Source organism: Haliotis rufescens, unplaced genomic scaffold (genome assembly GCF_023055435.1).
Source record: "Haliotis rufescens isolate VD_foot unplaced genomic scaffold, xgHalRufe1.0.p SCAF_4, whole genome shotgun sequence".
Taxonomy (NCBI): domain Eukaryota; kingdom Metazoa; phylum Mollusca; class Gastropoda; order Lepetellida; family Haliotidae; genus Haliotis; species Haliotis rufescens.
Genome location: NW_025964112.1, coordinates 52,901,468 through 53,045,646, shown reverse-complemented (window position 1 = coordinate 53,045,646; position 144,179 = coordinate 52,901,468). Strand labels below are relative to the sequence as shown.

The 144,179-nt window shown below is 40.3% G+C and overlaps 4 protein-coding genes across 6 annotated transcripts in view; 2 read left to right on the top strand and 2 right to left on the bottom strand.

Annotated features, from left to right (window-relative positions):
- Positions 1–17,566, bottom strand: part of LOC124110986 (protein FAM126B-like) — a 256,707-nt gene extending 239,141 nt beyond the window's left edge. Inside the window, exons 1-3 of the mRNA XM_046470512.2 lie at positions 17,496–17,566; positions 16,695–16,781; positions 11,344–11,448 (exon numbers count right to left, since the gene is read on the bottom strand). Coding sequence (XP_046326468.2) covers positions 11,344–11,448; positions 16,695–16,736 — 147 coding nt within the window. The 5' untranslated portion in view covers positions 16,737–16,781; positions 17,496–17,566. The remainder of the gene's footprint in view (positions 1–11,343; positions 11,449–16,694; positions 16,782–17,495) is intronic.
- A 4,541-nt stretch (positions 17,567–22,107) lies between these two features.
- LOC124110987 (39S ribosomal protein L10, mitochondrial-like) lies at positions 22,108–32,742 on the top strand. The gene is made up of 5 exons (XM_046470514.2): positions 22,108–22,147; positions 23,908–24,095; positions 26,168–26,340; positions 28,464–28,600; positions 31,847–32,742. The coding sequence occupies exons 1-5, from the start codon at positions 22,126–22,128 to the stop codon at positions 32,056–32,058; spliced, it is 732 nt and encodes a 243-aa protein (XP_046326470.2). The 5' UTR covers positions 22,108–22,125; the 3' UTR covers positions 32,059–32,742.
- A 2,160-nt stretch (positions 32,743–34,902) lies between these two features.
- LOC124110988 lies at positions 34,903–58,917 on the top strand. The gene is made up of 16 exons (XM_048382422.1): positions 34,903–35,032; positions 38,371–38,610; positions 40,025–40,219; positions 42,713–42,822; positions 43,600–43,732; positions 44,734–44,961; positions 46,156–46,373; positions 47,304–47,434; positions 50,074–50,653; positions 51,161–51,328; positions 52,761–52,962; positions 53,940–54,131; positions 54,632–54,789; positions 55,961–56,278; positions 56,904–57,008; positions 58,702–58,917. Exons 1-16 carry the CDS (start codon positions 34,999–35,001, stop codon positions 58,852–58,854), a joined length of 3,165 nt encoding a protein of 1,054 aa, XP_048238379.1. The 5' UTR covers positions 34,903–34,998; the 3' UTR covers positions 58,855–58,917.
- Positions 58,918–64,612: 5,695 nt separating this feature from the next.
- Positions 64,613–142,863, bottom strand: LOC124110978 (titin homolog). Of its 3 annotated transcripts, XM_048382037.1 has the most exons (30): positions 142,505–142,863; positions 135,331–135,645; positions 130,545–130,692; positions 129,473–129,658; positions 128,464–128,660; positions 127,143–127,283; positions 107,283–107,418; positions 105,600–105,821; positions 104,846–104,953; positions 104,322–104,405; positions 103,636–103,779; positions 102,557–102,607; positions 99,663–99,824; positions 98,450–98,560; positions 96,877–97,002; positions 92,410–92,525; positions 89,819–89,899; positions 87,811–87,910; positions 86,840–87,052; positions 85,641–85,894; positions 84,663–84,840; positions 83,360–83,443; positions 80,982–81,056; positions 80,510–80,800; positions 73,231–73,427; positions 71,805–71,975; positions 68,777–68,979; positions 68,337–68,509; positions 66,242–66,392; positions 64,613–65,334 (listed from the first exon to the last, which is right to left on the bottom strand). In XM_048382037.1, exons 1-30 carry the CDS (start codon positions 142,604–142,606, stop codon positions 65,088–65,090), a joined length of 4,767 nt encoding a protein of 1,588 aa, XP_048237994.1. In that variant the 5' UTR covers positions 142,607–142,863; the 3' UTR covers positions 64,613–65,087. The 3 variants fall into 3 exon arrangements, with proteins under 3 accessions (XP_048237994.1, XP_048237995.1, XP_048237996.1); XM_048382038.1 differs by lacking the exons at positions 80,510–80,800; positions 80,982–81,056; positions 83,360–83,443 and adding an exon at positions 76,136–76,213 and having other exon boundaries at positions 64,614–65,334; XM_048382039.1 differs by lacking the exons at positions 80,510–80,800; positions 80,982–81,056; positions 83,360–83,443 and having other exon boundaries at positions 64,615–65,334.
- Between the last annotated feature and the right edge of the window lie 1,316 nt (positions 142,864–144,179).

The window sequence follows — 144,179 nt, the reverse complement described above, 5'->3', positions numbered from 1 at the left end:
TCCACGCAATTGGGATACGATGACATGCATCAAACCATATCAGAGAGTCTGACCACCTGATCCCGTTAGTCGCCCCTTACTACAAGCATAGTAGCGGCTTATGGCAAGCCTGGGCTGCTGTAGACCTATTCTACCCCGGATCTTCACGGGTGCCAAAATAGAAAGAGTGAAACCTTGTTTAACTGGACAGTAGTCAAGATGACTAATACCCCGTTCACATGCACAACATTTAGTGAGGGTAGCCACACCAGAATAGACTTCACAAATAGTAGCCATATAGGGAATCAAATCAGAGTCTCTCCTGCATGACAAGCAAACGCTTTATCACTTTGTATACCAGTAAACAATGAAGGGGAGGTTTCCAGACAGACAGGGTCAGGGATTAGCAAGGTTTCCCTGTATTAGTTGTTGTTTGTTAATGAGGAGATCTATTTCAACCATCAAATACATTCAGTCTGAGAAACAAAACTCACAGCAAGTTCAGAAGTTAATTTTTATTTTCACTAGTCCACAAATCATTTGCTTCAGAGTTGCCATCTTCCTCATGGCAAAAAAGAAATAGTCCACAGTCCACTTTGTGTGTGTGTGTGTGTGTGTGTGTGTGTGTGTGTGTGTGTGTGTGTGTGTGTGTGTGTGTGTGTGTGTGTGTGTGTGTGTGTGTGTGTCTGTCTGTCTGTCTGTTTGTACTTGTCCGGACTGCTGCTGATTTATAGTGCTAGCCCACTGAGATACGATGCTGTAGTTTAACATGAACACCCCACTCTGACACAGAATACTGACTCCGAGCCGAGCGCCAGATAGGGTAGCAACAAGTACCATTTTTTTAACGTCTTTTGGTATGACGTATGCCCTTCCGCTTTCCGGGCGGACGTTCTACCACAAGACCAGGGAGGCTGTCCACAGGGAACTGTCTCTAGTCCTTCCTAAACCTGCTGAATCGTGCTAAATTTGAACCCAGTCCCAGCTTGTACACCCAAGGGTCTGAACAGTTTCCTAATGCAGGGGAGGTAACTCTTTCAGTAGACACGGCATCATAACATTGCCACTGCTGTTAATATTTCCCAAAAATATGATACTTTTGAACACTTTTGTAAAAATCTTATAAAGATCAAACTTATCTTAAGATAGTTAAGAATGGTGTTTTCATAAAACGGCACAATTCTAGAGTTTGCATCCAGGAATCAGATGATCAGCATGTCCTTGACAGCAAGATGCCCGATCTCTGTGACTCCAATACCTAATCATATCACACATCAAATCACATGAACCATATCAAATCTCAGCCGACAGTGGCATAGTTTAGATGTATGTCCCATGCACCCAGTAACCCCATCCACTCGGACGATAAATTACATAAATCGATTTAATGCATGATTTGGCAGTGAGTCACCCTGCAGTAAATGTATTGATCTAATGCTCCTTTCAATCGACATGTACGAAACAAGTAGAACCTTAGATTAGAAAATAACATTTACGTATGCTCCATGCGGCTTTCAAAGAAAGTAATTTCCTCATTTAATCGAGCTAAAAAAACAAAACGTAACATACGGCTCAACATCACCGAGGTTGGTCGCCCTGATTAAATGGGAGTTTTCTCTCAAAATTAGGGTCAATCAGTTCATAGTTCTATTTATCACATTTTTGTTGATCCAGCTGAAACATGCTACTCAAGTTTTGATAGGGATATTAGTTCTAATCGTGAAACATCAAACTCCCTTTGGACAGAGAAGTGTAAATATTCTGCATTTTTTGGAGTCCATCTTCATGTTTTCTGAATAAACATGATAAAGGAAGAAGGATTTCATGTCCTGTTAATTCCAGAAAAACACATCTAAATTTTATCAAACAATATCATAATTTAGTTTCATTCTTAATTTACCATTTACTATTTGATGACAGGAAAATTTACATGAGCATTTCTGGAAAAAAATAGAATTTTAGTAAGAAATCATACTTGATGGAGAAAAAGTGAGTATATCATGTTTCTTAATGCTTTGAACAGGTAACATTTAGTTTTTGTTTATTTGTTTGTTTGTTGTTCAATGCCGCACTCAGCAATATTACAGATATGGCGGCAGTTTGTAAATAATCAAGTCTTGACCAAACAATCCAATGACTGACATCATGAGCATTGATCTATGCAATTAGGATACGCTGACATATAGCTGGAATATTGCATAGTGAATCGTTAAACAAGAAACAAACAAAACTTTTGATCCAGAAAAGGGAGACAACTCTGTACAGCATTATCAATTGGCCACCCTTCCCAGTCAGTGTTTCGAACAAACCCATTATTATTGAATGATAAAAATATTTTAACCACTTCCCAACAATAGTCAGCAGCAATATCTTGTGTGTTTAAATCTGCAGATATTCTGCCAGTATTCAAGCAAGTATGGATCTCTCCATCTCTCAATTGTTTTATGTAAGAAGCACCAGGGATCCAGCCATCTTAAGTGCGACTCCCACTGCTCGACACGTCGTAACAGCGTGCCGATTTCCATACATTGTACAACATGTTCGGTAGTTGTAACGAATATCGACTAATCGATTTACTACCACTCACACGATTCGATCTGCCGATTGAGTGTCGATCTCATGATTTCTCACGATAATTTGTTTCCATGGTATCAAAATGTCTGAAGCAGATGTGGCAGCTGCGCGATATTGTGTGAAGAAGATGGCAATGCAAAACAAAGAAAGAGAGAAGTTGTTGGACAAAAGACTGGATTCTCCGTCGCGACATGCAGTGAGTGAACAGCAATCTCTTTAAAGAATTAGAAATTGAGGATGAACAGTCGAGGCATAGTTTCTTCACAGCAGATGAAGCCATGTTTCCCGCTTGTGTGTAAACAAATATCACGTGAGATCAAAACGAAATTTGATTGGCTGCGCCACATCCAACTTGCCGACTAGCTATAACAGACCCTACGCACTCGCGACACAATCGCTGCGTTTTCGAACGGCTGATTTGTCCCTTTTGTCGAATTTGATTAATCACTCAGACGATACGACTAAGTCGAATTCGGCATATTGATTCGACGGGCCGACCCCTGTAAGTCTGCCTTTAGGAACCACAGCTCCATGGCAGAGTTGCCCCCCTTTGCCACCAAGTTCTCAAGCTCCTTCCGCAAGTGTGACACCTGTGTGTTATCCTCCAAGTATCATCGCTGCAACCAGTGTAGAAGCGACCATTACTAGAATCTGGAAAAATTCCCCTCTTACCCTAAATGTAGTGACATTTATAATGTCGAGTATGTCTTTGGGAGTGAGTGAGTGAGTGAGTATGGTTTTACGCCGCTTTTAGCAATATTCCAGCAATATCAGGTTGGGGGACAGCAGAAATGGGCTTCACACATTGTACCCATGTCTGGAATCGAATCCGGGGCTTCGGCGTGACGAACAAACGCTTTAACCACTAGGCTACCCGACCGCCCCTATGTCTTTGGGTATGCCACTCATGTGAATTGGGGGAAAAGGTTGACGACTGACTTAATATTTCCCAGATGAACTACGTTGTTTGGTTCATGATGTTAACAGAAAAGCACCCAACTTCCCCCTTGCCTTCTCATTAAACTAATGCATTACATTATAATTGAAATGAAACAGAAATTCAAATCGACAAACTTAGCAACTTAGCTGAAGGAAGGGAATTCAGCATCAAGACAGTCATCAATTGTTTGTCGTGAATGAGTGAGTGAGTTGGGTCTTACACCAATTTGAGAAATATTCCAGGAATATCATGGCGGGGGACACCCAAAATGGGATTCACACAATGCACCCATGTGGGGAATCAAACCTTGGTCTTTGGTGTGACGAGTGAAAGCTTTAACCATGAGGCTACCCCACCGCCACACTTGTTTGTAAACTAGTCGGTCACTTGATTGCAAGTTCCAAGTTTATACATGGTTTCGGAGGCAATGACTGGTGACACCATACTATAGTTAAGAGAGCTTTTTAAGATTATCATCCGACAAAAGAATGACTTAATATGGATTTTAAAGATTGTTATCCAACCCAAGAACGCAAGAACAAAAGAATTTTAAAACTGTTATCCAAAAGAAGAATGCCCAAACATATGGATTTTTTACAATTGCTATCCAACACAAGAATGCCCAAACATAAGGATTTTCATGATTGTTATACAACACAAGAATGCCCAAAACATAAGGATTTTTAAGGATGTTATACAACACAAGAACGCCCAAACATAAGGATTTTTAAGATTGTTATAAAACACAAGAATGCCCAAACATACAGATTTTTAAGACTGTTATCCAACACAAGAACGTTCAAACATACAGATTTTTAAGATTGTTATCCAACACAAGAACACCAAAACACAAGGATTTTTAAGATTGTTATACAACACAAGAACGTCCAAACATACAGATTTTTAAGATTGTTATACAACACAAGAATGCCCAAACATAAGGAATTTTAAGATTGTTATACAACACAAGAACGTCCAAACATACAGATTTTTAAGATTGTTATCCAACATAAGAACACCAAAACACAAGGATTTTTAAGATTGTTATACAACACAAGAACGTCCAAACATACAGATTTTTAAGATTGTTATCCAACATAAGAACACCAAAACACAAGGATTTTTAAGATTGTTATACAACACAAGAACGTCCAAACATACAGATTTTTAAGATTGTTATACAACACAAGAATGCCCAAACATACAGATTTTTAAGATTGTTATACAACACAAGAACGTTCAAACATACAGATTTTTAAGATTGTTATACAACACAAGAACGCCCAAACATAAGGATTTTTAAGATTGTTATACAACACAAGAACGCCCAAACATACAGATTTTTAAGATTGTTATACAACACAAGAACGTCCAACATACAGATTTTTAAGATTGTTATACAACACAAGAATGCCCAAAACATAAGGATTTTTAAGATTGTTATACAACACAAGAACGTCCAAACATACAGATTTTTTAGATTGTTATCCAACATAAGAACACCAAAACACAAGGATTTTTAAGATTGTTATACAACACAAGAATGTCCAAACATACAGATTTTTAAGATTGTTATACAACACAATGCCCAAACTTACAGATTTTTAAGATTGTTATACAACACAAGAACGTTCAAACATACAGATTTTTAAGATTGTTATACAACACAAGAACGCCCAAACATAAGGATTTTTAAGATTGTTATACAACACAAGAACGCCCAAACATACAGATTTTTAAGATTGTTATACAACACAAGAACGTCCAACATACAGATTTTTAAGATTGTTATACAACACAAGAACACCCAAACATAAGGATTTTTAAGATTGTTATACAACACAAGAACGTCCAAACATACAGATTTTTAAGATTGTTATACAACACAAGAACGTCCAAACATACAGATGTTTAAGATTGTTATACAACACAAGAATGCCCAAACATACAGATTTTTAAGATTGTTATATAACACAAGAATGTCCAAACATACAGATTTTTAAGATTGTTATACAACACAAGAACCTCCGGACAAGTATTTTTAAGATTGTTATCCAACACATGAACGCCCAAACACATGGATTTTAAAGGTTGTTCTAAAACATGGAACTACAGAACATCCTCCTTACACTCCAGACATTATCTATGTTGCAAGAGGTCATTTTATTACAGGCATGTACAGAAACACTGCTTCCTAATCCAGATTTCTAAGTTGAAAGATGAGTGCATCTTGCATGCACCATTGAGTTAGCCATGAAGCAGATCAATTAACACAATGTATGCCCAATTAACACTGTAACTGACACATGGTAGATGCTCCCAGGACTGATCCCAGCTTAGCAGTAACACATGTACTCCTTTGATGGCAAAATAATCCCATGTCACGCGGTGCAAGTACGCTGGTCTACGTGGAACTTCAACTGCTGTCTTTTCATGTTTTCTTTTTGACTGACAGATCGGAATCATTCTCATACAGTAATCTGTCCAGTAAATTAGGTGTAACACGGCTTTGAACAGGTATATCACAATGTGTCAGCTTACTATGGGAGGGCAGCAAAATGTGATGCAGATTGTAGACGTACTGAGAGCACGGCAAGATGCTGACAGACTGAGAATGTAATAAAGACATGAGGTGAGGTGAAATGGGGTTTAACGTGACGTTGTGTTCAAGATTATTACACTTATATACTGACGTGCAAGCATGTGTGTGTGTGTGTGTGTGTGTGTGTGTGTGTGTGTGTGTGTGTGTGTGTGTGTGTGTGTGTGTGTGTGTGTGTGTGTGTGTTGTGTGTGGCTGCTTGTACTCGTCCAGACTGATGCTGATTTATAGTGCTGGCTAACTGAGATACCATGCTGCGGTTTAACATGAATACTCCACTTAGACACAGTATACTGACTCAAAGCCGACCAGTCCTTGTTTTAACCCCTTAATGCCAGGCAGGGTAACAACAAGTACCATCTTTTACTGTCTTTTGGTATGACGCGGCCAGGGATCAAACCCCAGGCCTTCTGCTCTCCGGTCAGATGCTCTACCACTAAACAACGGAGGCGGTATGAAATAAAATCAGGTCATGAATTCAAATAAAAAAATGAGCAGACTCTGCAGACTATCTAAGGGAGGCAACTCTGTACACCACCATAGACAACAAGGATACCTGGGCCAAGGACTACTGTCAAAACCAATCTCAAGGTCACACCTTTCATTTATGGTTTAAAATAAAATCTCACCAATTAACTTAGGCTGGTTAAAACATAACTATATTAGTGTAGCTCGTTTTGGGGTATTCTATTTGGCATAACTTGTTTGGGTGAAGGATAAACTCTTAATATTGATTTATTAATATCATTTTGATAAAGTTTCAGCTCAATCATCATCATTTCTTTTAAATTGTAAATAAATAAAATATAATTTAATCTAACTACCAAGACTAAATCTGAAGCAAATTGTAGTGATCACTATCATTCCACACCATCAGCTCTCTGGGTCTTGTGTTTTTTGTTTAACACCAGACTCAGCAATATTCCAGCTATATAACGGCGGTCTGTAAATAATGGAGTCTGGACCAGACAATCCAGTGATTGATATCATGAGCATTGATCCACGCAATTGGGATGCGATGACATGGATCAAACAAATCAGTGAGCCAGACCACCCGATCCCATTAGTCGCCTTTTACAACAGGCATGGATAGCTGAAGACCTATTCTACCCCGGATCTTAATGGGTATTGGGTCTTGTAGTAGCATAGAACACAATTCTTATTCTTAAATCACTGAGTTTATAGGTTTTTGCCATTTTTCCAGAAAAGAAACACAATATTCAATTCTGAGTCCAGTCATGATGCTACACATCCTCCTATATGTTCAGACTCATCCCCGTCACTTTGGAGAAGAAGTCTCATGTTTATTGTCAGCAACAGAAAATTTGCCCCATAAAAACAAATGGTAAAGTACATACTATACTGCTAAAAATATGTTAAGGACCATCTGATTCTTTCATTCTCCTATACTTAATCTGTCATGGCATGGTAGATTAACTATAGTATTATGAGTGAGTGAGTATGATTTTACGCCGCTTTTAGCAATATTCCAGCAATATCACGGCAGGGGACACCAGAAATGGGCTTCACACATTGTACCCATGTCGGGAATCGAACCCGGGTCTTCAGTGTGACGAGCGAACGCTTTAACCACTCGGCTACCTGACCACCCTATAGTATTATGAAAGAATCAGATGGTCCTTAACATTTTTTGAGTAGAATATATGCATATTTTGCTAAATGTGTTCATTATCAGAATGTCTACATCTTTCAAACCTGAAGGCGAATGCAGTCTCAATATAAATTTTCAGTCTTACTTGTCATAGATGTATTGCTCCATCTAGCCAACATGGGATCTATGTGAACAAGGGGAGACAATCCAGATAAAGACCTTCAGTGATCCAAGCTTGCCCTTAATTCTATTATTCCAAGAGCATTTTATGCCATCACTGCTTCACTCAATTCAAACTGACAGATTCAAAATCAGTCTGGCATAATCAGCTAGGTAATATTATCATATGATTTTTGTTATATGTTTTGAAACAGAGTTAGCAAAAATCCAGTCATATTGACCTAACCTGGCCTGTAAGCTATAAAGTCTTTGGCGGACAAACTAGTGGTTGATATCATGAGCAATCACCCACATGGTCATGGTACAATGACACGCATCTAAGTCATTAAGCCTAAAAAGCTGATAAAATTTAGTTGCCTCTTATGAAAAACAGTAGAGAGCGCTCAGGTCCCCATGGAATCAAATAACCAAAACATTCATTTTAACATAATGATTTCATCTAAATACAAGCAGTCTGGTACCTAATCCAATCTAATCTTAGATTCTTTAACATGTTTGGATTCGAGGGAGGAAAAGGTCCAGTCTATCATTTAAAATACTTGATTCTGACTGATCAAATCACAATAAGGTTTGATTGAAGCTACTGATTTCATAGCCTTATCATCACAAAAGCTGATATTTTTAGCAAAGTGCTTCTTACTCAATCATTGTTGGTCAGCATTCTAAAAAAATGACATAAAATCATAGGCTACAAAATGTAGATTTACATTTACAAAAGGTAAACAGTATGGATTATGGGTCAAAAATACGAGAATTTGGCCCTGGTGTATAAACATGTCACCAAAACGTGGTGATTGGAGTTTATGAGTTGACTGGTGTGACTACGAGTTCAGCGTATGTGGGTCAACCGGCAGGAAAAACATGCCTGACCCTGATTGCTGGGAGTGGGAGGTGACCATGGTGATGCTAGGTGTGTTCGTGTGAATTGTTTTTTAAAAAGCTGTTTCCACTTAGGATAGAAAGAAGAAAGAGAAATACATAGTGTGAGATAGTTTAAAAAACATAGATTTACATTTACTAAAAGTATACAGCATGGGTTGTGGGCCAAAAACGCAAGAGAATTTGGAAGAGGGTGTTTTCCTAGTTTCAGAGTGAGTGAGTATGGTTTTACGCCGCTTTTAGCAATATTCCAACAATATCACGGCGGGGGACACCAGAAATGGGCTTCACACATTGTACCCATGTTGGGAATCGAACCCGGGTCTTCGGCATGACGAGCTAACGCTTTAACCACTAGGCTACCTGACCGCCCCCTAGTTTCAGAGGAATCAGAGATCTTGAACATTGGCACTTTTCCATATCTGACACCTTTTGTGTCACAATGTTTGTTTGTTTGTTGTTTAAAGCCACACTCAGCAATAGTCCAGCTGTATAACGGCAGTCTATAAATAATCAAGTCTGGACCAGACAATCCAGTGATTACCATCATGAACTGGAATATGATGACATGTATCAACCAAGTCAGGGAGCCTGACCACTCGATCTTGTTAGTCGCCACTTACAAAGCACAGTCGCCTTTTACAGCAAGCATGGGTTTCTGAAGACCTATTCTACCCTGGATCTTCACGGATCTTGTGTCACAATGAGTGATGTGCCATTGATAATAGTGACACATGGTGTTGAACTAACAAAACATTGCAAGGTTTGCTTAAACTTGTTGGGGGCACCCCCTTCACATCAGCTTGTGAAGAAGGTGTGCTATATACTCTCGATGCCTGTAATATATGTGAGAAGTTAGTGAGTGAGTTGGGTTTAACGCAGCTTCGAACCGTGTTCAGTTATCATGGCTATATCGCGGCATGTGAGCTTGATGTGGGAGGAAAGCCCAAAGCAGGTCTTAGACCGTTACCACTTCAGTGAAATCCACAAGCATGGGTATGGTGCTGACAAACCTAGAATTTAGTAGAAACGTAATCGGGGCGAACTGGGATTCGAACCCATCATCATTCGTTTCTGGCATGCCCAAGGAACGAAACTCTACACAAGGAATTTTGGTGCCTTAGTCGACTGGGCCACCTGTGCCCCGAATATATGCAAATAAAGTACATTGATGTATAAAATATTGTTTGAACAAATACAGTTCCAAACATTGTTTCAAAGCTATTATCCTTGTTTCCCCAATTCACTGATTTTGAGATCATGTACTGTGGTTGTTAACCTTCCAGCACCAAACAGGCAGCTTGGGTTATATATTCCCCATGGAGCTGAGAATGATTCTTGAGTGCACACTGATCCAGTGACTGGGGTAATAATAGCACTTTGAGTATGAGTGAGTGAGTATGCCGCTTTTAGCAATAATCCAGCAATATCACGGCAGGGGACACCAGAAATGGGCTTCACACATTGTACCCATGTCAGGAATCAAACCAGGGTCTTCGGCGTGACGAGCAAATGCTTTAACCACTAGGCTACCCGATCGCCCCCACTTTGAGTGTGCCCCTGAGTGGTGTGGAAATATGCACAATATAAATGGCGAATTAGCATTATTGAGGTTTCAAATGTTCAGTTCAGTTATCTCCTGTTTATCTCTATATTCAACCTGATAAACATCACTTCACAACTTCTAGAAGGGAGATTATTTACAACTGGCAAAACAAATCTGCTATTTGATGCACTGCAAATATGTGTATGCTAAATGATGGCAGTCTGTAAATAATCTAGTTTGGATCAGACAATCCAATGATTGACATCATGAGCATCGATCAACACAGTTGGGATACAATGACAAACATCAACAATCCTGACCACTCAATCACGTTAGTCTCCTCTTACAACAAGCATTGCTTGCTGAAGGCCAATTCTAACCTGGATCTTCACAGGTTGCAAATGTGTACTGCAGTTGTGACTGAACATTTTGTTTTCACAAACTGACTGAAATATCAAAAATCTTCCACTGGTGAGATGGGCCAAAGGCTCTTCAATAGCATTGCTTATTACTATCCAACAGTAAGTGTTACGAGCTTTTAAAAACAGTCCATGGATTTATCTAGGCTTTCAAACTCAGTGCCCTTGGCGGGAAAATCGGAAAAATATTGTTCAAAATTGGATATTTTAATGTTCTTATTTTTGTAAATTCTGAGGAAATGGGGAGTTTTTAAATTCAATTTGGGAATTTTGACTGACATTTACTGAATACTTGGGGATGAATATCAGCCTCTGAGCAGGTCTTGGTAAATTCCTGCAGTCCCAACAAAAGTATGACTGTAAATAGTAATTATATTTGCGAACTAACCATTAAGATCTGTTCAATCAAAATTCAATCAAAAACCTCATGAAATAACTTTTATGGTTTCAAGCTGCTTATAGTAATATTCCAGCAATATCATGGCAGGGCATAAAATGTGAATAAAGATTTATTTATTTTTTAAATAAAAAAAGATCATGGCAGGGAACACTAGAAATGCACTGGCATAACCATTGGTTGGGAGTGACTCCCAGACACCTGGGTTTGTGGCTCACCTCTACAGCTGGCTTGCTCTCAAACAGCTTATTCAGGCTCTGTACCAACTCCTCATTCTGCCTGATGGTCGATGCAAAACTCCGGACTTCCTCTTTTGACAGGCCCTACAACATTGTCAATACCGCTTGTCAGTGCTGAGGTCATACAGGAAAATGACATAGAAGCACCATACAGCAGTGTCATACAGAAGAAACATTCCATAGTAGCGTCATACAGAAGCATTCTATAGAAACGTCATACAGAAGCATTCCATAGTAGTGTCATACAAAAGCATTCTATAGTAGTGTCATACAGAAGCATTCTATAGTAGCGTCATACAGAAGCATTCTATAGTAGTGTCATACAGAAGCATTCTATAGTAGCGTCATACAGAAGCATTCTATAGTAGTGTCATACAGAAGCATTCTATAGTAGTGTCATACAGAAGCATCCTATAGTAGTGTCATACAAAAGCATTCTATAGTAGTGTCATACAGAAGCATTCTATAGTAGTGTCATACAGAAGCATTCTATAGTAGTGTCATACAGAAGCATTCTATAGTAGTGTCATTCAAAAGCATTCTATAGTAGCGTCATACAGAAGCATTCTATAGTAGTGTCATACAAAAGCATTCTATAGTAGTGTCATACAGAAGCATTCTATAGTAGTGTCGTACAAAAGCATTCTATAGTAGTGTCATACAGAAGCATTCTATAGTAGTGTCATACAGAAGCATTCTATAATAGGGTCATACAAAAGCATTCTATAGTAGTGTCATACAGAAGCATTCTATAGTAGCGTCATACAAAAGCATTCTATAGTAGCGTCATACAGAAGCATTCTATAGTAGCATCATACAGAAGCATTCTATAGTAGTGTCATACAGAAGCATCCTATAGTAGTGTCATACAAAAGCATTCTATAGTAGCATCATACAGAAGCATTCTATAGTAGTGTCATACAAAAGCATTCTATAGTAGTGTCATACAAAAGCATCCTATAGTAGTGTCATACAGAAGGATTCTATAGTAGTGTCATACAAAAGCATTCTATAGTAGCATCATACAGAAGCATTCCATAGTAGTGTCATACAAAAGCATTCTATAGTAGCGTCATACAGAAGCATTCTATAGTAGTGTCATACAGAAGCATTCTATAGTAGTGTCATACAGAAGCATTCTATAGTAGTGTCATACAAAAGCATTCTATAGTAGTGTCATACAAAAGCATTCTATAGTAGTGTCGTACAGAAACATTCTATAGTAGTGTCATACAGAAGCATTCTATAGTAGCGTCATACAAAAGCATCCTATAGTAGTGTCATACAAAAGCATTCTATAGTAGCGTCATACAGAAGCATTCTATAGTAGTGTCATACAGAAGCATTCTATAGTAGTGTCATACAGAAGCATTCTATAGTAGTGTCATACAAAAGCATCCTTTAGTAGCGTCATACAAAAGCATTCTATAGTAGTGTCATACAGAAGCATTCTATAGTAGTGTCATACAAAAGCATTCTATAGTAGCGTCATACAAAAGCATTCTATAGTAGTGTCATACAGAAGCATTCTATAGTAGTGTCATACAAAAGCATTCTATAGTAGTGTCATACAGAAGCATTCTATAGTAGTGTCATACAGAAGCATTCTATAGTAGTGTCATACAGAAGCATTCTATAGTAGTGTCATACAGAAGCATTCTATAGTAGTGTCATACAGAAGCATTCTATAGTAGTGTCATACAGAAGCATTCTATAGTAGTGTCATACAAAAGCATTCTATAGTAGCGTCATACAAAAGCATTCTATAGTAGTGTCATACAAAAGCATTCTATAGTAGTGTCATACAAAAGCATTCTATAGTAGCATCATACAGAAGCATTCTATAGTAGTGTCATACAAAAGCATTCTATAGTAGTGTCATACAAAAGCATCCTATAGTAGTGTCATACAGAAGGATTCTATAGTAGTGTCATACAAAAGCATTCTATAGTAGCATCATACAGAAGCATTCTATAGTAGTGTCATACAAAAGCATTCTATAGTAGTGTCATACAAAAGCATCCTATAGTAGTGTCATACAGAAGGATTCTATAGTAGTGTCATACAAAAGCATTCTATAGTAGCATCATACAAAGCATTCCATAGTAGTGTCATACAAAAGCATTCTATAGTAGTGTCATACAGAAGCATTCTATAGTAGCATCATACAGAAGCATTCTATAGTAGTGTCATACAGAAGCATTCTATAGTAGTGTCATACAAAAGCATTCTATAGTAGTGTCATACAAAAGCATTCTATAGTAGTGTCGTACAGAAACATTCTATAGTAGTGTCATACAGAAGCATTCTATAGTAGCGTCATACAAAAGCATCCTATAGTAGTGTCATACAAAAGCATTCTATAGTAGCGTCATACAGAAGCATTCTATAGTAGTGTCATACAGAAGCATTCTATAGTAGTGTCATACAGAAGCATTCTATAGTAGTGTCATACAGAAGCATTCTATAGTAGTGTCATACAAAAGCATCCTTTAGTAGCGTCATACAAAAGCATTCTATAGTAGCGTCATACAGAAGCATTCTATAGTAGTGTCATACAAAAGCATTCTATAGTAGCGTCATACAAAAGCATTCTATAGTAGTGTCATACAGAAGCATTCTATAGTAGTGTCATACAAAAGCATTCTATAGTAGTGTCATACAGAAGCATTCTATAGTAGTGTCATACAGAAGCATTCTATAGTAGTGTCATACAGAAGCATTCTATAGTAGTGTCATACAGAAGCATTCTATAGTAGTGTCATACAGAAGCATTCTATAGTAGTGTCATACAGAAGCATTCTATAGTAGTGTCATACAAAAGCATTCTATAGTAGCGTCATACAAAAGCATTCTATAGTAGTGTCATACAAAAGCATTCTATAGTAGTGTCATACAAAAGCATTCTATAGTAGTGTCATACAGAAGCATTCTATAGTAGTGTCATACAGAAGCATTCTATAGTAGTGTCATACAGAAGCATTCTATAGTAGTGTCATACAGAAGCATTCTATAGTAGTGTCATACAGAAGCATTCTATAGTAGCATCATACAAAAGCATTCTACAGTAGTGTCATACAGAAGCATTCTATAGTAGTGTCGTACAAAAGCATTCTATAGTAGTGTCATACAAAAGCATTCTATAGTAGTGTCATACAGAAGCATTCTATAGTAGTGTCATACAAAAGCATTCTATAGTAGCGTCATACAAAAGCATTCTATAGTAGTGTCATACAGAAGCATTCTATAGTAGTGTCATACAAAAGCATTCTATAGTAGCGTCATACAGAAGCATTCTATAGTAGTGTCATACAGAAGCATTCTATAGTAGTGTCATACAGAAGCATTCTATAGTAGTGTCATACAGAAGCATTCTATAGTAGTGTCATACAAAAGCATTCTATAGTAGTGTCATACAAAAGCATTCTATAGTAGTGTCATACAGAAGCATTCTATAGTAGTGTCATACAAAAGCATTCTATAGTAGCATCATACAGAAGCATTCCATAGTAGTGTCATACAAAAGCATTCTATAGTAGTGTCATACAAAAGCATTCTATAGTAGCATCATACAGAAGCATTCTATAGTAGTGTCATACAGAAGCATTCTATAGTAGTGTCATACAGAAGCATCCTATGGTAGTGTCATACAAAGCATTCTATAGTAGTGTCATACAGAAGCATTCTATAGTAGTGTCATACAGAAGCATTCTATAGTAGCATCATACAGAAGCATTCTATAGTAGTGTCATACAGAAGCATTCTATAGTAGTGTCATACAGAAGCATCCTATAGTAGTGTCATACAAAAGCATTCTATAGTAGTGTCATACAGAAGCATTCTATAGTAGTGTCATACAAAAGCATTCTATAGTAGTGTCATACAAAAGCATCCTATAGTAGTTTCATACAAAAGCATTCTATAGTAGTGTCATACAGAAGCATTCTATAGTAGTGTCATACAAAAGCATTCTATAGTAGCGTCATACAGAAGCATTCTATAGTAGTGTCATACAAAAGCATTTTATAGTAGTGTCATACAAAAGCGGTAGTGTTACACATAACTGAAATACTAAAGTGTCACATATAAAGGTGTAGGGCACATATCAAGATACACAGAGCATCTACACAGGCGTTCATCTTTGAATGTAGGCCACATTTAAGTAAAAAAAGCTTTCGTATTTTGCTTTTGAATTTGTTTAATTTTTTTGTTTAATGCCACACTCAGGAATATTCCAGTTCTATGATTCCTGTTAGTCGCCTCTTACTATAAGCATAGTTGCCTCTCTACGACAAGCATGGGTTGCTGAAGAACTGGATCTTCTCAGGTCTAAAGCTCTCCTTATATGGTTGCAATGAGAAAGATGATCTGAACCAACATGACCAGGACTAGCCCTGACATCATTTGGTCAGAAAACTGAGTTGTTAAAAAACATAATACAAGTTTAATCACTTTATATAAAAAATCTATGAAGTGTTCTTTGGTTGAAGGATTAAACATTAAAATCACAACCTCCTTAATCGCCCGCTTAATCAATTACCAACATAATGCTTAAAACAAACATAAATACAATAAACAACGTTTATAACAAACACCCTTATGGATATGGTGGATATTACGAACTTAATTTTTGGTCCTGGACATGTGCTGTTGTGATGTGATGTTGTATATATGCTTAAAACAACTACAGTTATAACAAACTTAACTGAGTGGACGTTATAACAGTAGTTTACTGTATTGCCATTTACATCATTCAAAGTTGCATTTGTTTTTCTGAGAAGATCTTCACCTGAATCAGTTGATACAGTAATACACTTGACAATGTTATGGGGATAAACCTTAACATTGATGACACAAGGTCCTATAGTGCTCTCTCAAACAGATAATGAAAAAGGGAGTAAATTATGTAATAGAATGATGTTCAAACAAATGATCTTTACTTTAAAAAAATATATATATATATATTATGAGTGCTTCATTCAATATTTATCTGATAAGACATTTCCAATATATACGAGCTGCAAAAATCGATTTCATAAATTGAAAACATCACCTTGTGTTGGCTACAGATAAGTAAGAAGCATTTGTATTTTGGCTGTTACATGTGCCCTGTTGGAAATAAAAATATGTGTAGCAACTCGACATTGATTAAATCAGAATTCCCCTAGTTTTAAGTGCACAGATGTATGGACTGATGGGAACCTGTCACAAGCTAACATGGATAATGTCAACATGAACTATTACTTGAGCTAAATCCTTCCCTCATCTACTTCAATAAGTGCCATTGAGTGTATCTTATACAGTGTATGTACAATTGTAAATCAGTATACCTTGTATTCTGAGAGCCAGTCCTTGACCACTCTATCCAACATTCTATTAGTGAGCTGTAAACTTCATAACCCTCAACCGTCAGTCTTCTGAAATAACAAATCTTAATACAATACACATTATGACACATCTACTTTGAATATGCTTATTTGGCAGTATCTGGTTTTCCAATAAGAAAAATACAAAGGCTTAAAGCCTTAATGAATTGATTATGTAATTTCATGCCCAGAAAATCCACTTCAAAAGCACCTCCTTACATAATACATATTTCATTACAATACATGAATCACGAGGCCACTAATTCAGCATTAATACTATTTTTTAAATTCTTTTACCAGGTAGGTGAACATGTAATAATCATAACATGAACAAAAAAAATAAGAGAACGAAAATTTGTTCTTGTCATTGCTCTTGATGTCACATGTTTTCCTTTGCAAATAAACACGACAGTGAAACTGAAAGAAAAAACATGTCGTATTGATTGAAACCACCGGCTGCACATGACTGACAATATCTCCACAAGTTCCCACCTGGTCCTTACCTGCATTAAGTATGAATAGGTATATCTTCATTCACTACAATCGAGAAATACTGTAATATTTCAACATACTTAAAAATGATCATAAATTGAACATAATTCGTAGATTTTGGACCCACCACCTGTCAAACTCGAATTTCGATAGATTGCGTATCAACTAACATTCCAAGACACTATCACAGGTATGCAACACACAAGTAGTCATTGTCTGATGTGAACAGAAAAGCTTTCCTTTCTATCTGATTATGACATAAATTACCGGTACCAAATGTTTGTGTTTACAGTTGTTTTCGTTTCGGATACACCTATCTGACCGCTATCGACTGTCCTTGTGCCGTAGAGCAGACGCATTATCTTATTTCCGGTTTCCTTGTACTGTATTCTCTACTACTAGTCATATATGTTTTGTGCAGGTGTCCATTTCTGATAATATGAACAAATACTTTTCAAACATCTACAATCAAACATCGCACTAGTTCATTTCTTCACAGAAGCTTCGTTTGCTTCGTTGGTCCACAATATGCAGTGTCATGTCTGAATATGTCAATATTCAATAATTATACTAATCACAAGGGATTGGTGACCCAAATGCGAAAAAGACCATGGTGTGGATCAGCTCATTTTGGTTTGGGGGTAATGTTTATGATATTATTTGAAAGCAAGGTCCTATTCATCATTCATCCAGTTGATAATGATCATTTTTTTAAATAATAATGATAATAACGACAACAATATGACGGGTTTTTTATCATCCTGTCAGAGTTTGCTTCTTTCTGAACAAACAGAAAGAAATGTCCTCGCGACAGTTTTAGTGTAACAAAACATATTTCCAAATCTTTCTTGACGATCATCAGATAGGTACATGTATTATGAAGACGAAAATTTAAGTGTCCCTGTCCGTATTCATATCTCGCCGCAATAGCTACAAGATTGTTCAAGCGGCGTAAAGCAATATTCAGTTACTTACGGTGGCCCATACCCGCCACTTGTGAGATCATTTTTCACTGTATGCCTCTATATTTTATCTGGCGGTCGCAAGATTCTTCCACTGGTGAGATCATTTTACCCTGTAAACCTCTATATTTTATCTCACCAGTGGAAGTACTGGCGACCGCCAGATAAAATATAAAGGCATACAGTGAAAAATGATCTCACCAGTGGCGGGTATGGGCCACCGTAGTTACTCACTTAATTCAAAGATGATTATAGCACAGCCTACTGTATGTTCAATTTTTAAAAAAGGGACTGGTATCGGTTAATTGACAGTGAAAGCACGTTTGATTCGATTTATTCAAAACGTATTTTGGTTGTCCAATTTAATATTCCTATATGTATGAATAGACCTAGCTATAATTCACTCTAATTAATCTATAATTTGATACTGTCTTTTGATTAGTATAATATTGTTTTGTCTTTAAAGTTCTTAATTTGTTTTATGAAATTGAATTAATGCTTCATTCATTTCTTCGCTTATTCGTTCGTTCACCCATTCACTTAAAGAAAATGTCGTACTTTATGACTTTTATTGTGTCCATTTTGGCTAGACGCACTTATTTCATATTGTACATCGATTTTTATTTAAATTTTTTTATTTATGTGTATGACGCAAATCAACACTTAACTATTCTACTTAGTATGTCATACCCTGAAACAAATATATCCAATACAGCACATGCAAGTCTATAAAAGTGGACAAGTCTAGATTTATACTGCAGTTTCTGAAAATGAAGAGAGTTTCGGTTCCTTTTTATTATATTTATTAAGATAATTTAACAAATCTGTCAAATATGTTCATTTCTGAGACTAGATGTAAGCCATACTCCACTCTATAACGCTACGTGTCTCTGTGTACCAGCGGTCACTCAATACGTTTTCACCTACATTGAAATGACCCCGGGTCACGAAACAAAGTAACTTTATAAGACTGAAATAAATTCTATTTTAATTAGCTAACACGATCGATTATCCAGTGTATCATATCATCGTTCTGTTGTGATAAATACTTATCAAGATATAATGCACTGTATTGTCGGGGATTATTAAGCTATGTTTCTTGTTCATATTTCAGTTTTGTCATCAAGTTTAACTGGTTATAAAATCAAAATCAACTTGCAGTTTTTTTACATGTGTTTTTTTTTATAAAGGGTGTTGAATGTTGTATAAAGGATAAACTTGCATGTTTTCTCGCACTATGATTAGTGGGAAGAATAAATTCATGGGTCTAGTCTGATAAATCTGACTATCTCAAATATGAATTTAATGATGATAATTAATAAGTTATAGGACATCACCTAATTACAACAATCAGAACAATTATAGTTTGAACAAAGCCACCCCGCTTGTAATTTGACTCCACAATGGCGACCTTTGTCTTGGTTTGATATCGCCGGAATCAATGGTTGGTGAACAAATATAAATGATACTTAAGAATTTATTTCAATATGTTTTGCGGTTATGGGGGTATAAACGTAAAAGACAGTGGTCACACTGTTAGTCCGCGCATCGGACAAGATAGGTCAACAATAATAACTTCACACACTGTTTATTTAAACCGACACCGACCCGTGAAGATCCGTGGTAGAATAGGTCTTCAGCAACCCATGATTGCCGTAATAGGCGGCTTTGCATGTAAGAGGCGACTAACGGGATCGGGTGGTCAGGCTCGCTGACTTGGTTGATGCAGGTCATCGTATCCCAATGTTCGTGGAATGACTTACAGACTGCCGACACATAGCTGAGTGCGGCGTTACACAACAAACAAACAAAACAAAACATTAACGACACCAAATCTGTGACAGCATTCAGCGCGGCGATATTGCATCAAAAGCCCCGCCCATTCTAAAAACAGCCAATCAGGAAATAGTAGTCCGCTCGTGTTTCGTCTCTTGGAAACATAAGCACAAACATATTTGCTTGGTGAGCCAATGAAATCCCAAGGAATCACTTGCTATTTGTTGACAAATTTGTGTGTCTTCTAATTTTATCTTCAATAAATCAGTGACAGAAAAGTTCGGCAATAAAACAATTAACTGTTAAATTGTAATATATAGTAATTTGGGTGGGGATTCCGGGTTAGAATAATTTTTTATATAGTCACCTGGCAACGTTTGCTTGTCGGAAGAGGCGACTAAATGGATCGGGTGGTCAGGCTTGGTGACTTGGTTGACTACGTGTCATCGTTCCCGATGGCGTGGATAGTTGCTCATAATATCAATCACTGGTTTGTCTGGCTCAGACTCGATTATTTACAAACCTTCAGAAGGATAATAAAACACCATACCTGTTGTCACGCTAGCTCCTTCCCAGCGCGTGACACCTTCGTTATACTCTCGGTAACGTCGATGCCGTCAGAGTTGGCGCGGCCATTACGAGAATCTTTAAATTTGCCCTCTAATCCCAAATGTAGTCACGTTTATACTTTTGTTTATGTTTTTGGAAATGCCATTATAGTGAATTTTGAAAAGGTTTACGACTAACCATAATTCCCAGATGAATTTAAGCTTTTGTTTGCTTGATCAGATTGGTTCGAGATTGAGACGTAGAGCACACAGGCCATGAAGACTGGTCGTAGACGTTTTGGGACAAGGAATAGAATAAAGACATGAATATCAGATATAATATGTTTGTTGATTCTTGACGATACATTCAGCAATATTCCATCCAGTTATATGGCGGCGGTCTGTGAAATATTCGAGTCTGGGCCAGACAATCCAGTGATTGATATCACGAGCATCGATCTAGGCAATTTAGATACGATAACATGCATCAACCAAGTCTCCGAGCCCGGTCCCCCGATTCCGTTAGTCGCCTCTTACAGCCAGCATAGAGAACACGTGATCTTACCTGAAATCAGAATTTGATTATTAAATATAATAAAATAGAACTAAGTGGTTGTGAAACACAATAAGTAATTTAATGCCAGTGTAATAAATCAGATATGACAACAAAAGTGTTTGTACATTCATGGTTATATGCAAAATATATCCATGTATGTTTATGTATTTATGTAGTGTAAGTGTTTTTACCGTATTCTACGTAATAAGCGCCCAGGGCGCTCTCAAAATTAGAAATAGGCGCTCTTATTAGAATATTATTTTGGTGAAAAAAACAGAGTTGAAAGATAAATTTCGTGGTTTATACTGACAGCCTGAAATCTTTATGTACGACAGATATATTTTCCCCAGAATCAAATGCCCAAAATTAAGGGTGCATATAACACACGAGTGCGTATTATACGCGAATAAATAAGTCTTGTGTACATTGATCAATCGGAAGGGTTGCTAACTGGGATTGTTCACTAGCCAATATCTTAGGGAATGTCGCCGTGGGCGCTAATTAGAGCGGGGCATTTAATACGTCGAATACGGTAACTTATGTAAAAAGGTTAATGAATATATAATGAGTAAAAAACCAGGGACCATATAATCTATTATATTGTCTCTGATAAAACTAAGAAACTTGTTTTATTTTTCATTCTGATTTTCAAATCGACTGCGCCGTTTTTACTGGTTTCTGAACCACACACACTCAAAATAGACAGTAAACCAGGTAAGGGGGGTTAGTTGAAGTAGATCATACGAAGGAAGACGACTTCGGATATTTTAGAGTATGTGAAATAAACGGTAAAAAGAAAGTGGAAACAACATCATACCAACTGACGTCTAGAATACAAAGTGTTTGTAATTAGTTGTAAATGTAGTAGTATGATTATGCCTATGTCGTACACGTGGTATAGAACAAAATAGTATATAATACCTACGCATTCTTTTCCGATTGACTGTCGACTCCTTCCATATGTCGTCTATCATTGAGGAAACTATATGATTTCAAAATTGTGAAAGATTTCCATTTTTTTACGACATTAAGAAGATCTATTTGTGGTACAGTAATTCAATATGGCAGCCCACATGAGACGATGTGAGAGTCTTATATCTTCTTCAGTTTGTGAATGCTTGTAACTGTACATGATATTCCCCCCTGGATGTTTGTCCCCTTAATTGTGTTATTTTCTTCGTTCGAAGCAAAGGCTGTTTTGAAAGCCACCGATGTGCAAATCAGTGCAACTGTCATTGACTCAATGTGTTTGTTTGATCTCACTATTGCTGTCATTTTTTTAGGTCAGACATTCGTTAAGTCATTTTGTATTTGCTTTCATGGGTAGATTGTGGTACATTGCTACAAACAAATAAATCAGTCTACCCCAGTGTTGATGCTAATCTACCCTGCCATCAGTCATGTCAATGGTCATACCGGTCCGTGGCAAGTCTGTGACTTCCACCTCAGATGTGATACCTTAGGCATTTGCTTAATCCTACAACAGGGCTCGATTTAAGGACATGAAGACCTAGTTGCACCAGACAAAACCAGGTTGCACCCTGGTCCCATCAATTTATCAAAGTTGAAAAATTGATGCATTAACTAGTCTGAATGAATAGAATCTCAAATCTCTGATGACTGTCATGATTTTACATAAATTAATGATGTGTACAGTGTTCCTGCAGGCTTTTGAAACTGCCAGTACTGGTGAACTAGTCACTCTAAAAATTACCAGTCCCCCCTAAATTTTGACAGTCCCAACTTTCAACAAATAAAAAAACATATGAAAATTACTTGGTTTTAGTTCTTTCAACATCATGTTCAATGCAATGAGGTCATCTCGTAACTTAGTTAGATCAACACATTATTCACACAAATTTCAGTCACAATTTTCTCTTCCTTTTTTTTTTCAATATTTGGGGACTGTCGCTACAATCAGATATTTAACCTCGAAGCAAAGCAAAATGTTATAACCTTGCACTATAAATAGACAAGGGGAAACCCCGATGGTAACAGACAAGATGACTTCATTCGAAAAAATGTTATAAGAATATTGCGGTGTTTTGTTCAACAACAATGATTTGTGCGGCACTTTATTTTCGGGTCTACAGGGACTGGCACTCACATGAATTACTAGTCGAAGCCTAATTTTGCCGGTAAAAATAATGTTATTACCAGTAAACGGGGACACTGGTATTGCTGTGTAACATAGAGGAACATATGTACATAATCATGATAATCTTGCTGTACCCAGTTTGATGACATCAAGAAAAGATGACAATCTACACATAACACAGGGATTAGTGATACAGTATATTAAATAGAGCTTAGTGGTAGTGAGTGCTTTCAAAGATCGATGTGTGGAAAGGTGTTGTTTAGTCAAATACAAATTTAAAATGTATTTACATGCATTTTACAAAATTTAAAAAAAATATTACAATGTTTGCTTCCTTTCGACTTTATGAGTTTTTAAAACAACTTTATAAATGATTTTCCAATGCCTAATTTTGCTTGCACATGTTCACTTGTAATACTAGTACATACAACTTCATCATGCATTCAAAATAATGTAAAAAATCAAATATTGAAAAATGTCATAACTATTGCCATGATTGCAGCAGACAGAGAAAAACAAAATCACTTCTACTGATGCTTAATCAGCATCAGAAACCAACAGTTTTCATCCACTAGTCCTTATAATGATATAGCTAAACCCTTAAAAAGAGCAAATTTCTACTTGTCCTTATAATACCTTAGCTATTGGACAATTTGGCAAGGACTATAGGACTAGTGCCAATTTCAACCGCTGTTTATCGGGTTTGCAACCATCATGTTCATTTTCTAATTTGTCATGTTTGCAGGTCTGCTAGCCACAACACAGATCCATCTGTCACAGGTTCGATATCGCAGACCTAACATACAGAAACCTCGACCTTCTACAAGAGAGCGCCGTTTGTTTGAAGCCATTACTCAACCAATTCTGCTTCCTGAACTACAACAACAACAATCTGTAAAGGATAAGCAAACTCACCCAGGAAAGGATGAACAGGTACTAAAAGTTGCATGATTGAAGCAAGTGTTGTTGTTTTGGTGAGGTGAATGGGGTTTAATGTCGCCTCCAAGATTATTGCACTTATAGCGAAGTGCATGCATGCGTGTGTGTGTCTGCTTGTACTAGTCCGGACTGAAGCAGATTTTATAGTGCCAGCAGACTGAGATACCATGCCGCGGTTTAACATGAATACCCCACTCAGACACAGTATATTGACTCTGAGCCGACCAATACTTGTTTTAGTCCCTTAATGCTGAGTGCCAGACAGGGTAACAACAAGTACCATCTTTTAACACCTTTTGGTATGACGCTGCAGGGGATCAAACCCCGGACCCTCCGCTCTCTTCTAGACCATGAAAGTGTTGTTTACAGTGTCAATCATTTGATTCGTCTGATTCAGGCTCGATTATTTACAGGTCGTCGTCATATAGCCGAAATATTGCTGAGTGTGGCATTAAACAACAAACTAACACAATATGTTTGTTTGTTTAATGCTGGACTCAGCAATATTCCAGCTATTTAACAGCAGTCTGTAAGTAATCGAGTCTGGACCAGACAATCCAGTGATTGACATTATGAACATGATTCTAATGATAACATATACAGTCATCTTCCCGAGGCAAGGGTGTTAACTGACTATAAAAGTCCAGTTTCCACCCTTGCCAAACTAGGCTTGAATTTTCAGGCTCCATCGTATCACCACGAGTGGCTATTATGAGTTATGTCCCTTCTATGTCCTTCATATTGACTAATCAGATTCCTCAGATCTCTCATATCACTTGCATTTGCTTCAAACAAAATGGCGTCTCCCAGTCAAGACGATATGATTGATAATCAAGATTTATGTTGTTCTAAAATTGGTCTTACCGAGCAAAGTGCATCAAATCACTTGAGCACCTTGATTACAAACATGAAAAAATTTGCAAAATATCTGTCAACACCCAGTTGGGGGGTACACATGCTTTGGAAATCCTGCAGCCGACCGAAATCTGCATGTTGAAATTCATGTCATTTACGAACCGGATATCTGGTTCATTGAGCGATTTTGATTGGACTATGTGTAGACTCGTCAGTCCAGCCAAGCTGAAACTCCGGAATTCAAGCCTAGTTCTGCAAGGTGGGAAACTGGACTGTTATGCTTATAGTAAGTTCAGGGATGTGAAATCTCCGCGGAAACGCGGTAAATCGCGTTTTTTAAAACAGTAGTCCTCGGGGAAAATCATCTTCCGCGAAAAAATATTATCAAAGATTTTAAAAAAAACACTCCGAAAAATATGATCGAAAACCGGACAATCGTCGCGGATTGTCCTGTTTTCGATCAGAGCTTTCAGCAGTATAGGTGTTTCGGACATCATACGTTTTCTATCACGAATACTTGCACTACAACGTGGGGTGTGGCGTCACACAGAAATTGTAAATTCTCAGAGTCAGATGATGGCTTGTTTTTAAGATAAAGTTGTCTTTAAGCCTGTAAGTGAATGAGATGTTTTACAGTTGTTCATGTGATTAGCGAGAAAACTATGAATGTTTCTTCAGCGTCCAAAAACCCATAACATGGGGATATATGTTGTATTAATGTCTTATGTTTGCAATGGAGTTTTGTTTTTTTCAACAAAAGGTAAGTACAAGGTAATTTTTTTTTAAATTTGCTTCAACATGGGGAAAGGGTCAGACATTGCACGCTTGTGACAGTTGTCCTTGTGTCTGCGGGATGGGGGTTGAAGTTTATGGCAGTATTGCTCCCAGACCTGGCGGGTAGCCAGGTGCGCGGAAGCTATGCCGGATTTTTTAAAAGTACTGATTTAACTTCGAAATTTTACTTTTTACATTTCTTGGTGTGAATGTTGTCCAAACTGCACGAAATTGCTTAAAATGCAATCAAATGTTTCAAAAATTTCTGGGGGGGGCATGCCCCCAGACCCCCTAGACTCTTCCTCTTTTTTCGGGAAAACCTGCTCAAATCCCTGTAAGTTAATACCCTTGCCTCGGGAAGATGTATGACTAATCACATGACACATCCTTGATCTTGAGTAACACCGCAGTTGACATGACTATGGTCCTACTTTCAGCCTGGGACTTACGAGAAGTTCCTCATACGGCAATGCAAGAAAATGTTTGAAGACCACAATATGGTTATAGTATGCCAACCACTGCCGATGTCTGAAAATGACAAAAGAGAGATCCGAAATAGGTTTAGAGAAGCTGGCATGGATCTTCTTCACTACAGCAACAAGTTAATGAGGTATGTTGGTTGTCATGGTTACATTCTGGAATATTACATTAACTACAATGTTAATTAAGGACTGGAAGATTTTTCTTCTCTGCAACTACTAGCGTCACTATCATTTACAGGGGCATGGGTGGCCGAACCGTCTAATGTGATGCAATTAGATGTGTAGAGTTATGTCCCTTGGGCAGGCCAGAAACCTATGATTGTGGGTTCAAATCCTGGTTCGCCAATTATGTTTCTAGGTTTGTCAGCACTATACCCTTGCTCATGGGTCACCAAAGTGGTAAATGTCTGAAACCTGCATCACTTCGGACTTTTCTCCCACATGAAACCGACAAACAGTGGTATAACTGGAATGCTATTCAAACCTGTGTTAAACCCAACTGATTCACTCACTGCTGGTTGTCATGGTTACGTTCTGGAATATTACAATAACTACAATGTTAATTTGTGACTGAAAGATTTCTGTACTCTGGAACTACTACTGCTAGCATCACTATGAGATCTCTATGACCGTGATTACAATGATTACTGTGTTTGAGTTACAGTATTGTTGTACGCATATGAACTGAAAACTGCGACAACTACAGAATAGATCTTCAGCAACCCATGCTTGCCGTAAAAGGTGACTATGCTTGTCGTAAGAGGCGACTAACAGGATCGGGTGGTCATGCTCCCTGTCTTGGTTGATGCATGTCATTGTATCCCAATAGCGTAGATCGATGCTCATGATGTCAATCACTGGATTGTCAGGCCCAGACTCGATTATTTACAGACCGCGGTCATATAGCAAACACAAATACACAACAAGTAGCCATACAAGTTTCTTTTGGTTCAAATAGTTAGTTAAGTAGTTAAGTAGTTAAGTAGTTAAGACATGATTTTTGTCGTTGCTGTAAGTCTATCCGTTGTATTCAAAGTGATCTGTGATATGTACAGGTTAGTGTTTACCCTGGGTATTTTTAGCAGGGGATGGATCTTTGCCCTTTTAATTTTGTGCCCTGCCCTTTTTTCAGGCGCCCTGCCCTTAGTTTTGGCCTGCCCTACCTTTTCTGACATTTGCCATTTTGTCCAGATTTTACAAACAAATAGAGTTGCCTCCCTTTGCAATGGGAAAATTATTTTGATAACAATTATGAAATCAGAATTAGAATTAAACCTATGGCTTACTCTCCCCATTTTGAGTTTTATTTCACAATGCCAACCAAAGAAAGGACCATGCAGAAAAGGGAAGAAGCTACGAGATCTGAAGCCAGGAAGTGTTGACGACTATAGATTTCTTCGCGAGGTCGGGCACGATGTGCTGATAATTTCTTGATAACAAAAACAATCTTGTTGTATTGCACACAGCAACAACAGATGACTATGTTTTGCTTTCATAACAATATAAGTGAGTGAGTATGGTTTTACGCCGCTTTTAGCAATATTCCAGCAATATCACGGCAGGGGGACACACCGCCCCCATAACAATATAAATTGTATTGCATTAGTTTGTTTATATAAACAGGCTTATTAATCAGGTATTTTAACCAATATACATCACTTTCAAATAGGTTGCACAAGCAGAAATGTCTGCCATTTTGTTTCATTTTTTTTGGTTCAAACACTATGTATACACATAATTTGGTTGAATTTCAAAATGTTCCAACTAATGCATAATGAAATTTCACGAATTAGCAATGTAAACATTATTTTATTATTTGTTGAAATCAAGTGTTCTTTTGGCCTTTAATAACCATATGCCCAAATGACATAACATTGTACCTGGAAATCTGTTGGCTGCTCTTTTTGAAATTCTGTCACCCTGCCCTCTTTTATCCTGGGGAAACACTACAGGTGTATATTTGATATAATTTTATCATCCATTTTGTATGATCTAATATTGACACTCTGCTTATCTCGAGCTATGGTCTGGGGCGGTCGGGTGGCCAAGTGGTTAAAGCGTTTGCTCGTCACACCGAAGACCCGGGTTCGATTCCTGACATGGGTACAATGTGTGAAGCCCATTTCTGGTGTCCCCCACCGTGATATAGCTGGAATATTGCTAAAAGCGGTGTAAAAACCATACTCACTCACTCACTGGAACTATGGTCTGCATGTCTGATGTATATTTGATATAATTTTATTGTCCCCAGGCCAGCAGTGATGGACACAAGACTGACCAATCTCTTCCCTTTTCTCATCTGTCACAATCTCTTTATCGTTGGTGAGGATTCTCAACTTGCTGATATGGTCAAAATTACAAGACGGGTTCCCCAACTCCACATACTAGGTAAGCTGTGCTGATGGTCAAATCACAAGTTACCCTGTCACAGACTTATTCAGTCTTGATTATTATTACCAGTGAATCTAAGATACAAATCCACAGTCAGCATATCCTAACACAGGTAAGGGCTATAACTCTGTACAGCAAATGAATTTGGATCATAAGAAGTAATGACTTTTTATATAACAAGGTAGCAAGACAAATATTTGTGACTGTTATTTTAGGCTTAAAAAAAATAAAAGAATTGGTTCTCAGGCAATGGGTTTTTTTGGGGTGGTGGGGTGGGGGTAACCAAACAAACAGTTCAATCAACCTGGGAAAGGGCCTCCCTTCATAAATTCCCTGATAAGGTAAAATACTGGAATACAGTATTTGACTACCATTGGACTATGAATATTTAATTGTTTGTTTATTAAAATGAAAATAAAAACGAAACGTGTGGCAAACTTTATGATGAAGCAGGATGTGCCTGAGAACCGAGACTATTATTTTTTTAAACTTTAGTTTACCTGACTAAAAGTCAAATGAGCTTCTGTCATAATCATCTTGTCCTGCTCTGCCATCAGTGTCAGTAAACAGCATCTTCTCCTCACAGGACCACCTCCATGGTCTAGTGGGAACGCCTCCGTGGTCTAGTGGGGCCACCTCCGTGGTCTAGTGGGGCCGCCTCCATGGTCTAGTGGGGCCGCCTCCGTGGTCTAGTGGTTGCCTCCGTGGTCTAGTGGGGCCGCCTCTATGGTCTAGTGGGGCCGCCTTCGTGGTCTAGTGGGGATTGCCTCCGTGGTCTAGTGGGGCCGCCTCCGTGGTCTAGTGGGGCCGCCTCCGTGGTCTAGCGGGGCCGCCTCCGTGGTCTAGTGGGGCCGCCTCCGTGGTCTAGTGGGGATTGCCTCTGTGGTCTAGTGGGGCCGCCTCCGTGGTCTAGTGGGACTGCCTCCGTGGTCTAGTGGGACCGCCTCTGTGGTCTAGTGGTCTAGTGGGAACGCCCCCGTGGTCTAGTGGGAACGCCCCCGTGGTCTAGTGGGAACGCCCCCATGGTCTAGTGGGAACGCCCCCGTGGTCTAGTGGGGCCGCCTCGGTGCTCTTATGGGGCTGCCTCCGTGGTCTAGTGGGGCCGCCTCCGTGGTGTAGTGGGGCTGCCTCCGTGGTCTAGTGGGGCAACCTCCGTGGTCTAGTGGGGCCGCCTCCGTGCTCTCATGGGGCTGCCTCCGTGGTCTAGTGGGGCCGCCTCCGTGGTCTAGTGGGGATTGCCTCTGTGGTCTAGTGGGGTCGCCTCCGTGGTCTAGTGGGACCGCCTCCGTGGTCTAGTGGGACCGCCTCCGTGGTCTAGTTGGACCGCCTCCGTGGTCTAGTGGGAACACCCCTGGGGTCTAGTGGGAATGCCCCCATGGTCTAGTGGGAACGCCCCCATGGTCTAGTGGGAACGCCTCCCTGGTCTAGTGGGAACGCCCCCATGGTCTAGTGGGAACGCCCCCATGGTCTAGTGGGGCCCCCTCCATGCTCTTGTGGGGCTGCCTCCGTGGTCTAGTGGGGCCACCTCCGTGGTCTAGTGGGGCCACCTCCGTGGTCTAGTGGGGATTGCCTCCGTGGTCTAGTGGGGCCGCCTCCGTGGTCTAGTGGGACCGCCTACGTGGTCTAGTGGGACCGCCTCCGTGGTCTAGCGGGGCCGCCTCCGTGGTCTAGTGGGACCGCCTCCGTGGTCTAGTGGGGATTGCCTCTGTGGTCTAGTGGGGCCGCCTCCGTGGTCTAGTGGGACCGCCTCCGTGGTCTAGTGGGACCGCCTCCGTGGTCTAGTTGGACCCCCTCCGTGGTCTAGTGGTCTAGTGGGAACGCCCCTGTGGTCTAGTGGGAACGCCTCCGTGGTCTAGTGGGAACGCCCCCATGGTCTAGTGGGAACGCCCCCGTGGTATAGTGGGGCCACCTCCGTGGTCTAGTGGGGCCGCCCCGTGGTCTAGTGGGACCGCCTCCGTGGTCTAGTGGGAACGCCTTCGTGGTCTAGTGGGGCCGCCTCCGTGGTCTAGTGGGGCCACCTCCGTGGTCCAGTGGGAACGCCCCCGTGGTCTAGTGGGGTCGCCTCCGTGCTCTTGTGGGGCCGCCTCCGTGGTCTAGTGGGGCCGCCTCCGTGGTCTAGTGGGGCCGCCTCCGTGGTCTAGTGGGGATTGCCTCCGTTGTCTAGTGGGGCCGCCTCCGTGGTCTAGTGGGACCGCCTCAATGGTCTAGTGGGACCGCCTCCGTGGTCTAGTGGGGATTGCCTCCGTGGTCTAGTGGGGCCGCCTCCGTGGTCTAGTGGGACCGCCTCCGTGGTCTAGTGGGGCCGCCTCCGTGGTCTAGTGGGGATTGCCTCTGTGGTCTAGTGGGGCCGCCTCCGTGGTCTAGTGGGACCGCCTCCGTGGTCTAGTGGGGCCACCTCCGTGGTCTAGTGGTCTAGTGGGGCCGCCCCCGTGGTCTAGTGGGAACGCCCCCGTGGTCTAGTGGGAACGCCCCCGTGGTCTAGTGGGGTCGCCTCCGTGCTCTTGTGGGGCCGCCTCCATGGTCTAGTGGGGCCGCCTCCGTGGTCTAGCGGGGACGCCTCCGTGGTCTAGTGGGACCGCCTCCGTGGTCTAGTGGGAACACCTCCCTGGTCTAGTGGGAACGCCTCCGTAGTCTAGTGGGGCCGCCTCCGTGGTCTAGTGGGGCCACCTCCGTGGTCTAGTGGGAACGCCCCCGTGGTCTAGTGGGGTCGCCTCCGTGGTCTAGTGGGGATTGCCTCTGTGGTCTAGTGGGGCCGCCTCCGTGGTCTAGTGGGACCGCCTCCGTGGTCTAGTGGGGCCACCTTTGTGGTCTAGTGGTCTAGTGGGGCCGCCCCCGTGGTCTAGTGGGAACGCCCCCGTGGTCTAGTGGGAACGCCCCCGTGGTCTAGTGGGGTCGCCTCCGTGCTCTTGTGGGGCCGCCTCCATGGTCTAGTGGGGCCGCCTCCGTGGTCTAGTGGGGCCGCCTCCGTGGTCTAGTGGGACCGCCTCCGTGGTCTAGTGGGAACGCCTCCGTGGTCTAGTGGGGCCGCCTCCGTGGTCTAGTGGGGCCACCTCCGTGGTCTAGTGGGAACGCCCCCGTGGTCTAGTGGGGTCGCCTCCGTGCTCTTGTGGGGCCGCCTCCGTGGTCTAGTGGGGCCGCCTCCGTGGTCTAGTGGGGCCGCCCCCGTGGTCTAGTGGAGTCGCACCCATTTTATGTATTTCAACAGACATTTCCTTCACTATCCATGTTCTGCTTGTGATTCAGGTGGTGTTGTGGACAACTACATATTGAGCAAAGAGGCGTTAATAAGATACTCGAAACTGCCACCCCTAGATGTCACCAGAGGACAGCTAGTCACACTGTTAAACATGGGTGCTACCAAGACACATTCGTTGCTAGGAAACCATCAAGAAAAACTCTCAAGGAATTTAGAACAGTACATCAAGGATCATCAAGAAAAAGACAATAATTCATAGAGTATCATGATTTGTAGTGTTTGTGTATTACCATAATAAAAGAAAGTCTTCATGATGGCGGTTTTCTGCAGGAAACTGTTACCATGGTTACAAAGGGTTTGTCTCGTTGGCAATTCTTGTGAGCGATGGACATGGAAAAGTCACAGAGAAATATGACCTGTTACAGAGTGCTTATTTATTTATAAATAAACTAATAAAAGTATGAAATAAATAAGAATAAAAGTTTGAAGTGCTAAACCTGTTAAAGGTTCATCAACATTACAACTTTCGGCCTTATAAAATCTCAGTTTAAGGGTATCCATGTTTTTTTCTTTCACATTGGCCTGTGGTTTGAAGGTTGTTAAAATTAAGAAACACAAGCTAATTTCATCCAGCACTCAAACTGTCCACGACATCTGTGAAGAAGTAGAAAATGTTAGTGTCAGAATTGGATGCAAAATGGTCTCATAAGAATTTTGTTACTCTTTCATTCAACACGTATTTACAAGTATCAGCAGCTTTTGACACCAAGAATAACACCAGTTGTGTGATGTCACTGGTGATATCTACCTGAAGAGAGTTTCCAAAGCAATTAATTTTCGAGGCCAAGATGTGGGAAGAGTTACATGTCTTTTAAGGAATAGCTGTAAAATGTACTATTAAATTGTTGTCGAGTGCTTGGTTGTAAATAAATATGACACGGAATTATTTTTTGTCTTCTGTTTCACATAGCTTACAAGACGTACAAGGTGGGTCAGGTGATGTGTGATGTAAACACCCCAGAACGTGAACATCGGGGGAGAATGTCATGGCTTGATTATTGCACAACCAGTGGATATAGAGAGGATATTATATGAGTGTTCATGTCATACTTTGTTTATGACATGAGTGTCTAAATTCCGGTATTTCCCCGAACGAGAGCGTGTTTAGGTTTGTTTAGGCACGTGTCGTAAACATAGTATGACATGAACACGAATATAATGTTCTATTTATTACCGAAGAAGATGTCTACATACAGAGATAAATTTTAGTGTTAACCTATAAGGACAGCAAGTCGAAACAACAGCAGAACCACAATTTGTCGAATGACGTCTTTAATCTTCAGCTTTGACATTGTTTCTAGTGTGATGTCATTCCGACCTCATGTCACAATGAGATTTGAATTAAGTCAACAATGCCGTCTGGATGACTAACACAATACACTGTTGTCTTGTGACGTGATATGACCCTAGGGCACATGAACCCAGATATTTTGGCTTTCATAGGTAATAATATGTCCCTTCTATGTCCCTTCTACGAGACCGCCTCCGTGGTCTAGTGGTAGAGCGTCCGCCCGGAGAGCGTAAGGTCCGGGGTTCGATCCCCGGCCACGTCATACCAAAAGACGTTAAAAGATGGTACTTGTTGTTACCCTGTCTGGCGCTCGGCATTAAAGGGCTAAAACAAGGACTGGTCGGCTCGGAGTCAGTATACTGTGTCTGAGTGGGGTATTCATGTTAAACTGCGGCATGGTATCTCAGTGAGCTAGCACTAGTACAAGCAGCCACACAAACACATACACGTACATGCACGTCGCTATATAAGTGAAATAATCTTGGACGCGACGTTAAACCCAATTTCATCTCACCTCACCTCACCTCCCTACTACGTCCCTCCTATCGCCAATCAGATTCCACCTCTCATATATCACTTGCATTTGCTTCAAACAATTGGTTATGCCCAGTCAAGATGATCTGATCAAGTTGAAAGAAAAGTTTCACATTCCCTGCCTCACATTCACCCTGTCAATGTGGATTGTAGCACACTTTAGCAAGTTGATTAAAACATGAAAAGATTTGCTTTGCAAATCCTGCAATCCACTGAAATCTGCAGGTTGTGCCCATGTTTACGAACTGGATGGCTATTTTGTTATGTGATTTTGATTGGACTATGCACAGACTCATTAGTCCAGCTAAAATATAACTCTGCAGTTCTAGTCTAGTTCGGCAGGGTTGAAACTGGACTGGCTTCACACAATGTATCCCCTGGGGAATCTAACTGGGCCTTCAGGATGATGATAATAATAATTTGGGATGATCAACATGTATGTTGTGACCAATTTTCTCATCATCATAGCATTACATCATACATTGTTGCTCTTTGTATCAACCAGTGGTTTGCCTTCCCTAGCCTTGATAGTTTACATGTTGCTGTGAAATAGCTGGAAAATGTCTAAATGTGGTGTAAAACAATATTCACACACAAAACCTTGAATTAGGGCTTAAATGTACTACTCAAAATAAGTGAAGGACAACCAATTCTTTCATATTACTATAGTAAGCAGTCATGGTTTGACCAGGGGCGCGGGTGGCCCAGTTGCCTAAGGCACCCCGATTTGCTGTGCAGGGTTGCGTCCCTTGGACATGCCAGAAACCTATGATTATGGGTTTGAATTCCGGTTCACCTGATTATGTTTCTAGGTTTGTCAGCACCATACCCGTGATGGTGGGTTTCACCGAAGTGGTAAACGTCTGAGACCTGCATCACTTCGGCTTTCCTCCCACATTAATCTGACACAGATATAACTGGAATAATGTTAAAAGCGTTAAACCCAACTCACTCACTCACTCATGGTTTGACCCTATTATTTAATATTACTATGGCTTATCTATAGTAATATAAAAGAATCGGGTGGTCCTTGTCTTATTTTGAGTAGTATAACATCCATGACAGTGCACAGAAATCGTGATGGAAACAGCAGTAACGTCACGGAAATATAAGTGAAATGTTGAAACATCTGCAACAATGTGGCAGCTGCTCACGAGAACTAAAGACTGGTCGGTATTTACATGTGTATGTAATCTGCTGATCGTGACAGCGATTGTTTGATAAGAATGGTGGATCCGTGTGCGAAAAGCAGGGGCTGGGGTGTCCCACATACACGGAGCCGTGATTGTCTGTGATAAGGCCAGAATTACCAACATGTTCACCATGTGGAGAGCACTGCTAGTCTTAGGTACGTTCGATATTACTCGGGGTTTGTGTGCGGAGGCGGATCAAGCATGTTTAGAAAGGAGGGGCCCAAAATATCAAAATCCTCTCTCGGATAATTTTACTGCCTACCCTATACAACACTTTCAAAAGGTGTGTTGGTTTGTGTGTGTGTGGATCCCCCTCTGGTTCTTCCTATAGTGTGTAAGATGAAGGTTTTGTGTGGGACATCTACTTTGTCAGAATGAAGATCTTGGTTTTATATTCACATTTGTTTTAATGATGACCACTGACGCAAATATCCCTTGGGGAATTTCCAAATGAGGGCAGGTCCCCGGTACCCCATTCTGTTCTCTTGGGGGATTGATTGTGTGTCAACGTACCCTGACAGCATGGGAGGCTGCTCATGATATAAATCCGTTTGTCTGGTCCAGAATCTAGTATTTACACACTGCCATGATATAGCTGGACTGAGTGTGGCATTCAACAACAAATATACCAAATAAAACATGTTGATTCTGGATATGTGAAGTAAAACACACTCACTCCATCAGGTCATTGATTTAACAAATGGTTTTGAGTCCCATTTCATGGCCACAGTTATGAACCGTCCGAAGAGTGTATTTATTACTCGCCATTTATAACGTTTTTAGAATTATACTGTTGAGTGTGAGTGTTGAGTGCTACAGTACGATCGACTTGTGGAACGGGGCCTTACAGCTCAAAGTTTACAATGACGTCACAATACCCGATGACGTAATTTGTGGAATTTTGTTGCAAGATTATTCGACGAAACAATGCCATATGACGTCAGCCTAGCAACACGGTTGCTGGGGTCATCGGGTGTGCATAAGCTCCACTCAGTGATCTATCATCTCCACACGCAATGTCGTTGAATAAGCCAAGGGATGTTAAGAGCTTTCAATATTTGTTCTAGAAACGTGTTCGGAGAGTACATAAGCACGCGTTTTGGTATTACACAATGTGTAATAACACAATGTGTAATACAGCTGTATGTTTATTAAACGGGTGCTCTCTTTTCACGGGCAAGTAATAAATATAGAATACTAAACGAGCTTCCGTGTAATACCAATTTTATGAAACGAGTGAATAGCTGTGGTATCTGACGAGCGAAAGCAAGTCAGATACCACAACAATTCACGAGTTTCATAAAATTGGTTTTACACGGGAGCGAGTTTAGTATTTTATTTATTACTTGCCATTTATAACGTTTTTAGAATTATACTGTTGAGTATGAATAGGCTGACACCTACACGATCCACGGCATAGTCCATTTGAGTTTAACAGATAATACTTCAAACACGTCAAAAGTTGAAACGCATGAATTTAATACCATACAACGGTCCACCTTTAGAACTCACAAAATTATCGTATGGCTAAGACTATCGCAACTCACATACTTTAACCTAGACTAACGACTGTCGTTGCGCTACAATACGATCGCCTTGTGGAACAGGCCTTGCACCTCAAAGTTTACAATAACGTCACAATATCCGATGACGTAATTTGTGGAATTGCAAGATCCATCAGCGAAACAATGCCATGTGACGTCAGCCTAGCAACAAGGTTGCTGGGGTCATCGAGTGTGCATAAGCTCCTCTCAGTGATCTATAAACTCCACACGCAATGTCGTTGAATAAGCCAAGGGATGTTGAGAGCTTTCAATATTTGTTCGTGAAACGTGTTCCGAGAGTAATTAAGCACGCGTTTTGGTATTACACAATGTGTAATACAGCTGTATGTTTATTAAACGGGTGATCTTTTCACGGGCAAGTAATAAAGTATGATTAATGTTCAACACGGTAGCAATAGCCTGACGTGACATGTCAGTTTGGTGCATGCCAATGATTTGCCATATTTGATTTTCTGAGATATTACGCTTAGGCATGTCGTTCCAAAGACAGACTTTCAAATTGGTAAAACTTTCATATAAGAGTAATAGGAGTAAAGACGCATGAACTTATTGTAATCAAGCATGAATTTGTCTTTAGGGACCCCTTAGGTGAGCAAACGGCTCGCATGATCTCACCCGCTAGGTTGGGCAGTTAATGTGGCTACCATTCTACAGGCAGGTGATGTGTCAACACACAGCGTACCATTTGAAAATCTGAAAATTTGAAAATTTGTGTATATATACACAATGTATCAGTATTATTCAATGACATCATTCGTGTACAAAATATGGATCATAACTGTTATAACTGTATTCATTGTAAGATTCTTCAAAGTGGATGACGGCATCTGACAATACTTGTACTCAGAAGTTTCTTCAGTAATTCGTATCCCAATTGCATGGATCGATGCTCATGATGTCTGGTCCATACTAGATTTAGCTGGAATATTGCTGTGTGGCGTTGAACAACAAACATACCAAACCAAACCAATCTTCAGTACACATACAGAGTCCGCCATCTTGGAATCACAGGGTGTCCGCCTATTGTGCAGGCATTGCTTGACCGATGTTCCAGATGTTGACCGATGTTGCAGGCATTGCTTGACCGATGTTCCTGGATGCTCTTTAGCAGATGCGAAGGCCCGGGTTCGATTCCCCACATGGGTGCAATGTGTGGAGCCCATTTCTGGTGTCCGCTTCTGTGATATTGTTGGAATATTGCTAAAAGAGGCGTAAAACCATATTCACTCACTCCTCTTTGGCAGATGACACCAAGACTATATTCCTTTATCTGCACTACCTGAGTGAGTGAGTATGATTTTACACCACTTCTAGCAATGTCATGGAATGGACACCATGAAAGAGCTTCCCACATTGTACATGTTCGAAAACTACTCACGTGGTGGGATAAGCTAATGATGTAACCACAAGGTTTCCCCGCCACCGTATCACTATAACTGATGCTTACTCACATGCCCCTTCTCGGACCGCCTCCGTGGTCTGGTGGTAGAGAGTCCACCCGTAGAGCGGAAGGTCCGTGATTCGATCCCCGGCTGCGTCAAACCAAAAGACGTTAAAAGATTGAACTTGTTGTTGCCCTGCCTGGTGCTCGGCATTAAGGAGCTAAAACAAGGATCTGGTCGGCTCGGAGTCTGTATTCAGTGTCTGAGTGGGGTATTCATGTTAAACTGCGGCATGGTATCTCAGTGGGCTAGCATTATAAATCGGCATTATTCCGGACTAGTACAAGCAGCCACACACAGACACCTGCATGCACGTCGCTATATAAGTGCAATCTTAAAAGCGACGTTCAACCCCATTTCACCTCACCTCACCTCATCAATACTTAAACTCAAGGAGAGTGCTACTTGTAGAATGTATTCTGCTTTGTACTGTCAAGAGAATTAACCCTGCTCAATAATACCCAAGGTTTCTTTCATAAACTCCAGGCAGTGTTGCCACCACATCAGTGTATGGAGCTCTACCTCCGGGCTGTGTCCATCTTGAAGACCATCCGCTGGACTCTGCCAATCCGGCGTCCATCTTTGGTTCCAACAACGAGCTCACTGCAAAATCCAAACCCACCCGAGTTGGGAACCTGCGCTCCAAGGCCGCCATTCCGACACACCATTTCGCAACCAATCAGATAAAACAACACACGGTGCCTGTCAGACTGTTTCCCTATGAAGGTGAATGTCACTGTCCCATCAGGACAATCAGGGGAATACACTCATGTTGGTAACAGGTCCATGAGGGTACCAGGTCCATGAGTGTAACAGGTCCATGGAGGTAACATGTCCATGTGGGTAACAGGTCAATGAGGGTAACAGGTCCGTGTGGGTAACAGGTCCAACAGGTCCATGTGGGTAACAGGTCCATGAAGCTATAAGGTCCATGTGGGTAACAGGTCCACATGGGTAACAGGTCTATGAATGTAATATGTCCATGGAGGTAACAGGTCCATGAGGGTAACAGGTCCACATGGGTAACAGGTTTATGAGGGTAACAGGTCCACGTAGGTATTAGGTCCACATGGGTAACAGGTCCATGAGGGTAACAGGTCGACCAGGTACATTGAGGTAACAGGTCCATGTGGGTAAAAGGTCCATGAGGGTAACAGGTCCATGAAGGTAAAAGGTCCATGGGGATAATATGTCCACGTGGGTAACAGGTCCATGTAGGTAACAGTTCGACCAGGTCCATGTGGGTAACAGGTCCACATGGGTAACAGGTTCATGAGGGTAACAGGTCACCGTAGGTATTAGGTCCACTTGGGTAACCGGTCCACGTGGGTAACAGGTCCATGAGGGTAACAGGTCCATGAGGGTGACAGGTCGACCAGGTCCATGTGGCTAACAGGTCCATGATGGTGACAGGCCCATGAGGGTAACAGGTCCACGAGGGTAACAGGTCCATGAGGGTAACATGTTGATCAGGTCCATGTGGGTAACAGGTCCTTGTGGGTAACAGGTCCATGGAGGTTAGAGGTCAATTGGGGTAACTGGTCGTTGTAGGTAAAGGGTGCTTGAGGGTAACGGGTCAATGGAGGTAACAGGTCCATTTGGGTAACAGGTCCATGTGGGTAACTGGTCTATGTGGGTAAAAGGTCCATGGAGGGTACAGGTCCATTCATGGGGGTTATTACTCCAGCGGGTAATATGTTAATGAGGGTAATCATTCCATGAGATCAATAGATTAATGGGCGTAATTAGTCTAAGGGGTAATACTTTATTGATCGTAATCATTCCATTGCTTGATTTGTTTTGACTGTAAATTCTCAGCTAAATAAACATTAGTTTATTATTAGAATTTATTTCTCTAAATTAAATAGTTGTGTCATCTTTTTTTTTCACAACATGAGAAGAAATAACATTCTGATCGCACCAAAAAACAGGTGCCCACAGCACTAGACCCAGCCCTATTGTATAATGGGACGGTGGGGTAGCAGCTTTTGCTCGTCACGCCGGTTCAATTCCCCACATGGGTACAATGGGTGAAGCCGATTTCTGGTGTCCCCGCCGAGATATTGCTAAAAGCGGCGTAAAATACAACTCATTCACTATTGTATAATGGCCGACTCCTGTATGTCGAGTGTGTGTTAAGGTACGCTGGAGAACAACGGCGTCACCTATGACGCGTACACGATGGACAGATGGACAGACACCAAAAGGACGGACTTCATGGACCAACAGTCTGCATGGAAGAAGGGCGAGCCGTGGTCTCGGCTCCTTGACCTTGGCTCCAACATGAAACAGATGGTGGCAGGGCCGGACGGAAACCCCATGGGCGTGTTCGATGGTAGGTCACATGAGCAAGGGGAATGGGCGTGTTTGATGGTGGTAACATGAACAAGGGGAATGGGCATGTTTGATGGTGGGTAACATCAGCAAGGGGAATGGGCATGTTTGATGGTGGTAACATGAACAATGTGAATTGGGCGTGTTCGATGGTAGGTCACATCAGCAAGGGGAATGGGCATGTTTGATGGTGGTAACATGAACAAGGGGATTGGGCGTGTTTGATGGTGGTAACATGAACAAGGGGAATGGGCTTGTTTGATGGTGGTAACATGAACAAGGGGAATGGGCATGTTTGATGGTGGTAACATGAACAAGGGGAATGGGCATGTTTGATGGTGGTAACATGAACAAGGGGATTGGGCGTGTTTGATGGTGGTAACATGAACAAGGGGATTGGGCGTGTTTGATGGTGGTAACATGAACAAGGGGAATGGGCATGTTTGATGGTGGTAACATGAACAAGGGGATTAGGCGTGTTTGATGGTGGTAACATGAACAAGGGGAATGGGCGTGTTTGATGGTGGTAACATCAGCAAGGGGAATGGGCATGTTTGATGGTGGTAACATGAACAAGGTGAATGGGCATGTTTGATGGTGGTAACATGAACAAGGGGAATGGGCATGTTTGATGGTGGTAACATGAACAAGGGGATTGGGCGTGTTTGATGGTGGTAACATGAACAAGGGGAATGGGCGTGTTTGATGGTGGTAACATGAACAAGGCGAATGGGCATGTTTGATGGTGGTAACATGAACAAGGGGAATGGGCATGTTTGATGGTGGTAACATGAACAAGGGGATTGGGCGTGTTTGATGGTGGTAACATGAACAAGGGGATTGGGCGTGTTTGATGGTGGTAACATGAACAAGGGGAATGGGCATGTTTGATGGTGGTAACATCAGCAAGGGGAATGGGCATGTTTGATGGTGGTAACATGAACAACGTGAATGGGCGTGTTCGATGGTAGGTCACATCAGCAAGGGGAATAGGCATGTTTGATGGTGAGTAACATCAGCAAGGGGAATGGGCGTGTTTGATGGTGGTAACATCAGAAAGGGGAATGGGCATGTTTGATGGTGGTAACATCAGCAAGGGGAATGGGCGTGTTTGATGGTGGTAACATAAGCAAGGGGAATGGGCGTGTTTGATGGTGGTAACATCAGCAAGGGGAATGGGCATGTTTGATGGTGGTAACATCAGCAAGGGGAATGGGCGTGTTTGATGGTGGTAACATCAGCAAGGGGAATGGGCATGTTTGATGGTGAGTAACATCAGCAAGGGGAATGGGCGTGTTTGATGGTGGTAACATGAACAATGTGAATGGACGTGTTTGATGGTGGAAACATGAACAATGTGAATGGACGTGTTTGATGGTGGTAACATCAGCAAGGTGTGTTTGATGGTGGGTAACATCAACAATGTGAATGGGCATGTTTGATGGTGGTAACATCAAGAATGTAGCTGGGCGTGTTTGATGGTGGGTAGCATCAACAATGTAAATGGGCATGTTTGATGGTGGTAATATCAGCAATGTAAATGGGCGTGTTTGATGGTGGGTAGCATCAACAATGTAAATGGGCGTGTTTGATGGTGGGTAACATGAATAAGAGGCCAATGATCAGACGAACGATCATAATACAAACAAATCTGGGATTCTAACCCATGAACATAGCTTTGCTGGGTCTGTTTTTTATAAAGTTTGTGCAGTACTATGATGTGATGAGCCTCTGTGAGGAAGCCATGATGGTTTCGTGCAACAGTCACCCAGATTTATAAAAACTAGATACTACTGCTTGATATGACAATTCATTTTAATAACTTGTGTCAGAGACTTAGGATAAATGATTTATCCTAAGTCTCTTACACAAGTAATTAAAATCATAAATCATTTGGTTTTTCAAACAGAAAAGCTTGTACTAGTATTACATACTTGACACACACTCTGCCACTGAAGAAAACAGTCTCGGTGGTCTAGTGTTTGCCCAGAGAGCAAAATGTTTGGTGGTTCGATCCCTGGCTACGTCATACCAATAGACGATAAATGATGGTACTTGTTGTTACCCTGTCTGGAGCTAGGCATTAAGGGGCTAAAACATGGACTGGTCGGCTCGGAGTACACTATGTCTGAGTGAGGTATCCATGTTAAACTGCAGCATGGTATCTCAGTGGGCTAGCACCATAAAACCAGCATTAGTCCTTTCTAGTACAAGCAGCCACACACATAAATTCACGTCGCTAATAAACGCAATAATCTTGAACACGACGTGAAACTCCATTTCATCTCATCTCCGGAGCATTGGGGTAGCCTTGTGGTTAAAGCGTTGGCTCGTCACACCAAAGACCCAGGTTTGATTCCCCACATGGGTACAATGTGTTAAGCCCATTTCTGGTGTCTCCCGCCGTGATATTGCTGGAATATTGCTAAAAGCGGCGTAAAACCATACTCACTAACTCAAGCTCGCTCATCTTATCTCATGTTGCTGCCTGCAGGCAACTCAGGGGTGAAGGTCGGCTACAGCAACATGGGGGAACCGGTGATGACGGACTTCGGGGACTTGTACGCTAACTTCCGGTACGGAGGCGGGGGAGGCAGCATGGAGGTAAGTCAGCTGTGATCTAAATGTAATTTGTTCATATTCAGATCTGAATTATTGTGATGAACCCTTAGGATGGCTGTTATTGACACTCGTGTTTGTCCTTGCCCCGTAGTGTTAGTGACTTATGGGGTTACAGAGGCAATGTTGACAGAAATGGGTATTGGGTGTCCATGATGGTTCTGTGAATGGATATGTGACCTTTGTGTCCTGGCTGCCTGCAAAGATGGTCATTCTGGAGGCCCTTTGAATATTGGTCTTAGAATTGGTCTTCAGAAACCCATGCTTGTCATAGGAGGCGACTAACAGGATTGGGTGTTCAGGCTCGCCGACTTGCAATTGGTTGATGCTTGTCATTGTATCCCAATTGTGTATGTTGTTACCCTGTCTGGCGCTGGACATTAAGGGGCTAAAACAAGGACTGGTCGGCTCGGAGTCAGTATACTGTGTCTGAGTGGGGTATTCATGTTAACTGCGGCATGGTATCTTAGTGAGCTAGCACTATAAATCGGCATCAGTCCGGACTAGTACAAGCAGCCACACACACACACACGTGCATGCACGTCGCTATATAAGTGCAATAATCTTGGACGCGACGTTAAACCCAATTTCACCTCACCTCACCAATTGTGTAGATTGATGTTCATGATATCAATCACTTGATTGTCTGGTCCAGACTCAATAATTTACAGACCGCCGTCATATAGCTGGAAAATTGGTGAGTAGGACGTTAAACAGCAAACAAACAAACCTCCATGTTTAACACTGTTACACTTACAACAGGTGCCCCTCGTCCGTGGTGCCACCCTGCTGACACACATCATGCACACAGCTAACCCCGTCATCACACCCTACTGCCTCAGTTCAGTCAATGGGAAGTCGGTCAACAAGTTCCACTGCCCAATGGAAAACTCAGGTAAATTTTAAGACAATCTTTAGAAAGCAGTCTTGTTTGGTTAAGAAAGAGCTTGGAGTTGTAGAATTAAAATGTACACAATATAGCTGCGATTATTCTTTTTCCTGAAATATTCTGAATATGGCTGGTTTTCAAAACCGTCCTTGATTCCTTTAGCTTGGGGGCAGGGTTTTATCTGGTTTTATCTCTGAGAGAAAATACTTTTGGTTACTTTGGGTTCAGGTCAGAATATAACAGTTCTAGTCGTCTTATTTGTTGGTAAAATTAAAGAAAGATACTGCTATCCATAAACCTCCTTTGCATGCACGTATAGGTGTCAGTGTTGCACAGTTTCTGGTGTTGCGTGGTGTAGCTCAGTGGGCTAGCTAATTTGTCAAAGTGTTTGCAATTGTCTGACCCAGCCTCGTGTATTTACATCCTGAATCCTTGAATATTGTTGAGTGCAGTGTTTGAGTTGGGTATTCATGTTAAACTGCAGCATGGTACCCCAGTGGGCTAGCACTACAAAAGCAGCATTAGTGCAGACTAGTACAAGCAGCCACACACATACCCACATGTGCATTCACATTCATGTCAGTTTATAGTATGGAACCCCATTTCATCTCCTCTCTGGCGGGTACAATGTACACCCACGTGGGTACAATGTGTGAAGCCCATTTCTGGTGTTGTTGAAGGGCAGATTCAGCATTTTTTAAAGGGAGGGTTCCAAAATATAGAAATCCTCTCTGTCAATGTTACTGCCTACAACATAGCACATTTGGTTTTCAAGAGAGCAGTGGGGAGGGGCAGATAGACCCCCTGGACACCCCAACCCCCACCTCTGGATCCGCCTATCTAGTTTCAACAACCAAACAAAAACAAAGTGTCATGTGAAGTCAATTCCCCTGCTGTGATATTGCTTGTATATTGCTTGAATATTGCTTGAACATTGCTTGAACATTGCTCGAATATTGCTTGAATATTGCTAAAGTCAGCGTAAAGCTCCCTCTCTCACTGTCCAGCTAGGGACGGCGGCAGCGGCTACTTGGAGGGGTCCTGCCACGGCAGCACGCTGACCATCAAGGTGCACAGCACCAAGCCCATCCTGGACATCAGCAAGTTGCAGTGGGCAGCCGAGAGGAAGTCCACCTGGTCCAGTGGGCAGCATGGCATGCATACATGTGACCACACCCACTGCCAGAGTCTCGATGGAGGGAAGACCGTCCAGATCACCATCTCCGGTGCATCAGGTGGGAACACTGCACCATAAACATGCGTTTCTAGAAGTGTTGGCAGTAATATGTGTTTGGTAATTTGTGAAAGCAAGAGGGTTCAAAAGAAACATTTTACTGCCACCAAACACTAAATAACACCATCAAATATGAAAACCCATAATGTGTAACATTGTAATACAAACACCATGCAAAATGCTTTTAGTCTTCCTGTGGGTAAATGATGTCATTTTGGATGAACAATGGAATTTGAAGATGGTAGCCATATTGAATATGTAACTTTTGCCCAGTTTTTCAGTCATATTTGTTTGCTTGTTAGTTTGTTGTTTTACGCCGCACTCAGCAATATTCCAGCTATATGACGGCGGTCTGTAAATAATCGAGTCCAGACCAGACTATCCAGTGATTGACATCATGAGCATCGATCCACGCCATTGGAATACTATGTAATGCATGAACCAAGTCAGTCTGACCACCCGATCATGCCAGTCGCCTCTTTCGACAAGCATAGTAACCAGTTACGGCAAGCGTGGGTTGCTGAAGACCTATTCTACCACGAATCTTCACAGGTCCATTCATTTTGGTGTCTTATTAGGGGGTAGCATAGTGGTTAAAGCATTCACTTGTCATGCCAGGGGCCCAGGTTCGAATCCCTACATGGGTACCTTGTGTGAAGCCCCTTTGTGGTGTCCCCCGCTGGAATATTGCTAAAAGTGACGTAAAACCAAACTCACTCACTCAGTTTATGAAATGCATAATGTATATGCACAAAAGCAAATGTCATTTTGTTTTTGTACTTAGATATATGGCAAAACACTAACCTTTGATCTTCAAGTAACACTGCAGATGTCATGGCAATTTTGTAGAACATATCTCCTTTACCTTCTATTCATCTAATTATTCAAATAAATGTGTAAATGTCCTTTCTGCATATTCCTGCTTCCTCTTGAAAGTCCATTCTGATCAAAAGTGGGGCGGTCGGGTAGCCTAGTGGTTAAAGCGTCCGCTCGTCACGCCGAAGACCCGGGTTCGAATCCCGACATGGGTACAATGTGTGAAGCCTATTTCTGGTGTCCCCCGCCGTGATATTGCTGGAATATTGCTAAAAGCGGCGTAAAACCAAACTCACTCACTCACTCTGATCAAAAGTTGAAAATTCCAGAAAATTCCAGTGAGCTACAGAACATTATGTTTCTATTTTCTTTCACACAGGCGCAATGAGTTTTGCGGTGAATTACATTGGCCACTACGTGCTGCCCTGGGCTTGGGGGGACCACCCCATGGAGGCCACCTGCTCGGGGGCGGGGAAGCGAGATGACCGCCAGCGGAGGGGTCCGGAGGACATCTCCATGACAGCACAATGTGATGCGCACAGGAATCTTGTCATTCATGTCGATGTTGCTGGTAATAATATTCCTGGCATCAACAAGGTGTGTTTGATCTCAGTATCTACTACATGGATTAAAAATGTATCTCAGCTCAAAAGCTCACAAATGAAAAGAAATACCGCATATTGCACCAATCAGTTGATTGGATTAATGATTAATTACTAGATTATAACTCTCTGAGTCCTAATTAACATGGTTCTTTAAAAAATATCTTGCTATCATAACTTTGATTTTTTTTAAAATTATTTGATGATAATGCCTCTGTAATAGTTTATTTGTATCTCTTTCTTTGTCATACTCTCACAGGCCTTACCCAGGATGCTGGGTTGATCATTTCTGTAACCATAGTAACAGAGACTCGGAAATGAAAAATAATAATCATTTAACATTTAAATCAACTCTACAAGAACCTTGATGAATTATTTAAATATTTTGTACATAAAAATGACTGATAAAAACTCTATAATTTCAAAAGGTAGTTTTAAGGTAAATGTTATATGTTCTCTTTGGAGGTACGTGGAAGTATCCTACACACCAGGTATAAAACATGGCCAACAAAATAAAAAATCAGCTCTACAACAAAAACTTGATGAATATTTAAATCTGCCTCCTTTATATACGTATCAGACTCTTATATTATCCAATTCTTATTTCAACTGAATAGTTCAAATGCTTTTGCATCTATATATCTGTTCTCCAATCATACTATTTCCTCAAGATGAACATCTGGTCTCTGAAATGGACCATTTTACAGAAAGAAAAGTTAAAGTTTAGTTATAAAATATAATAAAAAGCAGCCCAGATATTTACAGATGGTACTACCATAATCTAGACTTGCAAAATATTATAGACTTGCATTGGCTGTATTGCATATAATTGTTTCAGGTACTGTATGACAGACTAAATTTCCTCCAAAATAGATAAATAACTTGATCTCTTGGTTTCACCACTTTATTTTGTTCCACAATTCAGCTGCAGTACGCTGCTGAAGACGAGGCCCACTGGAAGCCTGCCCCACCGATGCACACTTGTCAGACAAGCACCTGCACCAGGTCTGGGTCAGTCATCACCATCAGGACCAAAGTCTCCGCCAGTGTTGTCAAGTATGTGGGTCTTGTGTGGAGTAATCCTGTACCTAGAACAAGGCTGATGGGCCAGTAGGTCTGCTATATCTATCAGCAGTAATATGGCACAGCAGAGATCTCTGTATAGCCAGATGAACCACAGCAGAGATCTCTGTATGGTCAGATGAACCACAGCAGAGATCTCTGTATGGCCAGATGAACCACATCAGAGATCTCTGTATGGACAGATGAACCACAGCAGAGATCTCTGTATGGCCAGATGAACCACAGCAGAGATCTCTGTATGGCCAGATGAACCACAGCAGAGATCCCTGTGTGGCCAGATGAACCACAGCAGAGATCTCTGTATTGCCAGATGAACCACAGCAGAGATCTCTGTATGGCCAGATGAACAACAGCAGAGATCTCTGTATGGCCAGATGAACCACAGCAGAGATCTCTGTATGGCCCGATGAACCACAGCAAAAATCTCTGTATAGCCAGATGAACCACAGCAGAGATCTTTTTATGGCCAGAGGAACCACAGCAGAGATCTCTGTATGGCCAGATGAACCACAGCAGAGATCTCTGTATGGCCAGATGAACCACAGCAGAGATCCCTGTGTGGTCAGATGAACCACAGCAGAGATCTCTGTATAGCCAGATGAACCACAGCAGAGATCTCTGTATGGCCAGATGAACCACAGCAGAGATCTCTGTATAGCCAGATGAACTACAGCAGAGATCTCTGTATGGCCAGATGAACCACGGCAGAGATCACTGTATGGCCAGATGAACTACAGCAGAGATCTTTGTATGGCCAGATGAACCACAGCAAAGATCTCTGTATGGCCAGATGAACCACAGCAAAGATCTCTGTATGGCCAGATGAACCACAGCAGAGATCTCTGTATAGCCAGATGAACCACAGCAGAGATCACTGTATGGCCAGATGAACTACAGCAGAGATCTCTGTATGGCCAGATGAACCACAGCAGAGATCTCTGTATGGCCAGATGAACCACAGCAGAGATCTCTGTATAGCCAGATGAACCACAGCAGAGATCTCCGTATGGCCAGATGAACCACAGCAGAGATCTCAGTATAGCCAGATGAACCACAGCAGAGATCTCAGTATAGCCAGATGAACCACAGCAGAGATCTCCGTATAGCCAGATGAACCACAGCAGAGATCTCTGTATAGCCAGATGAACCACAGCAGAGATCTCCGTATGGCCAGATGAACCACAGCAGAGATCTCCGTATAGCCAGATGAACCACAGCAGAGATCTCCGTATGGCCAGATGAACCACAGCAGAGATCTCTGTATAGCCAGATGAACCACAGCAGAGATCTCTGTATTGCCAGATGAACCACAGCAGAGATCTCAGTATAGCCAGATGAACCACAGCAGAGATCTCCGTATAGCCAGATGAACCACAGCAGAGATCTCCGTATGGCCAGATGAACCACAGCAGAGATCTCTGTATAGCCAGATGAACCACAGCAGAGATCTCTGTATGGCCAGATGAACCACAGCAGAGATCTCAGTATAGCCAGATGAACCACAGCAGAGATCTCCGTATAGCCAGATGAACCACAGCAGAGATCTCAGTATAGCCAGATGAACTACAGCAGAGATCTCTGTATAGCCAGATGAACTATGGCAGAGATCTCAGTATAGCCAGATGAACCACAGCAGAGATCTCAGTATAGCCAGATGAACCACAGCAGAGATCTCAGTATAGCCAGATGAACCAAAGTTCTTCTCAATATTCAGACAGATGAACCAACAGTGTTTTTTTATATATATATACAGACAGTACTATATTGCAGATAGTATGCAATAACATATTCCACATAATAAGTGCCCTTGGAGCTCTCAAAATTAGAGATAGGAGATATGAAATTTACAATCCTTCTTTTTTTTTTCACACCAAAATTATATTCTAATAAGAATATAATTTTGGTGTGAAAAAAAAAAGAAGGATTGTAAATTTTGTAGTTTATGCTGACAGCCTGAAATGATACAAAAGAAAAGTATGTGCGTATCATACATGACAGATATATTTTCCAGAATTCAATTGCCAATAATTAAGGGTGCATATAACACACGAGTGCGTATTATACACGAATAAATAAGTCTTGTGTACATTGATCAATCCGAAGGGGTGCTAATTTGGATTGTTCACGAGCCAATATATTAGCAAATATCGACGTATTAGACCGGGGCGCCTATTATGTCGAATATGGTACATGGAAAATCAAACATTAAATTCAGATCATTTCATTATTTTTGTTCAAAAACTCCCTACAGATCTGGTTATTCTGAAAATCATCATCTGAACAACTGTCACCCTCATTTCAATGTCCCAGTCGTCCAAGGCATGCAATTCACTGTGCAGAGTTGCATCCCTTTGGCACACCAGAAACCTATGATTTTACATTTTAACCCTGATTCACCCCAAATATGTTTGTAGGTTTGTCAGCACCAAACCCGTGCTTGTGGGTTTTACCAAAGTGGTTAACTTCTGAAACCTGCATCACTTCGGGCGTTCCTCTCACATTTAGATGTCATTCCGTGATATAACTGAAACACTGCTCGAGGCAGCGTTAAGCCAAACTGACTCACTCACTCATTGTACAGTGGTTAAGTAATCAATATCATATTTTCACAGCCTTGCCCTGAACATCATTGGCTATACCACCCTGCCCCACCAGCAATGGATTGCCAGCCCCTATGTCGTACACTGCCCCGGGACCCAGGTCTCCAGTGGGAAGACTTCCACAAACCCGGGACATCAGAACACGCCAGCACCGGCTTCACCAGCTCCATCTCACCACACCAACAACAACCACCAAACTGTAACACTGGCCCAGAACACCAAGTTCTTGATGGAACTCGACGAACCCGGTGACAGCGTGCCCAAGCAGACGCGAAAGTTTGTCGTGTTTTTCTCATCTCCAGTGAAGGCAAACGTCAACTCGGGCACAAGTTCTATCACATTCGAGCCTGTGCATGGTGGAAAGTACAGCGGACTTGTGCAGCTGGGATATCTTGGGGCGGGTCCAAGGGGAGACAACTCTCAATCAAATTATCTTGATTCGTATACAGGGCGTTACTCCTACAAACCATCAACCTCTTACTGTGTGAATGACGCACAGCAAAAGGTATTTGCCAGTTTTGATTGGAACCCTCATGGAGCAGACGGTCACCCATCAAATGGAGACCTTCTCATGGTCGCCATGCCTCATCACGTGAGAAAACAATACATTGTCTTTAAAACAACAAATTGACAGTTCAGGGATTGACCATTTCAAATTCTGAAGAAGGCCTCGATTTTTTGTTTGAGTTATTTTTTTTCACACAATCTGTTGTCTCTGAAGGAGATGAACAACTGTTTTTGAACAGCACCTTTTTAAAAAAACACACCCATCATGCTTTTAAAAATGGAATTATATTATGATATGTAATTGGACATTCAATATTTATTTTTCTAATCCATCAAACATAAAGCGGTATGACAAATAAGATAAAATAAAACTAGTTATAATCTGTTTTATGGTAATGGCTTTTGGTTCACACAGTAAAAATAAGAAATATATTTTATGGTAATGGCTTTTGGTTCATACAGTAAAAAAAAAGAAATATAAAATCTACCAATAGTCTTACAATTCAAGAGGCTGAGGGTAGCTCAGGATACAGAGAGGAGCAAAGATCTTGTCCCAGCGTTCAGATTCAGATTACAGATATCTGTCTTTCAGTCCTTCATCCTACAGAAGCATTTCAGCAATCATCTGCACAGCACTCCGTACGGATTCAAGGGCTACAAGGGGGCAGACTGGCTCCTAGAAATGGATGCTCCAAGAGCCAGCATGGAGCCGGATCCTTCAGGAGTAAATCGAGTCAAGAGTAACTCACATCAGAAAAAGGTGGGACTTCACATCCACAGGATTTGGAGGTGCATTGTCCACCTCAATTGTGGTAATGGAGAATATTGCCTTTGTGTCTTTTGATATCAAATAACACAAATTAATTTAACAGTTTAACAAGTCAATTTAAGTTTGAAACTCCGAGACTTGCCAAGCAGTTTTATACTTTTAGGGCTGGGATGGTTAACTCTGGTACTCGGGTCGGGTGGGTTCTGATGGAGGACTGGGGCACCCACAATACTCCCGGGGCTCGTGGTTAGTCACGTGATATATTACTTTTACTATGCTACCCTTGACTTTCTCAATCACACAATCACTCATTAGCCTGTTAACATATCTAACTGTTAAATTACATCCCCCCACCAAAAAAAAAAATAAAAATAAAAAATAAAAAAAATAAATAAATAAATAAATAAATAAATAAATAAATAAATAAATAAATAAATAAATAGAATAAATAGAATAAAATAAGTCAAACTTTTTTAACAACTTGAATCAAATTTGCCTTTACTTGTCCCTCTTTAAAACTTCAGTTCAGGCAAAAACAACAAAACTCCATGGTTACACTACAATTCATAATGTTCGCATTTTTCTCTGACTTTAATATGTTTAATTAAAAATAAACCTTCATTGAACTTCAGTTTATGCATGATAAGATCACTTTATACATGTTGCTAACTAGTTTGGACCAGAGCTCCAGTAAAACAATTCCCAATCGGACATTTTCTACTCAACTCGTGCGACCTACTGTGGGTACCTGGGTAGAGTCGGGTAATAGGGGTCGTGTAGTCTGGTAAAAGGTGACTATGTTTGTTGTAAGAGGCGACTAACGGGATCGAGTGGTCAGGCTCCCTGACTTGCTTGATGCATGTCATCGTATCCCAAATGCGTGGATCAATGCTCATCACATCAATCACTAGATTGTTTGGTTCAGACTCGATTATTTACAGACCGCCATCATATAGCTGGAATATTGTTTAATGCGGCGTTAAACAACAAACAAAGAAACAAACAAAATTGGGTTGGGTTTTAGGGGTTAGTGTTCCCGGGTAGTATATTTGGACTCGTCCCAGCCCTATTGCTTGGGCTACAAGATTCGTACAAATAGAGTTAATGAAGACCCGTGAAGTTCCAGGGTAGAATAGGTCTTCAGTAACCCATGCTTGCCGAAAAAAGCGACTATGCTTGTCGGGTGGTCAGACTTGCTGACTTGGTTGATGCATGTCATCGTATTCCAATTGCGTGAATCAATGCTCATGATGTCAATCACTGGATTGTCTGGTCCAGACTCGATTATTTACAGACCACTGTCATAATGCTGGAATATTGGTCAGTGCGGCGTTAAACAACAAACAACAAAAACAAGAGTTATTGGAATGACTGTTAGTAGCACAGGAATGAAGGACAACATAATGAATTGTGTTTGTTTCAGGACGTTGTAGATGCCATTGGGCGCGATGCAAAGGATGTGAACTTGAATGCTGTGTGTGCCCACTCCGACAGCTACAATGTTGGCAAGGCCATAGGCATGGTGGCGCGGCTTGCCAGTATCTCCCGAGCATTCGGCACCCACCATTACACAAGCCTAGACACCTCTATCAAGTCCTGCCTGGAGAAATGGCTGCGTGTTGATGGTAGGTGGCCACTTGCTGTGTGATTTGACCTGGAGTTCTGTTATAACGTCATTGACATCTCATCCCATTCAGAGTTGCGTCCCAGGATCTAGTTGATTGGTTCAAATCCCAGATTCACCACAAAATATAAATTGCTTGTGATTCCCTGGCATTTGATTGGTTAACCAACAATTTTTTTTGTATTGATGTCTCCATAAACAAACCCAAAAATAGGCCACGCCCACTAGCGGTCTACTGCTTTCTGATTGGCTTATACTAGAATGGGCAGGGCATGTAGGGATCTTTGTGATATCCTTTTTTTCCCTATATAATGAAGTGGCGGCTTGTGCTGTTTTTGAGAAGCTTTATGGGCATGTGGGGCGGGATGTTCCTCCGAGCTTTATATACTGAACATGTTCGTTTACATTTTAATTTTCTCTAGTGTCACCCTTGCCAGCACACACAATATTCAGATCCACCTTCACCTGTTTTGTTCATACAAATCGGGGCGGTCGGGTAGCCTAGTGGTTAAAGCATTTACTCATCACGTCGAAGACCTGGGTCGATTTGTGAGTGAAGCCCATTCCTGGTGTCCCCTGTCGTAATATTGCTGGAATATTACTAAAAGCGGCGTAAAACCATTCTCACTCATACAAATCAGTAAACCATTAGAAACACTCATTGCCCTAACCGTGAAGATCCGGGGTAGAATATGTCTTCAGCAACCCATGCTTGCCGTAAAATGCGATTATGCTTGTCGTAAGAGGTGACTAACGGGATCTGTTGGTCAGAATCACTGAATTGCTTGAGGCATGTCATCGTATCCCAATTGCATGGATCCATGCTCATGATGTCAATCAGTGGATTGTCTGGTCCAGACTTGATTATTTATAGACCGCCGTCATATAGCTGGAAGATTGCTGAGTGCGGCGTTAAACAACAAACAAACAAACAACAACAACAACAACAACAACAACACTCATTTCCCTGACAACCAGACTCCCTGGAGACCAAGTGGAAGTTCCACTATGATAATGTGTGGGGAGGGATGTTCCTCCGAGGTACTGACGGCGACCTTGGGTTCGGCACTGACTACGGCTTCCCCTACTACAACGACCACCACTTCCACCTTGGCTACTTCCTGTACGCCGCGGCCTACTATGTGAAGCACAATCGCAGCTGGGGGCAGGGTAAGCGAAACATAAATACAGCATATCACTGTTATGCTGTCACAGGATTTAATTATCAACAGAGCGGCTGACATGTTTTAAGGGAACGGCCAGTTTGTATTTAAATATATGGCATTTGAGTTGTGTTTTTCTCCTTTCTTTAAGAAGACATACGAGGTGTAATGGTCAAAATGTTTATTTCCATTTCCTATCAGTAATGATAGCTTAAATGGTTAAGGAGGTATAAAATCTGGTTATTTGTCCACCAGTTGGTTACTGCATATAACAACAATATTTACATTATTGTCAAATGTACATGCCATTGTGAACAAGCCCAACCATATATGATATTGCTGTATTGTGAAGTTAGCATGTTAACTTACGGAAATTATAGGTAAGCGTGTTAACTTACAGAAATTTCATGACATCAATCACTGGATTGTCTGGTCCGGTCAGTTAAGAAAACTGAGATAAGGTACTCTTCTTTTCACGGCAAATGTGGGATGTTTCTTTACCTTTAGCCCACAAGGACCGCCTGTATGCCATTGCACGTGATGTTGGTAATCTTAGCCCAAAGGACACTCGGTTTCCCATCGCCCGTCACAAGGACATCTACACGGGTTTCTCCTGGGCGACAGGCGTTGTGCCCGGTGAGAGACAGGAGGAATCTGCCTCTGAGGTAAGTGTTAAACTGAGTGGGATGCACTGGTTGGGAAACACGGGTTTCTCCTGGGCGACAGGTGTTGTGCCCGGTGAGAGACAGGAGGAATCTGCCTCTGAGGTAAGTGTTAAACTGAGTGGGATGCACTGGTTGGGAAACACGGGTTTCTCCTGGGCGACAGGCGTTGTGCCTGGTGAGAGACAGGAGGAATCTGCCTCTGAGGTAAGTGTGACTGAGTGGGATGCACTGGTTGGGAAACACGGGTTTCTCCTGGGCGACAGGCGTTGTGCCTGGTGAGAGACAGGAGGAATCTGCCTCTGAGGTAGGTGTGACTGAGTGGGATGCACTGGTTGGGAAACACGGGTTTCTCCTGGGCGACAGGCGTTGTGCCTGGTGAGAGACAGGAGGAATCTGCCTCTGAGGTAAGTGTGACTGAGTGGGATGCACTGGTTGGGAAACACGGGTTTCTCCTGGGCGACAGGCGTTGTGCCTGGTGAGAGACAGGAGGAATCTGCCTCTGAGGTAAGTGTGACTGAGTGGGATGCACTGGTTGGGAAACACGGGTTTCTCCTGGGCGACAGGCGTTGTGCCCGGTGAGAGACAGGAGGAATCTGCCTCTGAGGTAAGTGTGACTGAGTGGGATGCACTGGTTGGGAAACACGGGTTTCTCCTGGGCGACAGGCGTTGTGCCTGGTGAGAGACAGGAGGAATCTGCTTCCGAGGTAATTGTTAAACTGAGTGGGATGCACTGGTTGGGAAACACGGGTTTCTCCTGGGCGACAGGCGTTGTGCCCGGTGAGAGACAGGAGGAATCTGCCTCTGAGGTAAGTTTTAAACTGAGTGGGATGCACTGGTTGGGAAACACTGGTTTCTCCTGGGCGACAGGTGTTGTGCCTGGTGAGAGACAGGAGGAATCTGCCTCTGAGGTAAGTGTGACTGAGTGGGATGCACTGGTTGGGAAACACGGGTTTCTCCTGGGCGACAGACACTGTGCCAATCAAATGATAAGTGACTGTATTGGAGATAAGTGTTAAGCTTGGTGTGATTCACTGGTTTCTTAGGCTGTAGGCAGTTTAATTGGTAGACAAGTAGAGCCTGTATTAGAGATAAGTTTTTAAATTTAAAGTCTTTAACAAGTGAATAAAAACCAGTTCTTGACTCGTGATAATTCTTTGTACGATCTTCCCAGGGTATCAACTGTTACCATGGTCTGTCAGCACTGGGCGACGCGTTCAACGACGCCAACTTGAAACACTCCGGTCAGGTCCTGTTAGCTATGGAGCTTCTCTCGGTGCGCGAGTACTGGCAAGTTCGACAGCACAACCGCGCCCACTTCCCACAGGCCTTCCAGAAGACTGGCGTCGTTGGTCAGATTGCTGAAAACGCCTTCTACGTCTACACCTTGGATTGGGCATGTGACCCAAACAAGTTTCCCATGAGGCATGGCTGCCTTGTTGGGATACAGATCATCCCCCTCACGGCTGTATCTAAGTTCTGGGTGGACAAGGTGGGGAGTCTTCCTGTATAGTGTGTGTACGTTCTATTTAAGAAATAGACGACGAGAGGGAGTAGTTTATCGTACACTAAAACACTGCATGGAGAATAAACCATGAGGGGTGCAGGGACCCTCTCTCTTGGGAGTTGCATCCATGTATTATAAAATTGGCATTAGTCCGGACTAGTACAAGCAGACAGGCAGACACAGACAGACACAGACAGACACAAAAAGAAAACACACACACACACACACACACACACACACACACACACACATATTATAAGTGCAACAACCGTGAACGCAACATCAAACCCCATTTGACCTCACCTTATTTATGCCAGGAATAAAACATGACTTCGTCAAAACCGAAGAGGAGTGTTTTTATTCGACTTATGAACTGTCAGACACAGTATACTGACTCCGAGTTGACCAGTCCTTGTTTTAGCCCCTTAATGCCGATAGCCATGCAGGGTAACAACAAGTACAATCTTTTGACATGACACGGGGATCGAAACCCAGACCTTCCACTCTTCAGGCAGACACTCTACCACTAGACCACGGAGGCATAATTAAGACTATGAGACAATACACTTGTTAACAGTTGTGTACCAACTAAGTTGTCTCCCCTTTACAGGAGTGGGCCCATAGCATCCAGCAGACGTGTGAGTGGGCGATCGACCCCCAGTCCGCCCCGGACTACAAGTACACCGACCCCACCGACATGAGGCAGCTGGGCGTGGTCAGTAGCTCACAGTATCACTCTAGATCTGGGATACACCAAATATACTCATACTTAATACCATACGTGTTGATGAATATATGAAGAATTACTCATATTCAAGAGATATCAGATTGGTTCGATGCACAAACGAACATACTATTATGTTGTGTGAACTGACGCTCATGAACACATCACATGTGACGTCATAGATTCATGACTCGAGATGCACCATTTGTCTCCTGCAGAATTAGCGTGTTAAGTTTGGAAATCACATGCAGCATATCGTGATAAGAATAAAGACACTCTGTGGTAACACTTGACTGATTGTAAGATTTGTCATTAAGCAGTACACATTGGAAACATCTCTTCTTAATGTACATACTTCTCTATATGTTTCTATGGTTCATGTTTCTTTTGGTGGTGCGTATATTTGACCTCAATTATGACCAAAAAAGTAGGGAATATGCTGCTCTAACTAAGAAAACACCTTGTCAGACTGTCATCATAATGCTAATGAACGAAAATAATCCTGTTCATTCTGTATAACTCAAGTAAGAATAAATAAATTGCAAGTGATTCCATGGCGTTTGATTGGCTAACCAAGCAATTTCTTATGCGTTTATGTTCCCATTAACTGAAAGAAAAATAGGCTACGCCCAGTCGACTGGCGGTCTACTGTTTCCTGATTGGCTGATAATAGGGTGGGCGTGGCTTGGGTTGGATTAGAGGAGTTCACCCTGAGATACCTATTTTGTAAATGTGGAGTTACCTTATTCACCGTAATAAGCATTCTCCTCCAATAAGCACCCCTTAACTTCTAGGCCAACGTGTAGGTAATTTGTATGAGCTTCTTCTTAGACTGAAAAGTATGACAGTCCACATTTTTGTTTGGATATTACAAATTATTTTCTCAAAATAAACAGCAGACATATATTAATTGCCAAATAACTTTTATCAAAATTTTGTTACTTTCACTGATGTTTCACAAAGTTTTTTTCACTCTGCTGGATCTTGGAAAATGAATATATTTTGTTGTGTATAGTTTTGATAATCGCTACCCACTGGCAAATACTGGTGCTAAAAGAGGGACCAGGCCTAACAAGCTGGATTCAAGTCTGTAAAAGCTTTGCGTTATCTTCTGTCAACTCAGAATTTATGATGAATACCCAAATAATGGTTAATTACCCAAAGTACGCAGAGAAAATGTCTCCATTTCAAACATGAAATACAACATCTAAACTCGACCCGTGCGGGGTAGAATAGGTCTTCAGCAACCCATGCTTTCATAAAAGGCGATTTTGCTTGTCGTAAGAGGCGATTACAGGATCGGGTGGTCAGGCCCGCTGACTTGGTTGATGCATGTCATCGATCCCAATGGCGTGGATCGATGCTCATGTTGTCAATCACTGGATTGTCTGGTCCACACTCGATTACATACAGACCGCAGTGAGATAGCTGGAATATTGCTGAGTGCTGCGTTAAACAACAAACAGACATCTAGACCTAGATGAAAAATGACAGTCAGTGGTTAGTTCATTCAGCAAACAAAATTGATTTTACCAATATATCACAGCTGGGGACACCAGTAATGGTACCACGTCAGAGTCAAAGCCAGGTATTCAGCTTGCCGAGGTATTGCCTTCTCCACATAACTACTCTATCACTGATTCATCAATAAACTCAAAAGTGACATTTCTCCTCTGTTGGGCAGGGTTGGAAGGCATTCTGTCATGCAGGTCTATCTCCCATGGACGCCGCACACCAGACCGCTGCCGCCAACTACCTCCGGGATAAATCAGCCAACAACCTCGTCGGTGGCACCGGCGCCGCCAGCACCCTTCTCTTTATCTACGCTGCGACATAGTCGGATTGTAAATATGTAACCTTCATGTACAGTTTCACCAACAATAAAGTATTTCATTTTGAACATTGTAGTCAGCTTGTGTTGTTATGCCAGAACTTAGCACAACCTGCTTTGATTTTAGGTATGACAGTGATGTTTGTTTCTTTCTTGTTTAACGCCTCACTCAGCAATATTCCAGCTACATGTATATGGCGGCAGTCTGTAAATAATAGATGTGTGGTCCAGACAATCCAGAGATTGACATCATGAGCATCGATCCACGCAATTGGGATACGATGACATGAATCAACCAGGTCAGCGAGCCTGACCACCAGATCCCGTTAGTCGCCTCTTATGACAAGCATGGTCGCCTTTTGCGGCAAGTATGGGTTGCTGAAGACCTATTCTATCCCAGATCTCCAAGGACCAATATAACTGAAACAAGGACAGTTAGGAGTGATTGAGCGAGTTGGTTTTAACACCGCTAACACAGTATTTCAGTTATATCATTAATGTGGAAGGTGTACCACTTAATGAAACCCACGAGCATGGGTATACAACTCTGCACAGCAAATTGAGGTGCCCTAGACGACTTGTCCCCCTTGACAGTTAGGAAGATTCTTTTTTGTTGTCATGAAATCAGCCAATGTGATTCCACCACATTCTCAAGTCTCACTGACTTTTCATGGTGGATGAGTGACAGTGCTGTCAAATAAACAAACAGGAAATGAAAGTTCAATAATTATGAAAAATTTATTCCATTCCTTTTATAGTTCATAGTCACACTGAAACATGAACACTAGATGATTTATGTAAAATTGAGACTTTATAGTCAAACATAAAGAGATAAGAAATATTTCTATTTGATTTACTGAACATAATATTTTTTATGACTATTTTATTCACTAGTCAAGCAGTATAAAATATATAGTCAAAGTTATCATAAAAAAAACTTTAATAAACTGAAAATTTACAAATGTCAGTATTTCACAAAAGACATTCAGTTCTAATTTTCCCTCTTTTATATACTACTTAAAAACGGGAAGGACCAACCAATTCTGTTATATTACTGTCGTTAATGGCAGATGAACTAAAGTAACATGAAAGAAGTGGGTGGTCCTCAACATTGTTTAGCAGCATTTGATCAACAAATATGTACCTATCATGTTTACCGGTTATCACAAATAAAATGTCTGGATTAACAAATTATACAAACTGTCACATAGTTGTTTAAGATGAGTTGATTTTACCTGTGAAAATATGAATATATTTACATATGAGACAATGATAAGTTTCTGAACACATGTATGGAAACGAATTATTATATAAACAAACAATATCAAATATATCACTGGTATAAAACTGACATTCAATACTTTCATATATATCACAGAGAGACATCAGCACAGTATGGGATATAAGTTATATCACATAGGTATTGATATTTATAACCATCTATGTACAGGGGAGACGTACAACTTTCAACAGAACTAAACTGAGCAAAAAAGAGTATCTTTGTCGGATACCGATAATACTTCAATATGATATACCTAGGGTATAACATACATATATATATCTTCATCTTCAATGATATAAGTATATCATCTGTGTTGAGAATGTTTAACAATATTATCAAAGCTATCTAAATGTGCTTAGAAGATGTAATTGAGCAGAATGACTTCAATACAATGAGAATAAAATACTTTTGAACTAAAATAATAAATATTAATATGAAATATAAAGTGAAAATGTATATATCTAACGTTTAATAATACTGAGTAATGTAAAATTGTATTATTACAAATATATAGGACTGTTGAGCAGGTCTCTAATCTGTGACAGGTTTTCTATTTCCTGGATGAAACGTCCAATCCCCTGACACATGAGTGAGTGAGTGAGTGAGTTGGCTTTAACGCCGCTTTTGACAGTATTACAGTTATATCACGGCGTGTCTGTTAAATGTGGGAGGAAAGCCCAAAGTGATGCAAGTCTCAGATGGTTACCACTTCGGTGAAACCCACGTGCATGAGTATGGTGCTGAAAACCTAGAAACATAATCGGGGCGAACCGGAACTTGAACCCACATTCATAGGTTCCAGGCATGTCAAAGGGACACAACTCTGCACAGCTAATTGCAGCGCCTTAGACGACTGGGCCACCCGTGCCCCCTTCTGTACACATGAACCCCAACTCATGTACATAGTTTGATTTGATGTCATTTCACAGCCCTGAGGGATTCCAGATATGAACAGATCCCCAGTATGCTTGTTGATAGAAAGGGTTGACAGAGGAAGACGATGTGGTCAGGTTCAGTGACTGTGTCTTTTTGCCCTTTAAGTTGAACATCATTCAAGCTTTCTGTCACTGGATTGAATGGTCCAGATTCGATCATGCACAGGCTGATGTGAAAGTTAGAATATTGCTGATGCGCCAATACGCAATCTCACTCACTCATTCATTTAAGGATGTTTTCTGTCTTATTCTTGTGGTTGTGGCTAGGTTCGTAGGTATTGCCTTTTGTGTGGATCGTTGCTCATGGTTTTAGCCACTGGTTTCCCTCATCCAGACTCGATCATATACAAGTTGATGTAAAAGTTGAAATAGTGCTGACTTCAGCAATAAGCATTATTCACTCACTCACTCATTTATTCTTTTATGGATGCTGAGGATGATGTTATATTCGTGTGGTTCTGTCCTTTTCTGAGCTCAAGGTAAGTTTCACTTCAAGGTCAGAAGGGTGATCTACATCATACGCCATTGTCATTCATCGTGTGGACATTCCATAGTAAGCTGTTAAATCTGCCATACATTGGTGGATTCTGAGGGCGGGGCAGGGTAGAGCACCCACCTACATCAGACACCTTCATGTTGACTGTGCCTTCGGCCAAGTCACTTTGAGTCACAAAATCCTGGTTCCGCCTCTGCCTAAGATCGTAACCTGCACGAGCCTGAGTCCCAGGTCTTTATCTTACATAAATCCTATCTTTTCTGTTAGCTTACTGGACAATTCCCGTGTGCCACCTCATCTTTCATTATTCCCCATTACGATACTGACAACACAAATTGCTATCATGATCGTTGATTAATTGATGTATCATGCTGACTATAAAACAATGTACAGGGCTAAAGTAACAAATCCAAAAAACAAACTATTCATGTGTAAACAGAAGTTGTTACAATATATTACAACACATAATATTACTGACCATCTCTAGAAACTCAACAATCGCCATTTCTACCACTCTAATACATGCACATAAACTCGAGATGACATGTCATGACGACCTATTTCAGTATTAATTGATTCTTCATTTTAATAATAGGGGGTGGTGGGGTAGCCACGTGTTTAAAGCGTTGGCTCATCACGTCGAAGGCCCAGGTTCGATTCCCCACATGGGTACAATGTATGAAGCCCATTTTCCGGTGTCCCCAGCCGTGATATTGCTGGATTATTGCTAAAAGCGGCGTAAAACCATACTCACTCACTCACTCTTCATCGTTAGACATACAAGAATATAAGTGCTACTCAAAACACATTCAGGACCACCCGGCATGACAGATCAACTGAGAGAATCGGGTGGTCCCTATCTGTTCTTGAGTGGTATATTTGGTATATGATGAAATATAAAACGCAGCAGTATTTTCCCATTACAATATTCAATACAAAACCATGATTTAGGTTAATCAGTCGTGAAAGACTCGATTGTAAACGTTTCATAAAACACACATTGAAAGTAGCAAAAAACAGTAGGTAAATGTTTCTGAAATCGGATTGAAAAATATTCCATTCCTGCAATGGTAATTAAAATCATCAAGATATATGTCACATATAGTTACGACTACCATTACACTGAGACAAAATGATAACATGAAATTGTCCAAATAAATTCTTGGATATTTTTGAGACAGTCAACAACCTTTAAAAGTAAAAAAAAATTAGACATCAAATGAGAGGCTATTAGGCAACATTTACAAAAACAACAACAATATTTACAAAAATACAAACAACAACCATTCTAATAAAAAATAACCTGATTCTAACAAATGCACTTTTATGCAAACAAATCACTTAGATATGTCAACAAGTATGTGTATGACACAGTCAATAAAAACATTATCTCAATGGAAATGGAAACAGTACACAAACATTCTTACCTCAAACAAAATTAATTTGCTGATATAAGATATTATTTTAGGATAACTTTAATCTGAGTTGGTTCATCCTTAACTCAAACCAATAACCTTTTTATTATAATTTGCAATTTATTGCAATAACGTAACATAGAGCCTTATAATTTTTAGGCTCGTTCCCATGCATAATATGTTTAAAGAGGACACTTTTAACTGTTATGAAAAGTCACAATTTGCATCCTATCATAGCCTCTTGAAATCACTGTTCTGAGTATTTTGTAATTACCCTATATCCTCACAAACCATACCGGTACTCCACTTGTAGATAATGGTGAATACATTCACCGTTATTAATGGATCGCCCAAATAATCATTCGTCAATCGTGCAAACTATGTGTATAAAGTGTTGTTAAAAGAATAAACACATTTTTCATTGGTACGCAGTCACTTTGTTGCCACTCCCCTCATCAACAGGGAATGTATAATACTGTGTTCTTCATTCAACTCTCAGGGCTGGTGGGGGTAGACTCGTGGTTAAAGCATTCACTCGTCACGCTGAAGACCTGCGTTCGATTCTCTACATGGGTACAATGTGTGAAGCCCATTTCTGGTGTCCCCTGCCGTGATATTGCTGGAATATTGCTAAAAGCGGCGTAAAGCACAACTCGGTCATTAACATATTCACCTCTCTTGCATCATCTCTATGCAGGTTCTGCAGCATTGTGGTTTTTTGAAACTTTGGTCACACTCTTCGTCTGTGACACATAATTTTAACATGCAAATATAGGAATGGAAGTCCAACATCATTATTACATTCATGAAACATTTAAATTTGATTAAACTTTTACAGAAGCCATTATCTTAAGTAATTTTCCCTTGCATTCTCCTTACAAGGTTGTTGTGGAAGGATACGATTTGATTAGCATTCCAAAGGACTATTTCTTTGATAGCATGGAACATACACGAGGGTTTTGAGGTGGACGCAGGGTACACACAGAGACGAAGTGCTGCCAACCATCAAACAGTCACAAATCTTCGAACATATACCGTAATTCCTCTGTTAGATGCCGGGCCTCTACACACAGAGACGAAGTGCTGCCTGGCATCAAACAGTCAATCACAGTTTCAAATCTTCAAACATATACCATATTTCGTCTATTAGATGCCAGGACTCTAATACACACTGGCCTCGAATTGATGCTGAATCAAACACTCTATCCAAAAAATAGAAACCAGGCCTCTAATACCTACAAGGGCAAACATATCGGAGTTCATAAAAATCATATGTGCCCGAGGGTCACATCTCGTCACTCATGCCTAAATTCCGGTATTTCCCAACCGAGAGCAAGGGAAATACCGGAATTTAGACACTTGTGTCGTAAACATGACATGAACACTCATATAATATGCTCTGTATACTGTGATATGTCAGTGATTAATAATGACAATTTCCTGCAAAAGTACACTTTGTATGAGTGTAGAAATTGGCATGTGGTAAGGAAGTGAGTTGCCACTGTGCTAGCACTACACGGAAAAGACACCAGGGCCCACTTGCACAAAGCCATCTTAGCGCTAAGATGATTGTAACTCCCATACTTTAACATAGGCTTACAATAGTCCAAGCGCTAAGATCCCTTTGTGCAAGTGGGCCCCGTTCCTCAAGGCGATCTTAGCGCTACAATGATCGTAAACCTATGTTAAAGTATGGGACTTGCGATCACCTTAGTGCTAAGATCGCTTTGTGGAACGGGACCCTGGCCTCTAACAGAAGCCAGGTTAATGGCTTGCTCAAAATTAATGGACACACAGGCAACTAATAGAGGAAATATGGTATCTGAAAACAATATCTCTTCATGATTCATGCAGTCACTTCACATGTAGAATTATTTCCATGTTAAATGAAGTCCATATACAAAGTCATGGTACATGAATTAAGTCACTTTCCTTGCCTCGTCACGACAACAACTGCCTTGCTGTGTTGTAGCTGCCATGATGAATGGCTTGCCCAGAGATGACAGTCATTTTTCTCATGTGTTTAAGAAACATAAATTTGTTAATCTTACTTTCAAATATCTGAAAGAACGGCTAAATCCTACAGGACCTGTGATGGCCCATGCTGTGTGTTAAAACTGAGCAAGTTTCTGAAGGTCGAACTCTGGGATGTCGAGCCCAAGCCATTGCAGCAGTTCAAAATAGGAGAAGACGAACATCTTGGTGATGTCCTGGGTGTGGTTCAACCCATGAGATTCCAGCTGAAGGTCACGGTTAAACTTGAGCCTCGCTTCCAGCTCTGCCTGGCGACGCGCCATCTCCTCAGCCAATCGTTTTGCTTCTTCTAGCGCTCGCTGTGCCTCTTCTTCTCGTCGTTTCCTGGAGGAAGAGGTTAAAATTGAAATCCAATTTATCAATTAACAGAATAAGAGAATGTCAATAAATTGTCACTTGAAACAAACAAGAATTTGACCAAAGTACTGCCTAGCCCTGAGTTATGTCCCTTAGAACAGTACCTCAAGAGTGAGTGAGTGAGTGAGTGAGTGAGTGAGTGAGTGAGTGAGTGAGTGAGTGAGTTTAATGCCACTTTAAACAGTATTCCAGTTATATCGCGGCGTGTCAGCTTAATGTGGGAGGAAAGCCCGAAGTGATGCAGGTCTCAGACGTTTACCACTTCAGTGAAACCCACGAGCACGGGTATTGTGCTGACAAACCTAGAAACATAATTGAGGCAAACCGGGATTCGAACCCACAATCATAGGTTTCTGGCGTGCCCAAGGGACGCAACTCTGCACAGCGAATCGAGGCGCCTTAGATGACTGGGCCACCCATGCCCCCGTACCTCAAGAAGGTACATGCCAAGACTGTCAGTAGAATTGTTTCTCAAGTCAAAAACATTATGGTCCACTCCAGCTCATAAACTGCTGTACTCTTGACAGGGATACTGAGATGAAATATACTGTTTCAAAACATCCATGCATTTATTCCTTTTTTAACTGAAAATGAAGCTGGAAATGCATCATTTGTACTATCAACTACGATTCATCTCCAAGAAATCAGTGGCATTCAGACCGCACCTGGAGACTCTTATCCCTTCCAAATGTTTAAGTGGTTCAATGCTAAAGAGTGTGTGAGTGAGTGAGTTGGTTTAATGCTGCTTTGAACCATATTCCAGTTTTATTGCGTCATGTCAGCTTTGTGTGGGAGGAAAGCTGAAGCGACCCATGCCCCCATACGTCCGAGAAGGATAATCTTATTGGTTACTGAACAGTGTTTGATGACTTACTTTTCTTCTTCTTCCCTCTGTCGTCTATGTTCTTCCTCCTCTTGTTTCTTGCGTTCATATGCAAGACGTTCCTGTTCCGCCATCTGCGATAACATCTCTTCCTCTTCTCGTCGACGTTCCTCATCCTCTCTCTGCTTCTCCAGCATGGCCTCTGTAGGACAGGAACAGACGATGAAAAGTATTAGATGATGTTACACATTCTCACATTTATCAATCATCCTGTCACCCATCAGCTCCTCACCTTTTCCTGACCTATCTTCATCTATCCACATCTCACCTCTCCTCCCAGATCACCTCACCATCCTCCCACCATTGCCTCACCATCCTCCCACCATTGCCTCACCCATCCTCCCACCATTGCCTCACCCATACTTCCACCATCACCTCACCCATCCTCCCACCATCACCTCACCCATCCTCCCACCATCACCTCACCCATCCTCCCACCATCGCCTCACCCATCCTCCCACCATCACCTCACCTATCCTCCCACCATTGCCTCACCCATCCTCCCACCATCACCTCACCCATCCTCCCATCATCACTTAACCATCCTCACCTCACCCATCCTCCCACCATCACCTCACCCATCCTCCCACCATTGCCTCACCCATACTTCCACCATCACCTCACCCATCCTCCCATCATCACCTCACCATCCTCCCACCATTGCCTGGCACCATCACCTCACCCATCCTCCCCACCATCACCTCACCCATCCTCCCACCATCCCTCACCCATCCTCCCATCATCACTTCACCATCCTCACCTCACCCATCCTCCCACCATCACCTCACCCATCCTCCCACCATTGCCTCACCCATACTTCCACCATCACCTCACCCATCCTCCCACCATCACCTCACCCATCCTCCCACCATCCCTCACTCGTCCTCCCACCATCACCTCACCATCCTCCCACCATCACCTCACCAATCCTCCCATCATCACTTCACCATCCTCACCTCACCCATCCTCCCACCATCACCTCACCCATCCTCCCACCATTGCCTCACCCATACTTCCACCATCACCTCACCCATCCTCCAACCATCACCTCACCCATCCTCCCACCATCACCTCACCCATCCTCCCATCATCACTTCACCATCCTCACCTCACCCATCCTCCCACCATCACCTCACCCATCCTCCCACCATTGCCTCACCCATACTTCCACCATCACCTCACCCATCCTCCCACCATCACCTCACCCATCCTCCCACCATCACCTCACCCATCCTCCCACCATCACCTCACCCATCCTCCCACCATTGCCTCACCCATCCTCCCACCCATCCTCCCACCATCACCTCACCCATCCTCCCATCATCACTTCACCATCCTCACCTCACCCATCCTCCCACCATCACCTCACCCATCCTCCCACCATTGCCTCACCCATACTTCCACCATCACCTCACCCATCCTCCCACCATCACCTCACCCATCCTCCCACCCATCCTCCCATCATCACCTCACCATCCTCCCACCATTGCCTGGCACCATCACCTCACCCATCCTCCCCACCATCACCTCACCCATCCTCCCACCATCCCTCACTCGTCCTCCCACCATCACCTCACCATCCTCCCACCATCACCTCACCAATCCTCCCATCATCACTTCACCATCCTCACCTCACCCATCCTCCCACCATCACCTCACCCATCCTCCCACCATTGCCTCACCCATACTTCCACCATCACCTCACCCATCCTCCCACCATCACCTCACCCATCCTCCCACCATCACCTCACCAATCCTCCCATCATCACTTCACCATCCTCACCTCACCCATCCTCCCACCATCACCTCACCCATCCTCCCACCATTGCCTCACCCATACTTCCACCATCACCTCACTCATCCTCCCACCATCACCTCACCCATCCTCCCACCATCACCTCACCATCCTCCCACCATCCCTCAACCGTCCTCACACCATCACCTCACCTATCCTCCCATCATCACTTCACTATCCTCACCTCACCCATCTTTCCCCATCACCACACCCATCCTCCCACCATCGCCTCACCCATCCTCACACCATCGTCTTCACATCCCCACACCATCGTCCTCACTGTCTCCTCACCCATCCTCCTCTGTTCCTCCTCAGCCTGTTTCTTCTTCATCTCCTCCAGCTTCCTCTGGTATTCCTCCTTTGCTCTCTTCTCTCTCTCCTGCTCCAACTGCTTTCTCCTCTCCCGTTCAACGGCTGCCTGTTCCTCCTTCTTTCTTTCCTCCTCCTGTTGAAGCTTGCGCAGTCTGTCAAGAAAGTGACCGTTACTTGTGGCATGGGGCACAGCAAAAGTATTCCAATAACGTATGATGCTACAAATCACTTGTATCCCCAGACACTGGATATATACCATCATCAAATCCTTATTCGTAACTTCTATTCATTCAAAGTATCTGCTTATTTGTAAAAATGATCAAACTCTCATTCAAAATTGAAGCCTCCCACCACCAATCAAACTTCATCTCAATGTCTTAACCTTTCCTGATCACATCGTAACTAATCCCATATCATACCTCCTCTCTTCATCTCTCCGCTTCCTCTCTTCCTCCATTTCATTCTTGAGCTGTTCTTGCCTATCAGCCTCTTCTCTTTGCCGCTTGACCTCTTCCTCCTTCTCCTTCCTTCTCCGCTCCACTTCCTCTCGCTTCTTGGCAGCTGCTGCATTCCTCTTGGCCTGCCGCGCCGCTTTGTTGGATATCTGCTTGCGGTTTTCTTCCTGTAACACAAGATGTGTATGACATGGTATTGTATGACATGATAGTATTTGATATGGTAGTGTATGACATGGTAAAAGGTAGTGTATGATATGGTATAAGGTATGTATGACATGGTACAAGGTAGTGTATAACATGGTAAACGGAAGTGTATGACATGGTAGTGTATGACATGGTTATGTATGACATGGTAGTGAATGACATGGTAGTGTATGACATGATAGTGTATGACATGGTAGTGTATGACATGGTAGTGTATGACATGGTAGTGTATGACATGATAGTGTATGAAATGGTAGTGTATGACATGGTAATGTATGACATGGTAGTGTATGACATGAAAGTGTATGACATGGTAGTGTATGACATGGTAGTGTATGACATGGCAGTGTATGACATGATAGTGTATGACATGGTAGTGTATGACATGGTAGTGTATGACATGGTAGTGTATGACATGATAGTGTATGACATGGCAGTGTATAACATGATAGTGTATGACATGATAGTGTATGACATGGTAGTGTATGACATGATAGTGTATGAAATGGTAGTGTATGACATGGTAATGTATGACATGGTAGTGTATGACATGAAAGTGTATGACATGGTAGTGTATGACATGGTAGTGTATGACATGGCAGTGTATGACATGATAGTGTATGACATGGTAGTGTATGACATGGTAGTGTATGACATGGTAGTGTATGACATGATAGTGTATGACATGGCAGTGTATAACATGATAGTGTATGACATGATAGTGTATGACATGGTAGTGTATGACATGATAGTGTATGAAATGGTAGTGTATGACATGGTAGTGTATGACATGGTAGTGTATGAAATGGTAGTGTATGACATGGTAGTGTATGACATGGCAGTGTATGACATGGTAGTGTATGACATGGTAGTGTATGACATGATAGTGTATGACATGGTAGTGTATGACATGATAGTGTATGACATGGTAGTGTATGACATGATAGTGTATGACATGATAGTGTATGACATGGTAGTGTATGACATGGTAGTGTATGACATTATAGTGTATGGCATGGTACAAGGAAGTGTATGCAATGGCACAAGGTAGTGTATGACATAGTATAAGGTAGTGTATGGCATGGTATAAGGTAGGGTATGACATGGTACAAGGTAGTGTATGACATGGTACAAGGTAGGGTATGACATGGTACAAAGTAGTGTATGACAAGGTATAAGTTGGGGTGAGACATGGTACAAGGTAGTGTATGAAATGGTACAAGGTAGGGTATGACACGGTACAAGGTAGGGTATGCCATGGTACAAGGTAGTGTATGGCATGGTATAAGGTAGTGTATGACATGCTACAAGGTAGGGTATGACATGGTACAGGGTAGGGTATGACATGGTACAAGGTTGTGTGTAACATGGTATAAGGTAGGGTGAGACATGGTACAAGGTAGTGTATGACATGGTACAAGGTAGTGTATGACATGGTACAAGGTAGTGTACGACATGGTACAAGGTAGTGTATGACATGGTATAAGGTAGTGTATGACATGGTATAAGGTAGTGTATGACATGGTATAGGGAAATGTAGGAGATGGTATAACATGCCAAAGGGAGGCAACTGCACAGCAAATTGCAGCAGTTTATACAACTTGGTGTATGACATGGAAGTATATGATATTGTTTATTCTACCATGATATTGAAGAATGCTTGATTCTGATTGGTTAAAAAGAGGTTTCCTTTTTGCTATGGAAACCCCTTTTAATAATAGTAAACCTTTCAACACAAAAAACATGAACATGAATACATCGATAGCCTACATATCTATGCATAAAAAAATAGCTGCCAATCGATTACTGATAGGAACTGTAAAACGTATTGATATTGCCTCTATTACATGCTTGGTCTCAAAAAACAAGCCAGGTCTCTAATACATGCCAAGTTAATGGCTCTCGCGAACTTAATAGACGGCGTCTAATAGAGGAAATATGGTAGTTTGATATCAGATGTGTTTGGCGACGATATGTTGTTCCAGGCCGTAATCCTGACTGCTTCGGTGATGAGATTACAAGACTTTACAAAGGCATATCTTTTGCATACAAAAAATTATTTATACATTTGAAACCTCTCATTAAAGCGCTCAGTTCCAAATTAAATTAAGAGGTATCTTCTCTACAGTGGGACTACATCAATTTTCAAAACACAGTAGGTATATCTCCTAAACAAGGTAATTTCAACATTGCATGATGTGTTAGTGTGTGGCACTGTAGAGCAAAGTTGTGTGTAACAGGTGTAACGCTATACAACATTGACAGCAGAACACTGCTGCTCAGCACTGCAACCAAACATTATAACATTAATGGCGTACAAAATTGGTAGTGTGTGATTATTTCTTCAAAATGTAACATGCCTCAAGCACTGAATGATGGTACAAGGCAGTGTATAACATGGTACAAGGTAGGGTATGACATGGTATAAGGTAGGGATGACATGGTATAAGGTAGGGTATGACATGGAATAAGGTAGTGTATGACATGGTACAAGGTACTGTATGACATGGTATTAGGCAGTGTATGACATGGTACAAGGTACTGTATGACATGGTATAAGGTAGTGTCTGACATGGTATAAGGTAGTGTATAAGTGAGTGAGTGAGTGAATATGGTTTTACGACACTTTTAGCAATCATCCAGCAATATCACAGCAGGGGACACCAGAAATGGGCTTCACACATTGAACCCATATCAGGAATTGAACCCGGGTCTACGGCATTACGAGCGAACGCTTTAACCACCAGGCTACCCGACCGACCCCTGAATGGTGAGTGCATCTTACCTTGTCCAGAGATAAGTCCTCAGTCTCCGATTCCACTTCAGCAACAGGCGGTGGGTCCGAGGGGGCACGAGGCGGTGGCGGCGGCGTTTGCTTCCTCTCGGGACTCTCCGACTGCTCCCGCACAAACACAAAGTCCATGTCCTCCGACTTGTTATCAGGGGATGGTGCAATCTGAGAGAAGGGGATAACATCTAGGCTTGATATTGGAATGGTGAGTTCAGGTCACAATTTATCATTTATAAAATTTCCGTCCATTTGTGATTAGGGAGGCATTTTATTAGTAGGCTAAACATCACCTGAGGGGGAAAAGAAACTATACCTCTCAGTTGATTTTATCAAATGTGTGAGTATCAATTGAAAATATCTTAAGTTAGTAATACTATATCCAAAAAATGAACTGAACTTGCGCTTAGCCAGCAGTCAAAGAATACTTCCAAAAAGTTTTATATAAAAATTGTAAAATATAATTTGATTTAAAACTTTTAAGTTTCAAAGAAAAAATGTTTTTGCACAATACACAACTGCTGATTGGTATATTAAACATCACTGCTGTGAAAATAATAAATTTGCTTTTTCGGCACAAATTCACAACATTTCATGTGGTCACAATTTAGTTTTTTCACCCATGTCTTCATCGAAACAATTTATTTGTACACAAAATAACCCAGCCACTGATGACTTTTTACAAACTGATGCAGAAATGTGTGATGGTTTAATAGACATAATAAATTTTAACAGTTCTTTCAATTTTCAATTCCATAAAAAACACACATGGTACACATTCTTTTGCCCTTCAGTTTATAAAAAAAAAAGTAACAATCTCGATCTGAACATTAACTGATAGTAGAGATGATTCCAATGAAGCAAGAAAGGTTGGTTGGACTGGAAATGTCTGCCATGGGAAGGAAATGAGGAAGTATGTTCTGATGTCAACTTTATCAGTTGTTTTACGTGTTGGAGGTGAGGTGAAATGGGGTTTAACGTCGCGTCCAAGATTATTGCACTTATATAGCGACGTGCATGTACGTGTGTGTGGTTGCTTGTACTAGTCCGGACTGATGCCGATTTATAGTGCTAGCTCACTGAGATACCATGCCGCAGTTTAACATGAATACCCCACTCAGACACAGTATACTAACTCCGAGCCGACCTGTCCTTGTTTTAGCACCTTAATGCCGAGCGCCAGACAGGGTAGCAACAAGTACCATCTTTTAACGTCTTTTGGTATGACGCGGCCGGGGATCGAACCCCGGACCTTCCGCTCTCCGGGCGGACGCTCTACCACTAGACCACGGAGGCGGTCTTTACGTGTTGGAAGTTCTTGTTCAAGCAACTCCAAAAATGTATTCTTATTTTTAGTCAACGCTGATTTAGCAACTTAAATTTAGTGACATCTGTCTCTTTGGACTAGAATGACTGTACTCACGCTCTCCTCTGGTTCGGGGGACTCTCTCTTGGGGGTTTGAGGTCTGGGGGCTTCCACAGGGACGGGCGTCGGCACCTTGGGGGGCAGGGGTTTCTCCACCTTCTCCTTCTTGACCTTTGTCTTCTTCTCCTTTTTCTTCTTCTCTTCTTTCTTTGGAGGAGGTGGTTTTTCAGCCTTTGGCTTTGGTTTCGGTTTGCCTGTGAAGACCAGAAATGTTTGTCTGAACATGGACTCATGCTTTGTCAAAAGTAATACATCTTAACAGTACACAAAATTAGCACAAATTTCAATATCTTTGAATATTTAAAAAATAAAGTTATTTTAATTACTTATTAATGTTTAATGTGAGGGTAATAAAAAATTAATAATTTGCATAATCACTGGTAAAACTTGTAACATAAACTGGGTAACTAAATATATTCAGAACAATGTTTGTTATTTATTTTATTATAGACACATCTCAAACGCAGCTGAAAAATAAAATTATTTCAACCAAAGCAAGGAGACATGCTGGATAGTATTTTAGTTGATAAACAAACATAAACACATATATAGGACATTCTACGATGACATGTTAGCATCCTGCATTCTGACTGGTCTGCCTGAGGTGACGAATCTGCAGTTTTTGTCATTAATTGGTACACATTGGAAACATCTCTTCTTAACATACATATTCTCAATATCTTCAAAATTCAGTCATATCAACTTGACTTTTGGCACGACTCTATCACATAGTATGAACACACAATGCCATTTCAAGGTGGTCCAATGTAACATTTCTTACATTTGGGATAAAACTTTCTTAGTAAAGTACAGTACTTTTTGGGGTTGAGTCCCGTCTGGGATTTGAACCCACACTGCCAGAGTGAGGCACCTGAACACAAGCACACAAAGTCAGCGATCTAACCCACTCAGCCACCGAGGCTTCCACAAAATGAAAGTCTGACAACTGGTAGTCTAGATCACGTACTTGTCAGAGGGGGACACAAAGTACGTGATCTAGACTACCAGTTGTCAGACTTTCATTTTGTGGAAGCCTCGGTGGCCGAGTGGGTTTTATCGCTGACTTTGTATGCTGGCGATAAGGTGCCTCACTCTGGCAGTGTGGGTTCGAATCCCGGACGGGCCTCAACCCCCAAAAGTACAAGAATCTATCACGTACAGTGACGTCAGGCTTTGACATCTTATCTGTGCAACTTTATGATTATGATGTCACAATAACGGTGTGTACTTTACAACAAACATTGCAACGGTCGCTTCATTTCCTCTAGGGCTGTTATTTTCAATATATTTTTCAACATGATTTTATTCAGCTTCAATAAAGAGGCACTATTCATATTGTGAAAGTTTTGATTTGGGAACATTAAACAAACATATGCAGATGAAAACCAATCTTCATTTTTCGTTTGTTTTCACATTGTGTCATAGTAGAGGGGAAATAAACCCAGTGTGTTTTCAATGTAGAGTGAGTGAGTGAGTGAGTACAGTTTTACGCTGCTTTTAGCAATATTCCAGCAATATCACGGCAGGGGACACCAGAAATGGGCTTCACACATTGTACCCATGTCGGGAATCGAACCCGGATCTTCGGCGTGACGAGCGAACGCTTTACCCACTAGGCTACACGACCACCCCTTTCAATGTAGAGGTTTCAAACCTCGATTTGATACCTGTAAATTTCTCAAATTTGAAACCTCTAAATTGAAAACATACAAGGTTTATGTCCTAAGTAACATTCAGAAATGGGGAGGAGTTTGAAGCTGATAGGTGAATGTTGTTTTATGCCACAGTCAGCAATATTGCTGCCAGATAGCAGCAGCCTGTACATGATCTACTATGGACCAGACAAACCAGTGGTTGATAGCATGAGCACACAATCAGACAGGTCACACAACACATAACCATTTAATTCCATTTTAAGCAGAGGACTACAGAGGACCTAGTCGGACTTAGAGTGAGTGAGTTAAAATTTAACGTTGCATCAGCATTATTTTAGCCCGATATCAATATTGGACTTGGAATCTTCACAGGCTCATCAATTGGACTAGGGGGGGGGGGGGGGGGGAATAGAACAGACATACCAGCAGGCACTTTCAGCAAGTGAGTACATTTAAATAAAACATGTGGTTGTAAAATATAGAAAAAAAATTCTCAAAGCATTTACAAAGAGTTGTACATAAACACACACTTACAAACCAGAAACATGTTGTCAGTTGGTTTAGGAAGGCTATGCATACGTGAGATTCAGTGGGGAATGTCTACAGCTACATATATAAGTCCATATACGGATATTGGCTGTATAGAACATCCTAAGATCTTAGTGCCACATATATCATAAGTCCATATACGGATATTGGCTGTATAGAACATCCTAAGATCTTAGTGCTACATATATCGTAAGTCCATATACGGATATTGGCTGTATACAACATCCTAAGATCTTAGTGTCACATATATCACAAGTCCATATACGGATATTGTCTGTATACAACATCCTAAGATCTTAGTGCTACATATATCATAAGTCCATATACTGATATTGTCTGTATACAACATCCTAAGATATTAGTGCCACATATATCATAAGTCCATATACAATATTGGCTGTAACATCCTATGACCTGTTCAAGTTCTTTCACATTCTTGTAAACAGTTTTACATTCCAAGTTATGTAATACAAACTTTAACACCTGAAATGTGTAAACCTGGCCATCCAAGGATCAGAACACTACTTATTTTGTTATGAAGACCTATCATTCTCTAGTCTCCTCATTCCCACCTGAATGTTCACGTTCTATTAAAGCAAGGACAAACACAGAAACCCAAACCAAAAGATGTCAAGACAATAGGGAGGGAAAGCAGACAGTTGATTGGGTGATGAACATCCAATCAGAACCTGCCTCACCCTTCACATCTTTCTTTGTTGGTGGAGGTGGTATCTGAGAATAAAGACTGGATATCTCCGCCTTTTTCTCAACTCGACCTATTAATGTCAAACTTCAAACATCAACTTCAATAAATAATTATTTCTTAAAAAAATAAACAATATCTCCAGCTTTCCTAAAAATAAAACAAAACAGGCATGATCAGTTTAAAAGAAAGAAGCATTCTACACTACTAATATAGTTAGCATACTGGTAATAATCAGTGAGAAAAACTACCAACAAAAACAGCTGATTAGGCAAGGTCATGGTTCACCATATTTGACATGTTAAGGCCCCCTATCAAAGATAACAAGGTGACTTTTCCAAGTTTTATTTTTCATACATTGTAATGAAATATTCAGGAGCTTAAGCTCATTAAGTAATGCAGCCATTGTGACCACACAATACACAATAGAGAGATCTAAGATTATGAGTGAGTGAGTGTGTGAGTTGGGTTTGACTCTGCTTTTAACAGAATTCCAGTTATATCACGGCGTGTCAGTTTAATGTGGGAGGAAAGCCCGAAGTGATGCAGGTCTCGGACGTTTACCACTTCGGTGAAACCCACAAGCACGAGTATGGTGCTGACAAACCTAGAAACATAATTGGGGAGAACCGGGATTCGAACCCACAATCATAGGTTTCTGGCGTGCCCAAGGGACGCAACTCTGCACAGCGAATCGCGGCGTCTTAGACAACTGGGCCACCCGTGCCCCCTCTAAGATTATGAAAGGGGTGAGGGGCACACCATTATTAAGGCACAGTCAACACAAACCACAGATGTAGGTATCTGAAGATGGTCCCCCCTCCTTGATATCCGTCAGTGTTATATTTCTATGTTCCATTCGACTATTTCTCACCTAAGTCCTCCTGAACCATTTCAGGTATTGTTGGAGTTGTTGCCCTTGTTTCTGTCTTCACGGGTGGTTGGACTGTTACAACATTTTATGTGTATAAGCACATATCCTATTTTATATTCACTGTATTCATTAACTGTTTGAAATATTACTGTTTGATATCAGTATGATACTCTATTAATCATGGAAATCAAAGAAATGTATTTATAATTATTATAAAGTAATAAATGTATGACACATAAGATTATATTGCCAATTATTCTGTTGAAAGAAATGACATTGCTTACTTGTGTCCAAATGTCATTGGTACATTTTTAGGCCAGAATAAAATATTTTCTTGTTTTCTAGAGGAATTAACGTCAAATTTGACAAAGAAAAATAACAAAATATTTTAAATATTGTGTTTGACTGCAAACATGGTTTCTAAGAATGTTTTCTTGGGGTTTTTTTCATAGAAAATATACAAAACTTTTTAAAAAAAAGAAATTATTTTGCCCTAAAGAACAAGAAAATCCAGAAAACACAAAATTAAATTGGTCTGGCCTGAAGGTTATACACAAACCTTTCTGAGTGTTAGGAGAGCATAGGATCTCACATAAATATAATACAGCAGGGATCACACACACTTATACAGCATGGCTTAACTCACATGATGTAAGCTCATGTTAACACACATTGCATCACTTTAGCTGTATAATTAGCTGCATCTCGAAGATCAAGAGGAACTAATACAATATCAAGCCACAAACAATTATAAGAAAAACCCATTTCACACACAAATGGTAATGTAAGGTGAGATTATGGCATTATCTCATGTTTCATTCAAATTTTGATTGTTTTGTTTGTTGTTTAATGCCGCACTCAGCAATATTTCAGCAACATGATGATGGCATGTAAACAACCAAGTCTAGACCAAACTATCCAGTGATTGATATAATGAGCAACGATCGATGTCATGGGTGAGCTTTTAACAGTATTCCAGTTATATTGTGGCGTGTCAGCTTAATGTTGGAGGAAAGCCCAGAGTGATGCAGGTCTCAGACGTTTACCACTTCTGTGAAACCCACAAGCATGGGTATGGTGCTGACAAACCTAGAAACATAATCCGGGCGAACCGGGATTCGAACCCACAATCATAGGTTTCCTGGCGTGCCCAAGGGACGCAACTCTGCACAGCAAATCGCGGCTCCTTAGACAACTGGGCCACCTGTGCCCCCCGATGTCATAGGGGAACAATGACACACTATGAACCAAGTCACCAATTCTGACCCCACTATCCATTAGGAAGCACCTTTCGCCTACAAGCAAATGTTGCTAGGGACTATCCTAACCCGGAATGCCGACAGAGGTTAATATTTTGAAATACCTTTAAATATAGTCTACATATCATACAGCACACTATTTTAGATGTTGATATGTGTTTTCACTGCAAACCTCACCACTAATCATAGCTGGTTTTGGTGGAGGATCGGGAGACAACTCTTCTGTAGGAAGTGACAGTCGAACAGGAAGTGGACCTTGTGGCTCAACAGCCGTGGGTTCTACTATTATCTCTATGTTGACATATACCAAACATTAGACAGGAGTATTAGTGGGAGGAAGGGGAGACAACTCTTCAGAAAGGAGTATCGTGGGAGGGGAGACAACTCTTCTCATAGGAGTATTTATGGGAAGAGGTAGACAACTTTTCGGAGAGAAGTATTAGTTTGAGGAGGGGAGACAATTCTTCGGAAAGGACTGTTAGTGTTTGTTGGTTTCTTTCTTTCTTGTTTAATGCCACACTCAGCAATATTCCAGCTATATGACTGTGGTCTGTAAATAATTGAGTCTAGACCACCCACAGTCCCGTGATTGACATCATGAACATTGATCCATCCAATTGGGATATGATGACATGCATCAACCAAGTCAGAGAGCCTGACCACCTGATCAATGACAAGCATAGTCGCCTTTTGCGGCAAGCATGGGTTGCTGAAGACCTTTTCTACCCAGAACCTTACTGGCCATTTTTCATGGGAAGAAGAGTAATAATATTCACGTTCTTAACTTCAGGATGATATATGGCGGTAGCAGTACCTGAGTAGCCATCTGAAATAAAAATTGACCACCCTAAAAAAGATTCAGTCATTTTTTGTCCACTTAATAATTGTCCATCAATTTCTATCAGGGGCATACAAGTGATACTCAAAAGATTGTACAACAAAGATGACAGCTCCCTTCTTCAAGGACAAATTTGTGCATATTATTATGTTATTTCTCATGTCATGATATACCCTTCTAACTGTAGTTTTCTGCACATTATAAAACATGTAACTTCCATTGTATAGATGGCATGGACAGGCTGAAATGCAACATTAGATGAAACCATGCAATAACTCTGTGCACCATCATATCTTGCGATGTCAAATTAACACACATCACACAGGTGCCACATCACAATACACACAGAGCTATCCTTGACACAGGTCCAGCCTTCAGGTCTGTGGTGTCAGAATTCAACCTCTAGCACACCTCTTAGTAGACGTTACCATTAAACAGATACAGGACGTATCAGAAAGAACTGCCCATGAGAGACATCTCTGGTCCTGTGCTGTCTGTGATGACTTTTCTTGTTCAGATACAGGACTTATCAGAAACATGTGCCCATGAGAGACATCTCTGGTCCTGTGCTGTCTGTGATGACTTTTCTTGTTCAGATACAGGACTTTTCAGAAACAAGCACCCATGAGAGACTTCTCTGTTCAGTTACAGTGCTGTCAAGGAGTGCTTTTCAAGTTCAGATACAGGACTTATCAGAAACAAGTGCCCATGAGAGACCTCTCTGTTCAGTTACAGTGCTGTCAACGAGTGCTTTTCCGATTCAGATACAGGACTTATCAGAAACATGTGCCAATAAGAGACTACTCAGTCCAGATACGGTGCTATCAAATATATTTTAAGGTTCTGAAGCCGCCTCTGCGGTGTTGTGGATAGAGTGTCTGTGATCTGTGGTTCAGTCTCCAGTTGCATCATACCAAAATATGTTAAAAGATAGAACTTGATATCCTACCTGGCGCTCAGCTGTAGCAGGATAAAACAAAGATTGGTCGTCTCTGAGTCAATATATTGTGTGTCTGAGTGGGGTATCCATGTTAAACTGTGGCATGGTAGCTCATTAGGCTAGTGCTCTAAAACCTGCAGTAGTCCGGACTAGTACAATCAGACACACACAGACACAAGTCATTGCACATTGCTATATAACCAACCAAAAAAACCATTACACGTCACCTTCTGGTACAGATACAGTACGTATCAGAAACATGTTCCCACAACAGACCTCTCTGTCTCAGATACAGTGATTTCCACAGCATGTACCCAAAACAGACGTTTCTAGCCCTAGAATCAGTGCTAACAACACGTGCCTTACACAAACTCTCCTGTCACAGTGCTTTTAACACCATGTGCTGACAATGAAACCCTTGGTGCAGAATCAAACACACCACACCTCATATCTCTCACCCTTGCTTTCATCAACCTTCTTTGGTTCCTGTTTGGTTGTCTGGGGCTCCTTTTTGGGTTCAGGTTCCCTTATTGGAGGCAGCTGCTTTTTAGCGTTTGGTTTTTCCACCTTTGGCGGAGGTGGAGCTGGTTGTGGACTTGGTGCTGCCTTTTCTTTTTTTGGCTTTGGTTTTGGCTTTGGTTTTGGCGGTAAAGGAGGGTCTTGTTTTTGTGGAGGAGAATCGTTTTTTGGCTGCGGTACTGGCTCCTTGGGTTTTGGAGGGTCGGGTGGAATATCTAACTTAGTGGGCACTGTGATATTGGAAATTGAAAAATAGACTTTCAGTAAGAAGCAATTTCTAAAAGAATGATCTGATTGTTTTCAGGTTTTTTAGAGATGTGGTTTGAATTTTTGGCCAGCACTGTACTAAACAATTCATACGAGTATTTCATGAGATACTCTTCAAGGGGAAACAATTCACACACTGCCTACCTTCTTGAGGAGATTCCTGTTCAAGCTTTGGTGGTTCTGGAGGGGTAACAACTTCGGGTTCTTTCTTTCCTTGCACTTGAGATTACATACATTGAAAATTGACTGCGATTTATGACAACAGAAATGAAAAGAAGTAACAATTTTGATCATACTGTCATCCTTTTCCAATCAAAATAGTGGTACTTTCTTGACAATATTTCAATGAATTTACTGGTTAAATAAATTTGTTATCACATGTCCAAATATTCATTGACAGTATGCAGGAAAGCATTGGATAGATTTATATGAAAAATAATTCAAAATATTATTTTATCATTAAAGACTCTTAATTTTCAGTTCATTTATTTCGCCATGTTATTTAGTGTAATGCCTGGTCCAATGGTCAGGACACTGAGAGAGTGAGTGAGTTGGGTTTAACGCCACTTTGACCACTATTGCAGGTACATTGTGGCATGTCAGCATGGAGTGGGGGGAAAGTGATGCAGGTATTAGACATCTGCCACTGGTGAAACCCACAAGCTGACAAACCTAGAAACAAACTCAGGGCAAACAGGGATTCAAACCCACATAGGTTTCGACCACACATCTAAGGGAGGCAACTCTGCACAGCAAATTGTTGAGCCTTAGATAACTTGGCCACCCTTTATGCGAATACGAGGATTAAAAAACACCTCACCCAATGAAACCTACTGAATGGTATTCCATACCAGACAAATCAATGAATTTCATTGGCTAACAGTAGCCTGAGATGTTCTGTGTGACCATTGGACCTGGTTATAACACTGAAAGGCTTGGAGTGAGAACCGAGGCCAGGCTGAGGGAAGAGAGAGGGGGAACACAAGTGAGTTAACAGGGGACAATGACACTCCAGTCTGTTAGTAAACAAATTATCAGTGTGAAACCCTGGGGCATATGTTTACTTGGCAGTTTAGTGTTTATTATTTGTTGAAATATTATTTGTCAGATAAATGATTTCATTGTTTGACGGATGAACCTGCTCAAACATTTACAAGAGTAAACGAAAATAATTTATAAATAAACATTCTCTTCGTCACAATAAGTATCAAATTCTGCTTGGAGGGAATTCCACAATATTAATTATTTTTTAGTTCTTCAAAGCAACAGTGCAGGGATGGAAGTTTCAAGAAAATCAGCGAGTCTGATTGTGTAATGGACCATGTATTGGTAGAGACTGACTGTAACATGCATTGGCAGAGATTGACTGTAACATGCATTGGCAGAGATTGACTGTAACAAACATGAAGTGAGATTTGTAGGTGACATACATGGGGGAGGAACCAAACATCTGTTAGTAATCATCAATGTTGAACATGCATCCAGTGAACTGATATACTACTCAACTTTTGTTAGGGATAACCATGGAAACATCCCAAGCAAAGGTTGAGTAGTATGTATATAGAAACCTCATCAACTCAGTATATCATTAAGGACACCATGCTTGTCGTAAAAGGTGACTAACGGGATCAGGTGGTCAGACTCGCTGACTTGGTTGTTGCATGTCATGCCAATTGCATAGATATATGCTCATGATGTTAATCAATGGATTGTCTGGTCCAGACTTGATTATTTACAGACCGCCGTCATATAGCTGGAGTATTGCTGAGTGTGGCGCTAAACAACAAACAAATCTTATATCAGGCCATAGTTGGAGTGAGTGAGTGAGTGAGTGAGCTGGGTTTAAAACCACTTTGATCAGTATTACAGTTATATGATATGTTTGTGCTGAAATGGTAATAAATTGTATATATATCATGTACATATGTTTTGAAAGAGACACTTGAGTTTATTCTTTTTATTCATGCATGAACATCCAGCACCTCAGATTTAAGTTGGGCGTGACCAAAATGCAAATGTCTGATTGGCCAAAAGATATTTCCGTATCCTCGTTATATCACAGCAAGCAGAGCACTGGTAGTTGATATCATACCATAGCAAATAGTAACACAGATTGTGCCAGGATGATATCAAGTTAATGATATTTGATATCATGAGGTTTCACAGTAACTGAACACTACAGACACAAGTCTAGTGACACACAATAACTGATCTGATTTATTTACGTCACTTGAAACCGTATTTCATCAGTTCAATAAACTCTGGATGCATGTATGAGGATGTGCAGAGGGTGTACAATTCGATGGATCTGTATATTCTCCATACCAATAATTACGTATCAGAATTATAAGATTAGGAAAATATAAAAAATACTCATGTTCCATTTCACTTGAATTTCGACTTTTACCATTTAAAACGCTGAAAATCACTGACAAGACTACAAGGGTACCCCCTGCACACCCTCACATATTTCTGTGTAACAAATGTAACAGTTATACTGGCACACCACTCGGAAGCCTCACTTTTAGGCGGGGATGGTTTTGGAGGGGGTGGGGGGTCGACCGGGCCGTACAGTTTCTCCAGCTCTTTCTTGTCCTCCACTTTGCCTGTACACACACAACTGCTGAATCAGCCAAATACACTCAACAACCAAACATTGTCACAAACTAGGACCAAACATTGACAAAGTATTTCCGTTTCACATATTTCACACTTTCCACTAAAATATCATGAAATGATTATCCTGCCATTGTCAGATCCTGAACATCATCCATGGAAGAGATCATTTAAATTAATAAAGTATTTCTACCAAAACTTTGTTACCTTTTACTGATTAAATTTATTTTCTATTTCGTATTAGTTTTTTTCCTGAAATCCATCAATTACATCACTGTAAAGGGTTTCAATCAATGATTGAAACTGATAAAACAGAACAAATATATTGTTCATAAGGATATACTGTATATCAGGATATATTGAACATAGGGATATATTGTACATAAAGTAATATTGAATATATATCTGAGGCTCATGATGCCTCTCCAACAGGACGCCATCTTGGTGACCTATGACCTTTGACAGTTGCTAAAAAAAACTTTATGGTTGTGCAGAGCTTCTGTACAGGAACAATCTGGTCACAGAACAAGTTTCATTAGTTCTACTGAGTGTCCCAAAAACATCCCAGCACGTCATTTCAATAATCTGAAAAGTATTCCGAATACGACAATGTGAATAGATTTGACCTGAAATTAAATGAATACAAAACAGTGAAGAAATGTAGGCATAAATGGTTTAAATATGTTATTAAAACATACATCTCCTTTATCGACTAATGTCCAACATCTACATGTCTACAGGTTAAGGGACCGGTCATTTATTCCAGGGGCATGGGTCAGAGGGAATCAGCGGAGGGCCAATACGACAGTCTCTCTGGGAAGGTTATAAAAAATACTACACATACCAATATTTGGGGAGGGTCATGAAAAAAATGGATATTTTATGATAAAAGTATTTTTGCATCTGGTCTTTTAAGGTAGGGTCCTGAAAAAAAACCATCAAAGGACATTGGGAGGATCATCCAAATATATGACAAGCATTAGGGAAGGATGAGTACATTTTCAGTACATTGTGCATCAAACACCCTATGTAAATGACCATTCCCTTATTAATGTAATCTATGTCTTTATAATAAATTACAAAATTGTTATCACTACAAGGTGTGTTAGCAAACTACACAGACATTCTGTATGGTAACTCAAAGCTTGATCATGATCAATTATCAAAATCAAGATCACCAAAGTACAATGGCTACCAAATGTCTCTCACCGACAACAAACTCCTCCCTGTCTTCAATGGACACTGGTTTCTTCTTCTTGGCGCTCTTCGAGTCATCGGTCTTCTGAGATGTCTTAGACACACCTGTCTTTGTGCTGCCATGTTCACTGGTGGCGTCCTCTGGTGTTGGTTTGGGAATAACAGCAGGGGAGACAACTTCAGCTACCTTCTGAAAGTGCACAGGTACATACCAGAAAATGTACTTAGGAGACGAACTTAATGATCTGGGACCCCGTTCCACAAAGCGATCTTAGTGTTACGTTGATCGTAAGCCTATGATAAAGTATGGGAGTTACGACCAACTTAGCACTAAGATCTCAAAAAGACATCCCCAGAGAAATTGAAGTGCCATTGTGACATCACAAACTCTACAGTTTGTTTGTTTGTTGTTTAACGCCGCACTCAGCAAAATTCCAGTTCTATGATGGCGGTCTGTAAATAATCGAATATGCACCAGACAATCAAGTGATTGACATTATGAGCATCAATCCAAGCAGTTGGGATATGATGACACGCATCAACCAAGTCAGCAAGCCTGACCACCCAATTGTGTTAGTCGCCCCTTACAACAAGCATAGTCGCCTTTTACGGCAAGCACGGGTTGCTGAAGACCTAGTTATTTCTATGGAGGGGAAGTTGACATGATATGGTAGACATGACATCAAGGGTACGTGATAGAGTAGCACCAAAAGTTAGACTACTGTCAGATAAACACACTACTCCAACCTTCCTACTCAACACATGCATCTTCAGTTAAAACAAGCACTGACTGACACGGAGTTAACATTTCATCCCACTGCTTCTACTCATAAAATACAGCATGTGCAAAGGGATAGCTTTGATCCTTGGTAATCTCATCAACAGGGTATTGCAAAACTTTCCAGACGCAGTTTAGGCTATTGTTTGACACTCCCAATAATTTCCTTGTGCCCAACTTTCCAGATTTACGGTACCATATCATCCACATACCTCCTCTATTTGCTTCACAGCCTGCATAAAATCATCTGCAGCAGGCACGTCAGACGGCTTCCTCACGCTCCGTGTTTCCGACCCTCCATCCACGATGGACGAGTGCTTTGAGCTGCCCTTTGACCTTCGGTCAGGTTCAATAAGGTCCCCTGTTTCTGGCACTCCGTAGCTGATGACGTCCACGTCCCCGACGTCCTTGACTGAGACCCTCTCTGATGGGATGGAGATGGAGGGTTTGCTGTCGTCATCCCCTCCTGCAAGAAGAGGGTACAGAAGTGGGGTCACAGTGTGCTTGTGTTTTTGTCTAAACCCACACTCAGTGTTATTCCTACTATATGATGGCAGCCTGTAAATAATAGAATCTGGACCAGACAATCCAGTATTGATATCATGAGCATCTATCTATGCAACTGGGACATTTGTTTGTTTGTTGTTTAATGATGAACTCAGCAATATTTCAGACATATATGCGGCAGCTTGTAAATAATCAAGTCGAGACCAGACAGTCCAGTGATTGGTATTGTGAGCAACAATCCACTACTTCGGCTACGAAGATATACCATCAACCAAGTCACCGAGAGTGACCACTCGATACATTTAGTAACCTCTTTCGACCAGCATGGGTTGGTGGGGACCTATTTTAACCCAGAATCACCACGGGGGGACAAGCATGGGTTAGTGGGGACCTATTCTAACCTGGAATGTGTGTATATGACGAACTCTCTACAGCGAACGAACGTATATAGCGAACTGATATCTGATCCCCGACAAGCCAAAATACCACTAATTAGTGACGTGTATAGTGAACTGAGAAATCTCACTCAGTGTCAAGTGTCACTGACAATTGGCTATACGGAATCAGCAGCGAATAAACACAACCAGCGGTGACGATTCAATTTGTTGAACTTGCTTTATGCTTATCTTACTTGTAACTGGACTAATCTTGTCTGTAAGACAAACATAAATTTCACGAGATTATGTCAAAGTGTCACTTCACTAGCACCTGCTATCATGGCGGGCAATGCTGCAATTACATGTATTGTGTTTGTTTTATCCAAGATGGCAGCTGTTTCCGAGCGAAAACGTATAAAACGAACAGTGCGTAAAATGAACTGATGTCTCCGGTCCCTTGTAGTTGGTTATATCCATGTTCTACTGTAATTGTAAAGTGATAAGAATAGGAGAGAGATCCGCCTCACCTGGTGATACAAAGAGGTGTCCCTCCTTCACACCTCCCATGGCCTTGGAAAGCTGACTTTTAGACCTGAGAGTGCTCTGCCCACTTTCCTCATCCTTGACGATCTCGATGTCCTCGGGGCTCACAGAGTTGTTGGCCAGTGCCTCCAACAGCTCATCACTGATCCCGGCATCAGCTGGAAAGGCATCCGGGGTCAGACCTGCTGCCTTGGCAACTGCAACATGGAGGTCGAGGAAGGTTGTACACCTTTCCTTGCAACATTCCAACAATATCATGACAGGGACACCAAGAAGAAGCATCATAGTTTGGACTCGGGTGAGAATTTGAACCCAGATCTTCCATATGATGAGATAACGCTTTAACCTTTAGGCCACTCCACTGCCTCACGTAGCAGCCAGTGCTAAGGATCTCTTGTAACATGTTGGAGTGTGTCACAGATGACCACTAATAATTAGGGCAATATGCATTTATTTGTTGGATCAAGGATCCTCTGACCCTATCTGCTTCAAAATTGGAAAAAGATAAATTTACACTTATTCTTTTTTTTGCCGCCACATACATGCAAGATTACTCAAGTGTTTTTAAAAAAATCTCCTATAACACTTATGATGCTCAATTTGACATAATAAAAAAAAAGATTCTCCAAATTGATGAATTGTAGCTAAATTCCTCGCATTTATACATCTGGAGTTATTTCCCTTGTCATTCATCCAAAGACATTGTTGAAATTAACGTTTTTTGTCTTCTGAGAAAAAAACGACAAAAAGCAGAGCTTCCAGCAGACAATGGCACTAAAGATGGCACACTCATCAATTTATATTTCTTATTTCCGCTTCCCCATTCATGATCCAGTTTAAAAATTTTAAATTCCCCCCTCTGACTTTTGACTTCTGACTTCACCCCAAAAGATCTATGATCTAACAAATAAAAAATAATAGTTTTACTTGTTTTATAATTGATTGAGATTTGTACCTGCAGTTGTAAGATTGCGGCGGATCTCTTCCCGGTATTCTGCGGCAGTAGGATCAGCGCTCGTGGTCCGATGCTTCTTCATGATCTGTTCTATAGCATCCTGAGAAGGTTGTAATCAAAGAACTGTTATTCAGAATGCTGGGACTATATTGTTCAATCTCTTGACACTTGCCACTCTCACCAAAGATAGTTCAGTTACGTACAGTCAGAAGCCAATCACAGAAAGATTACAAACATCTCAGGAGTGAGAGAGTGAGTATGGTTTTACGCTGCTTTAAGCAATATTCCAGCAATATCACAGTGGGGGACACCAGAAATGGGCTCACACATTTAGCCCATGTGGGGAGTCGAACCTGGGTCTTTGGCGTGACGAGCGAACGCTTTAACTACTAGGCTACTCCATCTCCCCAAATATCTCAGGAAGAATAAAAAAAACTTAATTACAGTAAATAAATGAAGCTCATCTTTAAAACTTAAATTCATGCAACAAGTTGAAGCTTCCTGTTAACAACATATGTATGACATAATATATAGGACAGGGTATACGAGACTGAATTTATAGGACAGGGTATATGAGACAGAAGATATAGGACAGGGTATATGAGACAGAATATATAGGACAGGGTATATGAGACAGAATATATAGGACAGGGTATATGAGACAGAAGATATAAGACAGGGTATATGAGACTGAATTTATAGGACAAGGTATATGAGACAGAATATATAGGACAGGGTATATGAGACCGAATTTATAGGACAGGGTATACCAGGACAGAATTTATAGGACATTGTATATCAGACAGAAAATATAAGACAGGGTATATGAGACAGAATAAACAGGAAAGAATTTATAGGACAGAGTATTTTGGGGGAGTAAATTATATCTGAAGTAAAAGCAAATATGCCACATTTGAAAGCACATTAATTATTAATTTGTTAGAATTAGAATTGTTAGAATTTTTCAAATGGTAAAAGTGAGAAACTAAGCAAGCAATTAAACTGTTATCAATAATGAAATAATTTAGATATTAGTGTGTTCAGATATTAATCACATTGATAACAGGGCCCATCAATTAGAAAATGAGCCTTAAAATATGAATTTCTAAAATATATCCATTGTTATATAGTCAACCATATATTCCTAATGACATCATGTCCAAGTTTGCAATCCTTATTGCTTACTGATTTATGTGAAGTGCGTAGCAGTTTTCAAATTCAATGTCCAAATATGTATCAGCAAGATTCATGAGTATAACCTGCCACCATTCAATGCATGCAGTTAGAGACTGCAGTGACAATCACAAACTAAAGTGCATCAAGACAAATCACAAACACTCAAGCTGTGCTCAACCAGCCTCCATTCTGATAAAGGGAGGTAAGTACCAGTTTGACGGTTATTATTGACCAGATGATGATTTGAAACCATTGAGTATATATACTACTCAAAAGAAGTAAAGGAACACCCAGTTCATTCATATTACTACCGTTAATCTGTCAAGCCATCTGTTCTTTAACTTCTTTTGAGTTGTATATTGACTTTAGATTAATTCACGATGGATGTGAAATGTGAATACATGTATAATGAAAGCCAAATTATGAAATGTTCATCAAACTTCACTACTTTAGCTCATCACCCCATGAATGTTAATTTCTCATAATTCAGATGAAAACATGCAATGAATTAACTGAATTAAATATTACAAAATAAAAACACAGAGCTAAATAGATGATTTAATTGAAGCAAAACAGTTAACATGTTTATTACCTGTGTTGTCAAAATATATATTGGTTTATTCAAAGTTAAACCATACCCTAAAATAAGATTTGAATAATTTTGGCAGTTTGAAAGAGTTTGAAATCAGTTAATTCAAAAACATAAATAACGGTCCCCATAATGTCACAAATAAACAAATTATCCTGATCATCAGAAGGTACCAGAATGGAGGCTGTGAAACAACAGATGTGATTGGTGCAATATTGACCAATCACACGACACGTATCTTACAGTGTTGGTTGGTTCCTGCACAGACTGACTGCGAGAAATATCCCGGGTTGGGTGACGGTCAGCCCACAATGTTGCAGCTTGCTAAATTACAATTAGGAAGCGGTTAACTACAAAACTAGGCACTAAAACATCTGAAACAGAGATCTGCTATGAACATATTGCAATACAAAGCAAGTTTCTAAAAATCATATGACTTCATTAGTAATTCTGTACTATCCAAGTACTAATATGTATACACTACCAAACCATCATACAGATTTTAAATATACAACTGATTGCTAAATACTAAATTACAATATACTCTGCTATCATTTCTCAAGACCTACACTAGCCAAAATTTCTTTTGACAATATACTAAACTGTAAAGTCACATCAAGATATACTACTCAAAAGAAGTTAAAGAAAACCGATTCATATGACTGAAGTTAATCTGTCATGCCATGATTAATTAAAGTCATATGAAAGAATCAGGGGGGGTCCTTAACTTCTTTTGAGTAGTATATGATGGAGTCAGAAATTCTAGCTGTTGAAAACCAAACTCTGATCCAAAGTTTTGGTAATTAAGGTAAATATCACATTCTTTTAAAAAATCAGAGAATCTCTTTCTCCCTTCACATTGGAGATACAAAGAGATAGATGTTATAAGACTGTTAACCCAAACTCAAACATTAGATCACTTACAAAAACATTTCCTCGTAATAGAATAAAATGAGTGAAATAAAATGACAGTAAAAAGAAATCATAGCTGAGTGTTCCCATGACGTAAATACCACATACAGCATACACTTATAACAAACTGATGGATATAATTACCTTGCTAGGTCTCAGACTTTTATTGTATATTTTAGTCGAAATTCTTATAACGAACTACGTTTATGACGAAATAATATTAGTGGTCCCTTTGAGTACGTTATAACCGTGGTTTACTGTACATTGTATTAGGAATACAACTTGTATTGTAAGAACCTTCTGCCTGATGCCAAACATTGTATCAGAAGGCTCCTCAATACCAAGAAATCATTGTATGTTTGTTAAAAATCCCACAAAACAATGATCAGGTCACTTTGGAACTGAAATTGAGACAATAAATCACTTGAAAAATTCACTGAGAATAAAATGAGTTAAATGTTTTGTATTTTATTGACTACTGAATGACCTGATCATTGTCACACACCCAAGACTCTCCCATAGCATATATAATATAGGAAGCACAATGTTAATATAACCCTTTTAGTTAATGCAACAAGGGGTTGCGAGGTCTTGGGCTCCAACCATTTCGCCACATCAAAATTGCCAGGGTTTACAGGCACTTCTGAACATAATGACATCCAACTTGTACACTTGGATTCAATAGACACACAATAAATCCTTGAACAAGTGAGTGAGTTGGGTTTTATGCTGTTATTAGCAATATTCCAGCAATAACAGTGCTGGGGACACCAGGGCCCACTTGCACAAAGCGATCTTAGCGCTAAGACTATTGTAAGCCTATTTTAAAGTATGGGAGTTACGATCATCTTAACGCTAAGATCGCTTTGTGCAAGTGGGCCCTGAAATGGGCTTCACACATTGTACCCATGTGGGGAATCGAACCCAGGCCTTTGGCATGATGAGCAAACACTTTAATCACAAGGCTTACCCACCGCCCCCAATAAACATGCCTGTCTTGATGGAATCAACCAACAGACAAAAATATATATACACCTGCCTTGAATAATTAAATGTCGCATCAAGTGTTGGATTGAAAAAGAAACATTTGAAACAAAATTGAAAATACATGATGTAGACATTTCTGAACAAAATAAACACCTGCTGCGATTAAATAGCTGCATATCATAAATAACTAAGAACCTTTTGTAAATTAATAAACAAATGCCTGTTGCTTATTTAAGAGTCTATTAACTGCACTGCTATCATTACTCTACAACAATGACCTATATAGCTATATGATAATCCCTTTTGCATCATCGATTATCCAGTGTCATGTGCCTCCATCCTCTTGTCATTAACACGCTAGATCCATTGAGTCCACTTTAACACTAAACATAACTGTCCAATCAAATCTAACACATATGAGGGACATTCTGTAGAAGTTTAACAAAAAGAGCGGTAAAGATAGTAACATTACTTCCTAAACAACACTTACCGTATTCGACGTAATAAGCGCCCTTCTCTAATAAGCGCCCACGGCGATATTTGTTAATATATTGGCTAGTGAACAATCTCAATTAGCACCCCTTCCAATTGATTAATGTACACAAGACTTATTTATTTGTGTATAATACGCACTCGTATGTTATATGCACCCTTAATTATGGGCAATTAAATTCTGGAAAAATATATCTGTCGTATATAAACATTTCAGGCTGTCGGCATAAACCACGAAATTTACGATCTTTCAACTCAAAATAATATTCTAATAAGAGCCCCCTATTTCTAATTTTGAGAGCGCCCTGGGCGCTTATTACGTCGAATACAGTAATTAGCGAATGGGTCCAGGGTATTTATGATAACAGAATGGAGGTAATACACTGGACGACCGAGGATGTTTCATTGAAGCAGGTTTTCCCTCTGCTCCTCCTACCGCTCACCCTGATGTCTGCCTCCAGATTGTGCCCCGCCTCCGACTGACTCAGCACGCTCTGAGCGATCTTCTGAGCATGCTCAGTGAGAGCATCCACCAACAGCTGCTCCGATGCGGAAGACTCTGAAACAACAGCAGCAGCATGTTATGTGACAGTCCAGTCGGCAGCAATCTTTTGTCAATAAAATCTTTATACTGGCACACTATGAAAAAGCATAGTAGAATATGGGAAATAATTTTCGACAAACTGAAGGAAAACAAACAAATTGGTACATGGTAGTAAGACCTGAAGGCATGCAAGATTGCAATAATGTTGTCTGAGTTCAAATCCTCATTCACATTTTCGCTTCTTGACATGAGCATCCTTCACTTGTTACTTATCAAAGCCAAAATCCACTATCGGTTTCAAAGTGTTTCGGTATAGTAACATTCAAAATACTTTCATCTGAGGTTGCTGAGAAAAGAAACTATAAAAAAATTGAACACATGAATATCAGAATGGTTGTAAGATAGCTAATTCACATTTAACAATATTCTATCATTTAATAACACGAAAGGATTATTTGTGATGGCAAGTTTTCTTCGTATGTTCATAAATAGTATACAAGCTAGAAGTACATACACTCACATATATGCCCAATATAGTGATTACCAATATTTTGTATAAAACAAGGTCTGTGAATGAAGAAGTAAAATATGATACATTGAGTCATATTAAATGTATATTTGCATGCACAAAATTAAGAAATAATGTTTCGATTGTTCATTGAAATAATTATACATTTCTTTGTAAACAAAATATCAGCTTTATATTATAAACACACTTGGTTATATCCAGCACCGTCAAACGTTAGTTGCAAACCAAAATCAACAATGCATGCAGTTAAATCGCCCATTCCCTCGAGTAGAAGAAAATGAAATACATGTCATTTTGGATACATCCATGCTTATATGACATCCAATACGTAGATATTCTCCATATACTCATCTGAAAATCACAGAAATTACATGAAAATCATCGTAATTTACTCCCCGCTTACAGCTCTTCTACCTCAGAGCTCTGCGCTGTTTACATGTCACAGTCCATTGACAGGGGGTCAATTTTGACCAGATTGTAGATTCAAGGGAAGACAATATAACAAATGTTATTTTTGGGATAACACTTTCTTAGTAAAGTAAAGTCCAATCCAGGACTAGAACCTACACTGCCAGAGTGAGGCACGTAATCACCAGCACACAAAGTCAGCAATCTAACCCACTCAGCCACCGAGGCTTCCACAAAAATGAAAGTTCAACAACTGGTAGTCTAGATCACATACTTTGTGTACCCCTCCGACAGGCATGGTTCCCATGGCCGAAAGCTATGAACACACAATGCCATATACAAAGTGGTCAAATGTCACAAATGTTATATTTTGGATAACACATTTGTGAAGCAATCTTAATCTTCTTATACTGGTTAGGCACTAGATTTATTTGTTTATAGTTATATGATACCCCTTTGTGTATAGCTCTGCACTGCATGAGGAACTTTTGAACGTCTCCACATATTACTGACCTGCAGACAATTTTATGACAAAACCAGATTCTTTTAGACAGGGACATGTTTGTGAATTGCACTGGAGCCTATAGTGACTGAGAAACATAATCGAGGCGAACTGGGATTCGAACCCACAATCATAGGTTTCTGGCATGCCCAAGGGACGCAACTCTGCCCAGCGAATCGCAGCACCTTACACGACTTGGCCACCCGTGCTGGAGCTTATAACTTCCTTCTAATTGACCAAGCCAAAACATCCTTGACACTGTTCTGGGCCCACCGGCACCAAGTGATCTTAGCACTACAATTTTTGTAAGCCTATGTTAAAGTATGGGAGTTACGATGATCTTAGCGCTAAGATCGCTTTGTGCAAGTGGGCCCTGAAGTTGATAGTGGCTTTGATGGTGTTTGCGGAACATACAATGTATAAGAATTGGTTATTGTTCCACACATGTGGGTTACATCTTGACAGATTGTTTTATATTACTATGACAGCATGTTATCTGTTTAACCTGAAAAGAATGATCATATACAAGTAACAGGCAAGGAGACAATGTGAAGAAGAGAGTGCTGATCTGAAACCGAATGTGTGCATCAAGAGAGAACAAGCTCAGTCATTGGAGGTGGTAACATGCAAACCAATGATGTGCAACAAGAACGTGCAATAACCAGACTTCAATTTAACCTTCATCAATCCTGGATACTGTTGACCTTGATGACCTCAGTGACCGTGACCTGGTCAGAGGTGAGTGTGGTACAGAGGGCACAAACACCTGCTCACCGGTCACCTGTAGGGGGCCACTGGGATGCGATTCTCCCGACAAAATCCTTGAGTTTATTTCAGTTGCTTGAGATTGTGGCCTTGACATTGATTGACAGTGACTGGGTGCTTTACCATCCTCCTGTCCGTCTGTGTCATCTCCCCCAGACACAACCTTGTCCTCTGCCAAAGTTGCTGACACAAGGTCAACTGGAGGACTTTCAAGACCTGACAGGTTCAATGGAGGGAGCTTCTCTATCAGGTCAGAACCGTTTTTTGGATCGGCAGATTTCAATGAGTTTGCTGGACTGTTACGTCCTTTAAGGGACAGCAGATTGTCCTCAGTATTGACATCTTGAGAACTACTAGGTGCCTCCATCACATGGGTCACATTCTTCCTTCCATCACTCAGCCTGCTCCTGTCTGTCAACTGGGACTGACTTCTGTTTGAAGTCCATCCTGGGATCGGAAGTTCCTCAAACACTGGAGAAGTTCGGCCAGAGACTACAGAAAGGGACCTTTGAGGAGCATTTATATTTGGCAGTAGACATTCTTCAGCAACAGCTCCTGTAGAGGCAGGTCTGTTCATCTTAGAGTTAACCATTTCTTCTGAGGTCACAGATTTTACAGATTCCTGTCTGGAAGAGGCAGCCCTGGACTCTTTCAAACCATTCTTCGGTTTCTGCTCTGTGGTTTCACTCAGATCATTGCTCCTGCTTCGACTGTGTAGGCTGTTTCTGGAACTCCCTCTGTTCCTGACGAGATCTGACCTCCCTCCAGACACAGGTGTCCTGTTCCTGCTTTTAGACTCCTTCCTTTTCATGTCAGATGTTCCCAGAGACCTCGGTGTCCTTTCCATACTGCTTGACTTCCTCTGATGTGCATCAGAAGCAGTGGATGCTGTGTTATCCTTATCAAAAACCTCATCATCTGCTGCATCAGACTCTTTCCTTGAACTCTTAACTGTATTAGACCTTGACCTTTCCTCTGACCTTTTCTTTTTGAAGTCACCTGACCTTGACCTTTCACTCATCCTGGTCTTTTCAGTTGTCCTTTCACTCAGCACAGTGTCTCCTGCCGAGGGTGTAGAAGTTCTGGCTGATCTAGTTTTGCTAGATTTCGATTTAGTTTTCGTGACACTTGTTTCTGTAGACTCGCGAGAAGGATCTGTGGGAGCAGAAGGCAGTGTAAGGTCTGTTAACTGAGAAGGGTTTACAAGATCTGTTGGGTCTGTGGACCCATGACTTTTGTGTTCTGTTGGAGGGTGAGGAGTAAGCTCCAGCTCCATGGTGGGCTCCCGGCTGTCCAGCATCGCCCTCGCCTCCTCCTCCGGCTTCTCTGTGATTGGTCCCCACTCGGACTCAAATGTCTCATCATCATACCCTCTCTCTGAATGGGCTGAAACAGTATGGCTGGCTAAACAGGGCAAGCATTAAAAAGACAAGCAACACACAACACAGGCAAGCTAAGCTCATGATGGATATTGTAGGATTTCCATATTTGCAAAAGATAAAAGTTTATGAAGTTTTAAATGTCCAACAGAATTTTTCATCTAAAAACCTTAATCTTGGCTACCAATCAAGGGCTTTACACAGCATCTTCTTGTTGATTGTAGACCTAATGGTCATATATACATTTTACAGATTCCTATATATATATATATATATAAACGTGAGTGAATGTCACTCTTCCCCCTTGTCAAAAACAACAGCACTATGAGGCTTTTTGTATAACTTGGTTTATTGAAAAAAAAAAAACCTGATGAAAAAGATATTGCTTGAAATGTTTTTTTGAATGATGCATTAAATTTCTTCCCTTAATATTTTCTTATTTTATTTTATCAATAAAATTAGTTAACTGACCTGGCATGAACCATAATAATTATTCCAAATTTGTGAAAGAAAAGAAAGAAGTTCTTTCCGAAGGCCCATGCATACAATACAGAAACCAGGAGACAACATGCCATGGGTAAACAGTAACATTCACCAACTTGACAAATAGTCTCACCCGATACTTAACAATCATTTTGAAATCCTTCACTACCTATCCATCAAACTAAGCCCTTTCACACAAACCAGGCGATAATTAATAAGCTAGTACCAAACAGATTACACATCCCTACACCGTATTCCCAACACACTTGAAGGTAAGCTAGCCAACACCACACAGGGTACCTGCATCTACATGTCTGGCAGTGAGAGGTTGTGCCCGCGGCGCCAGGGAGCGGCCCTGGTCACTGCTGGCATAATTCCACTGATGGATGGATGCAGATGCATCAAGCTCTCGGCCACTTTCTGAATCTTTGGTGAAATAAACACATGTGATAGTGAAAAGACTAGCACTTAGTCCCAGAAATGAAATTTTCTTATTTAAAAATATAGATCTATATCTACAAAAAGAAAAAGAAAATCCAAATGGAGCCCAGAACAATGCTTAATTTCTTCAAGCTGAGGCAATCAAGACTTCCAGGCAAGTATTCTAGACTTGAGTTGGACTCCTTTTTAATTTATTCACTTGGGTCTGGGAAACAAACAAGACCATGATCTAATCTCCAGATTTGAAGATAGGTAGAGTTACTTCCCTTTGTCCATTGCTAACCAAAAAGCTCCTCACAGTGATAGCCCGTTCACGGAGCTCTCCATACTATCACTGCCACCAAATGGAGCCCAGTGCAATGCTTAATTTCCTCGAGCTGAGGCAATCAAGACTTCCCCAATCATTCTAGACTTGAGTTTGACTCCTTTTTAATTTATCTTTTAGGGTCGGGGAGACAAACTAGAAGATGATCTAATCTCCAGATTTGAAGATAGGTAGAGTTAGTTCCCTTTGTCCATTGCTCGCCAAGCTCCTCACAGTGATAGCCCATTCACGGAGCTCTCTATACCATCGCTGCCACCAAATGGAGCCCAGAGCAATGCTTAATTTTCTCGAGCTGAGGCAATCAAGACTTCCCCAATTATTCTAGACTTGAGTTTGACTCCTTTTTAGTTTATCTTTTAGGGTCTGGGAGACAAACTAGACCATGATCTTATTCTCCAGATTTGAAGAAATACCACAATGATACTCGACTGAATGTTTGACAAGTCACGTAATTCTATAAAAAACAACACTTTAATCTTGTCTCCCTGCTTTTCTCCAATATATTTCATGACTTTTAAGATTGTAAATATTTATCTAAAAGAAACTGAGTGGTCCTCCTGAATACACAAATCTTACGGATGCCTACTGAACTGTATCTGGTCTTCCACTCTGATAATTTGTCATTAAATTGAAGGCAGTGCTAAACACTAAATAACTTCTAATCTCATCCTTATCATTTGATGACAACCTCCATGAGCCGGGCTTTGAACTTTCAACAGTCCTATCACGGTGTGTCAGTTTAATGTATTTTGTAATGACAAAATGTATTTTGATGAGAGATAGAGTTACTTCCCTTTGTCCATTACTTACTCTTATTTAATTAGAGTTACTCCCCTTGTTCAAAGTGCGCTGTATACACTTATTCGTGTCGAACAGGCATCAGACTTGCTAGCCCAGCACATGCACATACACATGCACATGTGACCCGTGAAGAACCGGTCTTAGACAAGATCTTCAGCAACCCATGCTTGTCGTAAGAGGCGACTAATGGGATCGGGTTCAGCCATTTGTATTTAGAAATGGACAAAAATGCTGCACATTGACATGAGAACAGCTAATGGAACAGTGCTGACAGGTATTGATATTGATGGTGACGTTGAGACGTACCTTTGCGAGACTGTCTCCTCTCCTCCTTGCCGTCCAGGTGGACCTTCTTTCGGGACTCCTTCCACTCTTCCGGCTCGTCTGTGTCCGATGGGATGGACTCCGCAACCTCACCTGGAACATATAAGTGAGTGAGTGGGTGAGTTTTATGCCTCTTTGAACAGCAGTTCAGCTAAATCACAAATACTGAACACAGGTCCTAGATATTTTCAAATTTCCTGAGTGAGCAAGCTAGATTAAACGGCACTTTTTACAGTATTCCAGTTAAAAATTGTGAAAAAAGTGTGTATTATACACAGATAAATATGGTATATCACAGTGTGTCAGCTTAATGTGTGAGGAAATCCACAAGCAGAGGTATAGAGCCAACCAACCAAGGGCTATAATCAGGTAGAATTGGGGAGTGAGTGAGTGAGTGAGTGAGTGAGTGAGTGAGTGAGTTTGTTGGGTTTAACTCCGCTTTTAACAGTTCTCCAGTTATATCGCGGCATGTCAGCTTAATCTGGGAGGAAAGCCAGAAGTGATGCAGGTCTCAGACGTTACGGGATTCGAACCCACAATCATAGGTTTCTGGCCTGCCTAAGGGACGCAACTCTCCACAGCGAATCGCAGCGCCCTAGACAACTGGGCGATCTGAGTGAGTGAGTGAGTTAGGTTTCACATAGATTGGATCATACTTTCAGCATAATGTTGTAAGAAGAAAGTGAGTGCATACAGCAATATTCCAGCCTTAACCTGAACGCTTGTGATTAATCAAATCTGGACCAGGCAAATCAGAGACAGAAAACACAAGAAGCGATCCACTCGATCAGGGCAAGCTGACAATCAGCGAAGTCACAGAGCCTGACCACTGATCCATTTAAGTCACCTCTCAAAATATGCTCTTAAGACACTCTAAAGACACTCTTAAGACACTCTTAAGACGCTTTAAAGACGCTTTAAAGACTCTCTAAAGATACTCTTAAGATGCTTTAAAGATACTCTAAAGACACTCTAAAGACACTCTAAAGACGCTCTAAAGAGACTCTTATGATGCTTTAAAGACACTTTGAAGACACTCTTAAGACACTCTAAAGACACTCTATAGACACTCTAAAGATATGATACCAGTGACAGTCTTCACACCCAGAGCTCACACAGAATTCATAGAAAGTATGACTTGAAGAATAGCAAAGTTCTTCTAGCCAACAATACCAATTGACAAAGTTGCACCTACCGTCGCCAACTCTCTTGTTGACACGCATGACATCTTGCAGTGGCGCCACATCACCATGTGCATGTTTGGACGGTCCTACGGATCCGCCAACGCTGATGATCTCACCATCGGGGGCGCAGATGATGCTGCCCTTCAAGGAACCATCACCAATGACGCTGCCGGCTGAACAAGATATAGGGGTTAGTCAGCATGTTCAAAGTGTAAAGTCATCTCAGTTGTCTCATAATTAAAGATTTCAAAAGCAAATCCATGTTTCTGTTGGCATGTCCAAAGTGTAAGAATCAACCAAAATGTCTGACATAAAAAGTTATAAAGGATGCTCTTAACATTTCATTTTTGTGTAAATAATTTTTTTTCTGTGGATTTTTTATTTCTTTAATTAGCACATATTTCCTTAAGATATTACACAAACTTCTTGCATATCAAAATAAAAATAAAAACTTATTTCTACACTATTACTTCATGTCTATAGACAGGACTTCTATAGTAATCCGCAATTCATGTAATATCAGAATCAATGTTCATACTATGTTCTACTGTAGCCTACAGGGTGATCAACATTGATACCTAACTTTTTACTGTAGCTTACAGGATGATCAACATAGATACTAAGTTTTACTTTGGCTTACAGGATGATCAACATTGATACTATGTTTTACTGTAGCTTACAGGATGATCAACAGTGATACGATGTTTTACTGTAGCTTACATGATCAACATTGATACTATGTTTTACTGTAGCTTACAGGATTATCAACATAGATACTATATTTTTCTGTAGCTTACACAATGATCAATGTTGAAACTATGTTTTACTGTAGCTCACAGGATGATGAACATTGATACTATGTTTTACTGTAGCTTACATGATGATCAACATTGATATTTTCTTTTACTGTAGCTTACAGGATGATCAACAGTGATACGATGTTTTACTGTAGCTTACATGATGATCAACATTGATACTATGTTTTACTGTAGCTCACAGGATCATCAACATTGTTACCATGTTTTACTGTAGCTTACAGGATGATCAACAGTGATACGATGTTTTACTGTAGCTTACAGGATGATCAACATTGATATTTTCTTTTACTGTAGCTTACAGGATGATCAACATTGATACTTTGTTTTACTGTAGCTTACAGGATAATCAACATTGATACGATGTTTTACTGTAGCTTACAGGATGATCAACATTGATACGATGTTTTACTGTAGCTTACAGGATGATCAACATAGATACTATGTTTTACTGTAGCTCACAGGATCATCAACATTGATATTTTCTTTTACTGTAGCTTACAGGATGATCAATGTTGATACTATGTTTTACTGTAGCTCACAGGATGATCAACATTGATACTTTGTTTTACTGTATCTAGAATTGTACAACAGAAAAATATGAACACAACTGCTTTGTGAGTATTTCCTACATTAACACTGATCTACATCTATTTCCACTATACAGATATTACAGAAAGGCTCTAAGTTAGACTGTTTACAAAGGAATAATATTATGAAAAATAACAAATAACAACTAAAAAACACTAGAGCAATATAACAACAAAGATGAAACTCCATGTTCCCGAGACAAGGGAGTTAACTGACCATAAAAGTCCAGTTTCCACCCCTGCCGAACTAGGCTGGAATTATGGAGTCATATTTTGACTGGACTAACGAGTCTATGCATAGTCCAATCAAAATCGACATCCAGTTAATAAACAACATGGTGATTGCCATGCAGATTTCCGTTGATTTCAGGATTTGCAGAGCATGAGTACCGTCTATTGGTTGACAGACATTTTCCAAATCCTGCTCAAGTGCTCTGATGCACTTCATGTTTCAATGCAATAAAGATCATGATTAAAAATCAGATCGTTTTGACTGGGCGCCGCCATTTCGTTTGCAGCAAATGCAAGTGATATGAGAGGTGGAATCTGACTTTGACAGTCAGTTAACTGCCTTGTCTCGGGAAGATGACAAAACTCATGCATACAAATCTTCGAGGTCCTCAACAAGAGCAATGTTTAGCTAACAAGTAACCTGAAGGGGGCGTGTTATTTTTTGTATAAAAACTATCTTAGTGTATTATCAAAATAAACAGTTTTTGCACATGTGCACAGATATGTATAGAAGCCTAATATGGAGCCTCTGGATACTACTGCACAACTTATTAAGGATAGTTGACAGTGAAGAGGACTTCTGTTGAAAATCTGTAGATTTTGTTAGTGTGATGACAGCCATAACATGGGATTTATGGCAATGACATAATAGAAATTTTGAAATCTAAAAGCTATGGAGCCTCTGAATAGTTGACAGTGAAGAGGACTTCTTTTAAAAATTTAAAATAATTTAAAGAGTGATGACAAAATAGGAGATTTATGGCAATGACATAATGGAGATTTTGTAATCGCAGGCATTATGGAGCCTCTGGATGAATGAGTGAGTGAGTGAGTTGGCCTTAACACTGCTTTGAAACATATTTCCAGAATATCACTGCGGGTCAGCTTACTGTGGGAAGTGACACGTGTCAGACATTGGCCACTTTGGTGAAAATAACATCAGTCATCAGTCATACACAATGTTGTTTTTTACAAAAAAAACTGCAAGGTATTTTGAAGCATTGCAGGTAACTGCAGAAAGCCTAACCATGATTCTAAAGCAAAATAAACAGAAAACCCAACATAATAATAACTACAGCCAGTTGAACAAAAATGACTACTACAAAAGAAGCACTGATTATTGACCAGGCTGATCCAAGGGTCAACCCCTCTAACATGTAGGAAGCGGGGGCTACAGGCAGGCCTTGGGTTAGCAGAGTGTAAGCTGGGGGGTTTGGACTGTAAGACAGTCTACAGTGGTTATATCTAGGGTCAACAGAAAGTCCTCACTCTCAGAACGATCCGGTGAACTCGTGGAGGACTTCTTGTCAAAGTCGACACCTGCACCAATCAAATATTTTTATGTTGATGATTGTTGCTTAACGCCATACTCAGCAATATTCCAGTCATATGACAGTGGCTTGTAAATACTTTAGTCTGGACCAGACAATCCAGTGATTGATATTGTGAACAACAATCAGGGTACAAGTACACAGGATGAACCAAGCCTGACCACCATCTATTAGGTCACCTCTTAAAACCAGCATAGGTTGCTGGGGACCTATATTCCTACCCAGAATCTCCAAAGGGTTTTAAAAAAATCTTTATGAAGAGCATAGTACCTTTAAAAAAAATTCTCAGGTTTTGATTCAATCAGTACAACATATTTACTTTTTGGATCAACAAAAGAAACAAGTCAGACACACTTGCAGGGTATTTTTGTCCAAACCTTATCCTAACTAATGTCCAAAGTATCTGCAGAAAACCTTTTGTTTTTATTTTCTACTTGTCTAATTGATGATGTTTACGTCTAAGAATTGATAATACCATATAGTTCCTGTTAGATTATTATTCAGACATCAATGAAATAACCCGACTGCATGATGGACAGGCTGAGTTTTCTATAAGTTGTTTCAATGAGTTCGTTTTTGTTGTTGTCTTTTTGTTTAACGCCGCACTCGGGAATATTCCAGCTGTATGATGGCGATCTATATATAATGGGCCTGACAGTCCAGTGTATGACATCATGGGCATCGATCTTCGCAAAAGGGATCCAATTACATACATCAACCAAATCAGTGAGTCTGTCCATCCAATCCGGTTTGTCGCCTCTTATTACAAGCATGGGTTGCTCACGACAATTCTAGTGAGTGAGTATGGTTTTACGCCGCTTTTAGCAATATTCCAGCAATATCACGGCGGGGGACACCAGAAATGGGCTTTACACATTGTACCCATGTTGGGAATCGAACCCGGGTCCTCGGCGTGACGAGCGAACGGTTTAACCACTAGGCTACCCGACCGCCCCTCAAGACAATTCTAACCCGGTTTTCAAGGGGATTTTCGAGGAGAACACAAGGACAACTCACGTCCCTTCTTGGATCCAACACTCTTGAGGCTCTGCTGGCTTCCCTTCCAGTGTGGCCTCTGTTTGCTAGGGATGGACTGGACACCACTGTGGGCGATGCTCTCGCTGCTGCTGTGGAGGTTGGCTCCCCCTGCTGCCATTGGACCTGCAGGCGGTGATAGTATTGGTAGTGGGTAGTTCTGACTATGATAAGTGATAATGATGGTATGATACAGGTCATTGGACCTGTAGGCCATGATAATGACAGTAGTGGCAGTACTAACCATGGCAAGTGATAATGATGATATGATACAGGTCATTGGACCTGCAGGCCGTGATAAAGAAGATGTAATTCGGGCCATCGGACCTGTGGCAGTGATAATCAAAATATCAAAGAAGACTTTGGACCTAGGGGTAGTGATAATGATGATTCAAAACAGGCCATCAGACCTGGGGGTCATGATAATGGCAATAGTATTGATGGTGATGAGTGAGTGAGTGAATATGGTTTTATGCAGATTTTAGCAATATTCCAGCAATATCATGGCGGGGGACACCAGAAATGGGCTTCACACATTGTACCCATGTCGAATCGAACCCAGGTCTTCGGCGTGACGAGCAAACGCTTTAACCACTAGGCTACCCGACCGCCCATGATGATGATGATGATGATGATGATGATGATCATGATCATGACAGGCAACTCACCTCTGTCTGAACCAGCCTGCGATGCCTTCTTCTGTCTCTTCCGATGATGCTGTCTCTCAGCCCCTCTCCACGAGTCATCTTCTCCTAAGAAACATTAACTGAGTTCTCATTTTCAATATCACACAATTAGTTTTCCTTACATATCTACGACCAGATATTTTAAAGACTATTTACAAGAGATATCAGTTAGAAAGCAATGTTACACATCTTAAAATACCAACAAGTCTTTTGCTTCATCACATATGATATCTTAATGTTATGAATTGTTGAACATGTATCTCTGCTTCTTGGTGAAATTATTGTGAGTAAGTGAGTGACAGGCATAATTGAATGTTAATATGTTGATACGATATTAAGACAGTGCTTATAATTCAATTTTGCCACATAATAAAACTATTTTCAAGATGGCTGATAAAAAATATGGGAGACAACTCTGCAAAGCAAACTGCAGTGACTTAGTCCCAGAGATTCAGCCTTATTTACACAGTAGAGATTGATTTTACAAGATTAAATATTGCAACTACCATCCTTTGATGGTTTCGGAGGAACAGCACGGCCATCTGTCTCCGTTGTATTCATCAACGTCGAGTGTTGTGGCGTTGGAGGTTCAACGTTAACCAACGGAACACCATCTATCAATACATCAATCATGCTACCAATCAAATGTTAGTGTGCACTCACTGTCAATCAGATTTAGTGTGCATTCAAGGAACATGCCTCACATGTGATATTATCTGTGTAACATACATAATTATTCAGTTATCTCACAGCAAGTCAGCTCAAAACAGGAGGGGCAATCATGTTAATGTTAGAATGACTGTCACAGAAAATATTTGATAAATGTTGTACTGATAGAGATACAGCAAACTTGTATCAATGTGATATTTGGACATTTTGTGTCAATCATTTGGGTTCAGATGCAAATGAAATGCTTAACAAATTTGATTCAAAATCATATACATGATTTTTACTGACCCTCAGCATTAACATCACATCAAGAAAAGTGTTTGATAAAAATGTTGCAAGAATAACCAATTCTAAATATCTTAAATACAAAATCTTAAAATGACATTTCTTCTAAATAACACCAAATTAATATCATAGAAAATACAAATTCAATACTTCTAACATATAATAACACATTAAAATCTTTTCAGAGCACAAGATTTCAAACTGAAAAATATATTTGAGTTGGAGCATGTGCATGTGGGTGGAAATTATTATGTTAGAAAAGGGAGTGCACTCTAATCCAGTATGCTATATCTGTTTATCACACACCTTGTCCAAAAATGGGTGGCAGTGTGATGTTCTGGTAGGTTGTCTCTCTGCTGACATCCTTGATGGGGGTGAGTGGATGTCGAGAGATGGCTGGAAGCTGGGGGATACTTGTCACCGACCCAGAGGGGGAGGAACTACTTTCTCGTAGTGACACAATGGGTGCACTGCCAATGTACTCCTTTCCTGCTTCATCGATTCCATATGGCCAACTGCGATTCTGGGCTTGAAATTTAACATACAAAGTTGTTCATATTTGGCAAATTCACATTGAATTTATTCAGCTGGCATATTTTGCTGTAAAATGGTTTGAGTTCTGGAATTCTGAAAAGTTATCTAACAACAATTTCTTTGAGTGAGTGGTGGGTGGTGGGTGAGTTGGGTTTAACGCCGCTTTTAACAGTATTCCAGTTATATCGCGGCGTGTCAGCTTAATGTGGGAGGAAAGCCCGAAGTGATGCAGGTCTCAGACTTTTACCACTTCGGTGAAACCCACGAGCACGGGTATGGTGCTGACAAACCTAGAAACATAATCGGGGCGAACCGGGATTCGAACCCACAATCATAGGTTTCTGGCGTGTCCAAGGGACGCAACTCTGTCTTTGAGTGAGTGAGTGAGTATAGTTTTACGCTGATTTTAGCAATATTCCAGCAATATCACGGTGGGGGGACACCAGAAATGGGCTTCACACAATGTACCCATGTCGGAAATCGAACCCGGGTCTTCGGCGTGACGAGCGAACGCTTTAACCGCTAGGCTACCCGACCATCCCCAATTTCTTTGAAAACCTATTACAATATTATGCATGTTTTGTCACTGACAGGTAAAACAAAATGCACACCTGTCAAATATTCTTATTTCAATCTGCCACAACACACATTCACAACACACATCGCACCCAAAAGTGGGAAAGATATGACAATTGGTAATTTGGAGAAAAGTTACAGATAATCAACATGAAAATTGTGAGAATATCTGGAAAATACCACAATTAACATCCTCGTTCATAAACTGGACTTGTCCGCCATTGCCATGGTCATGGATTGTCCCAGGAAGTCATCAGTATTTAAATACAGGTAAATATTTTTAAACTTTGTACATTTATCAATATCCTTAAAGAGGCTGTACATAATGTTGATATCTTATATGAGAAATAAACGACTCGTGGTCGTTGTATATCATACAATAAAAACACGGCAGGGCAAAATAAACCACTTGGGACTATGCCCCTCATCGTTTATTCTCAGTGCAGTGTTTTACTGCACGATAAAAAACTGCCACTTGTTGTTTACCGTATTCGACATAATAAGCGCCCAGGGCGCTCTCTAAATTAGAAACAGGGGTCTCCTAGAATATTATTTTAGTGAAGAAAACAGAGTTGAAAGATAAATTTCGAAATGTTTATATACAACCGATGTATGTTTCCAGAATTTAATTGCCTATAATTAAGGGTGCATAAATAAGTCTTATGTGCATTGATCAATTGGAAGGGGTGCTAATTGGGATTGTTCACTAGCCAACATATAAGCAAATATAGCCGTGGGCGCTTATTAGAGTGGGGCGCTTATTATGTCGAATACGGTATTTCCTAAGTAAAGCCCTATTGAGATTTATGAACAGGTTGACAATAAAAAAATATATCTATATTGATGTCATAACATCCGAGAGGAATCCCTTGTCCATACCGGAATGTCCTTTGACAGCATGTGTTGGAATATTGGATCCCTTGAAGGATCCCCCGTAGTCCGAGCTGTGTGACTGGTTGTCTATTGCCGGGAAGTCCACCTCAAGTTGCTGCTGTCGATGGGAGTCTAATAGGGACTGCAAAACACAGAAAATACAAGGTACAGTTCAAGGTGTGGCAGGACAAAATAATGTCCCATGAAAATGTCTAAGTTTCTTAAGAATTAGTCAGTATTGCTTGACAAAACTTTTATCAATACAGAAACCATCGAGGGGAGATTGATGAACTTTTTTACAAATCACAGACTTCTACAAATGATTAAGTTTGAATCAGGTTTCACAATAGATGTCACACCATTAAACCATGGGAATAAAACTTTGTACCCGATATACCTGCTTACCTACTGGTCGCATTCAGTATTTGTATAGTACATAAAGACCAGTAACATTTGTAGGTGAGTCATAAAGTCTGGTTTGATGCCATTTTTATGCCACCAAGTATTTGCCCAAACACATTTAACCAAAGATTATACATATCCTTGTTTCAAAAGTTACAAATTCTAAATGAATATCTTTTACCCCTTTAATTTACCCCTTTAAGGTCAGAATTTTTTTAAATTGGTTCACAAATCCGCCAACTCCAAAAAATTGAAATGTGAATTTCTTTTAATTTCCGAAACCAGACTAAAGTAAAACGTTTTTTTAAAAACTGATTTACTAACGCTATTGATATAAATTAATTATTTAAAGTACTATAATTAAAACCTGTTGAAAGTTAATCTTAAAAAGTTCAAAACACAATGAATAGTGACAAATTGCCATTTCTCCTGCCCTGTTTTTTCCCCTACCTACTTACCATTTTGAGGAAATCAAGCAAAAATATATAAAATCTTGAAATTTTATCATCTTTAATATTTCGACCTACTGACATGAATGTTGGACCTAAAAATCAGTAAACCCAACAAACAAAAACACCTGACGTAATTGCTAATCACCATCAAGTCTGTAAGAATTGCACTGTCGACGACAACAGGGGGCATCAAGCCAGAACCAAGACGTCGAAGCTTGGGGGGGTCAAGTATTGACGGCACAAGTCGATGATGGTGAGAGTTTCGAAGTTTTTGACAATAAGAGCCTTCAAATATTGTAGGCAGTTTCATAGATTGCACTGACTCGAAGGAACTCTTCAACATCATGGACGTCCATAACTTTGATTCCTTTTCAAGAGCACTGTTATGTGTGCTAATATGAAGAAGTTTGGACGGCATGTTTTGTGTCTTGAAACACATAGGTGGTAGATATTGAGGAACTCTCTCCGTTAAAGTTCCCTGTTTCTTCTTCTTCTTCCTTCCACCGTTGTGGGGTTTCAGAACAGGGTATCCAGCCTTCAGCGTCAACATCTTGGACTAGATTCACTCGCGACAAGTTCACAACTAAACCCTTATTTCATCTGAGAAAAAGACACAACTCATTTATGACTTGAAATAACTTGTCAACTCAACTATTCAAACAAATTTCACTTTTATCGTTATTATGAGGATTATTAATAGAAAACATCAACCTGAGTTTGTGTCGTAATAAATAGAACATTCAACACAAAGACTACAAATCGGAATAATCATGACAAACCATTTGTCACGACCCTCGGTTTCACGACACAAGTGAACACAACCTTGGTGCTATTTCTGATTATCTATAACCTAAAACAGCTGAACAAATAACTGTATAACTCTTGCATCACTCAGATCCCACAGAACATAATCCAAAGATAAAACACACATCGGAAACAAGATTAAATCCTGGGATAAGTTGTACAGTAATGCCAATTGATCCAAACCATGACTTAACGCTCCTGAAATCTGACAATGACCATGTTGTATTAGCATAACGACTACCTACATCTATACATGTCTCGAGTGTGTGGGGTAACACCACAAAGCAGAAACACATCCCACAATACCTTCAGAAAACTCAACCAAAGCTACAGTTACAATTGCACCATTGAAATCTATAGAAATACTGTATACCGTACAACTGATAATACCTCCCAGTAACCAGGTTAAATTACAGCATATTGCTTTTCTCACCTCGTCTGAATGGAGAAATATTCAAATACATGTGATGTTTGTGCCAATTATAAGCTCGAACAGAATGAGAAATAGCTGTAGTTTACACAGGTTATATAGGGTACAGCGAGGTTATTAACTTGTTACATACGTGACCGAGTTGGCTCCCAGATCAATGTATATCATATGTGGTGTTGTTGAAAAAGAGGTTGATTTCTTGCAATAAAGGTTATTTCATTGCCTCAAGACATGAAATCAGAAACACAAGTTCTTTATGGGAAATCAATTGTTGTTCAATATTAAAACTGTCTGATTTCTCTAAAATTTCAAATCAGAGTGCTAAAATGGAAATTGTGAAGTTTTTCGTTTCAATAAACAAAATTGTCTTTTCTTTTACAATGAATTGATTCATCAAATCAAGCCTAATGAAGATAGAAATGGATGCTTAACTCCAATTCTTATCAGCAATGTCAATGGTCAATTCAACAATATTTTGATGTAAGAATATGTTTTGATGGTCCCACTGACTTTAAACTTTGCCAAATGTTTGTGTCAAGACATTGATTGAATGTGGAATTTTTGGAGGACCCCATTTTTCTACCTCTTGCATCTTGGCATATTAGGTAGGAAATCATTTATAATCAGTTTTATCACTATTAGTTTTCAAGTACATGCTCTTAGAGGAAATTAAATGAAAACTTAAAGCTCAATCAGTTGTTTCTATTTTGAAAAGCACAATGTTAATATTTCAGTCTTGTTTTTCAAGTTCAAATGTTCAAAGACTCCCATGATCAATAAAAATCAGTGACCATAAATCAAATAAATTAAACTTAAAAGGACAGTGTTCAACAGTAACACTTTAATCAAATTGTTGCAACTTAAAAGTGAAAAACATACTTCACACAACAGACTAATTTTGACATCAGGTAAGTGTGAACACCTGTAATGTGTGTTTGACGATCACAAACTGCCAATCATTAAATACTTATAAACTTTAACAAGTGTTTTAATGATTTATTCACCTTGAAACCTGTGGCATTAATGGAGGACAATGAGTTTGTGTTAATTATATCCCATTTCATTATTTACCACAAATGTTTATGAGTATTTGAACCTTCAAAATTAATGCAATCATTTCGTTGTCCAGCTCTTGTAATACTGGTATAAAGTAATGTAATATTTCATATTTATTTGGTGAAAAAGGTGAACGAATGAGGTTGGTCTAACTGCATTGAACAGTATTTCAGTTATGGAATTTTGGGTCATCTAAATTGGGGACGAATAATCAAAGTTAGACTAACATGCACTGTATATCGTAGTAGTCTCAGAAATAAAGTTATCTTTTAGAAAAATATATATTTACAAATATAAAAGAAACTCCAAATGGATCCCAGAACAATGCTTAATTGCAGCCTAGAGCTGAAGCAATATAGACTTGCCAAGTCGTTCTAGACTTGAGTTGGATTCATTCCTTAACTTATTCTCTTAGGTCTGTGAAACAGACAACAGGTAATTAGGAGGGCGGAGAAAGGAAAACTTAACCCATAGTATTTTGTTATCTCCTTTTATAGATGAATCTAACCTAAATTTCAAAAGGAAAAGTTAAAAGAGAAAAAAGTCCTTTTTGGGGTGTGTTTTATTGAAAATACAGGTATCTTAAGCTTGGCATGCATTTTTCATATTTTGTTTAACCTTTTTACATTGTTTGTTTGTTTCAATTGTTTTTATAACAAATATATATATTGCAAGTAACTCCAAAGCACTTGATTGGCTGACCATAGATTTTTTGCATTTATGATCCCATGCTCCCAAACAATTTGCCACGCCTCCTAGCAGTCTACTGATTCCTTATTGGCTGATAATTCAGTCAGTGTGACTTTGGTTGCATTGTGGAGCTGAACAATGTCACTGATTTTATATTGTTGTCTACATTTTTGTGTTAATGATTAAATATTTGTGTGTTTGTTGTTTAACGCCGCACTCAGCAATACTCCAGCTGTATGAAGGTCGTCTGTAAATAATAGAGTCTGGACCAGACAATGCAGTGATTGGAATACGATGACATGCATCAACCAAGTCAGTGAGCCTGACCACCCAATCCTGTTGTCGCCTCTTACGACATGCATAGTCGCTTTTTACGGCAAGCATGGGTTGCTGAAGACCTATTCTACCCCGGATCTTCACAGGTCTTGTACCACATGGATTTACACAAAGTGTGCACACTGTATTTTACGCTTACACCTCTATTAACGTAAAAATATAAATAAAAAATAATACTAATTGATGTCAAATCTTGAGTAAGCCATGACAACACTGATGTACAGACATATTGACCAAGAAAATACAAATAACTTGAAAGACTGTAATATGGTCAGAAGTTATTATTCTTCAAAGTCTTGACCTAAGTTTGGGTAGAACAGTGACCCCAGTGAAATGAAAGAGTGTGACCATATTGAAAATAAAACCCCTTTATTCACGTAGCCTGTTAAGCACCAAAAGAAAAACCTCATAACATATACTACTCAAAAGAAGTTAAGGACCACCGGATTCTTTCACATTACTATAGTCAATCTGTCATTGCATGACTTCTATTGAGCAGTATATATCTGGTGTTTTGAAGCAAATCAAATATACATAAAAAGTTATTCTTTCCTTCTAATAAAACAGGCCACAGCTGAGATTAGCCACCAGAATCTCAATTTGTCTTTATGACATTGCCCAGAATAGAGTAATTCCATCGAACCAAAAGAAAGAGAATAAATCTGATCACATGCTTCCCTAATCAATAAAACTGATCGCTGGCTTCCCTAATCAATAAATCAATAACTAGTCATAGGATCAGAACCTTATCTCGCAATCAATGTGATAGCATGACCAATATCGGAGTATCTACGTCGGGGATCAAGCCTAACACCTGATAGACTGGGTGACGATAAGAATCGGTATTTGTCACTGGCAGGACACTTGGGTTTCTTCAATATCTACCTGATATACAAATAACTGGTGAGATTAACAAATCATATTATAAACCTGATCACTCATTGCTAAAAGGGGACCTAAAATTCACTAGTAGGCAAATTTCATCCTTTGGAGGTCAAATTGAATGAGTAACGGTATGTTTCATGGTATGCATGCGAAAGTCCCCGTTAAATCTCTATCATCATCCACCGAGGATTCCACAAAAATAAAAATGTCCGACAACTGGTAATCTAGATCACATACTTTGCGTACCCCTCAGGCAAGTGTAAATTGGCACAGCTCCCATGGCCGAAAGCTATGACCACACAATGCCATGTTGTCAGACTTACATTTTCGTGGGAGCCTCGGTGGCTGAGTGTGTTAGATCGCTGACTTTGGATGTGAGTCAACCCCCCAAAAGTATGCGAATCTCTACTTTACTCAGAAAGTGTTATCCCCTATATAACATTTGTTACATTTGACCACATTCTAAATGGCATTGTGTGTTCATGTCTTCTATATGTCTACCGAAAAACTTATAGAAAGCTTAGCTGAGGTCATTATAATCCATAATTCTTTAAAAATCCAAATTCATGGTGAAGTTATGAAAGTCTCTTTGAAAGCACTAGAACCACCCCCACCCAACCCGAGACCAGGAGGGGGAGCCCTGGACCACGAAGTACATGTAGAATCATTTTAAGCCAAAAGATAACAATATCTGCATTCAAGTACAACATTCTTGTAGATGGATTACTGATAGTCCTTGGTGGCCATTTTTCAAGGTGGCTGCCTCTGAAAACAAGTGTTGCCCTTTACCATAAAAGGCTCTCAAGCATTTTTTCATCTTATATTGGAAAATACAGTTTTCATAATAAAATTCACAGTTCCCCCAAATAAATCTGAAATTTATAACAAGAAATTATTTTTTAAAAGTTGACATTTAACAAGCCACTAGTCACAGCATATTGGAAGTCCATGTATATTTGAATCAGGCAGACAAAATGAGTTTCCGTACAAATTAAGGCAAATAATTAAATAGGATCAGTGCATGCATATGAGTATTTCCCAGCTTGGCCAAGCTGTGGTATACAAGATAATAATCATATACTCTACCTGCATGCACACTTGTGAAAAACATGTAAATACAGACTATACAACTTACACAATAATCACCAACACAAACAGAAAATACACACAGACCATTTCCTCCTCAACATTGCCACACATTTCATTCCACGAATATTCACACATAATTTATCCCAAGATACTCAAATATCCAATTAGTTGTAAAAATCCTCCAAACTTCACGCCGATTCCAGTTTTCACATATTTATAACACAACACACAAAACGCCTGTGGACATTAAAGCGAAAATTCCATAAAAACATCCCAAGATACTCAAATATCCAATTAGTTGTAAAAATCCTCCAAACTTCATAAGCCGATTCCAGTTTCCACATATTCATAACAAAAAACAAAAAAACACCTGTAGGCATTAAAGCGAAAATTCCATAAAAACATCCCAAGATACTCAAATATCCAATTAGTTGTAAAAACCTTCAAACTTCATAAGCTGATTCAAATTTTCCCAAATTTACAACAAAACGCACAAAACACCTGTAGACAACAGCGAGTGACAACTTCAGTTTCCGATCCCCAAGCGGATATGGAATACAGCGCCACACACAGACACAGGGTATATAATCATCTTGTAACTAACGGACTAATTCCCCGCCCGTGTCCAAGCTGGGCTCACACACAAGACTGCATGAGGTTGTTTCACTCTCGCTGATACCAATCTTGATGTATGCTCCAACAATGGGCCCATACACTTCCAGCATGGCACCTGGCTTCAGGTGGAGTTATTAATTATCTGTTTTCTATACACTTGAGTGAATGGTTCACCTGGCAGGTGAGCAGACTCTTAGTTGGCAATTTGTGACATGCGATAGGGGAATTGAAATGACAAAAGTGACTTTCAAACTTGTCCCATTGTGTTGACATTGTGGTAGGTATTTAAATGCTGATAAGCAAATCCACTAAATTGCAATGTGGAAAGGTTAGAAATAACTGCTGATTTAAAGAAATACATCAGAACAAAAGTTAAACTTGCATTCTGGATTCTCATAGGAAATAAAACCAATTTAGGTTCTTGCTTAACAAATTTTCAACTTGAGTCATTCTCATTAAGTTTTGTTTTGTTTGTTTGTTGTTTAATGCTGCACTCAGCAATATTCCAGCCATATGACAGCGATTAGTAAATAATCAGTCTGGACCAGACAATCCAGTGATAGATATCATGAGCATGCCGGCGGGCCTGACCACCTGTTAGTCGCCTCTTACGACAAGCACAGTCGCCTTTTATGGCCAGCATGTGTTGCTGAAGACCTATTCTACCTTGAATCTTCACAGGTCTCTCATGAGTGAGTGAGTGAGTGAGTATGGTTTTACGCTGCTTTTAGCAATATTCCAGCAATATCACGGCGGGGGACACCAGAAATGGGCTTCACACATTGTACCCATGTCGGGAATCGAACCCGGGTCTTCGGCGTGACGAGCGAACGCTTTAACCACTAGGCTACCCGACCGCCCCGTAGGTCTCTCATGAAGTAAATTGAGGTTTATAGTTGTGTTTAAGATTTTTTCACCTGTATAGCAACATGCACGCATGTGTCAGAGTCTGTTTGTACTAGTCCGGACTAAGTAATAATCGTTTTACAACATGTATAACTATATTTTCTTCTAAACCGACATTACAAACACATTGCCACAGGATATGAATACAATCAAACGCACCAACTGGAAGTGACATCACAGACATCACTCATGTTCGTGTGTCGGTGTGTATAGCTACAGTTTGTAGTGCTAGCCCACTGAGATACCATGCCGCAGTTTAACATGGATACCCCACTCAGACACAGTATATGGACTCCGACCCGACCTGTCCATGTTTTAGCCCCTTAGTGCCAGAAAGGATAACAAGTACCATCTTTAACCGTCTTTTGGTATTCAACAGCCGGGATGGAACGACTGACCTTACTCTCTCCAACAGACGGTCTATGTACTCGACCACAAAGGTGGTCTGTCATTATGTGGTGAGGTGAAATGGGGTTTAATGTCGAGTCCAAGATTATTGCACTTATATAGCAACGTGCATGCACATGTGTGTGTGTGTGTGTGTGTGTGTGTGGCTGCTTGTACTAGTCCGGACTGATGCCGAATTATAGTGCTAGCCCACTGAGATACCATGTTGCAGTTTAACATGAATACCCCACTCAGACACAGTATACGGACTCCAAGCCGACCAGTCCTTGTTTTAGCCCCTTAATGCCGATCGCCACACAGGGTAACAACAAGTACCATCTTTTAGCATCTTTTGGTATGAAACGGTGGGTGATCGAACCTGTCATTATGTGAACACATGGTGGAGTGAGTGAGGTAGTTGGGTTTGACTCTGATCACTTTGAACAGCATTCCAGTTACATCTTAATGTCAGCTTAATGTGGAAGGAAATCCAAAAGCGATGCAGGCCTCAGATTTTAACACTTTGGTGAAACCCACAAGCAAGGGTATGGAGCTGACAAACCTAGAAACCTAATTAGGGGACCCGGGATTCGAACCCACAATCATAGATTTCTGGTGTGCCCAAGGGACACAACTCTGCACAGTGAATTGCGGCACCTTAGACGACCCCCCACCCTAAACACGTGGAGGAACTGACATAGATTGCCATGTTAGGTGTCTGAAGAAAGGAGGTTGCACAACCCCTACACAACCACCCCTCTACATCTGCCAGTGTTAACCTCAACCTCCTAAGCTGACACACAAAACCTCCACATGAATTCCAAATTTAACAAGATTACAAAAAATTACAAAACTCTAAACATTCCAAAATGCTCAACCAGCTTCAAAAACAAACAAAATTTGGATCCAAGAAATTACACAAACTGCAATTACACATTTCAAATTAACTAATACCACATTTCCATTTGTTCCAAATATCCACGAAAAAACGGAATCCACATGAATTATACACTTTGACACGCACAACTGAGGCTACACAAGGCCTGCAACATAAGACTAATACCTTATCTCAACAAACACACACAGTCACATTCCAAGCTAGGGTCAATTCTAGGATTACCCCTCCCCATCCATCATGTTACCAACAATAAATAAATATCAATAACTGTACTCGCGCCTCCAAAAGCCTTCTCACATCAAATCCACTTCTCTCGTACTCTATGGATCAAATATAATAGAACTAAGCCACAGGAAAATGCAAACCTCTAATAATCAAACACGAAAATATTTACGAGCTCAGTTCAAAACAAACCCATGAATGATGAATTCCATGGAAGGATTAACCCATAATCCAGCCATTGCACCATAAATCATTCTGAATGATGGCAGGGTCTTGATGACTCGGCTACCTATTCAGTAAATGTCGGAACAATATCCGTTTTGTCTCAAATAACACCAGCATGTTCGATACACATTAAATGATTCCTTCGGTCCGCATCATACAATCTGAGGCATTGACTGAGCATTAACTTCAAAAGCGACCAAGCTCGCTCTGGTCTGGTGTATTCAAATTCTGTACCTTATCGTACTTGAGTCAAGTGTGAGTCAATCGAGTGCTTATTCGTACACCAAACATTCCGTATCAGGTGTACAGAAGTATTCATGTGGATTGACAACTTCAATAGGTGAAGTACCGTCTGCCTTACACATTTCAATGATAATACAACTGTGGAATAGAGTCATTTCACACCTGTGCATTCAGTGTACAGTGAAAGTGGATATTCACGAGGTCGTTTTGTCCCGCTTTTTTCACCCTGGCACACAGGAGTTGTCCTCTAGGAAGACTGTGATATCTTTCAACAGCTTGTATTCATGTCTGCCCTGGCACATGAACGAAGTTAAATTTTATTCAAATCTAAAACACATGTCTATAATTTCAGTTTGCACTGTTTATGATCATGAGAAGTACACAAACTGATACTTGTGTTTTGAAAACTTTTTATGTTTGATTGTTTGTTGTTTAATGCCGAAATATTTCAGCTGTGTGATTGCGGTTTGTTTGTTTTTTTAACACCGAACTCAGCAATATTCCAGCTGTGTGATGGCGGTCTGTTTGTTTGTTAAACACCGCACTCAGCAATATTCCAGCTGTATGAGAGCGGTCTGTAAATAATGCAGTCTAGACCAGACAATCCAGTGATTGATATCATGAGCATCGATCTGCGCAATCTAGTTTTTACATATATGTACCTCCCTGTGAAGGTCCGGGTAGAAAATAGGTTTTCGGCAACCCACATGAGGCATCTCTGCTTGCCGTAAAAGATGTTTATGCTCGTCATAATAGGCGACTGATGGGATCGAGTGGTCAGGCTCGGTGACTTGGTTCATGCATGTCATCATATCCCAATTACGTAGATCAATGCTCATGATGTTAATTACTGGATTGTCTGATCTGGACTTCATTATTAACAGACCGCTGTCATATAGCTGGAATATTGCTGGGTGTGTCGTTAAACAACAAACAAACAAAACATGTATGTACCAGCATAAAATAGAAACAATATATCTATTTTGGTACGGTGTATTAGAGATGAAAAAAAAATTATTATTAAAATAATCAGCCAGTTGCATATTAGGGAGAAAACTGAATAAGGAGTTATGTCCCCTCTTCCTCAATGTCATTTGAGCCCTAACATCTGTTTATCTGACAAACAATACAGTGTGATGTCATCAGTATACATGAATCAGTGTTATCAGACCTAGCATGAAACATGGCTCATAGATATTGTCTTGATAGATCCACAGATTTTACCTATCATTTTAATCAATTCTAAGTGGCAGCAATTAGACAATTTCTGACATATCAAGATTCATAACATCAAGTACTGATTCCTGGTCCTTAACTTTACCATCTTCCCGAGGCAAGTGAGTTAACTGACTTTAAAAGTCCAGTTTCCACCCTTGCCGAACTAGGCTGGGATGATGGAGTTAGATTTTGGCTGGACTAACGAGTCTATGCATGGTCCAATAAAAATCGCGCACCGATATCAAAATCCGGTTCGTAAACTGTCGTGCAGAGTTCGGTTGATTGCTGGATTTGCAAAGCATGTGCATCGCCAACTCGTTGTCAACAGACACTTTCCAAATCTTTTCATGTTTTTAATCAAGGTGTTCACGTGATTTGTTGTACTTCGCGAAGTAAAAACCGATTTATCACCAAATAGATCTTGATTATCGATCAGATCTTCTTGACTGGGCCGCACCATTTTGTTTGAAGCAAATGCATTTGATACGAGAGGTGGAATCTGATTGGTCCATATGGGAGAGGCATAGAATGGACATAACTCGTAATAGCCACTGGTGGCGCTACGATTGAGCCCAGGAATTCCAGCCTAGTTCGGCAAGGGTGGAAACTGGACTTTTAAAGTCAGTTAACGCTCTTGCCTCGGGAAGATGAACTTTACAGGTGAAACAGATAAGTGGATGTACATGATGTTAGAGGCTTCAGCATTACCAATGAGACACACTGTCACATTGAGAAAGCTCAGATCTGATGGATCAATCACAAGTTTCAAACCAGAATAACATGGCTCTTATGAAAAACGTAATGAGTGTCTTTGGATACTTTCAATTTAGACACTACACTACTTATCTTTTGACCGAGATATTCTTATAATTCCATTGGCTAAATTACTAGTGACAGTATCCCAGTCACAAGTAGCATATTTCTAAAGGGGCATTATCAAAATTTGAATATCAATTTACCTGGCATCAGTGGCTTTGCAAATATTCCTGATGTAGATATTCAAGAATATTATTTTGCAACACAGTAAATCCTATGTAGAGAATCTAACCAGAGAATATTTTGATATTGATCTTTCAACACAAGGGCTAGAATTTTTTAATTTTTTTCCAAACTATCATGAGTGAGTGAGTGAGTGAGTATGGTTTTACGCCACTTTTAGAAATATTCCAGCAATATCGCGGCGGGGGACACCCGTAATGGGTTTCACACATTGTACCCATGTCGGGAATCAAACCCGGGTCTTCGGTGTGACGAGCTAACGCTTTAACCACTAGGCTACCCGACCGCCCCCCAAACTATTATGAAGCATTATTGATGTTGATTATGTTCTTAGTTTGAAGGGGAGGTGAAATTTCGTTTAATGTCGCGTTCAAGATTGTTGCACTTATATATGGACATGCATGCATGTGTGTGTGTGGCTGCTTGTACTCGCCTGGACTAACGCCGATTTTTAAGTGCTAGCCCATTGAGATACCAGGCCGAAGTTTTACCCCTCTCAGACACAGTATACTGACTCTAAGCCGACCTGTCCTTGTTTTAGCCCCTTAATGCTGAGCATCAGGCAGGGTAACAAGAAGTACCATCTTTTAACATCTTTTGGTATGACGCAGCCGGGGATTGAACCCCCAATATGGGCAGACGCTCTACCACTAGACCATGAAGGTGGTCTCTTAATTTAAAAATCAGTAGATGTTAGAGACCAGCTTAAAATTAACAGGCTTCATTTGCCTGAAACTTTGGAACATAACCATTTTATATGCCAGTACATGCATGAGAGTGTTATGAAATTACTACCTGTATTATTGCGATCCCTTGCGTTTGGACCTCTTGTACCAGGCTTTTTTCAGCCCAAAGTCCAGGGTTGGAGGAGGGAAACAAAAAAAAAGCCAAAAAAAGCCAGATGCATTCTTTTTTAATGCAGAATGCCTCTGACAATGGTAAATTTATATGTTTTTTATTAAAAGGTAATGATAACAAATAAAATAACTGACTACGCGGATATTGGAGGAGAAAAAAATTGGAAATCTGATTTGATTTTTTTTACATTTTCTCAAAAATTAGAGTCAGCGGATCCGTAATCTGAAAAATATAAAACGCCTGGCCTAATAATAATAAAAAATCCGAATGCACTTATCAGTTGTAAATAGTCCAGGAAAGTAAACAACCTAAAATATCCAACACGACCCTGATTTATCAAGTAGTTTGCGAACACATAAAATATTCCAGAGTGTTTGATCGATTCAAAACATTTACCAAGTCATGACGCTGTTTCTTTCAAGTTGGTACATAAAACAATGTAATTTACAACATGAAAAACATGTCTGTCATAAACATTGCAATAAAGGGGTCTTACATCTACTTCAGTCCAGGTAATTTAAACAGTAAGCGCAAATAAACGTTCTTCACAAAACTGTTGGTACTACTTTCTCAGCAGCTAGTCATAAATGAATGCATTGAACTCAACTTTTTTATCAAGATTAACTGACTTCTTTGATGTTTGCCAATAGAAAAACATCTAGTCTCTGAAATTAATTATTTTTACAGAAAAAATGTTGTAAAATTATCATAATGAAAAATAATATAAAGTCCAAGACTTTCTTTATTTTCTAGGGTGGTGGGTCCTCAAGCGGTTAAAGTGTGACCTATCTTACCCCTAATTTTCATGGGTCTGGCCGTAAGAATCTGAAGCTCTGGTATAAAATGATTCATGGTTGTTATGACTTCTTACTACATACACATAATTCTTATGGCTTGCATGACAGAATCCTTCTGAATAATAATGTCAACAAAAGAATTGTTGACTTCACATTTACACTGAAAATAAAACAGTAACCACCAATTCAGGGAAAATTTGGAATACCAACCCACGCACATAGGTTTCTGACACGCCTAGGGGAAACAACTCTAGTTCACATTGTAACAGATTCTTATTGGAATGTAAAATATGAACAGCCCAGCTTTTTGGTCTAATGTTGATTATATTTACTTTTACTTCACAAAAACAGAAACTACATCAAGTCACAGATAGATCCAATTACAAGTCAGACAAGAACATTGTGTATTTCAACATTAATTTAACTACCCTACCTTCTTCCTTTTCTTTGGCATTCCCTACACGACATCACCATGTTTCCATCCCATGATGCATCACACTGAACTGACCTGGCATCAGACATTAACCCCATGACAGCTGAGAGATGGAACGTCAGCATGTCACATCATTAATATATACTCAGTGAGAGCTCATGGTCCTACACTTGCAAGGTTATTAGCATGCTTTTCAGGGCAAAATGGAAACCTGAGTGTACTTTAAACAGTTTCAAGTCTATGCAAATCCGAATTATTTTTGTCCAGTTTAATTAAAAAAATAGTTGTGATTCCTTGCCTCAGCTGGTTATTTAGTTAAAATTGACAGCAACTTAAGATTAGCTGCAAGGATGGTGCGGTGAGGTACCCTGGTATATGTTGTACCATAAAGAGGGGATGACAGCAGGGATGTCAGGCCCCCTGGTATATGTTGTACCATAAAGAGTGGATGACAGCAGGGATGTCAGGCCCCTGGTATATGTTGTACCATAAAGAGTGGATGACAGCAGGGATGTCAGGCCCCTGGTATATGTTGTACCATAAAGAGTGGATGACAGCAGGGATGTCAGGCCCCCTTGTATATGTTGTACCATAAAGAGTGGATGACAGCAGGGATGTCAGGCCCCCTTGTATATGTTGTACCATAAAGAGTGGATGACAGCAGGGATGTCAGGCCCCCTGGTATATGTTGTACCATAAAGAGTGGATGACAGCAGGGATGTCAGGCCCCTGGTATATGTTGTACCATAAAGAGTGGATGACAGCAGGGATGTCAGGCCCCCTTGTATATGTTGTACCATAAAGAGTGGATGACAGCAGGGATATGAGGCCCCCTGGTATATGTTGTACCATAAAGAGTGGATGACAGCAGGGATGACGATGTGAGGCCCCCTGGTATATGTTGTACCATAAAGAGTGGATGACAGCAGGGATGTCAGGCCCCTGGTATATGTTGTACCATAAAGAGTGGATGATAGCAGGGATGTGAGGCCCCCTGGTATATGTTGTACCATAAAGAGTGGATGACAGCAGGGATGATAGCAGGGATGTCAGGCCTCCTGGTATATGTTGTACCATAAAGAGTGGAAGACAGCAGGGATGTGAGGCCCCCTGGTATATGTTGTACCATAAAGAGTGGATGACAGCAGGGTTGTCAGGCCTCCTGGTATATGTTGTACCATAAAGAGTGGATGACAGCAGGGATGTGAGGTACCCTGGTATATGTTGTACCATAAAGAGGGGATGACAGCAGGGATGTCAGGCCCCCTGGTATATGTTGTACCATAAAGAGTGGATGACAGCAGGGATGTCAGGCCCCTGGTATATGTTGTACCATAAAGAGTGGATGACAGCAGGGATGTCAGGCCCCTGGTATATGTTGTACCATAAAGAGTGGATGACAGCAGGGATGTCAGGCCCCCTTGTATATGTTGTACCATAAAGAGTGGATGACAGCAGGGATGTCAGGCCCCCTTGTATATGTTGTACCATAAAGAGTGGATGACAGCAGGGATGTCAGGCCCCCTGGTATATGTTGTACCATAAAGAGTGGATGACAGCAGGGATGTCAGGCCCCTGGTATATGTTGTACCATAAAGAGTGGATGACAGCAGGGATGTCAGGCCCCCTTGTATATGTTGTACCATAAAGAGTGGATGACAGCAGGGATATGAGGCCCCCTGGTATATGTTGTACCATAAAGAGTGGATGACAGCAGGGATGACGATGTGAGGCCCCCTGGTATATGTTGTACCATAAAGAGTGGATGACAGCAGGGATGTCAGGCCCCTGGTATATGTTGTACCATAAAGAGTGGATGATAGCAGGGATGTGAGGCCCCCTGGTATATGTTGTACCATAAAGAGTGGATGACAGCAGGGATGATAGCAGGGATGTCAGGCCTCCTGGTATATGTTGTACCATAAAGAGTGGAAGACAGCAGGGATGTGAGGCCCCCTGGTATATGTTGTACCATAAAGAGTGGATGACAGCAGGGTTGTCAGGCCTCCTGGTATATGTTGTACCATAAAGAGTGGATGACAGCAGGGATGTGAGGTACCCTGGTATATGTTGTACCATAAAGAGTGGATGACAGCAGGGATGACGATGTGAGGCCCCCTGGTCTATGTTGTACCATAAAGAGTGGATGACAGCAGGGATGTCAGGCCCCCTGGTATACGTTGTACCAGAAAGAGTGGATGACAGCAGGGATGTGAGCCCCCTGGTATATGTTGTACTATAAAGAGTGGATGACAGCAGGGATGTGAGCCCCCTGGTATATGTCGTACCATAAAGAGTGGATGACAGCAGGGATGTCAGGCCCCTGGTATATGTTGTACCATAAAGAGTGGATGACAGCAGGGATGTGAGGCCCCTGGTATATGTTGTACCATAAAGAGTGGATGACAGCAGGGATGTCAGGCCCCCTTGTATATGTTGTACCATAAAGAGTGGATGACAGCAGGGATGACGATGTGAGGCCCCCTGGTATATGTTGTACCATAAAGAGTGGATGACAGCAGGGATGTTAGGCCCCTGGTATATGTTGTGCGTTAAAGAGTGAATGACAGCAGGGAAGACGCTGTGAGGCCAATCAGCTTACTGTCAGTGGTGGGTGGCTATTATCCTTCAGAACACATTGATTATTGGAAATATTGACCTGATTCACCAGGACAGGAAGAACTTGAACACAACTATGAAATATGAGGACCATATCCGGAATACCAGAAATCCATCTGGCTTTGTGCACAAGTCTCGGCAGGCCTACACCATTTCCTTTGCTGTGCACAAGTTAAATAGATATATTCCTGAACATAAGTATTTTATTTATGATCTGATTACAGATGGAATAATATTTGTCAAGCACCACTCATGAAAATATCAGCTTTGTAATGTGATGATAGACATGTTATTTCACCATGTTGACAAATATAGCATCCCTGCCCTAATATATCCGCACCCTCATCACCGTGATACATGAGGCTGCCGTGCTCATTTCCTCCCCTCCTTGAATACTTCGTGAGTTAAGTGTCATACATACATCTGAAAAAAGTTAAGCACCACATCTTTCTTTCCACATATTCTGAGTTTCCACGTATCTTTTGATATTGTCCACATTTGACATAGACCTTGTGTTAATATATGCCTTGATACCATCGATATCTGACAAGTTGCTCCATGATGTGTTACCCACATGGTGAAGATACAGGTGGTGAGATACTGTATCTGTATCCGTAAGTCTGTATCTTAAAGTTGTTTATACTTAAATACATATTTAACATGGGTAATAAATAAAATACCACACCCATTCTCGTTAGATACCATTTTTACAAAAGTCCACTAGTTTCGTGAAAATGGTATCTAACGAGAATGAGTGTAGTATTCTGTATATCATCCTCCAGAAGGCTGCAAGGATGGTGTGACATCATATGATGCAAAGAAGAAGAAGCAGTAGAAAGTGGAATCTCATAACTATCTCTATGGACGAAGTAGACACAATTTATGGATAACAACTTCTTTATTGTACCGTAATCATGTTACTATCATCATTAGGGTTTACATCCAAATACCATTGTCAAGCAAGACTGAATAAGGCAATAATAAATTAATTGCTAAATTATCATCCCGCCATTTCATGTTTACAACATGCCATAAACTGGTCTACAACCGACTCTCAGTGCGTGCCCGCCTATTGTCTGCTTGCTGTCAGCTGTCAAGATGGTGCTCCCTGTTTTGAAAATATGAGAGGGTGTGCAAACCATTAAAGACTGGTATGCCTGTCCTTTGCCAGAGTCAATGACTCTTCAATAAGTCTGATTGTGGGGAACTAAATGACAAGTTAACGTCAATTGAGAATAAATTCACAAACGCATGAGTACAAGTTGGGAAAATAGCCAGGAAAATAGCCAGGTACTATACAAGATCTTCCCAACAACCATCTGCAGCACATATATTCTCTCTTGGTTCACATACAATCAACAATGTCCTTTTAGCCTGTTTCATTTATTTTATACCCAATGTGAGTAAAAAATAGGTTGAAGCAAATCTGAACATGTTGCAAACCCCGACCTAAATTACTTTCAAGTTTTCTTTTTAATTTAAATCCTAATTTTTAAACAATGATCATATATATAAAGACAATTACAGAATAACATTTTCTGAACCATATTCCCCAAAAAATATAAAAAATCACAGGTACAAACATAGTTCTAATCATGTCTTTAACCAGATCAATATTTTACCCATACTATCGGAATTGCCAGCAGTCCCTGTTGTTTCCCACACAAGAATGCATCAAGGGAGACAACTCCTACTCTGGCATTGTTTAATGATATTGAGCTTTTCTGTCAGGTATTCCTTATAGGAAATTCTGGGCGGTAGGGCAACCTAGTGGTTACAGTGTTCGCTCGTCATGCCAAAGACCCGGGTTCGATTCCGACATGGGTACATTGTGTGAAGCTCAATATGGCTATTAAATGCGGTGTAAAACCATACCGTACTTTCTTGAATATTGTTAGCACCCGAGTATAATGTGAAACCACCTCTAGCCTGCTAGCGGATTCAGTATTTTGGAAAAAAAATAATTGAATATTATGCGCAGAAAATGATTACACTGTACCCCTTCAGCGAATTCCAGTAAACAAACGGGTGAAGAGAAACAAAGTCAGTACAAAATTGAAATTAGAGATAAAAAAAATTAACAGACATGTTGATTTACCATTTAAATTGTATTTTTTGTTCTGCTAGGCATTCTTTTACATCCAGGGATTAAGATTACCTTGTGTATTTTCTCATAAACTAAGCCAGAATCAGCAATCAGCTGTACACACGTTTTCTTGGAATCTACCGGTGATTCAGTCAAGACACACCCAATGATATAACTTTAAGGATTTTAATGCAAGGATTGGCAAAAATTGTATCTGAAACTATTTTTTTTATCAGGAATAATATATTCCAGTATCTTGTTATTTTAGTTGCAGCTTTTACTAAATATATTTAAAATAATTATAACCCTAAGCGAAGCAGCTGATCGCTATTGCCGGTTATTATTTTTCACATGGAACCAGTTTGACCAGTCACTGTCAACGCTCCCGCACACATGATCGCGAGAACTACGTGTTGACATAGAATCGTCAAACTATAACAAATATGACTTTTAACGAGTCAAAGTATGGCATTTATGATATATGTATCCATTCTCTGTCAACTAAAGTTCGTTTCAAGGCATCAATAGCAGTAATCTGACTGTGGTTGCTGTAAAAAGCGGTGAGTTGTGCGATCCTTCGATCGCTTCATTACACAGTAATGTCTTTCCGTTGGGGGTAAAAACATGAAAACTCATTATTGCATGTATAATGCGCACCCCCTTCTACACAGCTGTGTTTTTTGGAGAAAAAAAGTGTGCACTATACTCAAGAAAATATGGTACTCACTTATAGGAAATTCTGAAATACTACTTCCATTATCATAACACAAATCCCTTTCATCACGTGTCTATAGGAAGAGGATCAATCAAGACAGTGATAAAGAGACCACTATATTTGGTCTCATATTGTTAATTCAAGACTTTATTTTTTCAATTCACTGGAAAACTTTGCACACTTTCTTCCATTTCGGAGTCCTAATCTTTTAAACAACTGATGCAGCAAGATCCTAGATCCAAACATCGAGGACTGTATAGTCATGACAGACATCAGAATATATCCATGTTTGAGATCTGGAGACAATCAGCGGACTTGGTTGATGCAAATCATTGCATCTCAACTGTGAAGATGGAGGTTTGTGATGTCACTCAATGGATTGTCTGGTCCTGACTTGAATATTTACAGACTGCCATCATGTAGCTTGAATGTTGCTGAGTGTGTCACAAAACAACAAAACACACACATGAATAAAAATGAAAATAATAGACGAGAACTCACCTCCACTGCTTCCTTCATGTCAAACTGAGGCACAGGGGTCTTCATGGAGCTGGACACCTTTCTCTCGCTGTCCGCGTATGTCGAGGCATGAATGTCTGCATTCGCCACCTCCATCAGGTCGATGTCCTCAGTCATATACTCCTGTCATGATCAAAGGTACATATGTTTTGATGGTTTTTAGCATCAGCTTTGGTTACCAAGGAAACACCACACCACACATTAACCATTAGGACTGAATGGTAATACCCATCTTCCCAAGGCAAGGGAGTTAACTGACCAGTTGCTGTCAGTTGCTGACCCTTGCTGAACTAGGCTGGAATTATGGAGTTATATTTTGGCTGGACTAACAAGTTCATGCATAGGAAAATTGCGTTAACGAAATCGACATCCGGTTCGTAAACTGCCGTGTAGATTTTGGTCAATTGCAGGTTTTACAAAGCATGCGTACTGCCAAGACACATTTTATTCAAATATAGATTTTGATTGTCAATCAGATTGTCTTGACTGGGTGCCGCCATTTTGTTTGAAGCAAAATGCAAGTGTTATTTGAGGTGGAATCTGATTTGTCAATGGGATGGACATAGAAGGGACATAACTAGCCACAGGTGGCGCTACAATCAAGTCCTGAAATTCCAGCCTTGTTCAGAAAGGGTGTAAACTGGACTTTTACAGTCAGTAAAACTCCCTTGCCTCGGGAAGATGGGTATTATCGGTATACAGGTATACAGAAATACACTTTTTCAGACAATACATATTGCAATATATTTCTGTGTTCTGATACACTGGGTAACAATATGTAACAAGTTTTATTATCATTTGTATTGTTTAACCTAAAATCTACACACAAATTCATTCACAAAAGATGTTATAGGTCAAAATTGATTGACAAAACGTCAGAAATGTGGGATTGATTTTTCTCTCACATTGTTATCTCCCTTCTATGACAACAAAATGGCGGCAACTGACCATGCTTAGTAATGATTACTTTCATATGTAGAAGAAATACTCTCAAGTCAGGACCAGTGGTTTAACACCACACTCAGCAATATTCCAGCTATATGATGGCTACTTAAGAGTAAATACTGTCAAGTCAGGACCAGACAACCAGTGGTCGATATTGTGAGCAACAATCCACACCACCTGGGTCCAATGGAACGCTATCAACTAAGTCACCAAGCCTGACCATCCAACCCATCAAGTCACCATAAAAACAAGCATTGCTTGCTAGAGACCAATTCAAACCTAGACTGACCACAAGGGTTTTGGTTTTCTAGGTTTTGCAGACCCCCCCCCGCCAGCTGATAAGTAAACACAAGCATACCTGTTGTTTCTTCAGGGCATAATGTACAGCACTCTTCACCAGTAAGTCAGTAATGACTTCTTCTTGGGACTTCCTGTCTAGGCTTGCATAACTCACTTCCCGTTGTTCTCCATTGCGGGTGCGGATGACCTTAATAGAGGTCGGAGGTCGTGACCTCATCGACTCCCCTTCAAGTTCACGGTCTTGATACTGATCCACTGTTGGGAAAAGGTTATCGGTTAAATACTATTGATACAGTACTGCCAATCCATATTCATCCTCTGTCATCAAGGATATTCCATCTCTATTATGGAGAGCAGAAGGTCGGTGGTTCTATCCCTGGCTGCCTCACCCCAGAAGGCCTTAAATGATGGCACTTGTTGTTACCCTGCCAAGCGCTCGGTATTAAGGGGAAAGAACGAGGACTGGTTGGCTCGGAGCATCCATTTTTACCTGCTGCATGGTATTTCAGTGGGCTAGCACTACAAAACCAGCAATAGTCCGGGCTAGTACAAGTGGACACACCTGCAAACACACACACCTGCACACGCACACACCTGCACACACGGCACGCACGCACACACACACACACAAATGCTTGAACGTCTCTATGGAAGTGCAATAATCTTGAATGCCAAGTGAGACATCATTTCATCTCACCACCTCCCCATTCTTTTTAGGACACATACCTTGAACCCAGACACAACCATAGCTTCACTTCGGCAGTGTCATCGCCAACTAGCTATCACCAACTTACATAGCTCTCAATTATCAAATCCAATCAGTAGACCTCTTCTGAACAAAGATCTACAGTCAAAATCACAACCCCTGAACATATATTAATCGCATCATTTGTTTGTTTGTGTGTTGTTTAACGCCACACTCAGCAACATTCCAGCTAGATGGCAGAGGTCTGTAAATAATCGAGTCTGGACCAGACAATCCAGTGATTTAAATCATGAACATGGATAACTGAGGATGATGCACATTCTAAACAAGCACGAAAGACAAGTTTTTTTCTTATACTTACTCATATCTTCCAGTTCTGGCACAGCTCTGTAGAACGTATACCCTGACAGACTACCAGGAGATATCAGCATATTCCTCATGAGCCGATATGGAGGGGGGTAGTGTGACAGGTCCTCATGGAATATCCGGCGCTTTAGATGTGGAATCACAAAGTTATATTGGAAGAGGGATCGCTCTGTGATGTATCCTGGAAGAGTGAGTGAGTGAGTGAGTATAGTTTTACGCCGCTTTTAGCAATATTCCAGCAATATCACGGCGGGGGACACCAGAAATGGGCTTCACACATTGTACCCATGTCGGGAATCGAACCCGGGTCTTCGGCGTGATAAGCGAACGCTTTAACCACTAGGCTACCCGACCGCCCCGTATCCTGGAAGACAAATAAGCAGGAGCTTGATCAGCGTCATGTGGCATGTGGTGTCCAAATCTGATTTTTTTTCATTCAGTTCCAGACCCGTAGTCCTTGACCCTGACAGATGTGGGTCTATGGTCCTTAATCCAGACTGAGATAGGCCTACAATCCTTATCCTGGACCTATGTAACTTATAGTTCTTCTCCTTGACAGATGCAGGACTACAATGTTTATCCAAAACACAGCAGGCCTATAGTCCTTACCCCAGACCCAGACTCCAAGTTCTTATCGTAGACTGATATAGGGCAATAATCCTTATCCTTGGAAGGCATATAGTCCTTATTCCTCATCCTAGTCTCAACTATTATAGACGTATAGTCCTTATCCTAGACTGATATTCAACTACAATCTTTTACCGATATAGATTGATAATCCTTACCCCACATCCCAACGTACCTATATTCCTTATCATTGACCAAAATAGACCTATAATTATTATCCTAGAGACCGCCCCCGTGGTCTAGTGGTAGAGCGTCCGCCTGGAGAGCTGAAGGTCCGGGCTTCAATCTCTGGCCGTGTCATACCAAAAGACGTTAAAAGATGGTACTTGTTGTAACCCTGTCTGGCGCTTGGCATTAAGGGGCTAAACAACTAACAATGTTATGTTCATTGTCCCGACTGTATAAGTATTGCCTGTCTAACAAATTATATAAAATCTCACCTTTATTAATCACAGTCTCTAACACACTGTCGTCCCAGCTTTTGGTCCATGTTGCTAGGTAACGCTTTGCTGAGAATCCTGGTCGAATTTGTCGGTAATGTTTCTCTCGCTTCCGATGTAAAAACTTCAAGTACACACTGTTATTGTCCTGGAAAAAGGAAGACAAGAAATCTGACATCAGTAATTCAGTAACACGTGCTTCAAATTACTTGTAACAAAACTGCTTCAATCAGGGGAAAACAGACCAGATATCATGGCGGTACCATTCCCACTGAAATTGTCCTGATTAACAAATTTCCTGACTAAGGAATCAAGGGTATGGGATAAATACTTTGGTTGTATAGCGAGTGAGTGAGTTCGGTTTTACGCCACTTTTAGCAATATTGCAGCAATATCATGGCAGGGGACACCAGAAATAGCTTTAACACATTGTACCCCTGTCGTTAATCAAACCCAGGTCTTCTGCATGAGGAGCTAACACTTTAACCACTTGGCTACCTGGCCGCCCCTTGTTGTATAGACATACCCATCAAGATCATGACTGGGGGACAACGTTTAGTTTTGGCTCCAAACAAAGCAACTCATCAATGGGCCCAGGGTATTTATGAAAACAGTGAATGAGTGAGTAAGTTTGGGTTAACGCCACTTTTAACAGTATTCCAGTTATATCATGACATGTCAGCTTAATGTGGCAGGAAAGCCCGAAGTGATGCTGGTCTCAAACGTTTAAACCCACCAACACAGTATGGTGTTGACAAACATAGAAACATAGTCGGGTTAATGCTGCTTTTAAAAGTATTCCAGTTGTATCATGGCGTGTCAGCTTAATGTGGGAGGAAAGCCCGAAGTGATTTCAGGTCTCAGACGTTTACCACTTCGGTGAAACCCACGAGCAAAGGTGTCGTGCTGACAAACCTAGGAACATAATCAGGGCGAACCAGGATTCGAACCCACAATCATAGGTTTCTGGCCTGCCCAAGGGACGCAACTCTGAACAGCGAATTGCAGCGCCTTAGACGACTGGGCCACCCGTGCCACCTTATGAAAACATAATGGAGATATATTACCCCGGAAAACTTAGGATGTATAACGTTTGTTAATAACTTTGGGACAGATGAAAAGTCCAATGTAGCAAATGTTTCTGTGGGAAAACTGACAAACTTTTTGAACAGCCATATTGATGGTGATTCATCGCATGAGAACGAGAGGTGTGATGTCATCAAATTTGCCAACTTGACATTGAGCATGTCCAACCAGTCAACAATGGGTTCATGTCAGAACAGTCCAGCGTCATTCACAACTTTGGTGCCCGTGAAATGATGAAATTGAAGAGTATGATTATGAAAAGAAAAATGTATACATTGTCGTTTGCAAAACATTTATACTTAGTGATAGGTTCCGAAGTTTCAATTACTACATGAGTGTTTATGCCGACCTGCAAGCATTAGATGTTGAGAACAGTGCACCAAAACACGGTTTCTTATTCATTGAAACCCTACAAAATTACTAAACCAAACAGGAGTGGGAAAAACAGGTGACGTCACTCGAGTGCCGCGAAAGTTTACAGACGAGGCAATAGAGGTCATGCCTTTTATAGAGGATTATTGTCTTCAGGACTATAAATGAATCACTGTACCAGTGTGAACACGAATTTCAGTTTTGATTCACTGATCCCTAAAAATATCAGAAATGTCGCCTTACTGTTGGAAAATACTGTATGCAAAGATGTTAAAAATGATATAAAAACGTTGCCCCTTGTTGATTGAAAGCTTCTTTTTTTAAACTACCAAAATCACTCTTAGCATGGTTGCCATTGGTTATCTCTGTGATGTCATTATCTTGTCAACTGACCTGCCATTTTAACATGATGTCAAGTATGCATTATGAATCTCGCTTCTTCACGACAGCGTATATGAAGTTAGTGATATGTCAAGGTATCAAAGAAGACATAAAAAAATCCAAATCAAAACATCAGTGACCATGGTGACTATCGTGTATTTTATTATTGGCTGAATCTGTGTGCTATTTTTAGAACCGGGATTTACAATAGAAAGTTGACAACAGTTGACATGACAACTTTAGAAACAGAGTGACTTTGTGTTTACATCAATTTACAGGCTATGACATGCATTTTTCAAAGGAAATTTCTACAGGGACACAGGGACCATCAACCCTAAAATTTACTTCCATGTCAAATTTTACCAGTCAATATCCAGTATTTATAAAACTCCAGTGATGTCATCCTATTGTTCTCCAGTCGGGTTATATCTCAAACAGGGATGTTATAATATCCCCTGAATTTTACATATAATCCCCGGTATTTTATGTAATATGCCGGAGATTTGATAAATACAACTTCCGTTTAGATTGGAACATATGAATGTTTCTCGCTTGAAATTTATTTTGCATTTGAACGCAATGTGATGAAATGTGAAATCAAATGACAAATGTTTTCTTTATATTCCTGAAGATCGAACATGCAACCTTTGTATATCTGTAGATAAGTGAGAGTACCACTTGGCCACACAGGCAGTGATAAATCACAATGCTTTTAAGAATGTCTTTTCAAGTACCGTACAGTAGCAGATATTTTACGTTCATGGAAAGGTTAGGTTAGGTTCATGGAAAGTATGTTTGAAACATAAAAATTTTGATAAATGTTGTTTTAAATTTCTTTTTTCAGTTTATAAGTTAGATAAAACACTTACCCTCAGGTTTTTCAGACTCGGGTTTTAAATATCATGAAAACCCTCAGACACAGGTTTTAAATATCATGAAAACCCTCAGACACAGGTTTTAAATATCACAAAAACCCTCAGACACAGGTTTTAAATATCATAAAAACCCTCAGACACAGGTTTTAAATATCATAAAAACCCTCAGACACAGGTTTTAAATATCACAAAAACCCTCAGACACAGGTTTTAAATATCACGAAAACCCTCAGACACAGGTTTTAAATATCATAAAAACCCTCAGACACAGGTTTTAAATATCACAAAAACCCTCAGACACAGGTTTTAAATATCATGAAAACCCTCAGACACGGGTTTAAAATATCATAAAAACCCTCAGACACAGGTTTTAAATATCATAAAAACCCTCAGACACAGGTTTTAAATATCACAAAAACCCTCAGACACAGGTTTTAAATATCATAAAAACCCTCAGACACAGGTTTTAAATATCACAAAAACCCTCAGACACAGGTTTTAAATATCATGAAAACCCTCAGACACGGGTTTTAAATATCACAAAAACCCTCAGACACAGGTTTTAAATATCACAAAAACCCTCAGACACAGGTTTTAAATATCATGAAAACCCTCAGACACAGGTTTTAAATATCATAAAAACCCTCAGACACAGGTTTTAAATATCACAAAAACCCTCAGACACAGGTTTTAAATATCATGAAAACCCTCAGACACGGGTTTAAAATATCATAAAAACCCTCAGACACAGGTTTTAAATATCACAAAAACCCTCAGACACAGGTTTTAAATATCATGAAAACCCTCAGACACGGGTTTAAAATATCATAAAAACCCTCAGACACAGGTTTTAAATATCATAAAAACCCTCAGACACAGGTTTTAAATATCACAAAAACCCTCAGACACAGGTTTTAAATATCATGAAAACCCTCAGACACAGGTTTTAAATATCATAAAAACCCTCAGACACAGGTTTTAAATATCACAAAAACCCTCAGACACAGGTTTTAAATATCATGAAAACCCTCAGACACAGGTTTTAAATATCACAAAAACCCTCAGACACAGGTTTTAAATATCATAAAAACCCTCAGACACAGGTTTTAAATATCACAAAAACCCTCAGACACAGGTTTTAAATATCATAAAAACCCTCAGACACAGGTTTTAAATATCACAAAAACCCTCAGACACAGGTTTTAAATATCATGAAAACCCTCAGACATGCTTTATCCTCCATATATACCAGGGAACAGAAACACTAAATGAGAGGCCCCAGGTCTTCTTGATCTCAGCCACCATTGTCATCACCATTTTGAGCCATTGAGTATTTCCCCAAGTTATCACTGGGTAATGACAGCTTTCTTGGGGATCTGTTTTACTTCCTTGGGTATTTTAAACCATTAATAACTATTTATAAAAAACGTCTGCATAAACTGCTGCTTCAGGTGACAATCTGAGCAATATTAACTGCAGTAGAGTTCATGTATCTGGGACTCTGATACCGGTATATATTAGTAAACAACAGATCTATTTTTGTTTGTTCTTTGCTTGTTTGTTGTTTAACTCCGCACTCAGCAATATTCCATCTATATGACGGCGGTCTGTATATAACTGAGTCTGGACCAGACAATCCAGTGAATGACATCACGAGAGCATCGATCCACGCAAATAGAATCGATGACCCTTTGGAAGTTAAGTGTGCCAACTGTGTTCAACATATCCCATGTGTTTTCCAGTTTACTTCTTCATCTGTGTGCCAGTGTAACAGCATACTGTAATCGTATCACAATTGGGATACGATGACATGCATCAACCAAGTCAGCGACCCTGGCACCCAATCCCATTAGTCGCGTAAAGAAACATTGGGTAATAACAGAATGTGTTGGTTTTTTTTCCTATATTATATATTGTAAGTCATAATTAATTTTGTAATGGAGAGTTATTTATGCAGTCTGTGACCACAAACAAAATGTTGGCGTATGTTCTACCCAATCTCCAACACAGTCACTGGAAAACACACACAACATAGAATTATAATCACAAAGTAATGAGATCCAAATACTCACATGATTACCGTAAGACAAAATACTCTTTGCTAAATCGTCCACTGTTCGTAAATCCAGAGCTCCGTCTGTACTCTTCGACACAGGTTTCGTCTGTTGTTGTTCTGTTTGATCCCTCTCGCTGTCACGTAACGCAAGATCTTCGGAAAACAACAACAGGGCTCCTTTCCTGGTCGTGAAAGTTTTCGGAAGATGGATTTCTTGGTGATCACGTGACTCTCGGGAGGACAGATCGGGCATGTCTTGCAGCATGGTGTACTTGTGCTTGATTGGTGGGAAGTAGTAGCGATGTGGCACATCGCGGAAGTTGTAGTAGTCCTGGAAGCAGAGGGCGTCATGTTACGGGAAAGTAAGACAATACGAGTAATGTGTCATTAGTGAGGTTTACACAATTATACAAGCTGATTGTGCTTGTTCACCAAGTCATAGGGTTCACACAAACATTCAGCTCCTAAAATCCAAATACCCTACTAATGTTTGTTTGTTTGTTGTTTACCGCCCCACTCAGCAATATTCCAGCTATATGACAGGAGTCTGCAAGTAGTCAGGTCTGGACCAGACAATCCAATGATTGACATCATGAGCATCAATCTACGCAATTGAGATACAATGATAGCATCAACCAAGTCAGCGTGCCTGACCACCCAATCCCTTTAGTCGCCTCTTATGATAAGCATTGTCGCCTTTTATGGCAAGAAAGGGTTGCTGAAGACCTATTCTACCCCAGATCTTCACAGGTGCCCTGCAAATGTATCATTACGAGAAATATGTATACAATTTAGATCCATCTTGTGACTACAATCTAATGTTAAGTGTGGAACTCGAAAAGGGAACAGTTTCAACTGTGATGTAACAAGCAAGTGACATCATAACAAACATTATGATGTCATGATGTCCATACAGCCCAGCCAATCAGATTGCTAGATTCTTTAACAAGTAATGATAATACTTTTTACACAATTGCATTTTTATCACCTCCTGGACTGTTTAGGATAATGTGCTTGTACATATTTTGTATTCATTCCAGGTCACAGTGGGCTCAACTTTGGTGATCAAACCGAACATTCAGTTCTTCTGCAATTTTATTCATAGAAAATCTCATAATGTATATAGTCTCAAAAAGCACCAGGTATTCACATATACAAAATCTTTATCAAGTTTATGATCATTTAGGTGAGGTGGTGAAATGGGGTTAAATGTTGCGTACTTGTGTAGCGATGTGCATGCACATGTGTTTGTGTGTGCATCTGCTTGTACTAGTCTGGATTTTATAGTGCTTGCTCACTGGGATACCATGCTGCAGTTTAACTTGAATACCCCACTCAGACACTGTATAGTGACTCCGAGCTGACCAGTCCTTGTTTTAGTCCCTTAATGCCGAGCCAGGCAGGGTAACAACAAGTACCATCTTTTAATGTCTTTGGTATAATGCGGCCAGGGATTGAACCCCGGACCTTCCGCTCTCTCCATAACCATATTATGGAGAGAGTATAATCAGGTGTCTTTTGTTATTTAACTTATATTACAAACGTTTTTCAATAATTTTACAAATTGTAAAGCAGGTCAGTGTAATAGCAGAAACTTCTGACTTTTCAGAAGGCCAGACATATTTTCTATTTTTTGGGTTTATGGATTTATGGCATTAAAATTCCGTTCAGAAGGTAAAAAAAATATAAATTTAAATAAACCCAAACTTTTTTATTTCCTCAAATTATTAAGTAGGTACTGTAGAAGGAAAAAAAGAAACAAAAAAGTGGGGGCAAGAGGAATAGGAATTTGTCATAATTCTTTGTGTGTTGAAGTATTTAAGATACATTTTTATCAGGTTTTAATTATAGTACTTTAAACAATTTATTTATTTTGAAAGCAAGAGTAAATTAATTTTTCTTAAACTTTTAACATATGTCTGCTCAGCAGAATAAAAAAACCAATGCTTTTAACTTTTGGAGGTTTTTTTTAGGCCCCTTCACACAAAGAGATCCCTGCTGCAGATATGCACTGTCCTAGAAGCCTTTGAACATCACGTCTACTCGCCCAAGACTACTAAATAGTGCTGAGGAAAAGTAAAAATCCAATGAAAAGTCTTCATTGACTGGAAGCACTGAGGGTTATAATTCAAGACCAGTTCTCAATGCTTCAATTTTGCTACAAATCGGAGCTGAATAAATGTAAACATAGCAAACAGTCTTGTCTTGTTCAAGTAGAACTAGCTACAAACTCTTGAGGGCCAGTGAAATAACGTTTACACTAGCACCCTGGACTACTTTCTAAAATAACACATTTCTAAGGCTGTTTAGTATGCAGCAATACCTCCACTACCATTTCTTCCCGAACTGAAAACGACTTTCAACAGGGATCGAATTAACACAGATAAACATATTCTGAAAATCATTCAAGATGGGGAAATGTGTATCGTGGTGATCCGGGGTAGAATTGGTCTTCAGCAACCTATGGTTGTCTTTAAAGGCAACAAACAGGATCAGGTGGTCAGGCTCGCTGACTTGGTTGATGCACGTCATCATATCCCAATTTCATACAACGATGCTCATGATATCAATCACTGGATTGTCTGGTCCAGACTCAATTAAATGCAGACCGCCGTCATATAGCTGGAATATTGCTGCGTGTGGCATTAAAAACAAACAAGGTAAACGTGTACATGGTATTGTGACCTCAAATAAACTTTGTCCAAATAATATTCTGTTTTAATCTAAGGTTTTCTTAAGATCCCCCTGAATCTGATAGGTGATAGATAAAGGGAATCATCGTCATGACAACCAATGACCCCCAAATCCTCACACTTGACATGCTTGATAAAGATAAATTTCAATCCTCAAGCTGTCTTCTTGAAAACTTCATTTATCATAAAGCTGCTGAAGTCATGATCTCAGTCGAACGCAATCGTAACTTTGTCACTGTGCAATAACTGATTAACCAGCTCGGTCCGCAAAAGCATGATAACATGCGATACAGCAATCAGCCAGGCTCGCATATTTCCAGGCTACAAATATTCCTCTTCCCACGAAGTAATTATCGTAAAGGAAGAAAAGAATTAATCATGCTTATAATTAGTCTTAGCCTTGCCTTATATTGTCTCTTGTTACCAGTTCTGTCGTAATCTTAGCGTTTGTGGTGTTTTATAGCCACCGTGTTCTATATTACACCGTTATAATTACTGGGTCATTTACCCATAGAAGCAAGGTCCCATTGTGCCTGCCTTAAGCTTTGTGTGATATATCTAGTTATAAAGGCTTGGATATAATGAGACTGATTGTTGGTCTGATAACACAACCAATATGTCTGACATCTTTATTCAAGTATTAAGATTCTAATCAGAGGAATTTCAGTTTTGCAGTTTACATTCATAATATAAGTCAGTATGTGGGTGGGGTTTTATACCTGTCAGCTTTACTTAATCGATAACATTTGCTGTAGAAAAGACCTGTAGATAAAAATCTACATAAAAATAACTTGTAAATAATAATGTTTGTTTGTTTGTTTGTTTGTTTGTTTGTTGCTTAACGCCGCACTCACCAATATTGCAGCTATATGACGCCGGTCTGTAAATAATCGAGTCTGGACCAGACAATACCATTTCTCCAACAGCCATCCAAAAGTGACAAATTTTGTGCAGAAAAACCCTAGTAAATCTAAATCTAAACCCTGAGGTTCAAGGTATAGTTACCATGTTGGGTATCGAACATGTGTTTTCAGCATAATCAGCGAACACATTAACCAGTTAACAACCCCACCACCACCAGAAGACATTTGGTAAATCTTTTTGTGATTATAAACACAGAAGGCATAAGTGTTTGATACCAGGAATAATGCCAAGAAGACTAAACTCAGTGATAGGCCGTCTCCTTGTCATGCAGAATCATATAAAAAGTCGGGTGTATCTTTCATGCCAGACCAGCAAAGATCCGGGGTAGAATAGGTCTTCAGCACCCCAAGCTGGCCGTAAAAGATGACTATGCTTGTCGTAAGAGGCAACTAACGGGATCGGGTGGTCAGGCTCGCTGACTTGGTTGATGCATGTCATCTGTCCCAATTGCATCGATCGATGCTCATGATGTCAATCACTGGATTGTCTGGTTCAGACTCGATTATTTACAGAATGCTGTCATATAACTGTGTTCAACATATCCCATGTGTTTTCCAGTTTACTTCTTCATCTGTTTGCCAGTGTAACAGTTTACTGACTGATGGTTCCCATTTCTTATTAAAACAAATCTGGTATACATATTTCGTAAAATAGATAAGATGGTTTCTATCTTGCAAATCAATGCCACTGTATCTATATGCAACTGATGGACTTGTTCCTTAAATATTTGCTATGTGGATTTGTTTCTCAGCTAATAGTACAATATGAGTATTAAGCCGATTATTATCTTGGAAACCAAAGGATACAGAATGTGTATTAAAGCATATTTTGTTTTGAAGTTTGTTAGTTTGTGTGTTGTTTAACGCTGCACTCAGCAATATTACAGCTTTTTGACAGCGGTCTGTAAATAACTGACTCTGGACTAGACGATCCAGTGATTGACATCATGCGCATCAATCTACACAATGGGGATATAATGACATGTGTCAACCAAGCCAGCGAGCCTGATCACCCGATCCCATTAGCCGCCTCTTACAATCATAGTAAATGGTTTAGTTGGTTTTCTAACTTATTCCCAAAGTCTTTGGTAGCTTCACATCCTAAATAACATGTGTTAAATTTTCTTTAGACGTGTTACAGGAAGAACAAAGTTCATAATCTCCTAGTTTCACCCTTTATCATTCCATTTTTACATAAATTCCACGAGCTTTGCACCACTACCACATTTCCTACACTGAATAAATACTTTCTCTATTTTTGGAAGAATGCTATAAGGAAAGACTACCCTTTTTCTCATTAGAATCAGATGTTAGATGTCGCTACCGATCTGAGGACATCCCACTACATGTTACGTCAGAATGACCTTTCATGAGTTTTGACCAACCAAAATGACTAACAAGAATTTGACTTTAGCCAATCATAAAGATCTCTTGAGCTATACAGCACTAGCTTCAAACTGGCAACTTCCATTCCAGACTACACTTTGATAATATTTTGACAAAATTCTTGATTCAAAATTTGAAAACTGAACAACAGAACATTTTGGAATGTCTAGTAGATCGCCTAGATTGTATGGCAGTACTTCCTACATGCTAAGCAAAGTCTCTTCCATTCCAAAGTTTATGCCACTGAAGTGAGAGACAGACAATGATTTTGACCCCTTCAGTCATTCACCCTGTAACTCTCTTTCAGAATACTCTGCATTAACCTTTTTTAGGGTGTATGATTAGAAAACATATTCTGACTGTCACTTTCCTGATCTGGTAAGTGATGCTCTGATTGGTCGGATGACATGTGGTTCTGATGTGAACCATAATGGGCTGTCCTCAGATCTTTGTTTAGGTTGGACAACCTGTAAAATATATACATGTTGTCCACTTTGTTTATCTGTTGTTTAATGCCGCTCTCAGCAATATTCAAGCTATATGATGGTGGTCTATAAGTAATCGAGTCTGGACCAGACAATCCAGTGATTGACATCATGAGCATCAATCTACGCAAGTGGGATATGATGACAAACATCAACCAAGTCAGAGAGCCTGAAACTCCATTCCCGTTATTCATTGCTTACAACAAGAATAGTCATCTTTTTATGGCAATGAATGGGTTACTGAAGACCTATTCTATCTCAGATCTTCACAGGTCGTTTGCGTTCAGCGTATTTCTCACTCGCTACACCTAATAAACATCATCACAAGGTACTGTTATTTAATAAAAGATGTTTCTAAGTGTCCCTAAAGTACTGGGAACCCATTTTAACTATGCCCTGGTCACTTTAATTGAAAGAATTTTGAAGCTTCAAAAATAATCTCTTAACATGCTAAATAATGTAGAACAACAAACAAACAAAATATCATCAATAGTGTTCATAATTTCATTCTCTTATGTAGCTACACAGCCAGAAAGGTGAAGTCAGAGCGAAGTGATTAACTTGTAATGAAAATGTCACATCACCCGAGCCCAACATATCCAGGTTTCGATTGTATTGATTTATCAACAATGATAAAAACATCAGTAATTCCAATGATAATTGAGTCTGTTATTACATCGTGACTAAAAACTCTTCCTGTATTGATTGTCTTATTGTGAGCAGCCTGGGTGTATGCCACACATAAATATATCATGAATAACAGGACTACCATCTTTCAGGGTTGCTCCCCTGAGATCTGCCTATTGCCATCACCATGGGACTATTCTCAGGTTTACTTTATTCCAGATTTACTGAATCTTAAATCATATTTTTTTCCCTTATAACTTTCTTTCAAAATATATTCAAAATATCAAAATGTTCAATTCTTATAACAAGATTCACTTTGATTGTTTTCTTGTTGTTTAATGCCACACATAAATATTCCACATATTTTACGATAGCCTTTAAATAACTGAAGACTTTGAATTGTAGTAGTATACATGTATGTTAAATTTACAATACTGTCAGTTCAGAAATCTGATTTTTGTGCAGCGGGCTTCATAGCTGGGATGTAGAATCTTTTAGACACTTTGTTCATTGTTGATCATAAGCACATCCTATACTTACTGATGCATGATACTGGTAGGTATTCATTAGGGGTCTTATATGCCATAATTCATCAGGGTAAAACAATTTTTAATGATAATAGATAAAATATAAATAGTGACAAAAAGTCAATGCACTGATTTGTACCATTAAATTATTTCTTAATGAAAGACAAGAGTATGCATTATTTGAGAATTGTGGGAAGCTAATGTTTTAAATTACATGTATTTTAGTTTGATAATAAATGTTTCATAATAAGAACCATTTTCTTGATAAATGATGTTCAATTATTTTGTCATTATAATATAGAAATTTAGTCTGATAACCTTGATAACAAATCTAAACAAGTTTCTCACCAGTAAACAATTTTATTTAACAATATAAAATATAAATTCTAAGACAATTAAATTAAAACTGGATGTACATCATTATGCAAATAATATACTTTATTATAAAGGTTGTATTATATAATAAGTACATTATTACAATTATTATATTGTTATTGTTGTACTTTTCCATGGTCGTAAATATATATAAGTTAGTCTAGTTATAATTACCTCTGGTTCCAGGAATACTTCAACTTTTTCGTGCCCATTCGTTTGAACCTCGCCAACTCCCCGGCTGAGAAGAGAGAGGTTGAGAGCACCGCCGCCAGCCATTGTTAATTTTTCTATCACAGAAAGTGTTTCCTCAGTTAAAACACTCAGCCGATGATAAACACCGACGATGCATTATTAAATTGTCTCCCGCAGTCGCACGCTCCGATTCAAAAGTGTGCTTTCTCCGTGTCTACGCCGACTTCTTTCTTAGCATTGACAGTGACGTTGTTATCAATTATTAACTACAAATAATGATTATCTTTCCATACATGCAAACTTTTCGTCCAGACAAACTAGGGCCATGGCCGCCATATTGTTTATACGTTGCTGGGTGTATGTGACGTCACAACAGGTGCTCGTTGTATGTCATGGGGGAGAAAGGATGTTAAAACTGTCGAATAAAATCAAATAATACAATATCAAGCAAAGAAATATGCCACAGGTTTCATATAATATAAATATAAATGCACCCGTCTGTGTAACTGAAACAGTTACAAGTTGTAAGCAACATAAATGACACGAGGTGTGATTCCAACACGCCCTGCTGAAAATGGATTCATCCACTGATCCAATCTCGACCTAGGGGAGCCGTATCAAAACATCAATCGACCTATTTTTCGATATCATTTCGCCAAAGTTATACTTTACAATATAATCTTGAATAAAGAATAAACAAAAAATATAATTATTTTAAAGTTTTTCGTTAGTTCTGTATAAATTAATTTATTAAACATACACCACAATGGAATTATCAGTTTATCATTTAGCCTTGCTTGTATCCGTCAACTGTAAAGATTGATAATATAAACCTGTGTCTGAATTGAAGTAATACCCAAGTGTGTCGAGGTGTGTCCACTCGACAGTGGACTTGCACGGCACTGAATCGAGCCACTTGACCTGCATGCAGCGATACAGTTCAATGTATAAGCCGTATATTAATATAAGAAGATAAACAGACCCGACAAGGCTATAGACGAAGCGTAATGACATTAGGCTAAGCACGGTTGGAACATGTCACTCGCGACTTACGGTTATATAAAAATAATTGGGGACTGGGCTAACATGATATTTAAAAATATATGTTCTGTTGAGGGCAAATAGGTGTCCATACATTTGTTAATATACAAACGACTTACGTCGAGGTCAAAGAATATATTGTGTTACAGCTTATATGTTCGTTTGTTTGTTTAACGCCGCACTCAGCAATATTCCAGTTATATGACGGTGGTCTGTAAATAAACGAGTCTGGACCAGAAAATCCAGTGATTGACATCATGAGCATCGATTCACGCATGGGATACGAAGACTTGCATCAACCAATTTATAACAGTGTTTAAAAGCGTATGGTCAGCTATATACCCAATATATCACGGCGGTATTGAGTCTGGGCCTCAAACCTGTGACTCAAGTATGTACAACGATCCACGCAATCAAGCAACGCTAGCACGCACTCGCCTAGACTAACATTTAGTCTCTGAAATCTTATATTACACAATATCCTTCTTGACTCTAAAAATAAAAAAGAATTCCCTATGCTGATATCAGAATATTTTTGGAATAGAGCTAGCTTGAGCTGGCTAGACTTGCTTTTGTATGCATTTCTAGATGTTTATGGATTTATGTGGGTTTTTTC

What these genes read in the sequence shown, in the direction of transcription:
- LOC124110987 (XM_046470514.2), top strand. Translation starts at nt 22,126, where the DNA reads ATGGCAGCCCACATGAGACGAT. An exon ending in GGCAGCCCACATGAGACGAT is followed by an intron (nt 22,148 to 23,907) that starts GTGAGAGTCTTA and finishes TCATGTTTGCAG; the next exon opens with GTCTGCTAGCCACAACACAG. An exon ending in TCCCCAACTCCACATACTAG is followed by an intron (nt 28,601 to 31,846) that starts GTAAGCTGTGCT and finishes CTTGTGATTCAG; the next exon opens with GTGGTGTTGTGGACAACTAC.
- LOC124110978 (XM_048382037.1), bottom strand. Translation starts at nt 142,606, where the DNA reads ATGGCTGGCGGCGGTGCTCTCAACCTCTCTCTTCTCAGCCGGGGAGTT. An exon ending in TTCACCGGATCGTTCTGAGA is followed by an intron (nt 99,825 to 102,556) that starts GTGAGGACTTTC and finishes TATCTTGTTCAG; the next exon opens with CCGGCAGCGTCATTGGTGAT. An exon ending in ATCTGGAGGCAGACATCAGG is followed by an intron (nt 89,900 to 92,409) that starts GTGAGCGGTAGG and finishes ATTGTAATTTAG; the next exon opens with CAAGCTGCAACATTGTGGGC.
- LOC124110988 (XM_048382422.1), top strand. Translation starts at nt 34,999, where the DNA reads ATGTTCACCATGTGGAGAGCACTGCTAGTCTTAG. An exon ending in GAGAGCACTGCTAGTCTTAG is followed by an intron (nt 35,033 to 38,370) that starts GTACGTTCGATA and finishes CATAAACTCCAG; the next exon opens with GCAGTGTTGCCACCACATCA. An exon ending in CAGACTGTTTCCCTATGAAG is followed by an intron (nt 38,611 to 40,024) that starts GTGAATGTCACT and finishes GTGTGTGTTAAG; the next exon opens with GTACGCTGGAGAACAACGGC.